General features: G+C 28.8%; 16 protein-coding genes and 1 non-coding gene across 20 annotated transcripts; 7 read left to right on the top strand and 10 right to left on the bottom strand.

Moving 5' to 3' along the window:
• Positions 1-2,863: 2,863 nt before the first annotated feature.
• On the bottom strand, positions 2,864-4,868 carry Bm17538 (Uncharacterized protein; the record flags this gene model as incomplete). The annotated part of the gene is made up of 5 exons (XM_043079193.1): positions 2,864-3,171; positions 3,402-3,490; positions 3,643-3,751; positions 4,086-4,268; positions 4,619-4,868. 5 exons carry the CDS (start codon positions 4,866-4,868, stop codon positions 2,864-2,866), a joined length of 939 nt encoding a protein of 312 aa, XP_042935127.1.
• Positions 4,869-6,730: 1,862 nt separating this feature from the next.
• Positions 6,731-8,764, top strand: Bm18567 (Uncharacterized protein; the record flags this gene model as incomplete). Its single annotated transcript, XM_043079192.1, has 5 exons — positions 6,731-7,055; positions 7,408-7,590; positions 7,925-8,033; positions 8,186-8,274; positions 8,412-8,764. 5 exons carry the CDS (start codon positions 6,731-6,733, stop codon positions 8,762-8,764), a joined length of 1,059 nt encoding a protein of 352 aa, XP_042935126.1.
• A 9,438-nt stretch (positions 8,765-18,202) lies between these two features.
• Positions 18,203-19,248, top strand: Bm11086 (Uncharacterized protein; the record flags this gene model as incomplete). The annotated part of the gene is made up of 3 exons (XM_043079191.1): positions 18,203-18,274; positions 18,895-18,974; positions 19,194-19,248. 3 exons carry the CDS (start codon positions 18,203-18,205, stop codon positions 19,246-19,248), a joined length of 207 nt encoding a protein of 68 aa, XP_042935125.1.
• A 705-nt stretch (positions 19,249-19,953) lies between these two features.
• On the bottom strand, positions 19,954-23,367 carry Bma-cutl-12.1 (Uncharacterized protein; the record flags this gene model as incomplete). 2 transcript variants are annotated; one of them, XM_043079189.1, is made up of 9 exons in its annotated part: positions 19,954-20,181; positions 20,517-20,716; positions 21,003-21,174; positions 21,456-21,621; positions 21,844-21,922; positions 22,017-22,156; positions 22,364-22,509; positions 22,669-22,854; positions 23,230-23,367. In XM_043079189.1, 9 exons carry the CDS (start codon positions 23,365-23,367, stop codon positions 19,954-19,956), a joined length of 1,455 nt encoding a protein of 484 aa, XP_042935123.1. The 2 variants fall into 2 exon arrangements, with proteins under 2 accessions (XP_042935123.1, XP_042935124.1); XM_043079190.1 differs by having other exon boundaries at positions 20,517-20,653.
• Positions 23,368-25,972: 2,605 nt separating this feature from the next.
• On the bottom strand, positions 25,973-32,964 carry Bm11083 (the record flags this gene model as incomplete). Of its 2 annotated transcripts, none has more annotated exons than XM_043079187.1 (9): positions 25,973-26,237; positions 26,671-26,808; positions 26,949-27,061; positions 27,319-27,406; positions 30,955-31,059; positions 31,372-31,511; positions 31,817-31,912; positions 32,225-32,353; positions 32,851-32,964. In XM_043079187.1, the coding sequence occupies 9 exons, from the start codon at positions 32,962-32,964 to the stop codon at positions 25,973-25,975; spliced, it is 1,188 nt and encodes a 395-aa protein (XP_042935121.1). The 2 variants fall into 2 exon arrangements, with proteins under 2 accessions (XP_042935121.1, XP_042935122.1); XM_043079188.1 differs by having other exon boundaries at positions 26,101-26,237; positions 26,630-26,808.
• On the bottom strand, positions 27,179-27,223 carry Bm16843. The gene has a single exon (XR_006228117.1). It is a non-coding gene; the product is annotated as a small nucleolar RNA Bm16843 (small nucleolar RNA).
• A 2,955-nt stretch (positions 32,965-35,919) lies between the features above and the next one.
• Positions 35,920-37,588, top strand: Bm5148 (Uncharacterized protein; the record flags this gene model as incomplete). The annotated part of the gene is made up of 4 exons (XM_001892765.2): positions 35,920-35,994; positions 36,355-36,576; positions 36,707-36,891; positions 37,504-37,588. 4 exons carry the CDS (start codon positions 35,920-35,922, stop codon positions 37,586-37,588), a joined length of 567 nt encoding a protein of 188 aa, XP_001892800.2.
• A 1,325-nt stretch (positions 37,589-38,913) lies between these two features.
• Positions 38,914-41,168, bottom strand: Bm2268 (Uncharacterized protein; the record flags this gene model as incomplete). Its single annotated transcript, XM_001892766.2, has 5 exons — positions 38,914-39,348; positions 39,939-40,151; positions 40,313-40,492; positions 40,716-40,922; positions 41,121-41,168. 5 exons carry the CDS (start codon positions 41,166-41,168, stop codon positions 38,914-38,916), a joined length of 1,083 nt encoding a protein of 360 aa, XP_001892801.2.
• A 1,529-nt stretch (positions 41,169-42,697) lies between these two features.
• On the bottom strand, positions 42,698-44,988 carry Bm11082 (Uncharacterized protein; the record flags this gene model as incomplete). Of its 2 annotated transcripts, none has more annotated exons than XM_001892767.2 (6): positions 42,698-42,937; positions 43,296-43,520; positions 43,638-43,850; positions 43,970-44,125; positions 44,479-44,703; positions 44,914-44,988. In XM_001892767.2, the coding sequence occupies 6 exons, from the start codon at positions 44,986-44,988 to the stop codon at positions 42,698-42,700; spliced, it is 1,134 nt and encodes a 377-aa protein (XP_001892802.1). The 2 variants fall into 2 exon arrangements, with proteins under 2 accessions (XP_001892802.1, XP_042935120.1); XM_043079186.1 differs by having other exon boundaries at positions 43,320-43,520.
• Positions 44,989-55,733: 10,745 nt separating this feature from the next.
• On the top strand, positions 55,734-59,509 carry Bm18178 (Uncharacterized protein; the record flags this gene model as incomplete). Its single annotated transcript, XM_001892768.2, has 8 exons — positions 55,734-56,025; positions 56,252-56,423; positions 56,702-56,890; positions 57,486-57,727; positions 58,086-58,292; positions 58,505-58,721; positions 58,983-59,035; positions 59,310-59,509. The coding sequence occupies 8 exons, from the start codon at positions 55,734-55,736 to the stop codon at positions 59,507-59,509; spliced, it is 1,572 nt and encodes a 523-aa protein (XP_001892803.2).
• Positions 59,510-60,967: 1,458 nt separating this feature from the next.
• Bm11081 (Transmembrane amino acid transporter protein) lies at positions 60,968-61,300 on the top strand (the record flags this gene model as incomplete). The annotated part of the gene is made up of 2 exons (XM_043079185.1): positions 60,968-61,030; positions 61,214-61,300. 2 exons carry the CDS (start codon positions 60,968-60,970, stop codon positions 61,298-61,300), a joined length of 150 nt encoding a protein of 49 aa, XP_042935119.1.
• A 2,628-nt stretch (positions 61,301-63,928) lies between these two features.
• Positions 63,929-65,908, bottom strand: Bm2085 (Uncharacterized protein; the record flags this gene model as incomplete). The annotated part of the gene is made up of 6 exons (XM_043079184.1): positions 63,929-64,160; positions 64,332-64,456; positions 64,779-64,884; positions 65,081-65,190; positions 65,335-65,509; positions 65,700-65,908. The coding sequence occupies 6 exons, from the start codon at positions 65,906-65,908 to the stop codon at positions 63,929-63,931; spliced, it is 957 nt and encodes a 318-aa protein (XP_042935118.1).
• Positions 65,909-67,009: 1,101 nt separating this feature from the next.
• On the bottom strand, positions 67,010-67,858 carry Bm18573 (Uncharacterized protein; the record flags this gene model as incomplete). Its single annotated transcript, XM_001892770.1, has 1 exon — positions 67,010-67,858. One exon carries the CDS (start codon positions 67,856-67,858, stop codon positions 67,010-67,012), a length of 849 nt encoding a protein of 282 aa, XP_001892805.1.
• A 4,435-nt stretch (positions 67,859-72,293) lies between these two features.
• On the top strand, positions 72,294-81,964 carry Bma-vgln-1 (KH domain containing protein; the record flags this gene model as incomplete). The annotated part of the gene is made up of 21 exons (XM_001892771.2): positions 72,294-72,357; positions 72,788-73,011; positions 73,412-73,682; positions 73,769-73,926; positions 74,351-74,596; positions 74,947-75,207; positions 75,461-75,665; positions 76,021-76,160; positions 76,436-76,654; positions 76,806-77,024; positions 77,266-77,412; positions 77,653-77,811; positions 78,107-78,244; positions 78,719-78,937; positions 79,197-79,332; positions 79,684-79,820; positions 80,023-80,238; positions 80,481-80,643; positions 80,763-80,905; positions 81,228-81,371; positions 81,779-81,964. 21 exons carry the CDS (start codon positions 72,294-72,296, stop codon positions 81,962-81,964), a joined length of 3,795 nt encoding a protein of 1,264 aa, XP_001892806.1.
• Positions 81,965-85,491: 3,527 nt separating this feature from the next.
• Bm5649 (Ser/Thr protein phosphatase family protein) lies at positions 85,492-90,612 on the top strand (the record flags this gene model as incomplete). The annotated part of the gene is made up of 10 exons (XM_043079183.1): positions 85,492-85,500; positions 86,375-86,498; positions 86,812-86,975; positions 87,171-87,254; positions 87,453-87,627; positions 88,398-88,478; positions 88,831-88,990; positions 89,491-89,606; positions 89,956-90,066; positions 90,446-90,612. The coding sequence occupies 10 exons, from the start codon at positions 85,492-85,494 to the stop codon at positions 90,610-90,612; spliced, it is 1,191 nt and encodes a 396-aa protein (XP_042935117.1).
• An 800-nt stretch (positions 90,613-91,412) lies between these two features.
• Positions 91,413-92,039, bottom strand: Bm11080 (Uncharacterized protein; the record flags this gene model as incomplete). Its single annotated transcript, XM_001892773.2, has 1 exon — positions 91,413-92,039. One exon carries the CDS (start codon positions 92,037-92,039, stop codon positions 91,413-91,415), a length of 627 nt encoding a protein of 208 aa, XP_001892808.2.
• Positions 92,040-93,839: 1,800 nt separating this feature from the next.
• Bm7662 (Uncharacterized protein) lies at positions 93,840-100,653 on the bottom strand (the record flags this gene model as incomplete). Its single annotated transcript, XM_043079182.1, has 6 exons — positions 93,840-94,003; positions 95,026-95,076; positions 95,346-95,384; positions 95,719-99,679; positions 99,917-99,987; positions 100,572-100,653. 6 exons carry the CDS (start codon positions 100,651-100,653, stop codon positions 93,840-93,842), a joined length of 4,368 nt encoding a protein of 1,455 aa, XP_042935116.1.
• Between the last annotated feature and the right edge of the window lie 8,237 nt (positions 100,654-108,890).

Here is a 108,890-nt window from a genome sequence, read left to right as displayed (position 1 = left end):
AAAACATAAACGAGTAGTGAAGCAATGATGTGAATGCATTTGAAATAACAAAAACTTTCTTTTGGAAAGTTAGCATCGCTGATTTTGCAGGAAATTTGATAACACATTTTGTCCTTCTGAAATTATAGATGTTGATATGACCAACAAGAATGATAATGATAAATCTAAGTGATATGAATTGATAGCAAAATACAGTGGTGCATATTATAGCTCTTTAACATTTAATAAAAGTACATCTCTTGCTAATAACACATTAATAAAATTTGACTAACTCTGTGTATCATTCATTGATAGATATCAAATTTTAGTTAATACTTTTAAAAAAAAAACTTTTTCATTGTAAATTCTTATCGACAATTAAAAAATCATTCGTGACAACAAGCAATCGCAGTTTTGTTAATTAAAAATCCATTAGTAAATTCATTTACGAAAAGTGTAAGTTGGAAGTTACTGATTGTCTTTATAACAATGAACTAATATAAGAAAACAATAAACAATGAGTCATAGGTCGTTATTCTTGAAAGTAAGTTAAGCAATTTTCAATTATATTAATAAGTTGAAATTTTAATTCCAGAAAACTATGGTTTAAAAGGAAATTTGAAAATTATCAGAGAGGAGAAGATCACATAGCTAATATTCAAATGAAAGTCCAACAGATAGAAAAATGTCAAATATATCATTTAAAAATGCATGTAAAGTTTCAACGATATCATTAAATATCTATTTGATTTGACGCCAGTCTCAGAAACAGAACAGACTTACATTTTTTTCTAAAATAATAAATAAACTGTTTTTTTTTTTTTTTTTGAATTTGAATTTGCTTACAATTTAAAATTTTGTAAAACTAAGTTCAAGACTTTGATATTACATATACTCTAGCTTATACTTAATTCATCATAAATCATTATTATATAATTTATCCTAAGCTGATCTAATTTTTACTAATGATACAATTCATTAAACTACCGAGAGAATTCAAATTTATAACAACACATTTCCTTGATCCTTTTGCTATCAACTAATTCTGAACATTCTTTAATGAAAATCTAAGCTGAAAATTAAGCTTCAATGTTTTGCAATTAAACTTTTCGAGTTTAATGTCTTAGAATTAATTAATTAGAGATAATAGTTTGAACACTAACTTGCGTTATCACCATATTTTATGATATGAATATAATATATTCTTGATAAACAGGTCTTAAGAAGATATGATTGTAATTTGAAAGTGAAAAGATAACAACGAGCAAAGTCAATTAGTTTTTTTTTTTTTTTTTTTTTTTCTTTTTTCTTTGTTTTAAAGAAAGTATGGCTGATTTTTGCACTATAATTACGACTTTTCATGCAACTTCATTTTTTGCTTTTATGCTCTCAATGATCTCAAAAGGTCAATCGGATAATGTCTAACAGATTACATTGAAATAAAACTTTTTAAAAGCCTACTTTTTGGAGTGAAATATAGGTGAACAAAAATTTTATTTACTCTATCGAATTATTTAATAAAGACACTAATATCACACATAAATTTGCAAAAACCATACATCCATAGCATAAACTGTTAAAATGATAAGGCTAAGACTGTTAGATCAGATCACTTTTCAGAATATTGCCTTCATGAACATTCAGAAAATATTAAACTCTACCTATAAATATACATTTATAAATAAGCTTTATATTAAGTATACTTTCTCTTAATTTTGTTCAACTACTCCATTTTCTATCTTTCATATTGTAAATTATTCTTTGCGGTAAATGTTCAAATGGTTGTTGTAACTGGTGTCACATCATTATTCAACTATTTCGCGCTTCGATTGAGAAATCAAAAAAATGGAAGTAAAAAAAAAAAAAAAATGAAATAAGTAAGACGAATAAGTTGCTGTACTGAATACATTCGAATTCTTACTGATTTATTCATTCCATTAACGAAATATCAAACAGGTAAGTATCAAATAGGTAAGATATATAGAGAGACAATTGATGGCAATTAGATTACGATAACAATTACCAAAGAATTAAATTTTCCGTAAATTTTTATAAATTCATCACAGACATTACTAAAAATGCTGTTTTCAAGTGTTGTTGAAAGCAACATATATCAAGTCAACATATAACATATATCAGGGTCAGATCTGGGTGACAGATCATTTTAATGGAAATTTAACCAATATCAAGTTTTGATGATCATTTTAAATCACTTTTTTTTAGATGAGAGAATTAGTCTTCAACTTAATAAATTCAAATTTTTAGATGGGGGAATTAGTTTTTACTTTGATAAATTCGAATTCGATTTTGTTGGTGTATACAACTGCATGAAGTATAATGTGTAATCAATAGCAATGATAAATACAAGACTTATAAATCCAAAATTCTTTCAAAATTAATGATTGATAAATTGGTTTAATATTTTTCATCTACGAGAGAAGCTTTATGAGAATTAAAATGAGTAATAGCAGTCAATGCAGACAGAATTTAAACTAGTTTTTTATCAGGATGGATCTGAATCCTAATCAGTAGGTATGGATTGGCCATGTGGCATATATCAAAAGTTTGAAAGGAAGTAAATATTAACATACAGAAATTTAAAACATTTCTGACATATAGCGATTTCTTTATAGAACTTGCAAGTATAATTGTGGAATTATAGAGTTGAACGGAAAGTTATAGCTGAAATAATTCAGTAGTTAAAAGTTACTGTATGTCAAGAACAGTTTCAAGTTATGGGTTTTCAAGTTATAAATGATTCTCGAAAATCTGCCAAAAATATTTGAAAAAATATGAATTTATGCATCACATCTCGGGATGTTTCCTAACATTTGATTTATTTATAACTTAATAATCACTTTGTTTTTGTTTTTTTTTTTTTTTTTCAATGTCCAATTCTAAAATGCAACAAATGATATAAATGATGCTTTGTGATATCACGTGCTTCCTTATTGTAAATAAAATGAACAGTAGGCAACATGGCGTAAATGAAAATGAAACAACAATTTATGAAAATCTTTGATGGAATACGAGCTGCTTCACCGAAAATCTTGATCAAAACTGGTGGTAGAAAATTAAAAACAATACTTCCGGCTTCTAATATACCACAATTCCACGCTGCTTGAAATAACACCGACCATTCATAATGATGAATTTTTGTTGTTCCAGATGTAGCACACGATTTTGTTATTCCTAAACATATTTATCAATTTAATAATGAAACAGAATAAGATTTAATAAAAGTTTTAAAAACTTAATAAATTTCACTGCAGTATTCCGAAAGTAACTTGTCCAATTCTAAAATGCAACAAATATAAATTATGTTTTATGACTTCACGTGTGACATTCTAAATTGCAAATGTGAAAATCTTTGGAATAGATCTTATTTATAAAGAATGAAGGAAATATTTAATGAAACATACTTTGACGCCTACTGCGTACACTGTAGAATATCGTAAGATATATGACAAACATTGCATTAGGTATGAATAGTGCACAAAAAAAGCGTATTCTAAATATGAAAACAGACATTATTTCAAGCATAATTAAAACTTACTGAAACGGTAAAGAATGGAAAGAAAAATTTTAGTTAGCACTGAATTTTAAAGCTATTATTTGGAATACTTGTCAAAAAAATGAATCAAATGACATCATGAGAAATACCTCCACCAAGTCTTTGCTATTCCATTTGATTTTTCACAATCACCTTCCCAGCTTAACTTCCAAGCAAAGAATTCTGTGGTGCAAAAATAAAAATCGGCACATGTGAACACTGAAAATTTGGACTGAATTAAGCTGCTGGCAAGTTTGTAAGATGTCACCGTAATCTAATTTAAATTTAAAGCGTCATAAAGCGCAAGTTTGAAAATTACCGTTCAAAAAATCTCAATTCCTGATTCTGATATAAGTTGAGCTCACTACTGGAGATCACTCTACATAACTCATATGTGATAACGAAACAAGAAAAAAAATTATAAGTCGACGTGTTCTAGAACGATGATAGTATATCATCCTGGAATCTCTGCTTGGACGTCTTCTATAAGTTATTTAAAAAACAGAAGTTCGGAAGTTCTTTTGAAAATGTAAGAAGTATCAATGAGTCATACCAAAAGTTGACAACCACACGAGAAAGATTAAAATGTACAGCTTGGCTGACCGGAAAATAGAGTAGTATTTTGGTAAAATTAGTGCCACAAAGCGATTCATTGTCAACAGAAATGAAAAATTAAGTATGGAAAAGAATGGGAAAGTGGCAAAAGTTGAGAATGTACGATTGATCCATGTTGTTTCTGAAAACAAATTATATATCTAATGAAAAAATTCTTCTCTGTCGTGACTAGCAAACTTTGAAAATGTTTCTCACAAAAAGATTCTTTGCTTAAAGCTCTATAAGGCACAAATTTTCATATATTGTACCAAATTTTTAAATAAAAAATTGAATTTGAAGTCATTCGACATAATTTATGTAATACGAAAACTATAGCAGTGGTATCACTAATTTAGAAATCAAGCATATTTACCAAATTTCATAAGGAATAATCCTTTCTTCTTCATAATATGAAAAAAAAAAAACTTCTATTTAGCTGAATGAATTAAAGTAAATGAATGGTAACTGAGATATGCAAATAAAATAACTTGCCATATGAATTACTTTTAGTTTTTAATATTTCAGGAAATACAACAACTATTTGTGGGATAAAAGCCATGAAATTGGATATAATCAGCTGTGACGCAATAGCAATAAATTCTCGACTGTAGTGATTGTCTTTGCGGAAGAATACAGCAGCCAGAAGTATGTTGCTAATAATACCGTACAGCAACAAGACAGTGAAAAGTAGAATTGCTATGTATTTAATAATTTTATGGTTATCATCTCTTATGTCATTCATATCTGTCGTATCTTCCAGACAAATTGAAGGTAATATCAACAATAATACAATTATATAGTATAAACAAACCCCCATTTTGTCAAATGATTTTCGTTTTCACTATAAATTTCAACAAGATGGAGAGGAAAAAATTTCAATTGGAATGCCTGAAATACAAATACAAGGTGCTAAAAACTGCGAGTTTAAATTCCGAATCAGTAAATATGGTCGATGTTGATGACAGATGACAGTTATTGACGTTTAACAGTTGTAATCTAAGCGCCAAATTAGGTTTCCATTTTTATGCAACTTTTTAACAACTGACATGGAAACTGTTCATCATAACAAAATCACTGTTATCGTCATTGCTTACAAACGTATGATCAAATGTTTGACCAATCTTTGCTGAGCTTAATTTGCAATTCACAAATTAACTTCAATCCTCAGCTAATTTAGTTTGTATGGTAATTTATTTTCTTCGTTACGTAAGTCTGAAGCAATTATGACTTTGCAAAGCAAAACAAATTGAAAAACAATTAGCTGATATAGTTTGAAAGAAAATTACTGCACAATTAATATTGAATCAACCAACTTATAATGCTACCTTTAAATTCTACTAGCAATCTCTTCATCACAGAACTTACAACGGAACTCTTTTGCCTGCTTTTACTAATCATTTACATCACTTTGAGGATGCATCTAAGAAGCAATATATAGGTTTATTTACAAATGCTTAATGAGGAAATAATTTCTCAAGAACCTCTTGGCTTCATTAATTTGTAGCCTTCATTACGCCTACTCTTTTAACAACAGTAGAAAATCCATCAAATTTGATGTATTTTTGATTTAGAGAGCTTACACAAATATTTTGAAAAATTCATTCATAAAAATTTTATGAAAACAAATCAAAATTTAGCAGTTCGATGTGAACGGATCTTAAACTCATCTCTTTTGAAATTGCAGTGGACATTAATTAGTCAGCTTGAATGAAAACTGCAAGTAATAAATTGAACAAAGAAATTAATTTCATTTCATTTCAACTTCGATGCAATTAAATTACTTTAAATCACAAATTATGTACGGAAGATTAATAATCAGCTATAATGATATATTGATCTAATCTTTATCTTAACCAATATTTGTCTCTTGGCCCCAGAATCATTTCGAATCAATTGATTCTTGTAGCTCTGAATATAAAAGATTTTAACATGACGAACTTTACCTCTTGTAAAATTGAAATACTCACAGAATAAGCAAAGGATTATTTTGTTAGTTGCTATATTCGATAGTATGTGTGCATTGCTTCGTTAATGCAAATTTGTTGGCGGAGATTAAGAAAAGTAATGCATTATTTTATATTTTAAATTGAAGGAATCAAAGGAATCTTTTATAGAAAATTGACCTTGCTGCTAAAATAATTTATAATGATTATCAAAACTGTCTTATTGAAGGGATATGTTAGGCGGATTTAACAGAATTATGCAGTGAAACTGATTGTTTGCTTCTGAGAGACTTACACAACAAAGAAAATAAATTACATACAAACTAAATTAGCTAAAGATTGAAGCTAATTCATAAGTTTAAAAATAAGAGAGATCCAAACATTTGGTCCGACGGAGCAAACGATAATATTAGTAGCATTGTTAATAACAATTTCCATGAGAGTTGTGTAAGAAATGGAACCTTATTTTGCGATCAAATTATAATTACATTTCAAACAACAATGCACTGTCATCTGTCATCAACATCGACCATATTTACTGATTCGGAATTTAAACTCGCAGTTTTTAGCACCTTGTATTTGTATTTCAGGCATTCCAATTGAAACTTTTTCCTTTCTATCTTGTTGAAATTTATAGTGAAAACGAAAATCATTTGACAAAATGGGGGTTTGTTTATACTATATAATTGTATTATTGTTGATATTACCTTCAATTTGTCTGGAAGATACGACAGATATGAATGACATAAGAGATGATAACCATAAAATTATTAAATACATAGCAATTCTACTTTTCACTGTCTTGTTGCTGTACGGTATTATTAGCAACATACTTCTGGCTGCTGTATTCTTCCGCAAAGACAATCACTACAGTCGAGAATTTATTGCTATTGCGTCACAGCTGATTATATCCAATTTCATGGCTTTTATCCCACAAATAGTTGTTGTATTTCCTGAAATATTAAAAACTAAAAGTAATTCATATGGCAAGTTATTTTATTTGCATATCTCAGTTACCATTCATTTACTTTAATTCATTCAGTTAAATAGAAGTTTTTTTTTTTTTTCATATTATGAAGAAGAAAGGATTATTCCTTATGAAATTTGGTAAATATGCTTGATTTCTAAATTAGTGATACCACTGCTATAGTTTTCGTATTACATAAATTATGTCGAATGACTTCAAATTCAATTTTTTATTTAAAAATTTGGTACAATATATGAAAATTTGTGCCTTATAGAGCTTTAAGCAAAGAATCTTTTTGTGAGAAACATTTTCAAAGTTTGCTAGTCACGACAGAGAAGAATTTTTTCATTAGATATATAATTTGTTTTCAGAAACAACATGGATCAATCGTACATTCTCAACTTTTGCCACTTTCCCATTCTTTTCCATACTTAATTTTTCATTTCTGTTGACAATGAATCGCTTTGTGGCACTAATTTTACCAAAATACTACTCTATTTTCCGGTCAGCCAAGCTGTACATTTTAATCTTTCTCGTGTGGTTGTCAACTTTTGGTATGACTCATTGATACTTCTTACATTTTCAAAAGAACTTCCGAACTTCTGTTTTTTAAATAACTTATAGAAGACGTCCAAGCAGAGATTCCAGGATGATATACTATCATCGTTCTAGAACACGTCGACTTATAATTTTTTTTCTTGTTTCGTTATCACATATGAGTTATGTAGAGTGATCTCCAGTAGTGAGCTCAACTTATATCAGAATCAGGAATTGAGATTTTTTGAACGGTAATTTTCAAACTTGCGCTTTATGACGCTTTAAATTTAAATTAGATTACGGTGACATCTTACAAACTTGCCAGCAGCTTAATTCAGTCCAAATTTTCAGTGTTCACATGTGCCGATTTTTATTTTTGCACCACAGAATTCTTTGCTTGGAAGTTAAGCTGGGAAGGTGATTGTGAAAAATCAAATGGAATAGCAAAGACTTGGTGGAGGTATTTCTCATGATGTCATTTGATTCATTTTTTTGACAAGTATTCCAAATAATAGCTTTAAAATTCAGTGCTAACTAAAATTTTTCTTTCCATTCTTTACCGTTTCAGTAAGTTTTAATTATGCTTGAAATAATGTCTGTTTTCATATTTAGAATACGCTTTTTTTGTGCACTATTCATACCTAATGCAATGTTTGTCATATATCTTACGATATTCTACAGTGTACGCAGTAGGCGTCAAAGTATGTTTCATTAAATATTTCCTTCATTCTTTATAAATAAGATCTACCGCATATCTTAAAGTTTTCGAGACACTGCCGTAAAATTTATGAAATTCTTATGTCTTTTCTTTCATTATTAAATTAATAAATATGTTTAGGAATAACAAGATTGTGTGATGGACATGGAACAATGAAAAATCATCATTATGAATGGTCGGTGTTGTTTCAGGCTGTGTGGAACTATGGTATATTGGAAACCGGAAGTATTATCTTTAATATTTTACCATCAACTTTGGTTGAAATTTTCGGTGAAGCAGCTCGTATTCCATCAAAGATTTTCATAAATTGTTATTTCCTTTTCATTTATGCTATGCTGCCTACTGTTCATTTTGTTTACAATACGGAAACACGTAATGTCACAAAACATTATTTGTATCATTTGTTGCATTTGAGAATTGATGCATTGAAAAGAACAAAGCCGTTAGGAAACATCCCGAAATGTGATGGGTAGAAGTGACCTGAAGCATAAATTCATATTTTTTCAAATATTTTTGGCATTCTTGATAAGTTCTGCATGTATTATTTTAAGCTTCAAGTTATTTACCATTTTCTATTTTCTTTTAAGCTAATTGTTTCCAACTAATTTGTATCTTTCTTTCTTCAATTTATTTGTTTTCCAATTTATTTTGCTTTGTATCAAAAACGAAGAAAATAAATTACCATGCATGCTAAATTAGTTGAAGATTGAATTTAATTTACAAGTCACAAATTAAGCTCAGAAAAGATTAATCCAAGAATTTGATCCTATATTTACAAGCAATGACGATAGTGGTGACGTTATTACTGGCAGTTTCCATAGTAAACGCAATTGCACAGATGAGTTATACGATAAAACTTGCTTAACTTAATTCAGTTTAGTTACAATGAAATGAACTTATATGATCATTTGTATATGTTGAGATGGCAGAATTTTTCTGATTTCTGTTCAATCTCAGCAATAAACGCTTTTCAAAACAGTTCGAACAGAGAAATCATTGAAATAGATCAAATGACGATTGAACTTTTTGGGATACTTTTATACTTCATAACTATAACGATGATAGCATGCACTCATTATTTAAATAAAGTCATTTAAGTACACGTTCCAGTTCCTTTTTTTAACAATGATAGTTTCAGATGTCCACTATAAAGAATGTTTTAATGATTTCATCTTTTGACACCATCCATCATTTGTTATCCTTTCCATCGGAATGAAATTTCCACCCAAATAATCCCAATATCGACAATTTCATAATTGTGTCTTATTCTGGTTATGTCGTCCTGATCCACTGTTCCCTTAGATGATACTCTCAACCAAACAGCAATGGCCACAACAAAATCATGTAGGTAAAAAGGATCTCTCATAAATCCTCGACAACGTATCACTTTGCATGATACATGCAGTGATAAACTATAGTGATTTCTTCAGCGATTTTCACAAGACTTCTTGTTAATTTTGTAAAAGTAGCAAATTTTTTCGACAATTTTGTCAGTCCGAAATAGAAAATACATCAAAATTGCTGCGAAATATCTGTGACCATGAACTAGAACATGCTGTTTATTTCTTGGTTCTGTGAAGCAATATTAAAAAAAATTTTTTTACTTTAAGCCTAGTAGAAAGAAATTCATGTTTCAGAGATTCTTCGACAAAGCATGAGAAAGTGCAATGTCGGAAAAACGAAATTACAGTAATCTGTCGAAGTCTGTATTAAACTAGAAATTGTCTTATTTGAATATTCCTCAAATAAAACTGTTTTAATTTTATAAGAATTCATTTATTCAACACTCATCTTCCAAGTGTAGCTTAACTCATTGCATTGTTTAGAATGTTACACTCTGTTAACAAGGAATATTTACATTGCTTAACGTGCTGAAAATTTTCAACCTCTGCTGAAAGGTTGTCAGTCCCCTGTTAAAGCCTATTTTTTTTTAAACTGTCTGATCGTAATGTCGAAATATTGTAGAAATCTTCCAATCTAATAGTTACTCTGAGCAAACGACAAGCCAATTTTACAACACAACGAGTAAAGGTCATCAATAGTGACAGCTCTTTATTCACCGTAATCATACTCTTCGTTGTAATCCAGTGTCCAGTACATAAAGAGTTAATTAACCCACTGTCTGGATAGGTTTTCAGGACAACAAGCTTTAACTCAGCTAATCTCGCTTCACTTAGTTTTCTTCATCCTTTATTTTCAAATTTGATTATTTCTTCCGCTTTATTCTATACTCTACGAAATTATCAGTATACAGTAGCGAACCGAAATATTGGAGACTGTCATCAACTGCTTTCTGGTAGCAACAAATACTAAAAGGATTGTTTCGGTCTCTCTGATTCTTGTCAACATCTCAAACTTGAATAATTAAACACACTTATTCTGATAGATGGAATGGTCAATGAACTCAGCAATCACAATTTCATTACTACAATTTTAATGACATCAGTAATAAAAAGGAAAGCTCAGACTATTTACCATCCCACCAACTGACCCACCACCCTAAACGACTTCACAATATGAATTTGATGGGTAGCACCACCGTACACTTTAACGAGTTGCAAGGCCATAGACCGTTGTTATACACGAAATTGCGTCTTCAGAACACGCACAATGGTACGGCACTTTAGCGTAGTGTAAAATGATGAAACATTATGTATGTGACTTGAATCAACGAATGTGTCTCACTTTAACAAAACAGATTACTGTTTCTTTGTTTCCACAGCGATATCAGCGACAAATCGGCAGTTCATCTCCGAGATATTCCAGCCCACAAAATGAATTACTTGTGTCTCAAATGAAGTGTTTTGCTAACCACAGCTGGTTATGACATCAGAAAGAACTATAGTTGCAAGATTGTCGCATATGTCATAAGATTTCAAAAATCAAATGTATTTTTTTTTTTTATAAGAAACTTTACAGTGAACTGTACTCGGTCAAAAATCATTGATGTCGTAAAACTCGAAATAAGTTTTGCAAGCCTCTAAATAACTTACAAAATACATTAAATAAAATTAGAACACACTTGTCAAATTAAAGGTTGCCTTATTTCGCGCAGGAAACCATTTGTCTCGTATTCATCTTTCAAATAGATTGCTTACACGGTATCAGCCTCTTACACGGATGAAAAGTCAAGGAACACATTTACAAATGAGTGGCCAAAATTGGTTAAGGAGTTATTTCGATTCACTATTATCTTAAATGAAACAGAAATTCATGTTTTCAGTGATAAAGCAAATACAACATGACTGCAACATTAGGTACGCAAAAGTGAAGAAAACATTTTTGGCCAAACTTGGCATTGTAATGATAATACCCTGATAAGAATTACTCCAAATAAGGGCTGTTCAGTTTGCAGTAAAACAACTAAAACACTTCGTCAGATTGTCAGCGTTATATTTATATAAAATTATTTCCGACTGTCACGAATTTCGAATTGTGAACCTCAAATTAAACAAAACTGTTAATAAATATTAACAATATTAAGAACCATTAAAGGTAACCGCTCAAATTCCTATCCAAGAAATAAAATTTACTGACAGAAATCGTTTTAGTAAACAGTTAAGATTCATGGGGACTTTTCAGAATCATAAAATTGGCAACGAAACAAAACTTATCATGGACACAGCTGCCGCAAATTTCAACATCGCGAAACTTCAAATAAAATAATTAAATTTATATAAAATTTAATCATTCAAATTGTAAATAATTGTTAGCAATGCTATAAATCATTTAAGGAATTTTAGGTTCCTCAGCTGTAATGCATTTCCTTTTTTATCTTGATCTAAATAAAAATTCACATCTTAATCCCTCATTACAATCCCTATACTTGTCACGTATGCAAATGAACATCTGAAGTAATGTCTACTGTAATCCATTGTAATTCTGTTGCAAAGCACTTCCAACTTTTAACATATATAAACCTAATACTAAATGAGAACCTTCTTCTGAAGGAGGAATCTCTATGATGATTATCTTCCTCTTCTTGAAGGGCTGTTAACTTCTGGGACAAATAGGGGTTTCACTGTTAATCTCTTCTTCGACCAAACGGCAACTACAACTACGTGAGATTATACTTCCTCTTATTTTGCTTCTCTGCATATTAGTATTTTTCTTCCATTCGTATTGTATTAATAAAGATTCTATAATCTTACTGTGATTTCACCACAACGAAGCGTATCCGAGACCAACGATTTTGCTTCCAGTCAAAATATCACCATTATTACTATATCTATTGAACTACTTGTTCTATACTCATATAAGCCTTTTAATTTCCTGTTTATTCCTGGCCACTAACAAATAAACTTCTAGAAAAAAAAAAAAAAAAAACCACGACAACAGCCGATTTCAACTTAGAAAAGTCACCTTACGAAACGACGACTACAAATTAGCAGTATTTGATACTACTAAACAAGCACAATCGGACGGTTCGATTGAAATGCAAATAGATAAATGGAATCTCCTTTACAGTGAAAAAAAAGTTACAGAGGTCAAAAGGTCGATTGAAAAATCCTGAACTAGAAGAAAGTAGTAAACAGCTTATAAAACTAATTCCCAAGGAACAATCGAATAACAGAAGTGCTATACCAATATGCGCTATCTGAAGACGCTATTCCCTGTGATCTTATTAATGGATCCATGCCCACCCATTCATTGTACCTGCTATTTATCAAATTCGCGGATCAAATATAGCGAACCTCAAATTAAGTAAAAAAAAAATAAATTTATGTAAGAAATCAGTGCTTCAAACTGTAAATAAACACAAAATTTTGATAAATCATGTAACCAATTTCACTTTCCTCAGCTGTTTTTTCTATTTATCTGGATTATCTGGATCTAACTAAATTTGCATCCTTTCTTTTATGTTTAGAAAACCTATCCACATGCTAACATGCTAAATTCCCTTCCGTTAATTATTACAATGTTTATACTGTAATCAGACTTTTACAATTTTTTCTGTTATTTAAATGAACATCTGCTATCTTATCAAAATGATGCTGTAAACCATTCCCATCAAAATGTGTTATATATAAATTATATATACTCAAGATTATTACGAAGAAGTGTTTCTACTTCCCTCTGCACGACCTGCGTCCTTTCCACACTACAATCTTCTGAATATTAACTACTTTCTCCTAAATCAAAAGGAATAACTTCCCCAAATATATGTCTAAAGACAAGACTTCTCATATCAAATTAAAACTCTCCAAATCACACTTATGTACTATCAGTTATTCACTAGATTAAGTTCACTTTATAAAATTGTTTGGGCTAGACCAGTTGGTTGAGATATTTGGCATAATTTTTTCGCCCCCTTTCTATTACTGATATCGTCGTTAAAAGTGTCTTATTGAAATTCCAATTGTTGAAATTATTGAATACATTGTTGTATTAATCATTTTCTCAGAATAAGGGTTTAATTATCCAAATCTGAGACATCGAGAAGAAAAAGAAACAACCCTTTTAGTCTTTGTTACTATCAGAAAGAAATTGGCAACAAATTTATCGACCTCGGAAGGAATTGAAACTACAATCTTCAGTTCACGAAAGCCAAGGATCAATGCGTGTAAGTTATTTATAACTTGTTTATATGGGTAACAAGAAATCATGGATGGTGAAGACTGTTCGACTAGAAACATAGCAAAGAAGGATGGGAATTCCGTGTCACAGTTAAAACGGAAAGTATTTTGCGCAGAAAAAGTGCGAAAAGAGTCAAGTAATAAAGAAAAGTAAATGTCGATTACATACAAATTATGAAATTGAATTATATGAAACCCATTTGACAAGAATGCGCATTTAGTAATAGCCACGAAGTACATTATGCTCGAGCTTTTCTAATTAAAGAAATAGACCGGATGTATCACTATGCACAAAAGAACTATCAAGCAAAATCAAGCCAAAATGAAAACGAGGAAGATTTTAATTGAAATCGAGGAAATGGTGACGACAAGCGAGTCTCCAGAAATGAAGATAGTAGAATTCGATGGGAATCCAGAATTTTCAGGCCTATCTATACACCAATTTGAAGAGAACATTGACAGAAGACGTCGTAGCTAACGAAGGAATTTGTACACTTCATTGGATATTTAAAGGGAAGGGGTATGTTGACATAGCAGTCAATGAAGATAATAATATATTGCTATGAATATCTTGAAAGAGACGACGACAAATGAAGCAAAACAATGGAATCATACATTATATTAAAATTGGGCAAGACAAACAGTAATGTGACTGTAATATTAAGAGAACTACTGGATATTCTCTTCCAATTCAAAACATTTGGGAAGAATTTCCAAGACAAATCAGCCGTGGACTACCGTTACTGTAAAACTGCGGACTATCTATTATGCAATCTGATGAAAGAAATTGAAGAAGTCAAAATGAACAATGAAAAATATGGTAACATTTTTAAAAGAATATATAAAGGTGTAAGTCACTTACAGAAATCTAAAAGTCACTAAACAAATGCGGCAAATGGAGGTTCATGTCGGTAAAAGTTTCTGAGAAAGTGTGAAATGAGTAAATCATCATCTAGCTTTCAGAACACAAAGTCTAAACCTAACCACCAAAAAATTATTAACGCGACAAACTCAATCCTCTCAGTGAGCAAAATTATGTAAAACGATCGGAAGAAAAAAAGAGAGATTGGCTGACTTGTGTCTTTTGCTTGAGTGATCACTAGAATGATGTCGTGGATTGTATGGACAGCCAGATATTCTATTTTGCCTCAAACTTGCGTAATTAAACCGACAAATCAATGTTATAACAATGCGTAACGAAAGATACAATTATAAAACATTAAAATGATATCAAAACCACCCCAAAATGCAGAATGAACAACCGTATGGAGGACGATTGTTTATATGCAGAACTGAACTGACTAGATATCCGGCAGAGGATATTTAACTGATGTGAAACAAAGACTGCTAATAAAGGGTTTTGCTAACAAAGGGTTTGCTAACGAAGGATTTTTACTAACAAAGGGTTTTTGTTGTGTGAGGAAAAGGAATTAGCATAATAGCTTAAATGATCTAGACATGATTAGTTACAAATGCGAAATTATTTGGACAATGACATTTATCAAAGGTATTATAATTTGAACGCAATTTAAATGTATCGTTTTTTACGACAACTGTCAAAAGTACTCAACAGTAGCGGTGAGACTAAGAAGACTGACAACAGATTTAAGATTATGAAAGCTATACTTAAGGAGGTCCCATCGAACAGGAAGATGAAGGATTACTGTATGATGCTAATTAATCCATGAGAACGAGAAAAATCGGAGATTTTTGAATGTGGAGAGCGAACGCAACTTGACCAACTTGAAGTAATAACCAACAAATCCAGTGCCTTTTATGTCTGTGTAATACACTGGATAAAGAAGCCTTTTAGAATCTAGATAATAAGTATTACAATAATTGAAAAAAAAAGTTAAAGATGTCATGTTTCATGCCTAGTCACAAGATGTCATGCATGCCTAGTCACAAGAACCATTCACATGGAAATAACTGCTGAGACTCTCATGCAAGGGTTCAGGAGATTTGTAAGCCACAGGTGACTCCAAAATTTGTAGTGTCCGTAGCGCCAAGAAGAAATTATCAATCAAAAACTAGACCAACTAAAGTGATAATTCATCACCCCAGGAGCGTGGTAAGTAGGTATTTATGAAAAAATGGTTGCAGTAAGTTTCAGACATGGTTGAAGATAACTTTACAGAAAAGAAAAACCTCATTAACCTCCAGGAGATTTCCTGTAGTCTGGCTATACTGATGTGAAGAGTTCGCTGGAAAATATGAGAACAATAACACATTGATCAATAGTTACCTAAGTACTTGGGAAAAAATTATAACCTTGTAAAATATATGGCAAGAAAAGTTATGCAAGAATTAAGAAAAAAAACGCAATAAATAAATCAATCAATGGGAAAACAATATTACTGGAAGCTCCTGGCAATTCCTGAAAAATGAGTCGAAAACTAATCGAAGGAAAAGATGGACTTTGTTGATTCGCTATCATGAGAACGTCGCACAGTTGAATCGCACTGTGGGAAATTTGCATCCACTAGCGAACGCTCTTCGAGGCTTAGATGCAGTATCTGTCGCTGATATCGCTGTGGAAACAAAGAAACAGTAATCTGTTTTGTTAAAGTGAGACACATTCGTTGATTCAAGTCACATACATAATGTTTCATCATTTTACACTACGCTAAAGTGCCGTACCATTGTGCGTGTTCTGAAGACGCAATTTCGTGTATAACAACGGTCTATGGCCTTGCAACTCGTTAAAGTGTACGGTGGTGCTACCCATCAAATTCATATTGTGAAGTCGTTTAGGGTGGTGGGTCAGTTGGTGGGATGGTAAATAGTCTGAGCTTTCCTTTTTATTACTGATGTCATTAAAATTGTAGTAATGAAATTGTGATTGCTGAGTTCATTGTTTTAAACCATTCCATCTATCAGAATAAGTGTGTTTAATTATTCAAGTTTGAGATGTTGACAAGAATCAGAGAGACCGAAACAATCTGTCAGACTTTTTTGCCATTAGGAAGTATAATTAATGAAAAAATGGCTTTCCATAATTGTTCGAATATGATAAATGAATTAAAATCGAAACAATTTTCTTTTAAATTTTATAACTGTAAAATTAGGCGACATCTTTAGCATATCTTCTTCTTATATTTTGCGAAGACCGGAGTTGTTGTCTATCGTCCAAGAATTTACTTAGGTTTCCGGGTGTTTTTATATCAAGGAATCATAACGACATAGCTGTCGCCTTATTTTTCCACTTTCTTTTCAGGTAGGACTGGCACACTCATATTAATAATTTAGTTGAGTATTTTTAAAATAATTACTTATCGCTGAAATTTACAATGGGAATTTCTGTAGCATAATTCAATGTATCTATTGGTAGAATTGCATTCTGAAAACAAGAACAATGAATACATTAGGATATAAATACCGATATAAATACATAAATAATAATGGACTAATAATGATAAACATCACTTCATCAAATGTACCAGGATGGTAGAAATATTTTACAGACACAGCTATTTTGTGCAATTTCATAATTTTCTGTAATCAAATACTTCCATTAAATTCAAATGGAAATATGAAAAAAATTGAGTATTTTTAAGGCCATGTTGTGCACTTTCAAACATATTTTCCAAAATTTAAGCAAAAAATGTAAAAAGCTTGGATGTTCTTTGTTTTATAACTTGTCGCCACTTTACATAATAGCAATATTTCATGCATTACATCGATTTTTTAATATATACATCAATTTTTTTTATATTTTTTATAAATAATCCCAGTACTGCAAAAAAAATTATTTTATTAAGAGATATGCTTCATTTCAGTAAATACATATTATTATTGTTATTATTATGATCATACGAGAGCAACTTTCTTCCTTGCTTTTACAATTTTTTAAGGTTTCTTTTTCGGTGCGAGTAATGAATAATGCTCGATAAACACCACTTCATCAAATGTACCAGGTATGAGGAAACGATTTATTTGTTATAAGTACCGTCCAGTCGACAACTGAGATAACATCAGCAAAATCCTCAGCAATAAAATTTGTAGCAAACCGCAAAATAAAGAATCGCAAACGACTTTAATGCAATTACGCACATTCTTCAAAGATGACTATAAACTGCATTTCTATACCATGTGACAGCGACATTGCTTGCAACGCTAAAGCTGCTAGTTATTTCCATTGTTGATATTGTTCATTACTACTATCGATTTATCTTAGTTAGTTGGCTAGAGTTATTTACTTAGGCAGGATGTCATGTCATTAAGAACTACCCCCTCATTTTATTAATGTGTATTTCTGTGTTTTTGCTTGTGTGAGCGTAATTCTAACTTACGCTTTCTAGGAAGTAGTTGGAATCTAGCCCTGACATTACTACGATGTTTCGTTCAAGCGCCGGATCGAATTTGAATGACACTAATTTGACGACAAAACAACAAGAAACTCGTAAGGTTAGCTTCTTAAATTTGATTTGTTTTTTCCTCAGTTGTTATCTGCTTGTATGATGTATCAGAGTCAGTAGATATTATTTAAGAATAATGCATTCGGAATTTCACTTGATTTAAAAAAGGTAATTTCAATCCATTATCAAACTTCTAAACTTCATCGGTTGAATGTGGAAATTTCTTCTATATACCAGTTTTCCAATTTTTTTTTTTAATTCCAATGGGTAACAGATGCTTGGATATCGACTTAGATGAAATCAACTAATATGAAAAACAGATGTTTTTATTTATTTAGTCTTTTTTTCCCCTTTATTTAGTTTATCTTCTCATTCGTTCCAGCTGAATCAGTTTTTCGTTTGCTCATTTTGTTTTATTTAGCAATTATTTTCGTTCCATTTTTTGAAATGATAGAAAATGCAAGAAATGGTGCAAATGTATACCCCTTTACCTTCTCACTCGTTCCAGCTGAAGCAAATTAAAAAGCATAATAAAAGCAGGTGCTCAAATGAGCTGAACATGCAGAGTGAGATTAGTATTAGTCATATTCAAAGACTCCTACTAATCTCATCCATGGATTATTAAAAGTAAAAATATCCATCCATTTGCTGCAACAATACAAATTCTAGGAAATAGTTACTGGTGTTAATATCGATCCGAAAGATCCAAAAGCTAATGAAGCAGCAAGAATAATACAACATGCGTATCGGTAAGTAATAAATGTAAAGTCATAGGATAATGAGACAAAATGCTTATTCCAAATTATTATTTCAAAAGATTTAAAAATAACTGTTTCTCGTCACATCTCAAATCACATGTTAGTTTCAGCAAATAAAAATATGCTAATTGCAACTTCTTAAACTGACTCTGTATTTAATTTCTTAACTCGTTCATAATAGAATAAAATGAGAAATACTGATAATTTCAGAAAGCATCAGGAGCATCAAGAGCATCAGGATAGCTGTCACAAGCATCAGTATTAAAATATGAGCTAATAGTAAGAATATACAAGAAGAAAACTGATATTTAGCTTACCTCACTTGTGATGAATGTTTCAATTTTTCTGTCCATTTATAATCCAAAGATTAAATAATGAGTTTAAATTGAAAATATGCTGCGTAGAGTGGAAAGATTGACAAATATTTGCAGGTTGCAAATATTTGTCGATCTTATTGCTAAAGTTACAGTGTTGGATAATTCAAACTGATGAAATTAAGTAATGAATTATTCCACATTCAATCTATTTATCCACTTTTCTTGGTTTATTGTAAATAACATATATGTAGGTTATATATGTTTATAAGTAGCTGCTCGAGAATTGATAGAGCCAAGAAAATATGAATGAAATGATTTTTTTAATGAAGTTATGTATATAAGGACTGTATAATGTGTAAAGTGAAAAGATATTTATTACTCTGACTTATTCGAATATATCAATGATTATTTCTTTATAATCAAAGATGGATAATATTGGTTTCTTCATAATCTAATGTAAATTCTTCATAATCAAACGGTTGTTGGATGAAAATTAAAATGGAGATTGAATTGAAATTGATAAACAAATATCAGATCAAAATGTGAATCCTTGGTAAACAAGCTTTAAGATGATATTGAGAAGATCTATAACAAAGAAAATATTGAGGTATCTTACAACATTTTCAAATCTGACTTTACATCAGAGCACCTCTTCAAATTAGCCATCGTTGAAGATACTTTTCGGAAGTTGGAACGAAACTTTTGGTTATACATTTACTGTAGTAAATTTTCTGCACAAAAATGGCAGTTAGAAGGAGTCCTCCAAACAGAATGAAAACTGCGGTTTGCAAAAGAATTCCATTGCGTATCGCTTCGCATGATACGTGTGGTACTTCGGGTAATCCTGTCTGATTTATTTCGTTACGTTCAAAAATCACCAACTGAAATTATTTATACACATTTTTAATTTTGATTTCCAGTTTTGATTATTGCATCAGCATCACAGGTGTAGTATGTAATGCAAGATAACACAAATATAAAACAGATCGACTAAAGTTCTTATTTAAGACCTATTATCATGCCTATAAAAGACTAAAGACTTTTCTTATTTCTTATCTTGCTGGGTAATTCTAAAGCATTTTAAAAACCTAAGATCCTAGCCATTTAGCCTTTTCAGCCTAGAACTGAATTATAAAAGCAACCTCTTACCTTTTTCATGTTCTCATGTTTTCAACTTCTGAAACAATGAAGCCAGATGATATGAAAATTTCAAAACCTGATCAGCATGAACATCGAATGTAAAGTGATTGGCATTGGTGGAATTTGCTTTAGTGAGAGAAACTGAATTTATTTTCATTCGAGATTCATTCAGGAAACGCTTTCGTCTGTAACTCATAGACTGCATGTCCAATGCTGCAGAACAGTTCGGTTTACTTGCACTAAGATCATCGTTACAAATTGCGCGATCGGTACTCTCTGCGGCGAAAACAGTAGTTGGCAATAGTCTTGTTAAAAGAAATAAACTAATAATATTTAGTCCTTATTAAAAGTCATTTTCTAATTTTTTCTGACTAACTAAGAATCAGAAACTCCCGTAAATCTTAATAAACTAGTTTAGAAACACTTAGCATTCATATTATCAAAACATAAAATTATAACCCGATCTAGTAACTAGCAATGATTGGCTTATTCCATTCCATACCCCTGCACGGTGATCGTTCAATGCCCCGAGACATCAGTAATGGAGACAGTAAAATCTTACGTAGTATAGGAAATTCAGTTGTCGAGGTCAACATTGAAATCGAAGTTGAAGTTGGAATCGAAGTCGAAGTTGAAATCGAAGTCGAAGTTGAAATGGAAATCGAAGTTGAAATTGAGGTCGAAGTTGGAATTGAAGTCAAAGTTGAAGTCAAAATAATTTCACAGTTGGGTGGCTGAAAAGAAGTAAAAATAAGTTCAATATTTATTTACTGCTTGATCATAAATCTTTTACTTTGATTTATGAATCAGTCAATAGTTGTACTTTCATGTAAAAACTGTAGGTCCCTCTTTCCTTGAAACTTTCTAGAACAACAAATCACAATAAGTAATGTTTTCAGAAAATATATATTCTACGTGGCCGTGAAAATAAATTCACTACAATTAAAATTTAATAGATTGATTACGAAAAAAGAAAAATGTTTAAATCAGTTTTTGAGAACAAAAAATTAAGTACCGAAATGTCTTCACAGCCATTTTCTGCTTTAGCACATAATGTCACTTTGCACTGAAACTGAATGATAAGTTGATCGGCAAATTTGAACGCTGGTACCACAGAATGCGCCACTGTGAGATTATCACTATAGATCAATGGACCCATTAATGTCTGATCTGTGATACAGCTGCAAATATTATTTGTTAATCGAATTTCGTCACCGATATTTATTGATAGAACATAAAAGTGAGAAATTACTGATAAGTAAGCAATTTTTCATATCTCAGCAATCGAAATATGTGTGAGCTTTCACTAGAAAAAGAATAAAATAGGTCGGCTAACTTTTCAAGTGCAATACGAGTCTGTGAGACAAAGCCAGACTCTGCATCCAAGTAATAAATCATCTTACCCTTGATCATCGACAAACTGGAAAGTACCATTATCAGGTGTGTGAACAAAGCATGAATGAATGAACATACCGTACTCCTCTGGAAAATTATCATTTTTCAACTTTAAATAAAATTGTAACAAGAAATGTATAAATTAATCTGAAAATTTTCAATTTTGGTTCAAATTCGTCACCCGATGCGCAACTCCACTTATGGACCAGTTGATCGCCAATATTTGCATACTTTACCGGTTGGCCATCTACCGAATCCATCAGAATCTCATAGACACAATTAGTAACGATTTCGTTTTTCAGATCTGTCGTCGCTAAGCCACTGATTAAAAGTGGAGATTTAATTAACACAATTGCTTTAACCCTATTTTAATGGCGAGCTAAACTGATTGGCAACAGATGTAAAGATTTTAAAGTTTTGTAATCAATATTACTTTTATTTTTTGAACTTAATAAATGCTATCAATAAGATATTTTGATGACACTGGAAATTATGGGACCTTTCCTGCTTGAAATTGCATTACATTACCCGTTGACTTCTATGTTTTTAGATAAACTGTCGTAGCCAGTTTCATAGAAGCAATTGACACTAAACGCTTTATCAGCTTGCGTTAGAAATAAATAGTGATGTTGAACAATGATAATAATGTTATAGTTGATGCCTGGTGGTTCTTTCTGCAATATATTTATGCAAGTTGGTTGTTAGGATTACTTCCGGTTTATATTTTAGACTATTCAAAGTTTCCTTTTGTTCATAAGTACTTCACCGAATATTTAAAAATAGAATTCGTATTATTCTTTTCCTAATATTATATTGATTAAAATGAATACTACCTGCATTTCGCATTTCTGAATGCAAGCGCTTTTGTATAAAATACTAAAGTGAAATGGGCTGACAATGGGATTCCGTGTGAAATCTAAGTGACACTTCTCATGCATAAAGTATCCCTTCACATAAATATGTCCACGAAATGGCTTTTCCGGTTCGAAATATAATCGCAGGCCGTCCGTAAAGCATTCCTGGAATTGAACGACAATATAAGTATGTGGCAGAAAAAGATAGTTCGAAATTTATATTTTTTTTTTGATTGTAAAATTTATGTTTCAACAAACTTTTTGTTTACAACTAACTCAAATGACGTAAAAAGCACTGTCAAGTATTTTGACGCCAAACGTTGCAGGATGGATAGTAGAAACTAATACAAAAAGTTTTTACATAGATTTAGCTAAGTCCCTCTGGAAAGTTAAATACCACAATTGGCGATGCAGACGACGTGGCATTTTATCATCTGTCACCTGTCAAGCGGTACACCATCTAGAATCGTGAGATAAGCCAGTAGTGATAAGCTAGTGTTTAGATTTATCAAAACAAAAAAGACAAAAGGATATAATTACCAGTGTTGGCTCTTCTAATGTCCATACCCGCTGTGACAGTAATGCGATAAAGAAGAACTTTGGTTGCGCTACTACTGATCGTATCAGAAAGTGAAAAAAGCAAATCAAATTTAACGGTAATTTGCAAGGATCACTCATTGTATAAATCTACAGCCAGGAAATAATGAAGTTGTACTGACCAGATCGAAAACATGGAACTAATTTTCAATCACTCTTCTCTTTTATTTAAAAATTAATTTAAATGAAATTCCGCCCCGCTCTTATCTGTTAGAATTTCTCTTATCGAACAGAGGATGGTAAGGTTTAGTATGCTTAATCCTTTCATATTTTTACCATCGATAAGCGTTTCTGCAGCCGATTGACATACATAAATTAATGAAACTGCGCCTATGATCGAAACAAATAGTATCTTCAATAATCCAATATATACAACTTCGAGTTGTAAAAATAATGCAAAAGTAACGTTCATGGTGCTATTTCTAAACACCACGGTACCGTCAAACTACTATTAAGGTCGGAAATGAGTGCGATTTGGCTCATTGATGAAGACACATAATTTTGGCCGTCGAAACATCCTAATTAACATGTCACTCACAACAGATTCAAGAAGTCAGGTTCCGGAAAGCAATACAAAAAAGCTATCTTAATTCGAGACACATTAGAGTTAATTGAATGTAATTTTTAGTGGCTAGCATTTTTATTAAGATCATAAAGTCACAAAAGATGTACTAGCTTATTTTCAATATTTTTTCTTAGGTAATGTTGGAAGAAAAGTAACTTTTTCTTTCTTTTTTAGCAAAGAAGCAAAAGTCATAGAATAGATGAATAACATAATTAATTCTTTTTTCAGGACAATGTGATAATTCATTACAACTAGCCTTGATGACCTCATTTCCACATACGAATCGATTTAACCTTTGTAAAGATCCACCAACGGTTTCAGAGGCTTTAATGAGTAGTTCAAAAACTGAATAATTTGCATACTAAGCTTTAAAATTTCTTAATAAATGTCGCAAACAATGTGACAAATATAGCTACTGCTTATAAAGTAAAATGACGACGTAATTATTAGCATATAATTACTAAAGTATATGTTTACCATATCATGAAATTAAGGTTTTTCACTTTTGCTACTATTCCGTGCGTGTTATGGAAGGATACTGGAAGTTAAAACGTAACTTTGATACTAATAACAGAGCTGTGATTCAAAATTGTATGAACACTGCAAGCTATACGTATGGTTTCACGTATGAAGTTGACCTGTCTGAGCAAACATACATTTATGCTTTCATACGTAGATCTGTTTAAACTAAATTGTATTTAACATAATGAAATAAATTAATTATTTGTATCAATTCTTTATCACCATTCTACTAATTAATGTATGAGAAGTAGGTCTTGAAAACTTCACTAATGAATTAGTTGAAATATCTTTCGTAATTAATTAACATAAATGTAATAAATGCAGTTAATAATTTCTTTGTCTTCTTTTTCTACTAAAAATGACAAGACAAACGACAAACTTTCCAGTCAGCAAACCTTCTTCCCTTCAAAAAAGGCTTCAAAAAAGAAAATGATCTAGCAATATAATCAATAGTGATAATCATGATAATAGCTTTATTACGTGGAAGATTATACATTGCGCTCAACGTTAAATTGCCACAAAAATTTTTGACCCAAAAAAACACACTGACTATAGTGTATTCAAAGTATACAGACGTAAACAACAGATAAATAAGTAATATCTTAATATATGAACTGGAACATAAACATTGCGCCTGTCGTCACAATGGCGGAGCTATAACGTAGTGAACGAAGGCTATTGTTCTAAGTGATTTTAATTTACTTTGTAATCTTAGTATTCATAAAATCTCTCCCAATTTTCTTTCTTACAAAGCCATTCATTATAATTTCATGTTTGGTATGGCTCGCTTCCGAGGTGTCTAGCTTGCTTATATCTTTAAATGTTTTATGATTAAATTACATTTGTGTGTTATGTATCAATTCATTATTGTAATGTTGTATAATATTTAGTGTTAATCTGTGGTTTATTTACCCAAGTTTGAGGTTTGAATAATAAAGTATTTCACGAAGACTCCCACAGCACACGTACACAGAACGGAACTAGTACAGATTGGAGAATCTACCAGTATCGAGGACAAAGAAGTCAACGATCTGAACTATCAAAAAAGGAAAACGATTTTTTTTCGCGAGGAAACAGGGCAGTAAGAAAGAAATTCCAAATTTGTTTTTACAGCGCCTACTTTCTCTTTTGTCCTAATGCTATTGATACTAACATTTAATTCACTCTTTTACACCTTTTTATACTATTTATCATTTATATATAACTCAATTGAATTCACTGAAATTATGCTCAAAGGAATGGAGATGAAATTCAGATTAACAATTTTGAAATCAGTTTTTTGTTTTTTTTTTTCTTTCATTACTTCATCTATTTCATTTGATACGTACTGAACGTTATATGCTGATCGCTTTATTCCTTTCTTAAGATCCATATGTACAAATATGATAATAAAAGATAGTACAACCTATGCTACAAATCAGTTTCATCATAAACAAATAACATTGAAGTCTTTCTCTTGAAAGTTTTAAAACTTTATTTTTCGGACATGAGAAAAGCATACACTATAAATGTAATCAGAGTAAAGATTTATTATTGTATGCTCATGATTCCTAGAAAGTTGAAAACACGAATAATTTATATGAAAATGTTACCAATGACTTAGTCTATGGTAATAATATCATTTTTCAAATCAATATGTCGTAGACATCGAGCTTCTTTTTCTTTGCGATGCTGGATACAAGAACTTCTCCTCTTCGGTACCCTATTTTTCATCATTTGATTATTCCTTACAGTGCGCGTTTTACGTACAGTTGAATGAGATAGTGTAGTAGCACACCTCCGAATAATGGGAGGCACAAAAACTTCTTCCATGTCATTTTCAATATCTGATCGTGATTCATCTTTTGAGACTTTTTCCACCAAACTGTAAACAAAAATATTGGATATCATCAATGCAACACAATTTTTGTATTATTTAAAAGGAAAAAAATATGAGAATTAACCAGGAAAACTTAAACTGGAATAGAAAACAGTAGCATCATGCAACCATAGTACTTAAAAACTGGGTAGATCAAGTGTTGCAGTTTCATTTGTAAACCATCACAACAATTTCTTATCTTAAAATTTCAAGTTCTTCATGAAAACATTGATTCGAATAATTGAACGCTGTTGAGTCTATCGTAATTAGTTGTTTTGACTAATTTAATGAATCTTTGTAAGACTCCAGTTCCCATGCAACTGTATCACAGTAGAAATTGAAAAAAAAAAAAAAAAAAACAACGGGAAATGTTATAGCATCTCCTCATAACATCTCACCAAACTTTTTTGCTTCATCTCTGAAGACGGAAATTTCCAACCTTCGAACTGGTGTTGTTCCCTGTATTTTTTCTACGGCAACACTATTTGCGGTACTACTTCTATATGCCGAGGCTATAAGTGAAGCTGGGAATTTGCGTTCATTTACTATAACGGGTGAAAACGATTGCTGCCTCGGACTGCAACAAAAATAAGTCAATCAGCAATGCCTACTTTTAGCATTTCTAAATAACACCATATCAATTTCTTTAGTGTGATCATACATTTGTTCTGAGAACAAAAAATAAATAAAAGAAAAGACGTAAGCAATCAAATTAACCTAAAAGCAATAACTTCTTCGAGCGCAGCATTCATAATAGTTTGCGAAGGATCTACTCGAGCTGAATCAAGTTCCTTTTTCAATGCTACATTCAGATTTTTATGTTCATTTAGCTGAAAATTATATTTCGAAGTGAAGCGAATTCAAGCATAAAGTAAAGAAGCATATAGTATATAGATCTATATGTAAATGGAGATGAGATGAACAGTATAAACCAGAAGATATTCACATTTTGTATTTTGTATCCGTGATTTTCTACGATAATGGCAAACTTCGTGACTAACATAACATATCTTCAAAGCCTATCAAATAATAAAACAATGGAGGAGGACAGAAACAAGGGGAAGTAAGAAGGAAAGTAAAGGCATACCTTTTTCTGTAGATCACTGATTTTCTTCCGATTCTCTCGAAGCTCTTCTTTCTGATTTTCCACTGTTTTCGTGGCGTCTTTAAGCTGCCTGAAACAAATATTATTATTTATTATTATAATTGTTATTATTGCATTTATTATTATCAATAATATTATTTATTATTAATTATTATTAAAAATTATTACCATTATTGCTACTACTATTATTATTTATAATTATAGCTGCTATTATTTGTTATTAATATTATTTATAATTATATTATTATTATAATGCTATTATTGCCATTATTAGCATAATTACTATTATTATTATTAATTATTATTAATAACATTTATTGTCAGCACTGCTAATATCTATTATTATTATTATTATTAAATATTATCCATATTATTAATATTATTATTAATATTGTTATTATTATTTATAATTATTGTTGTTATTATTTGTTATTAATATAATTTAATATTATAATTATTGCTAATTATTACTGTTACGTATTGTAACATTATTATTATTACTTTTGCTAATAATTATTATGAATAATATTTATTATTATCATCGTTATTATCATTAATATATTTATTATTAATTACTATTCATTTATTAATATTACTATTATTATTGTAATCACTATAATTATTATTATTTATTATTACTACCACTATTTAATACTTACTAATATCATTATTATTATTAATAAAATTACTTGTTATTATTATCATTTATTAATTATTATTAATATTTATTATCAATACTAATTATTACTTATAATTATTATCAATATTATTATTTTTGGTTACTGTTGTTGTTACTGGTATTTATTATCATTATCAATTTTACTACTATGATTATTTTTTACAATTATTAATTATTACTATCATTATTTATTGTTATTATTATTTTTATAAATATTATTTATGATTATTATTACTTCTTGTTATTATTTATAATTATGATTACCTGTTATTTTTTTATTAACATTTACTATTATTATTCATTATTATTATCAATACTTAATATTGCTGTTACAATTTATAATTATAATTATTTATTATTGTCATCACTATTACTATTATTATATTTATTATTGTTAAAATTATTATGTTATTGCTATTATGGTTATCATTTATTATTACTATTATTTACTATTAATGTTATTATCATTATTGCTGCTACTTTTATTATTATTTATTATTATTGTTATAATTATTATTATCTGCCATTATTTATTATTATTATTATTAACATTAATTATTATTTATAATAATTATTACATTATTATTATCATTATCATTACTATTTATTATTGTTATTTACTACTAATATTATTTTTACTATTAGTATTGCTATATTATTTATTATTATTATTACAATTATCATTAATATTACTACTATTGTTATTATTATTATTACTATTGCTATTATTGTTATTAGTCATTATTACCATTATTTATTACTATTACTATTATTATTATCACCACTAATATGTTCGTTATTATTTATCATTATCATTATTTATTATAATTATTAGTATTTATCGTAATTATTTATGATGGAGTTGTTATCATTACTACTACTGCTATTATTGCTATTATTTACTATTATCATTAATAGTACTGCTTTATTATTATTATTATTATTATTATTATTAATACTATTTACAATTATTATTTATGATTATTACTATTTATTATGACCATTATTATTTATAATTAATATTTGTCAACATTTATTATTTATTATTATTACTGTTATTATTATTATTGTCACTGTTACTATTATTATATTTATTATAATTATTATTACAATTACCATTATTACTATTAGTATTATTTATTATTGTTATTAGTATTATCATCATTATTACTACTATCACTATTACTGTTATTATATTTATTATTTACTATTAGTATTACAATTATTATTATTATTATTATTATTATTAACAATAATATTTATTATTACTATTTGTTATTATCGTTACTACTAGTATTATTACCACTATCACTATTATCATATTTATTATTTATTATTATCACAATTATTATCATTACTTGATATTACTTATTATTATTAATATATATTACTATCGCTATTATTATTATTGTCACTATTACTGCTATTATATTTATTTATTTATTATTATTGTTACTGTTTATCATTACTATTTTTATTATTGTCACTACTACTATTATTATATTATTTATTATTATAACAATTATTATTATTACTGTACTTGTTATCATTATTTATTATTAATATTTTACTACTTATTATAATTGTTACTTATGATTATTAGTTCTCATTGTTATTTATAATCATGAATATTTGTTATTATTTATTATTACTAATATTAACTATTATCATTGTTTGTTATTATTTATTATTATTAAAACTCATTATTATTACTTACAATAATAATTGTTTATTGCTATTATTTTTGTTATTGCTATTATCATATTTATTGCTTTATTATATTATTATTATTACTGCTATTATTGCTATTAATTATTATTACTATTCATTAACACCATTATTTATTATTTAATATTATTAATTATCATTGTTTATTTATTTGTTTATTATCGTTGCTTATTAATATTATCGTTATAATTATTATTTATCACCGTTATTTATTATTGTCACTATTTATTGTTATTACTGTTTATAATTATTATTTATGATTATTAATATTATCAATTTATTATTATCATTATTATTATTATTATTATTATTATTATTATTTATTATTATTGTTTACAATTCTTGTTATTTATATATTTATTAATATTTATCATTATAAAATATTAGTATTTATTTTCTTACTATTATTGACATTTATTATTATCATTATTATTATTTACAACTATTATTATTTATTATTATTGTTGTTATTATTTATTATCATTTATTATTTATTGTTACAATTATTATTATTATTATCACTATTATTATATTTATTATTCATTATCATGATTACTATTGTTACTGCCGTGACCATTTTTATTACTATTGATTATTTTTATTACTTATTTATTTATTATTATTACTATCATTATTAATTATTATTCTTACTATTACCACCATTATTATAATTTATTATTATTACTATTTATAATTATTATTTATGATTATTACTTGTACTTATTATTTTTCACTACAACTATTATTATTATTATTTATTATTTCATTTATTATGAATATTACTATTACTATCATTATTTATTATTTATTATTGTTATTACTATTTATTGTCATCATTATTTATGATTATTAATATCATTATCTATTATTTATAGTCATTACTATTATTATTAGCACTATTATTATATTTATTTTCATATTATTACTATTACTATATATTATTATTGTCATTATTATCATTATTATTATCATCATCGTCATCATTGTCACTATTACTATTATTATTATTATTATTATTATTATTATTATTATTTATTATTATTATTTACTATTTATTATTATTATTGTTATTATTACTATTATTATTATTATTATTATTATTATTATTATTATTATTATTATTATTATTATTATTATTATAACAATGCTGATGTTAATCGGTTAGTACTATTTATACATAATTCGAGAATATAAAAACACAGTTACATTACCTTCTTAGTAAAGCAATGAATTTTTTCACTTCTAATCCTTCACTGGAGATATATTTATCGATTTCCAAAACAGGTTCATCTTTTGCACTGCTAAGCAATTTATAGCTGAAAAGTTCTGAACATGAATGTAAGATTACCAATCAAAACAGAGCACTGTAGGTGGTAGACGTCCTGGCGATATCTCCTAATACATGATATATGCAAAATCATTATAAATTTGGAAAGTACAATCTTCAAATAATACAATTGTGTGAAAATAAAAATTGGAACTAACGTTTTCAGATGATTAATCAGAAATAAAGGACATAGTGACTCCACTTGTATAGTAATCCCGTAAAATGACTTTTCGTGTAAAATAACTTACAACGCAGTAGCTTGTATAGTAAAAATGACTTTTCGTGGTGTAAAATAACTTACAACGCAGTAGCTTGCAATCGTTTCCTGTACTTCTGCAGCTCTTTCTCTAGGTCCAGTTGTTTTGTAAGCATGCCTTCCAGATGCTTGATTTGCTGCATATTAAGCTGAGAAATTGACTCCAAACTTGTCACTTTTTCTTTCTAAATTTAAAATTTTTGTAGCAAACTTTACCAAAGACAGTTTTTGTCAAATTTATCAGCTTTGCTTGTACAGAAAAAGGATAAGCAAGCAATAAGAAAAAGTCCTGATACTTCCTGATGACTTTTTCCTCTCCTTCAAATAACCATTCATTAAAAACTTTTCTTCAAACACAGAACAAGACGATAAGCGGGTCTGGAACTAGGATAACCCAACTTAAATTTTTGTTTGAAACTTTAAAATAAAAACAGCATATGAGTTGTTGCAGTTTAATAAATACTCGTTCTTAGATATAATCAAATAGTACCAATAAAAGATTGGCAGTTATATAAACATTAGCTTGATCCTTGGCTTCGGCAACAGCCTGTTTTTCTTTCTCGAGGTTATCCAGCGCATTCTGCAGCTGTAAATATCGTAATATAAATATGATGCGCTATTTCTCTACAGTTGTGTGAAAATAAAAATATGACAATACTACGATCTTTTTGCCTTTTCGATACATGAAACACTGTCTTCCGGCAGTCATAAATCGTTCTGTTCGAATAGTGAATAAATACAAAAAAGTTTTTGCTGGATTCTGAATAAATTATCTCTAGCTATGGTGATAAAATCATCATGATCAAGTAGATCAGATGAGTATGCTAATTATGCATTGTTTACTCTAAAACTTAAAGCAATCTTTTGAAATTTAGTAAAAGGTGAACAAATAGGAAACTTGATTATGCATTTCGAATGGATCAGTACTGAAAATGAAGCTTTTGTTCTCTTCCACTTGAAAAAAGAGCTGTCGGATGAGATCTCTTGTTGTAGCTTTCTTTCGACAAACTGGACATGTTTTACAGTTCTGTAATACATTCCTTTTTGAAAGTCAGAGAGAAGAGAGTTTAACTACAACACAACATTAAATTATGAGTTGCTAGTACCTTTAATGAATACTACTCTCTATTCAACTATCCTGACTCACATCATTTATCTGTCTAAAACGTTAATTAGAGAAACACAGGTTTGCATTACAGCCAACCAGGCAACCATTTTCCTATTTATTTATGATTTTTGAAGATCTGAAAAAAAAAAGTACTTTTTCATCCTATTAACGTCGATTAGATAGCATTTTAATTGATATCATTAACAACAGTATAAACAAGGGGTATATAGAGAAATCATATCACTACAGGAAGAAAAAAAATTAGAATCAGTTCGTAACAACATTAAAATCATACAAATAGACACAGATAACATCACTTTATACTTTTAAACCGTGAATTGAAGAAAGTTGACAGAAAAGAAAAGAACTGAGGGATATAGATGGAAATAATTCAAAAGTAAAAAATTTTAATTTACCTCAAACCACTGTAAAATACAGTGTAGATGAAATACATGGCCACATCGTACTGCTGCACTTTCACTCAAAAGAAGCGTATCCAAACAAATAAGGCATTGTAGTCGTGGTGTCATATTAGTCCTCCAACTGATAATAATAATAATAATTAATAATTAATAATAATAATAAGCCTTGAGGTACAAACGTTAACTGATAACATTCAATTTGAATTGATAATGGTCAACTCGAACTGTTAACGTAAATACGCCAACAATTTATTTTGAATTGTTGTCAGCATTAACAGCACAAAATGAACGATGATAGTTCGTTGCACAAAACGAAATGGCTTCGTTGCATGCAATTTTATTTTAATTAGCTTGGGTCAAAGGTCATCAAGTGTAATAAAATGAAGAAAAGAAGATATAACTGTTTAGTGCACAAATGTTAAGACTTTATAATGACGTTATGGCCAAGTTGCAAAAGAAAAAGTGAAAGAATTATTTTTCTTATCATTTATAAAACAAAAATCCTTACGGTGTAATTATAGATGTTATGTCAATCCATACATATCAGTGTGACATTTGTGATAATGAAGTAATAGAATGAATATCTGATAGCTGAAAATGAATTTTTTCATTTCTTCGAATGACAAAATTTGAACTATTTATTCCATTCGATAAACAGGCAGTGAACTACACTGATTGCTTACAATTGTAAACAATTTTTGCATTCAAATTTTTACGCCTTTCTCGTTTAAAAAAAATGGCAAAACGTAAAAAAAATTCTTATATATTTTGAGTTTTTGGAAAATGATTTGAATAGTTCTGAAAAATAAATTATATAGAATGAGACTAATAACGCATGGTGTGCTGTGGAAACAAAAATTTGTCGTGGAAAATTTGGTAATTTAATTTATTATTTTGGGAGAGTTTGTTGATGGCAGGGAGATTCGTTGGATGTAGATGTAAATATGTGGGGCAACAGAGGGATGTAATAATTCTCTCATTAGCAGAAGCAATAGTATAATAACTTGATAGAGAACAATTGAAATTGAACTCTCCTGGTTCTTGGTAAAACAAGGGTGACCTCCTTATGTAACAAGCAATATGCATAAACAAAGTATGTGATTTACAATAAGATTGAATTGCCGAAAGAGTAATCGATCTAACAAAGAGCTGTTCACCTAGGCTGCAATCAAATCTAATTACTAGTTGATAAACCGCAAAGAACATCAGTTAGGCAAAAGCTGTCAACCTCGTAGATTTAAGGATAATTTGCAATTAGTGACGACACAACAAAGAGCTCAACTAAATGAGGAACTAATGCCGTGTAGACAGTAGACAGTATATAAACATAAGATTTGAAACAAAAGTATAAACGTATAAACATTACTACAAAGAATTTTATAAAACATATTTTTCACTGCTATTCACAGCTCATATAATATTTTAGAGTTTGGCAATATTAAAATCCGCGACAAGGTGTAATCTACCTGGAATAATTGTCATACGATCATGCAAGTGAGCACTGATCACAACTGTCACATTAATTCAAATAATATATGCCATAATATTATGCTATTAACTGGAAAAAATTCCTTTTCTTTTATTTTTTTTTTCAAACAATTTTATTATCTGATTTCTTATTCGCCTAGCATTAATGCTACTACACTTCATACTAAAATCATACAAATCTTATCATATGACCTTTTGTACTTGCTCATCTTATTCTTGCAAAACTAGTAATTTTCATTTTGCTAATAGGGATGAAAACTGGTTGACTGGTGAAATTTTCCAAATTTCTTTACACTTTTGTGAACTTTTTCTCTCCCTTTCCCTCCCTCTCTCTTTCTCTCTCTTTTTTCATATCAATTTGTCCCTTTCGTGTGATATTATTAGCTGCTAAACGAAAAAGGATTTTATTCCTCCATTACTCTCTTCCTAAACTATCAATGATGCGAATGGAAATTGGTAGATGTAAATTAAAATCGAATGAGTGAACATTTGAAGAATGAGATTTAGAAACAGGAACACATAAATTCGATGGTCAGTCTTGGCCACTTTCTGAAGACTCATTATTAGCTTTTATTTTCCATTTTGGCTTTATTTATCCCTTTCTTCTCTTTTTTCTCTAATAGCAAATCATTCCATTAGTTTTCGTTAGTGAAATGTTTTTTCTTTTTCTTTTTCTTTTTTTTTTCTTTTTGCAATTTTTTTCATTTAAAAGTGTCATTCATTTTAAAAATTTCCATCTACTTTAACTTTCTTTCTTGCAAAAAAATTTTCGATTATTTATAAAACTACTTGAGATTTTTCAAATAAAGTTCTGGTAATTATCGACAGTCAAAAACGACGAAAAAGCAATTTGAAATAAATAAGCGGTCACTTTATCGTGTAAATTTTACTTCAAATTTATGAGAAAAATCATTTGATGAGTAACTTTTGAGGAAAGAACTGAAAATTTGATTCTTCCTAAATTCACAAATGATGAGTGAAATGCACAAACCTATGTTGTATCATCCTTTGTTGATTTTCAATAGAGAATAAGTTAGTTAGATATCAAATTAGTGTAAAATTATTTACCACTACTATTTTCAATTTTATTCTTCATTCATTCTTTCTAACTTTCAAGTCCTATTTACTCAACATTTCTATACTTCATCTTTATTTTATCTCTTTTCTTCGGATATTAGCTCCATTATCATTATCACTATCCTTATTATTTATCTTTATTTGTCAGTTTTTGTTCCTTTTTAAACAATAATATCTAATTGTATGAAACATTTGAAGAATATGAAAGATTGACAGACATTACTAAATGCGACACATCAACCCACACCAGTTACGTACTTAATGAAAATATATTTCCGATCATTGTTGGAAATGTGTCGTAGAATTGGCAGGCAATATGGTGTTAAAAGTGTTAGCTATAAATCAACTACAAATTTAATCTTAATTTTTTTAGTTAAATTTGTCCTTCGATTTTTTTCCTCCAATCTTATTTTTATTTTCACCTCTATCAGCCTTAATTTAACGCAATTTTTTCCGGAATTTATTTCTATAGCAAAACATTACTGATACAGTTTGAGAATGAACGGTGACAATAGAAACTTTCAAGCAGTAACCTTTCTTGTCATTTTATTTGCAATCAGTTTGTGTAATGCGGTATGTTGTTATACATTTATTATTTTATTTGTATATATAAAAACTTTCATTTAGAATTAGTCTGATTATGTATAATATTTCAACTTAATTAAAAAAAAATTTTTTTAATCTGTTTAAAACTTCAAAAATAGTTAACAGAATGACTCGAAAGCTATTTAAATGGAATCAAAAAAAAAAAAACAATCCGTAAGCTTTTGAATCTCTTACAATGAAGACATTAATTATAGACATTTTACTCATACTTTGTTCGATCAAATGAAAGGATTAGAAAATCTTTTTGAAGTGAAGTTTTGAATTTAAGTATGAGCTTTTGTATAGTTTCTTAATACTTCAAGGATACTACCGACTTTAAGAATTTAGAATGATTACTGCGAGTATTATGCAAGCTGTCAACATCGCCTGGAAATTAAAGAGCGCCATTGTGTAAAGATGGAAGAAAAATTAGATCGCGGTGGTACTAAATGTTCAAAGCTTGTTAATGTGGCACGCACAGCAGTTGATAGCTTGCAGCTGAGAAAAGCTGAGCTCGAGAGAGATTGTGTTATGAAAAGTGGTGGTGATCAGCCACGGAGCTTTAAACAGGTATCCAATTTTTGAAGTATCATATTTTTTCCGAAACATAACCATAAAATTAAGTTAATAAATTATCAGCTTACTAAACTTAACTGTATGTGTTCATATACGTTCATAATAAGAGATTGGTCACATTTAGCGAGTAGTGTGTAAACGAGCTATTCAAAGATTTCCGAATTTATTAATCGATGAATTCATCCATAAATTCGGTAAAATTCCCATTAAAATTCGACGGCAACACAATAACATGAAAGCATGCAGGAAATCGGCACGATTACTACGTAAGCAATGCCATATGTTAGCTCAATGCTGTCCTTTGCACAGGTATCGATATTTCCTGTGATTTAATTAACGCAAACTTTGACCTTTATAGGGTTATAAAATATGGTTTAAGATTCTAATAACAAGAATTATGGTATGTTTTTCTAGTGGAAAAGAAAAATTAGCATAATCATTAAAAGAAAAGAAAAAATATAGCTTACCATAATAGTTCTATAAGAAAATATTTCTTATGATCAGTAATGGATTCTGTCTTGGACTTAATTTGCATGTTGTGACATCCTTTAGATTTTTTATTGTCATTGAAATTAGGGAAAATCATATTAATAAAGTTAACTAGCGATGGTTTCCATGGGGATAAATAAACTTTACGTAAAAAGATTAAAATCATCTTTTTCCATCATAATTTCAAAATTTATTTCAACTACAAATTTATTTCAAAAACAATGTTTGTATAAGTATGAATTAAAAATTGGATAGAAATTTTTAACAATGGCACGTTTAATCACCAAACTAAAGACTCGAAAATTGGAAATTGAAGTGCGTGAGATTTAATTTTCAGATCTTACCATTTAGCTCTATCATTCTTTTAATTTAAGACATTTCTGTGTCTCTAATCAAATTTTTGTCAAAATTATATATAGATATTATTTTCAGTTGTCCAGAATTGGAAATTATTCGATCGCAAATCTCATCAGCAACTACATTTTTACATCATCTCAAATGGAAATGCTTCAAGTAGAATTATTATTATTATTAGATGTAACGCTGCTTGAGTCTGATAGTGCAACTGCTAAAAAATAGTTCCAAATTTTGGGCCGTTGTTGTTTTGGCCTCAGTTAATAATAATAAAAATAAAATCACAAATTGCTAGAAACTTTTTGGATGGACGGATTTTACAATTTTTTTTTTGTAAGTCAAAAACTCATGTTATTGTCCATAGGAAATTACTTTTTTCGTTAAATCTATTTGTACTGCTGTTGTCTCTTATTATATATAATGTTTCCTGACAATGCTTCGAGATTAGAGAATTTTTTAAAAAAAATGGCAAGTATTTAGTCACACGGGACATTTGCCCATTTGTCACACAATTTAACAATTTTATTAATACAACTGAGGAACATTATTTAAGCGATGGTTATGCGATGGTTTAAGCCACAGTGCAGAAAATAGCATAATGATTAGCAGTGATAAGCACCATTGATAATACAGTAATATTGGCCTACTGCTATTCAACGATCATTTTATACATTCTAATTCAATTGATGTTAATAAACTGCCTAAAAAAAAACATTAAACAGCATCTTTTTTGGGCGGCAAAACCAAGCGATAATATACGAAAGAAAAGAAGATCTAAAGCAATAGGTCAGTTAGACTTATTAAGTTCCATCCATTTCTCAATTTGTAAACTGTTTATTACTTTTTAATACAGCATAATACACATTGTATCCTCAACCAGTAATCTGTCTAAAATGTGTTGATAAAATTACTAAAAATGTTTTACGCCGTAGCGATCTCTACATGCAACAATGGCAGATGTCACTGACTGTGCTAACTGATCGATTCTTCTAACAAAGAGTAATTGGGAATTGAAAGTGTGCGTAATTCACTATCTTTGCGGCCTTTTCTCTTCAACTAATCACGAAAGCTTCACAATGACTGCAAAATAAGCTCGCCAAAGTGTTGACGATTGTCATAGGATTATTCTGGGAAGAGATTTTTGGCTGCAGAATTTATTGCTGACTTAACTGATTTCATAAGTAACAACTATGAATAGTGATACTAGAAAGACACTTTTGACTTCAGCGTTTAAAACTGACCATCATAGTAGCTATGAACCCCATTAGATAAGAGCAGAACAGTTGTTATCAGATAATGATTGAGACTGTCAACGCAGAAAATGATAAGCGTATTATTATTAGAGGTGACTGCATCAGTAGTGCTTTCACTTAATATGAAGAAGGGAATAATAAACTACAAGAACATAAATGTAATTGCAATAAATAATAGAAAAATAAACCCAACAATAACATGATCATGGAGAATTATAGGACATTGTGTTCGAATTCATAGTGAGGTACGTAGTAGACCATTGGTTCCACGCGTATCTTCGTTTTTTTCTGTACTTTTTGCAGGATATTCAAATGTGGTCACATAGCCATTATCATCATTATCGGAGTCATTTTCTTTTAGTAGTGTTGTCGATCGGCGATTTCGATCAGACTGCTCTGTACCTGTTGTTGTAGTATTTTCACTACTTCGAGCAGTTTCTAAATCACCATATATCTCTTCAGCTCGGAAATTTTTCGTTTCATCTAACTCGTGTTCAAAACTGATTCTCCGTAAAATTGATGATGGATTATTCATGTTTAAAGGATACAGCAATTCACTGGTACCACCGAGCTGCGTTGCACCACTTTGTAAATTGATGGCTGAATCACTAATAGGTGGTAGTGCTGGCGGTAGACATCGCTGTCCTATCGATTGCTGTTGTTCCAGAAGCTTCAAAAAAGTACTTTTTAGTTCTCATAGTTCAAAATTGACTCAAAATTCAAATTATACAGGAATCAATTACTAAATTTCACTCCTTTTTGTTTTCTTCGTTTTTTTTCCCATTTCTCTATCTCGCTAAATTCAGTCCCAGAGACCAAAAATCATATAAAACAAGCAATTTCTAAGTAACTTTTATTTTCCACAGCAAATTGCAGAGCTGATTGATCATTAGGCGTAACTAGCGTTCACTAACAGTAGTATGGACAAAAACATGCGAATAGACTTCTGTCGCCAATTTTTAAATAACTCGATTTCATGCATCTGTTCTCTATATTATTACTATTTCCAAACTAGATAAATGTGACGGACCAACAGAGAATATAATGTCAGTTTATTCATAACTAAATTTTGTCTGCTGCATAATTTTATGTCGCGATAGATCTAATATCGTATGTTCATGTATTCAAATACCCTTACGCACTTAACGATAAGTTATAAGTGAAACTTGAAAAGTGATTTTTTTCTATATTTTTCTACTTTTTCCATCATAGAAAAAGAAAATAAGCATCCTTGAAAAAAAAAGTGAACCAAAACACTACCGATAGTTTAGTTTTCATGTAGGCAATAATATCGATATATCGTTGTTCGGTTGCTTTTCTTTCTCGCTGTTCCCTCTTTAATTCACATTTATATTTTTCTACTTCTTCCATCATAGTTCTTTCATTAACAATCCTTAAATCTCTTTCAGCTCTTAATCTTCCTTTGTAGTCTTTTAGCTTCTTTTTCTGTTCTCGAAGTCCATACTCTAATTCCTAAAAAATTTCTAGACATGAGATCGTAATAACTCGAAAGGAAACAAGCATCCTTGGAAAGAAATAGTTGAGAAATCATTTGGCTTTTCTTACTGATTAATAGGAAAAAAAAAGAATTCATTCTTGTCACATATAATATTTTAGTAACATCTCAAACTAACCCTAATATGTTGTGCTCGTTCATATTCCGTAGTCCAAGAATCTGAACCTGAATCTGAATCATCCAAATTACGATTATATGTACTATGCAAAGTTGTTGGTGATGGATCACCACTACCATACTCTGATGTGGATGCATTAACACGCCGGAAGCGTTGCTGCTGTCGACGACGTCGATGAATCTACAATTAAAAAAGAAGCAGTTTGATTTGTAAAAACAATATTTAAAAAAATTCATAAAAAGTCTCAATATTACTAAAACAATCAAATTTAGTTCAGGGCAGCTTAAAGTTTCAGGAAAGAATCATTTCAGGATGAAAAGCAGAAAAATGGATATAGCACGATGTTAAATAGTTAGGTATTGGCGGGAATAAATTTCTCCCGAAATTTGAAATAATTACGGACCATTTCACCAGGAATAATTATATCCGGATACAATGAACGATCGAGAACACGACTGTAGGCATCACAGTGATTAATGCTTAAATCACCGGGACATGAGCGTGGGCCACGATGTACCCTCGGTCGAGTAGCTGTATGATAGGCTGCTGTGGCGTTGACATGATGATCACGTTGGGTATCCTTTTGGGAGATTGCATATGTTTCGTCTTCCTAAATATTTCATATACACTTATTCAAAAGGTTCAAAACATTCATAACATTCTTTCTTTCTTCTTTCTCTTTAACAAAGAGATATTTTTAAATTAATCGTCCTTTAACAAAGGACGATTAATTTAAAAATAGGACTCAAAACATTGAGCACAAAAGAGTGAAGTTGAGATGGAATGAATTGGAAAGAAAACGACGTACCGCTGCTACTTTCTTTGTTTTTCGCCATTTCAGCCAATTTTTAATCATGGTATTCACTTCTAAAAAAATTAGTGAACAAATGATCGAGGGAGGATATTTTGAATATTTTGAAATGTGCAATCAAGTCATCTAATCAACAGATCAAACATAATAAAGTAAACACACCCACACTTCAGAAATTCAAAATTTTTGACTACTGCAAAGAAGTTTGCAAAACAACATAACAGATAGAAAGCCTACAGAGCATCGACTCTTCAATTTTTCAGTTCCAAAATCAGAAGAGTTAAAATTTAAGTCTTAGAAGATTAAAGGATAGCAAAAAGGTAAGATAGCGCAACAAATGTAAATGATTGATCCAACAAGAGTAAGTAGAGATGAAAATGGGCAGAGAAAAGCGGCGATCCTTTGATACCTGAGAAAAAGGAGGAGGGAGGAGACCCCTTTGTGATTTTGTCACCCAGCCGGCATTAAATTATTTGGAGGGAAAAAAGGGACATCCTCCTACATTAGCAAGCAAATTTTCTCCCCTTCCATCTCCCTTTATTAATGTGGTGGGATTACAAAGATGGAGCAAAGGTTACAATTGATTTGCAACATCAGATTAAAATTTTGAGATGAATTATACAAAAAAAAGAAAAAGTTTCTACTAACATTTTTTCACTGGCAAAAAAAAGTGAAGCTGAATATGATCTACTTGTGAACACAGTGTTCGAATCAAGTAAAATTTTGACCCTAAGCACAACTAAAACAGCATCTAAGTGTGCACAAAACTCGCCCATCTCTATTTCCGTGTTAATCTAGTTTTTGCAACTGTTTTTGTTATTAGAATTAGCAGTTTGGAATCTAATAGATGAACTTTTTCTGGCTAAATGGCATTGTAAATTGTCGAAATTCCAAATATCACAAACTTAAAGTCATTCATACACTAAAGTAGTAAGACTTATGCACTGAACTTCCTTTTACTCAATATTCATTTACAATGTCATCATGCTAATATCATCAGCTGTTTGCTATGAGATACTAGTGTATTAAAGATGCCCCTGAACTCTTTGCAGATAAATCCCTGTATAAACTAATCAAATTGAAATATATATTCTATATCAAAAAAGGCTTTAACCCGGGAGAATTAAGAAAATGTGCTCCAAGGATAAACCAGTGAATATAGTGATAATAAAAAATTATTAAGCGTTTCTTTTTGAAAAGAATGCTTCACACACTGATAAATCAATTATTCCAACATAATCCGAGCAAATGCAATAAGCATCGGTAACAAGAATATATCAATGTTACTATTCAAATACTATTAAATTTCGACACAACATAAAGCAGAAAGGTAAAACACTTGCTTCATACATTGTCAATTAAATGAAATGAAAAAATCAAAAGTTATCAAAAGTTCAGAAGTTAGACAAAGCAAATCACATAATTTCACACCAAAGCGGTTCTTTTGTCACTAAATGCAATGTGTACCGTTTTTTAGTCAGCTTTAAAAAACACTTTATATCCTGCAGTCTCCTCAAATCTAAAAGCGTCACATTGGTATTGATTGTATTCAGTTAACTTTATCAAATCATTGTTTAAATATTGGTAGATTTAAGCATTATATCACGCTGTCCAAGTTTCGTATCACTACTTGACCGTCGAATCACCGATGTTGCCACCTTATCGCCAAATCCATGCGATGATGTTGTTGTAGCCGCGGTTGCACGATCAATTGCACGCAAGGTTTCTTCTAATGTTGCAGAGCAGTCATTTTCACGAGTTGAGAAAGAGCTACCGGATATTGTGCGTCGTTCAGCTTCCACAGACGAAGTGACCTATTTGGACAAAACGCAATAACTTATATCAGTATAACATTGATCAATCCGAGTAAAAAACTGCTGATCAATTACTTTTGGGAAAAAATATGAATTATAAATGAGCTGGAACAGGAGAATAGATTACCAATCAGCTGTTCGTTTTGTCATACTATTTTTACCTGCCAAACACTTTAAATTGTAAAAACAATTAAGAGTTAATCAATCTGGAATGAAGTACAAGGGAAGGCTAAAAATGACGTTTGTTCCGATAAAAGATATGAGTTGACAAACAAAATTTTTTATCAGGTATGAGAAAAGTCCTTACTAAAAATTCCTTGTTCGTCAAGATAAAAATTCAACTAACAAGCTGTCATACCTCGTTAATGCGAAAATTTCTCACTTCGTCAACACTTCCTTCATTTATTGTACTGCAATGTAATGTAGACGGCAATGGAACGGTAGAACCAGAAGTTGCAGAGCAAGCTAATTCGTTCATCGCAAGTACCGATGATGGACCATTTGAAGTTGATGGTGGTGAACAGAAAAGCGATGGCCCTTTGAAGCTGTCAGTCATAAGTTTCGGACCGGTATGTTTTAGCTGCTAAAAAACAAACATGAAATTAAAGAATGAATAATATGCATATTTAGAAAGGATGATAAAATGTCTACTGATACATCGCAACTCTGCTAGTATTGAACGGCTTAAGGACGTGCTTACCTTTTCCAAAGCGCTGATTCTATTTCGATATGATTTTTGTTCATTCTTGAGCATTTCTACTAGCTGAGTTAATCGCTGGATATCTTCAACAAATTTACTCTCGACATGTTGCCGCACTATGCGTTCAGACATCAATTTTTGCTTGTATGAATTTTTGCGCTCTTCTTCCCGACGAAGGCGATAAAGAAGTGCATCTAACTTCGTCTCTAGAGCCTAGAAATTGCTTCATTATATTCAATATTTTTCGAAAACAAAGATTGCATCTCCAAATAATGAACATGTGTTACCTTTCTCACAAAATGATATAGCTTATCAAATATCAAAGAATATACCTGAACAGTATCATCATTGTTTGTACCACTACCATTTTGTGAATCATATGAGTCATCAGAATCTAGAATTTCGGAGTCGTACTTGGTAAACATTGAAACCCGATCATGAAGTCGATCGTTTTCAACATGCGACCGTTTTCCACACCTCATACTACCCTACAACAATGATAAAGTAACAAGAAATGAATGATAAAAGGAACTGTGGGTAAAGAACACAATATAGATGTAGCACAGTAACAAAAATTAAGATCAACCAGCAGAACGTATAGTTAAAAGATGGTGGTTATTTATCATACATTTTGATTACATCCGATAATTAGACGACTTATATTCAGCTTACGATATATTATGCTTATCACTACCAAACGTAGTAGCAAATATAAAAGTGATCAAAAAAGTAATAAAATCAAATACGGTGTTATTAAAGCTTTTATGACTTGTATATGGATCAGTTAACATCATCTTTTAACAAGCAGAAGTATTTATGGTTATAATATATAAGAACAAACTCTGTTGTGGAAATCGATTGAATGACGAAATCTGTCATATTTATCGTATTCATCTCGACCAACACATGATCGCGATGTTTTATACTGCCTTGACTGAGTGACTGTATGATAAGCGGCAGTAGGTCTTAGTAGTGAATCATCGATACTTCTTATCCGAGAAATTCGTTTATCACGCCTTGATGATCCACTACCGTAGCTTTCTTTGCTGCGATGCTTTGCCTTCTCCTGAAATTATGTTAGATTCCCCACTAGTTATAGCTACCTTACATTAGCAGTTATTTGTTTTTTTAAACTGCAACTAATGATGTTAGCAGTTAAATTGCTCACTACTTGAGATAATACTATTAATTCATTTCTATAGCCCTATATATGACTTAGAAAATTAAACTTATCAAATAAACGAAAGGTTTAGAGGTCATCAAAAATAACACTAACGTCATCATGTCCCGTGTTAAAATTATCTTTTTCTGTTGTCTTCTTCGAACGAAACATTTTCAAGAAATTCGACATAGTGAAAGAAAATGAATGAAATGAACGATTGATGAATAAACTGGCTGGAATACAGTAACACTTGAGTAACCGATTAGAAATAACGCCAACTGTTCGACATCAAATAGACACATTTAAAATTCAAATCTTACCGCTTACTTTTAACCGTTATGACTGATCTGTGGCACAATGCAACGTGAGACGTCTCACACAGTGCAAAATTCATGATCTATGCTTGAAAGGAATGAGGATCTAATAATTTTTCTCTTTCGAAATAATTTTTGTAAATGAATTTAATTAAGATAAATGTAAAATATTTGGACAATTAAGAAGATATTGAATTATCTATTATTCAATATTTATTTTCCAATATGACATTATCTAAATTTTTATATTTCTCTTAAATTTAGCTGAATAAATTCCATAATTTATTCTTTCTCATTTGGATAAAAGTATTTTTAGTTTTTATTTTTACTCTTAATAATATATCAATATCAAAAATTAAAAAAAAAAAATGGAAAATTTTTTTAAAGAATGGAAGATAATTTAAACTAATATCTTTAATAGTAGTTTTATTTGATAATAATAATAATACTCTTAACACTGATAATTAATTATTTAAGTTTTAACTGTAAAAAAAAAGAAAGAAAGATTTAAACGGCTAACTTTTGAAATGTTCACATCATTTGTCATACTGTAATATCTAATACCATAGAAATTTTTTTTGTTTTATTTTATTTTTTTTTTTTTTGTACAATTTGAAAATTTCTTCAAATCAATAATTGTAAAATGATTGAAAAGAATTTGTATGAACGAAGGAAGAAAAGAGTATGCCGAAAATGAATAGTAGATAGATATATGATGGTAGGTATATTGTTGCTCATCATTATTAATCATTTCATTTCATTTCATTTTGTCTACATCAACATTCCATCAGTCTTTAATTTTTTTTTTCTTTTTTTTTTTCGTCACAAACCTGTTTTTAGTTCATATTTTCATTTTTGCTGTTTTTTTTTTGTCCTTTTTTTATAACACTTAATGCTTCATATCATTCAAGCATTTTTGTTTCATTAACATATATATATGTGTGTGTTATTTTATTTGAATATTAATAATTATGAATGATAAAGTTATATTACAGCAATTTATAATTATCTTATCAATAAAAAAAGAAATCAGTGAGGTAAACTTTAATATATAAAAGTTTTTATAAATAAATTTGGTTAATTTTTCTTTTGGTGAATATTATAGATTATTGAGTTGTTTGCGATCATTTTTACAGCTAATTCTTAAAGCGAAATGAATTTGCAGCAATTTTCATAGATGAAAGAAGTAAAAATGAAAAGAAATAATTGAGTTAGAGAGTAAAATGATGAAAATTTTACTTTGCAAGTTATTAAAATCTAACATTTTTTGAATACCAATGAAAAATCAACAATTCATTTCATATTTGAAAAGTTTTCGATGATAGTTTAAGCAAATACATGATAGAATAATGTATTAAATAAGATTTATAAAAAAAATGCAACAAAAAAAGAAAATATTTGTTTATTGCAGTGATATATATGACATTTGAAATTGAAGATTGTTAAATAATCCTCAATTTTTGTAAATTCTTTAATTTGTTATGTCTTTTCAAAAGTGGAAATATTAATATTAAAAGAAAACGAAAATTATTCATCTTAAAATTATAAATAATTGAATGGACAAAAAAATTTTTATAGTTAAAAATTACCACTTTTCAAGAATATTGCCATTTTATTTGTACCACATTCCGTGACTTTTAACGAATAATTTTTGAAAAAGTAATACTCTAAAAAACTTTACATTTCATTTAAGCTTCATGTAATAAACCTTAATGATATTGTACGAAACTTCAAATCTGCTTCGCAATCATTGCAATAATACTTTTCTAAATTATAGATAACATATTTCCTCTCTGATATACAGAGTAAAGTTGTGTCACGTACGTCACGTAATAGTTAAATACCATGCAAATAACGTGTTAAAATTAGTTTTGTTTGTTGTACTGATATGATTGGAAGAAATTAATATTCTAAGTATTCTACTATCTTAAAAGATAATGGTGCAATCATGATTTCACCAAATTATGATTGATCTAATCTTTCTAGAAAATATTCAAAGAGCTGATTTTGTGTCCAAAATTTTACACCGCAATAATTCAAAGTTCTATTTCTGCAGCTTAAACAACTTAAGCAGTTATTACCAGCTTTTCGTTCTGAGCACATTTAAAGCTTTAGAAGTATTCCGATTCTCCATTTATTCAATCGTACATAAGAAAACCTCTTTATATATATATTAGTTTACCTTAACTTTCATGATTTAATGAATAATCTCCCCAAAAAATTATATTAAGATAAACATTTTTCATTTTCAGTTGTGTTCTTTAACATATATTACAAGGTCATAGGTCACAATTATGACAGAATAATGATGTCATAGTTCTCGTGTATATGTGATATTAAAAATAATGAGAATTTATTCGTCGAATCTTGCTGATGCAAAAGTGAAGTTAATCAATAAGTGTGTATGAAAATAGTACGTCAAAATTTAAACTAAGCAGTTTATTTTTCTAGTTGCAGTTAAATTGGTTTATTCAGCTTACTGATATGCTTCTATCTGTTATCACTGAAATGCGAGAATTATCAGTGCAAAAGAATGAGCAAGGAGAATGAATGAATGAAGCGTAAGTAACATAAAAGTGAAAAAATTACAAAAGACAAACATACATTTGCGACAATACATAGTATTTTATAAATCATCGATAGAATCGTAATGCGAAAAATCAACAAGCGAAAATAATTTCTAAGTTACATATTTGACGAATAATGTAGGATCAATTGAATGAATGAAATTTTTTTTAACTCTCTTTTATAAATTTACTAGTGATTTCATTTATGATAAGTAAAATGATGATAAATAGATGGAAATTATTGAATAAAATTCAAATTAACTAATCATTTGTAATCTTAATTAATTGATACTTCAAAGTTGGGATTATTTAAAGGTCATTTTAGTGGTAGTTGTAAATTAGACAATTTTCTGTCATTGAATTTAAAGAGGATATAGTAATATGCCAATGTTAACAAATATGTCATAAATATTGTCTTAAATATAGGTGAATATGATTTCTAAATAGTAGTCAATTTGAATGTGCGCAAATGTGATCAAACATGCTGGAATGGATAGACTAGGAAGATGAAGTAATCTCTGTGAAATATATAGCACATGAATGATAATGTATTTAGAGAGCGCTGTTTGCGCATTTTGATGTAAACTGTTTGATTTCGTTTGTCAGTTTTCTTGCACATTCAATTCTTAACATTTCCTTTCCAATTATCATTCCCACGGTTTTCTTTTAAAGCTATCAGTGCTATCACAACTTTAAAAAATATTTTCAAAAATTAACTTAAAAATTGAGTTAATATTTCATTTTTTAAATTTGTTTCTTCCTCATAAGTTTATCTTCTGATATTATCTGATTTAAAAAATTTTACCTCTTTAATTTAAAACACCAACTTATTTCATCTAATGCTAATTATTCATAATTTTTCTCTTTTTTTGATACTAAACGTCAAAAAATGTTACATTTTTAACTTTTAATCTAAATTAATCTGCATAATTCTATCGTTTATTGATATGATACGTGTAAATGATATTTATCTATTTAAGGAGTTCACCTTTTTTTTTGTCTTATAAGATCGGTTTTTTTTTTTAAGTTAAACCTGAATTAAAATGATAATATTTAATTAATTATTATTTGTGAAATAAATTAAACAATCAGGAATGAAGTATTTAAAATATGCAATAAATTAAAAAAAATGTTAATGTAATTAATTTCTGCTTGAATAACTTCTCGTATAAAAATTAAAAATTTATTGACAATATTTATCAGCGTTATTAGGAATAATTAGTACTTTAGTTTTACTCAGTGATTATTCGATGATCTAAAATAACTTAAATGAATACTCAATATCTTTAACAATTTAGTTTTCACATGGTTTATGTAAAAAGTATTGACATTTTGCAGAATAAGGAATGTCGTCTTTTTTTTCCGTTTTATTTTTTACAGATTTTACAGAATTTACAACGAGAAATATTGTCACTCGGTCATATTACCTGTAGGTAGGAGCAGATGGTCAATTGCGCAAATTCTGATTTACCACAAAAATATCTATTCATCGAGAGCACAAAATAATTTAATTATGAAGAAAAAAAAAAAAAAGATTTGCGCGACATAATTTCATATTGCCCAACTGTTAATTAAAAGGACAATATTGCTCATTAAAAAAAAGAGAAAGAAAAAAAAGTTACCCGCAAATCTATGTGACCTTTTGCTATTATGTCATTGAGCGATAATTTAAATGCAGCGATCATCTTACTGCCAATTTCTGAAAGAATAGTCCTCTTCTCATCCGAATGTCACAGCACGTGGCATGTTATCACTTTTATCAACAACTGTTATTGTCACCAAGAGACGCTTCAAAAAATAACACTTGACAAATGATCTTTAAAGTTTCTCTTGACTAATGAGTAGGAAATTAAAAAATTCAACCCATTAATAATAATTTATGCAATACATTACAATAGTGATATAATATCTTAATGAATATATTGTAATACTAGTAGATAAAGAACTCTAATTTTGTTCTTTTCATTGTCTTTTGTTTTTTTTTTTTTTAATACTAAACATCTATTAAGCCCCAATTTGTCATTGATGTCATTTAGTATGTCCCAAGAATTGTCCACTAATATAATGGTTGTGACAGTATCATCATCAACCAAATCGCTCATAACAAGCAATAATTGACGAATTGGTGGTCTATCGTACTAACTTTTAAAGTTTAAATGTATTTATTGAATGATAATTTTTACAGTAATCTCATAATCGATAATTTGTTTACATCTGATAACACATTAACTATAATTATCAGTGAAGCATTCTCCCCATACTCAAATTAAGAAAATTGTGACATCTATTTCATTCGCATAATAAGTAGCAATCACTAAAAATTGATAATACTCAGTGAATGAGTTTATATTTTTTTTAAGTTAGAAAAAAAATACTTTTTTTTATTAACTTTACAAAATTTTTTTCGTCTATTACATTTGCGAACGATAATAGATTACTGTTCCGTTTATTTCCTACATTTGATGAAAAGATCGATCAATACAATTAGAATGGAAATTTTTTCAAACAAATCTCAGTGTATTTCTCATTCACTTTATCTGATAAAAAGAATAGTAAAATTGTTTAATGAATGTAAAAGAAGCTATTCAGTTTGTATCGTTTGATTTGCTTATGCTTATTAACTGCTATCTGTAATTTATACTTTTCATACATCATTTTTTCTTATTTTAATAGTAAAATTTATTTGCTAATAATTCATACATTTCTTAGTTTTTAACAAAAATTTTTTTTAAAAGGATTATTAACAATTAAAATATTATTCAATTATTCCTTCATTTACCGTATTTCATTCGAAAACTCAATTTGAGATGAAAAAATTTACTGATATTTATGGACAGACAGAATTCATCACATGTAGAAAGTTGTAAGAGATAAATAAAAAGACTAACTGGTATCTTTCTCATAAAAAATTAGAAGAAAAAAGTACAGAGAAATATTGTAATTAATTAACTTGACACCTGCTGTCAATTTCAATAACAAACAATTTATAGTGTGATGTCGAGAACGATGTGAATAATTTAAACATTCTCGAAATAGTTGACAATACTATCAATATATTTTAATATTTTTCATTCAAATAACATTATTTTCAAGCATTAATCAGAAATGGATTATTATAAAAGATATTTTAGTATTTGAAAATTATTGATTTTAATTTGATGTGCAAGACAGAACTAAAACAGAAAATTTCATACATTCAGTGGCATTGAATCCTTTTTGAAGTTTTTAATTAATTTTAACTGTTCGTGTAAAAAGTAAAAATGTCTAATACTAATGTAACAATGCAGGACAGGAACGCAAGTTATTCTAAAACTATACAGGTATATAAATCTCGACAAAAGTATCATCAATTCTAAATTGCTTCTGTTAATCAGAAAATATTAAAACTATTTCAGAAGTTAGTAAAAAGAAGGCGAAAACTAACATAGACTCAATCAGTTAGTAAAAAAAAATGATTTGAAGATAACTTCAATGAATTTAAAATAAAGCTTTTAATTAAATGCAAATTTTATTTCATATCCATTTTAAGAATGATTAAAGAAAAGATTCAAGATTTATATTAACAACTCATACAAACCTTAACATTTAATTAGCTGATATTTTTTTAAAAAAAAATTGAATAAATGGATAAATATCAAATTAAACAATTTTTCAACTTATTAATTAATTGTTTCAAAATGATATTGAATAGTGTTTGTATTGCAAATATGTAAGAAATGCAATAAAGGATTGATAAATAACAATTGTGTTATTTAATTCACTCGTTTGTGGTTAGAGTTAGAGTTATCACAGAAGTAAACATTTATCAGTAAACATTTATCATTTAGTCATCATTAATAATTTTTATGAGAATTTAAAATATTTTATCCAAAGATAGCTTCTATCCACAATTAATGTACTATTATTTTATTACTTTTATTGAACTGTTCATTTGTTTCTTTTTTCTTCGCTCTTTTTTGTAACCTTATCATAAATAAGAAAAAATATTATTAATGAGCTTAATCTATCTCTCAGTATATTCATAAATTTTTATTTTTTGAATGATTGAAATGATTGATAGTAACATTTTTTTTCTTTTAATTTACCACTGATACATATTGCAATGAGAGTATCGGTGGCCTTTCTCGACAAATTTTCAACTGTCGTTGAAATATCGTTGCAACTTTTTTGCTCAATTGAAATTTGCTTGCACCAAAATCACACTTTTTTGTGGTCATCGATTTCCTATTTAATTAGACTGTTAGTGATAAAAAAAAACGAGTGATAATCTTTAAAAAAGAAGCAAAAAACAAATGATTAATGAATGTTACGCTTAATTTTGTGTAATGATAAGTTAACTGATAAAAGTATTCATTCATCAATCTATTTCTTAAATTTGCTTCTGATGTGACATAGAAATGTACATGTTCCACTGGCACAAAGTGCTAATTTTGGTGTAAGTGAAAGTATCAGAGATGATATAGTTAAAACTGTTTTATTTAATCAATCAAAATCAAAAACAAAAACAAAAACAAAACAAATAGCAAATTCATTATGTTAATAATAATAACTCTGCATTTCAAATTGTATTGAAAATTTGTGCTTATGTTTTCAGTTTTGTGAAAGCCATCGGTTTGCATCGGTTTTATTTTTGTTTGAAATGAATTAATTTCCTGATTCCTTTGTTTGTATATTTTTTAAAATTTGTCTGCCACTTTTAATTTGTTATCATTTATTGCTTATCACTTGCTATTTCAATTATCAATTATTACCATTAAGAAATTGACTTTCATTATTAAATTAAGAAATTAATTTCAATTAATTACTTTCAGGAAATATCAACACTAAACTAATGTAACAACAATACCATTTTCTGCTCCCAACGAACACATATCAACATCATTTACTCGCTTTTCTTGGAATTTTCAACTTTACACCCCTGTTTTCTAATTTCTTATCTTTATTGACTTTTGAACTTTTCAGTTAATTACCTTTGACAGTCTTTCTCTCTCTGTCCATTTTTCTCTTCCTGTCCTTCTCTATCATTCTTATTGTTGTAAACAAAATTTTTATTTCAAATAACATCGCAAAAATTATATTCAAACAAGCAATGTCAATGAATATGAAAATACAAACCGATAGATAGTGTGAACGATCGATCGTACTATATTCTTGTTGATTAGATTATTACTACATTTATTTTTATCATTAATAAATTTAATCATTTCATATCTTACGGAAGTAATTTTGAGCAGATGTTACATCCATTTTACACAAACTTTTCTGATTTAATATACATTTGTCGGTTGGATTATTAATCAGTGATTAAAATATTATATTAAGTTTCAAATAAAAAAAAAAAAACGAAAGGAAAAAAAAAGTTTTTAGACATCGCAAATATTTTGTACTGAAAAGTAGCTGAAACTAGTTTCCGTGGATGTTGGCTGTTTCCCTAATTTCATTTTAATTAATGAATTTGTTCGAAAATTTTGCTCGTTCAAGCTACATTTTCTTACTTCTTTAGATTGTATCAGCTAATTAAACCATACTTAATTACTAATCTTTCCAATGTTATTATCATCTTTCATAAAGGATATTTACTGAACTTTTTAAGACAGTTAAAAATTTACAGCAAATGCTAACAAAAAGAACTATCAAAGTTGGATAATATGTCAAAATTAAATATTTGAATTAAAAAACAAGTTAATTTTTTTTCTCGAAAAAAAAAAAAACATTGAAAAATGCAATCTTTTAATGAAATGTTTTCTTAGAGCTGTAAGGTAAGGTATCTGTTGAACTTTTATGTTGAAATTCAGCAATTTCATTGAATTTTCAATTTTACATTTTTTGCACAATTGAAAGTAGAAGATGCACTTTCATTTCTTGTAGAACACAAAAGATTCAAAAATAATTTAAAAAATGATGTCTGATGTTGCAGACGCAGTTTACAATACTAAGATAAATTTACATTATTAATTTCTTTTTTTTCTTTTTTTTTTAAATTAACATCTATTTAAATTATTTTGAACAAAATGCTATTTAATCTCTTATGATTAGATCAGTCTTCTAACATCATTTAACTAATAACAATGATACATTCGTTATTGTCAACAAAATTAGCATAGTATTATCTTACGTTTTGATAATAAATTATATGAAATTAAGGTATGAAATAATTTGTTCATATTTAGGTACAAAGAATATTGAAGAATTACAAAATTTTTGTTTGTTTATGGAATAAATCGATTATTATGGAATAAACGATTCGTTTTTGTCAAAAAAAAAAAAAAAAAAAAAAGAAGAGAAAGGCTTTGAAAACTACAGAAAATTGTATAATTTCGTAAAAATACTAATTATCAGTGATAATTAGTGATCAGAAAGGAAGAGAAGCGCTAATAATCATTAAAATCAGAAGCTGTGATTCAGTGAATACTTCAACTTCTAATATTGATCTGCCAGTCAAAGTTCATCTTTAAGAAGATATTATTCATCGTTTTCATTTTATGGTAAGATGTTCAAACAGAAGGAAGGAACAGAAACGGGAAGAGAAAGGGAGAGAGAGAGAGAGGGAGAGAGAGGCAGATGAGGTCAAGTTTTAAAGTTGCTTGCAAAAGATGTGCTTTGCTAATTTGATTAGTAAGAATATGAATGTATAGAGGGGCGGTAATAGTCACATGATATTACTGAACCTTTGGGAATACTTTCTTTTAAGAGATATTAAGTAGTAATTTGACCTTTGATATTTAGCATAAAATAGTGAAATGTAAACTTTCTGTTCTTTTCACTAATAATAGGAAGTGCATTTGTATGTAGGAAATTTAAATGTCAATTTCAATTTTTACAACTATCATTTTATTATCTATCGAAACGATTAGAAAGTTTAAATGACATTACTTATTAAATAAGTAATTTTTAACAAGTAATGTATCTTTCATTTGTATGATTAAAGCAGTGAATTTGTAAATTATTCCATTGATATCTATTTAGCCAATATTTAATTATTTTTTTAATAAAGTGTTTTTTTTTTTTTTAATTCATTCCAAATTTAGGTTTTTTTCATCTTTTTTTCTTGAAAAAATCTGCACTTCAATTCTATCCTCATCTAATTATTATGAAGTAATAGGATGAACAATTAATCGTATATATACGCTTTGCTCCAACCTTAATTCTTCCTTCTTTGATTATTTATCTCTTTGAAATATGTTAAGGTCAAGGTCAAAGTAACTAATCCGTCTTCATACTCTTTTACTTCTCCGCAACAGCTGCAAATCTCTGTGAGAAGTGCAAATGATTCAAACCGTTAATGACAACAGCAACTTGACCAAAGATTAGATTGAACAATACCTACCGAAGTATTAGTCCATTAATTGAAATATCTTACTTTATGAAAAAGTTGAAATGATAATTCTTTTTTACTGCAATATTTCGTTAAGTAATGTTTATGAATAAATCATACTGCATCATCATGCTGCAATTTTATGATTAGGGCAATGAACTTCAAATTACTCTCAATTGAGACCTATTCATTCGATACTTTCTTCATAAAATAACTTTTTAAATTCTTTTTATTTCCAAATTAATCTTTTTTTTCTTTTCTTCTGTTTTGTTTTTGTTTCCGTTTTGAAAAGTGAACAGATGAATTTTGATTTTGTTCTTTCCTAGTTATTATATGAGATACTGTTCGAGAACTTGTCTTCAATAACTCTTATATCATTCGCTCATATTGTCCTGGTAAAAGTGATATACATACATTTGCGCCTAATTAGAATGATCTAAACTACATGTACTTATTGAGAGACATAAATATTGCTTGCTATATCTGAAAGAGGAGCCATTTATGATTGGTTTATATTTTTGATTAGCTAATAGTTGAATAGTTTACGATTAATTTTAATTCTTAAAGTTTAATTACAAATTTTTTACTCAATGACTGTAAAAAGTATTAGGAAGTAGACAGTTACAAATGAGTGAAACGAAATGATTACTATCATACATCTTTTTTTCCTTTAAATTAAAAATATTTTAATTCAATTTTTATAACTTCAGCATTCAGATCAGATAAAAATTGTGGAAAATGAGCAGATTGGTGGGCGATTCAAGCAATATAGTACGAATACAAACAGGTGCTAAAACTTCTGTCATCAATGAATCGTCGAAAAAAACTGCTAAAACATTCAATCCTGATATTGAAATGCAAAATAATCAACAAACGGAGAGTGGAAAAGATAAGACGAAAGATGTTAGCATTACATCTACATTCGTAGTTCCGGAACGAGGTTACGGTTGGTTCGTCGCATCCGTTATGGTTGTTGCGGATATGGTTGGTGGTGGTATAGTAGCTATGCCAGCTGCATTTCATGAAACAGGTTTTCTTGCTAAAATTTTTGATCCTAATGAAATTATGTTTATATGTAAAAGATTCCTGAATTGAATAATGAAAATCAAATAATAATTCATATATTACACTTAAAGTTCTTTTTTAATATTTCAAGAAGTCATTCATTTTTTCCATTTCAATTTATTCATCATAATATACTTTCTTTTCATGCGTGAATTTTAACTAATTTTGAGTTAAGTGATGCATATTTTCAGGTATAATTCTTGGTTGTATATTTATGGGACTAATTGCTATATTTTTTACGAACAGTGCTTATCTTTTATCAGAGACATGGACTATAATGAGAGAACGGTGGCCTATGTACAAGACAAATTGTCGTCAACCGTATCCTGAAATTGGCATGCGTAGTTTTGGACCTAAAATGAGGCAAATTACCTATATTACTTCATCATTTTCAAATTATGCTATATGCTCAATATTTTGAATTTGTAAAATATTCAGATAAGCTTTGTAGATTTATTGACTATATGCTAGACTCCATTATGTTATAATTATAAATTCATTAATTAATATCTCCATTTGCAAATTACAGTAAACGAAATTAGAGTAAATTTAAAACAGTGTGCAGTAAAAAATTACAGTTCTGATTAATCTAAATCTCTTACATTTGTATATTTAAAAAATTGAAATTTTACAAATTTTAGGACTTTCACGGCTCTCTGTGTTAACACGACGCTGTTTGGTGTCACTACTGTATATGTTATTCTGTCATCAAGCATATTTCACAAAGTTCTAATCTATTTCGGTATTAAAATAAATTTCTGCCTCTTGCTAATAATCCTTGTAATACTAATCTTGCCGATTACCTTTCTCCGATCGCCAGCTGATTTTTGGTTTGTTCGAAAAATCGCATCTTTTTTTTCTTGGAATTTCATAAAATAAGTATACAAAAATACAGGTAGTTATTATTGCCATCTAATCTTATCTCTTGAAAAAGAGAGATAAGATTTGAAAAGAATACAAAGCGATTTTTTTTTTCTTTTTTCATCAAATATCAACAGTGTTTTCTGCTTAAATATAACGAAATAAAAAAATTTTTGGTGAAATGCTAGTTTCTCCTATTAATTAATAGTTAATTCGTAGAAAAGATTAACTCTTTAAATAAGTTACCATCTCAGAGATACTTTAAATGATATCTTATAAGTCAAATATATCTTGACAATTGATTTGCTAGTTGTGCCTTAAATGATTTCCATTCAAATTTCTTCATTACCAATACACAAATATAACTCTTTTTTCTTTCATTTTAAGCATCTGCAAGAATTTATTCAAAATTTCACTATGTCAAATCTATAATCAAATAATATTTATTATATGTGCTGCAGATAAAAAAGACGAAATTTATTTCAAACTATTATTTCAAAATTTGCCCAAAAATGAACCATTTTGCTTGTCATAAATAGAAGTAAGCTAACAATTATATTTCAGGCTTTTTGTGGCTGTATCGCTTCTCTGTACCATTGCTGCAGTTGTGCTAATTTTGATTGGTGTTAGTCGAGATCACAGTTCATGCAAATTATCAGCTGTTTATAAGCCACCATCATTTCACTCCCTCTACAGCCTTGGCACATTTGTGTTTGCCTATAGTGGCCATCACGTATTCCCAACGATACAGCACGATATGCGTGAGCCAAATGAATTCACAAAATCCATTTTACTTGGATTCATCTGTTAGTTATTCTGATCATTTCAAAAATTTGGATATTAATATATGAGAATAAGACAAATTCACTAAAGTTTATTTTAAAAAGATTGAAATTATTTCAAATAACAAATGAATTAGCTAGAAGAGTGTTATTTTACTCGAATTTCAATACAAATATTATCAAAATAACCAATTTTAATCCTGTCGATTCTTTCAAATTTTATGCAAAAATTAATCAAAAATCAATTTTCGCTTTTCGCTTGCCGTAAATAGTAATATACTATCGTTGCAGAAAAAAATGCTTAATTTCGAATGAACTAAAAGGAACAAATTAAAAAAAAAAAGTTGAACACTATTTGTCTAATTCCTAGTATTATTTTTAGGGACCGGTTGTTTGTATATTCCGTTATCCGTCTATTCCTATGTTGTTTACGGTCAAAGTATGCATGAATCAGTAATTGATTCATTGCAAACAACATGGATTCGGCATGCAGCTGATTTAGCAGTTGCATTTCACTGCGTGCTTACCATTATTCTAACTATCAATCCGATCAATCAACAATTTGAAGATATTTTTCATGTGCCACATAGTTTGTTTATTCTAATCTTAAACTATTAGTTTGACAATTTTGATTAATGATATTAACAAAAGATATGGTAAATGAATGTTTGTTGAAAGTCATAAAGTTCTTAATTTGACATTCATTGAATCTGATGATTAAGTTAGAAATGAATGTCATTCTATATCTAAAAAACTTTAATTCAAGTTTTAAAATTTTCAAAAGAAAAAAGTGTATTGTAGAGATGTGTTGGCAACGTATTGCCGTTCGTACCGGACTTTTGGTATCCGTATTGTTCGTTGCTTTATCAGTGCCAAATTTTGGCTCAATTATGGATTTCTTTGGGAGCACAACTCTACCATTCACCTGTATCATATTGCCAACTATATTTGGTCTTTCTCTCAAATCTCAACGATACAATGAGAAAACGAAAGAATGGAAAATACCCACATTGGAAGAGTTAGTTGTGCCGAATAATCGGGTTCAATTAGGCTTCGATAGAAAATGTTTTGCATTTGGGCTAAATTTTTGTTTGTATAGCATCAAAGAATGTCATAAGCTGCTATATGCTAATTCTTTTTTATATCAGAAAACCACGTCTGACGCCAAAACACGTTTTGTTATATGTGAAGAATTTATGACAAATGAAATGTAATCTTTGCACAGCCAATGTTAAGTTGCATTTATCAAAGAAAATTGCTAATAATTATTTATTTACAGAATTTATGAGAGAACGCCACGTCATATGATGTATTGGTATGGGATTTTGAATGGTAAGTTACGTTAATTAATTAAACAATGAACAAACAAAAAAAAAAAAAAAAAAGGGTTATGTTATCTTGCTTAATAGATTATTTAATTGTATGAGTAAATAAGCTATTTCAATTAATTTGATAAAATTTGACAAACAGATAAATGATTTTATTGAATGAGCAATAAATAATTCAACTAATTTATCAATCAAATAAACTAAACTAATCACTTAATCAGTTAATAAAGATAATTTAATAAGTTAGAAAATTATTTAGCATATTTTTTTCATTGTAGTAATAACAATAATTGCATCAATAATAAGTGCACTGATGGCAATCAAAGCAATGGCAACAATTCGATTTGTTCCACCTTGCTTCATACAACCATTTCTGGAATCAACAGATCATTTAAATACTACTACTAGTTTACTAAATTGCTGTGGACAATACTCGAATATCACATGGAATCCGGAAAATCAGTGTGTGAATCAATGATTGAATCGCATAAATCCGGAAAATCACTGTGTAAATCAATGATTGAGTTATACTGAATTTCCTTTTTCCGAGCATTGATTTATACAAATTGAAATATTCAAAAAAAAAAAAAAAAAAAAAAAAAAAAGGAAAATGAGAAGAAATAGTTTCTTTTCTTAATTTATAAATATTTTAAAGTATAAAAGTATCAAATGCTATTATTATAAAATATTTCGAAATATACAGTATAAAGCATTGCAATAAAACTATGAAAAAATGCATTGTTATTAAAATTCATTTTTCTCTTTTTCATTAAATAATTATCAAATGTTCGTCTAAGTACAATAAATATTCATGCATTCATCAATGATTGAATCGCATGGAATCCGGAAAATCAGTGTATGATTACGAAAAAAATTTTATTACTGTAATTTGAACTGAAATAAGTCTGTTGTCAATTTTTTCTAATATCATTTTCACTTCTTATGAATTGCACTAGTCGAATTATTCTGCTAATATGTAATGAATTAATATTTTATTAAGAATTGAGAAATTACGCCTTACATATTTGCTTTTCACCTTATAATCTGAATGAAATAAATTAGTAATTGCAAAGAAAATTAGCCATCATAAAATTGCTTTATCATTTTCAAAATTTAGATAACATATGTGACAAAAGCAAAAAAAAAAAAAAAAAATCAAGAGATATGTAGGAAATTCGATAGAAATTCTATGTTTAAAATTATCACTTTGATATTTATCCGAAGATTAAGAAGTTTAAGATTAGAAATATACCATATGCCATGCTGCAGTCATGATTCTCTGTCTTTTATTATCTCTCTGAGATATATCGAGATCGAAATCAAAACAACTCTTTCAGTACTTTTTCATCGTTCAGCACAGTCGTAAATCTCAGTTACATATTACTCACATTATTTGCTAATTGACAATTTGCTAATTTGAACAAAAAGAAAGTATTAGCTAACTTAATGAACATCATGACAGATCACATAAACTGATTAACTTATTCACTGCAAAAATCAGAAACAATTTTGCGATGAAGAAGAGAAAGAAAGATAGATGGAAAGTTAATACTATAAAAAGTAATATTTTGCAGTAAAGTAATACCCACTGCAGGTATAAAAGTAATACTTTATAGTATTAAAGAGTGATAAATTAGCCAATAAGTACATTAGTATAAATAGTACGTTCAAATACGTAAGCGCAAAAAACTTTGAAATTTATCTTTTTTCAAAATTCAATTTAATTTGTTTTATATAGTGCTTCCTGTAAGACTTTTTCGTTTCTAGATTAGAGGAAAAGGTAAATAACAATATAAACGGAAATGAAATAAGATATATATACACGTACGTACGTAATGGAATAATGGTGTAAAGCAATTAGAAATTCAATAAAAGCGAAAGAAGTAATCGTTTGAATAAATTCATTTCATGACTATTTGACTGGAAGCGGTGGTTAATGCTTCTTGCTATTGCTTATCTCTTCGTTCTTATTATTATTGCTTATTTTTATGTTAAAACGGTTAGTTAAATGATTTTATCATTATTATTCTCTGTAAATTGTATGAAAAATAAAATTTGAACAAAATTTACTGAAGCAAAAGATACAACAATTTTATAATAAAATTATTGATTTATTATAAAGTTTGGAAGAAATTTTATAAATGCTAAAATGTTATGCATGTAAAATATTTGTATTTTATAGCATCCGATGAAAGATGAATGTGCGCAAAGTGTACCAATCATTTTGCCTAACGATGTGAATCTTAATGAAAGGCGACACCGCCACTAATACAAACTTTTTAAATTCAGTTTATCGCACTCATTTTGATGTGCATAAATAAGAATGAAAAAATTGAAATGCTTGGTAGCTAATTGTAATATGTTGAGCGAGGCGCATTTAAATCTCATAATTAATGATAAGCTAAAATAAGTTACTTATTAAGCTAGCAATAAAAGGTTTCAAATTTGTCTTATCCTAATATTTTGTTTATTTTCGTTCAGCTAAAATGATTTCAATAGTCTGGTATATGAAAAGTATTATTTCTTTTAAAGATTTCAACTTTAATCCTATGAATTAAACAAATATTTCAAATACGAGATGTCAGCTATACTTAACGCATAATTTGTTTTTAAGCATTTATCGCACTTCAAATTATCATGTAAAAACAGAAATGAATAATAGAAGTTACCATAATATATTGTCCATTTAAATGGTAAACAAAAAATTATTTCAGCAAATTTTAATGGCACAATTCATAAAGTTAGTCAAATAGAATGTCACTTTATTCCAGTATTATTCAAATTAAGGAAACATTCAATTCAACAGTGATGAAAATATAAGTGCATAACGATCAATAATGTAAAATAGCTTTTCGTTTTCACTAAAAAAAAAAAAAAAAATACGTCAATTAATTTTAAGTCAATCGTTACACGTATCGGGAATATGACGTAATTCGTAGGCGTGTAACTCGATGAATCAATTCAACATAAAAAGTTCGAATTACAGATTTAGTCTAATTCTACTCATAACGAAACGAAATAATGAAAATTCCTATGGTTAATATACTAAATAATCCAACTTGTTACAACACATATTTTAATTTACAATTGAAATCAATCAAATATTAAGTATTTCAGTGATTCGATATTAGTATCATCGATTAAAGCAGAAATAATAATGTATGAAGGACATCTGAAGATTTTATCATGCAATCTCTTTCAAGATATTATCAATATATTCTCTAACAACGATATGTATTTCATTAGAAAAATCCATCGTTTCTGTCGTCTCATTTTTTCTAAAATACCATTTAAAATCTAAAAAGTCTTCATTTTGATTCAAAGATCTGATTAGAAATTGATTTTTTGCTAAACAACAAATACTGTTATAATATCAATAAGATTATCAGTACGATAAATCTCTTGTCATAATTACAGCAAAAATTTAATAACTCTTTTCTTTTTTTCACAAATGACAGCATAACAAGTACATATTGTCAATGAATCAAACTTATTTCTTATTTGCTTTATTTTATTTTATTTTTTCTTTTATTTCAATCATCTGCTTAAATTAAACTTTGAACACGTACGTGAACGTCAAGTGACTTCGTCCATAAATCTCCATTTATGTTAGATCGTTTCGTCTTAATGGGGTATATATTTATATATAGTTTCATTTTATCATTTAAAATTTAAAGATTTTCCAAAATGAAAAGTTATAGATGTAGTGTGTGTGCAAGTATGCGTTGCGTGCGTGCATGTGTGCAAGCTTGCACATATGCAAACAAACTTACTTCATTATTTCTGTCAGTTAAACAAATGTTTGCATAAGCTTTACATTAATGATAAGAAACTCCTTAAACAAGAAACTACCGCAAACTTACTTTAGCATTAAGAAAATTAAGACACACTATTCAAACTGTGGCACTGCAGAAATTACACAGACTTTGAAATCAGTTGAAATTTGCCATCAAAATTTTTCATTCTTTGTTCACTTTAATTCTGTCAATCAGTTCAATTATCACTGTATATTTCACACATCATTTATCATTTTCAGAACTTCATATTAAGACTTTCATATTCGCCATATCTATTGGACAAATCGAATCTATGAAAAAATTTTGCTTCTGAATTGAAATTTTTTTGTCCATCATAAACAACTAAAATTGTAAGAAATAATAAACATCGGATGTTGAACAAAGTATGACATCATAGATTGAATTTTTTTAATTTTTGAGAAAATAGCATGTTCGGGATGAATTCTAATGGACGATGAAATTAGATGGTATGTGACTTAAACTGAACATGGAGCTGGAGAGAGGTAATAGGGTAACAAAAAAAACGATTTAACCGTAATAATTATGGTAGTAGAATTTAGAGTAGAAAGTCGTAGAGATTTAATTTCACCTTTTCAAAAAAAAAAGAAAAAAAAAGGAAACATAAGTTGAATATCTTCAATTAGACTCTCAAAGAACATTTTAGAAAGCCGCGTCCTCGTCCTGATCATAACTAAGTCAGGCATACTTATAACAAGCCATTTATTTTAGTTTTATTTATTCCATACGTTTACCTTGTTGAAATTTAAAAATACTGTTTCGTTTTATACTTAACTAATATAGTAACGACCCTGTTTTTTTAATTATAGAACTAACCAAAGCATGCAAAAAGTGGCTGGAAATTGAAGTTTACTTTCGCCTCTAAAATAACGTGGATCTGTCCACTCCTTTTTAAAGCACTATTTTCAGATAAATGTTCTAGTGTAAGCCTTTACAAACAACCGAATTTATTAAAATATTTGAAATCAAAATACTGCCTAACTACCGCTAAAATAGCATCAGTATTTCATTAAATTCAGCTTCTCTAGTTGACTTCTTGATAAGAAATCCATTAAATATATACAAATATATAAGCTCACCAATTACAATAACAAGTCATCCAAGAAATCATCAAGTTCTCGTTCAGCAATTTTTTCTGGATCAGTGTCTTCCGGTGATTTCCTCCAGATTTCCATTAAATTATCCTTTTCCAGTTTTTCGTCAATATTCTGTTCTACTTCTTTAAACGTTTCTTCAGAAACTGCTGGCTGCTGGACTTCTGAAGTGTTTGTTTGCTCCGCAGTTTCTTCGCTTTTCTGACTCCTAGCATGTGGCCTGAATAATAGTCATTCGTGAAATCAATGTCAAGCAAATGACCAAACAATAAATCAACAAATGAAATGTAAGTTAAATATAAACTCGAATATTTAGAATTTTAAGAAATTGCAGATATCACAGAATTATATTTTGATGAATGTTCAATATTAAGAATTCTGAAAAACTTGCAATCTCTTTCTGTGTCTATGTTTATCTTTCTTTTCTGGCTTCTTTTTCTGAGAATGATAATTGAGCATTTTTGAACATTCAGGACACAACCGCAACTTGACAAGAGCATTTTTCTTAATGCTATTCTCCAAGTACGCAAAATTAACCGGAAATAAAGCGGTTCATTCAAAACTTCACTTTATTTAATTTCTAAACAGCCTCATATTTTAATACAGTTCAAAATAGTGAATTTATTTTCTAAACATTTTTTTTAAAATACATTTTCATTTGTTTCATTTGAAGTTATGTGGATTTAACTATATTAAAATTTAATCAGCACCATTATGTTTCACAAACTACTCCCAACTAGTAAGATCGTCTTTTTCTTTGCACTGCCAAAACATAATAAAAAGATATTAGCTGAAATATAAATTTGGTTCACATTATGAAAAGTTTCACAAGACATACTTCCCAACTAGTAAGGTAGTCTTTTTCTTTGCACCTTTTATTGCCACATTCAAACTGACCCTTCCCTGATCTGACTTCTCTTTCAGTTCGCCATCTCATAGCTATTCTGAAATTCAAAAGTCAAAAATCAGAAGTAGCAAGGAATACAATTTAGCAACAAAGAAGTAGTAAACAACATAAATTATTTAAAAGTTGAAATCCAGTCCTAATTTTTTTTCGCAGAGGATAGATTCGTTATAGGAATATGGATGTTAAAATTCATTTCAGAATTCCAGTGCTGAAATATGTCTTAACATGGTTACCTATTCTTTTTGTATTGCGAAAGATCAGCAATACAGTATTCTTTGAAAAGTTTGTCATAATAACGTTTGGCTAAACGGGCTTCCCACGACTTCTCCGCTGCTTTCATTAACTAAAAAAGAACTGGATATACCCAAACATAAAATGATGATAAAGAGTATAATCGCTCACCATACCCTTATTATGGTTTAATCAATAATTGTTTCCTAGAACTGCATCTATACTGCAAAAAAAGTAAATATATTTTATGTGAAACCTCATCATCATCCCAGAGAAATCTGTGATTGTCTTTCAGGACATCATAATCGGTGCGATCTCTGGATGTATCTCGCTGTAATCTTGCTGTTGCACCTGGATAACAGAGGTAATACTGATTTATAAGTTCTTTATGTCGCGTGTACACGTCTAGAGTCATTAGACGTTGTTTTCGTCTGAAAACTAGTGAGAAATTACACGTTTCCCAAAATAGCATCAATATTAGAGTGACAGAATGCACAATTATACCTTTATATATTTAAACATTAGACAAAAAAAAAATGGAATTATTTGTTATTCAATCTTCTTTGCTCTCATTTTTTTCCACCTCGTTCTTGATAAAAACTCCTGAAAAGCAAATAGTACCTCTCAAAACAGGACTGTTCTTGATCAAATATGCCTCTTGCTTTCTTTCGATCTGGCAATGCAACTTCTCCAAATCGTGGTTTCTTCCATAATTGATCATCCTGTATTCGATAACTTTTTCTTCTATCAACACTGCTTCCAGCATCATTTGCATAGTCAAATTCTGATTCCAAATCTTCATAATCGATTGATGGATTCTGTTTATTCATCTTGAATTTTATTATGTGATAATTACAACACTATGCATATAGAAAGACGTATCATCTACACTCGCTAAACACTAATTCATATATTTCTACAGCAAACAAAATTACAAAACATGACAACGCTAAATCTTTGAATGTTTGAAAGAAGTTTGCTGAAAATACTATCAATAGTATTTCAACAACCAAAAAATTTAACTGAGCATCCTGCATAACAACTAAGCAAACAAAAACTTTTAATTTGAATTAATTTTTCAAACCTAACAGCAAAATGTTACCAGCATCAAAAAAAAAAAAAAAAAAAAAAAAAAAAGAAGACCGAATTAAATTCTGGAATGTGCATGGCACAAACTATCAAAACTTGTGATCAATATTAATCATTGTAGGCGTAAAATAACATGCAGTACTACAACTTAGGATAAGCATAATAAAATGATGCATAAAAAACTTACCCAGTAAAGCAGCAAAACAGCATTACCAACACATATTCAATGCTGTCAGTAAAAACTAATTAAAGTCACTTATAAGTTCATCCCTTAAGCTTACTTTAACAACTTTAATACTCAGTAGTTTATGTTAAAATGTTTGGTATTGAAATTTACAGACAAAAAACTGAGATCACACCGAAAATGACTTATTATTACAATTATTAGTCCATAAGTATAAACTTCCAAATGAAAAGAGTATAATCGTATAACACTAACAAATTTTCAACAAACAACGCCTGTAATTCCTTTAAACGGTAACAAGTATTTAACAGCTCATTAAGAAAGTTTTTTTTTTTGCTATATGTTAACAACTTTATTTGTATTGACTTCGAAAAAAGAACTATAATCAAAAGTCTAGGATTTTGTAAGAAAGTGTAGTTTGTAGAAATATAGCAAATAGCTAACCAAACGCTCTAAACCAATAGCAATATTCATATAGCTAACATCCGAAAAGCTTTTTTCATACAGAATCAATGTTTGCCACTGTTTGCGCCATCAGAAGAACATGAAGAACAAAGAGAATCTCCATTAAATATGCAACTGTCAATTTAACTATTACAAGTGTTAATTCTATGAGGTAAAGTTGAGATTACAGTAACAAATAAAATCAAACAAGATGCTATCTCGATGACTGTGATTCGTATCCTTTAATAAACGGTATTCCAAGCGGTACGTTTCTTTGATACTGAATATATTCTGTACCAAAGAAGGAAGTCAGATAACGTTCTTCCCAATATATTCTTTCGTTGAAGAAATTCCACCCAACTAGCAAATAAAGGATCAAACATACAGGATTGCATAGCATTACCTGAGTGCCCAAACACCAAACTAACCAACCGAGATATCCTGGATGTCGTACGAAACCATACACACCACTAGTGATCAATTTATGCTTTGGACACTTCTTGATTGCAATCATATGTGTGAATCCACCGTTTGCATGAATCATTGCAAGTTTCCGTAAAATTTCACCAAATATAATTAATATTAATCCAACATAACTAACGGCAACATTTTTTAAATGTGGTAAGAAATGTACTTCCACTGCATATTCCACCCAGCTTATCAAAGCAGCTGCCCAATATGCGAGAGAATGATCAAGAAGATAGGATGAAAAGTTCAAATCTGGTCGGTTTGTTAACGCTGTCACCAGAAATTCGCCGTAGTGAAATACCGCCATACATGCGAAATACCAAGCGAATATTGATAAATACAAATTATTTGTTGAATAGGCACAGAGTAGAGATAATGTAAAAATGCCCCCAAGAAAAGATGCTTGTATTGCATTCCAACGTGCACGCCAACCACAAATTAACACCGATATTGGAATCGATAGCAAGAACGCTATATACTCAAGTTTCCACTTTTCGAAACGTAATATATATGCTATATTGATTACTATTACGGATAACAAAACCGAAAATAATGAATGTTGTACATCAATGTCACTTCGAAATATTTCCACCATATTGCTTATCGAAACTATAAAAAAAAAGGAGAAATTATATAATTGCTGTAGCATGCTGATATAGAGAGATGATCTGCATAACAAAGAAAATATTAGCATCAACAATATCACGATAATTATTAAATAAGATAAAACATTACAATATAAAATCACAGTACCTTGCAACTAACACTCTGTCTCACTCTCTCCCTTTCTCATTCAATCTTATTTCTTAATCAAAATTACAGTGTAAAATATAGGAAATAAGAAAATTTTTGTTGCGTAAGAAGGAGGAGGAAATGAGATCAAAATGAGTGGAACAGGAATTAATTAAACTCTCAACTCAGCACATTTCACATTTAAGTCATCAACACTAAATATTAGCTCAAGAACGTGAAACGTGCATTTTTCAGAAATGATGAAGAATTTAACGCAGCCATAAAAATTAGATAAGGCATTGAATTAGTTGTAACGAATTATTTGTCAGGAATGGTTGAGAAGGTTGACATCATTACGTTGTCATCACGTCGACATCATGTTGCCATTACCATGTTGTCATTTTGACGCTGTAAATGAACATGAACGTATAATGGTTGAAGTGACTTAAGTGAATTCTTCTGCGTTATTTCACTACTTTTCTTTCCTTTCTATTCCATACGCAGTACAAAAAGTATTAGTGCATGCGTTTGCAGATGACTGCAACGTGTACGTGATTGTTATCGTTATTGTCTTCTGATGAGAATGTGGTGCACAACACAAATGTTTACGTATGCAGACATACGGATAACTAACTATCGTATCTTACTCATATAACTTAAACTGTATGAATTGTTTAGTATATTGTCACACAGATTACAGATTTTGTTTATAGCAAAGATAATCACAACAGAATGCTTCTATGATAAAACAAATGATTGAGCAATAATTCATTTCGTATACTTAAGTACTCCTTGAATAGATAACTACTGCGTCTGTGTTATCTAAGACTCTAAGACATTCTTTGTTATTCTGATTAAATGGAAAAGGATGTATTTTTAGAGAACTTTGAAAATAACGATCAGACATGTCTGTCTCCTCCATATATCTAAAATACTAAATTAGGAAAGAGCAAACAAGGCAAAGAAAAAAAGATTTTTATTTACTTATATCAAAAATAATATATTCACCACAATTTTAATAAATAAACGAGGAATTCGTCGATAGTTTATCATAAATGATATAATTGGAAAAGAGGTATCAAATCAATCTGTACAGAAATATATATTCACTAATCATGATTGCATGGAAGTAACGATGAAAAGATTTGTTTTAATTTAATCACTTTTGTTAAATGATTTGTGATGTTAGAGCAGAAATGGATGGAAAAATAAATATGAAAAAATGCAGGAATTTAACATTTCAAATCAAATAAATGGTTGCTAAATGAAGGAATGACGATTATCAAAGAGATGGAGTTATGCACCAAATCAATTAAAGTACATTGGGGAAAGTCTGAAGATGATTAGGATCAGAATAATTTATGAAATGTCTGGTTTAGATTTCTTGTTGAAGCAATTGCAGATGAATTCATATATATCCTGAAAAAAAAAAAAATTTTTTTTTTTCTTTTATTACTAACTCGTATGTTCTGTCTAAGAATCCGAATTGTCCCACAGAAAACATCTAATGGACTGTGCAAATGACGCAGCTATGAACAGCAAGCAGTATTAACCTTCGTAAATACTGGATTCCTTTTTGCTGAAAATTCTGGTTCCGGAAATCAGGTGAGTATATTAAAAAGGTATTGATAATGTTCGTCTACCTTGGATAACAGTATCTCTTTGTATTTGATAGATTATAGTTGTGCTGATCACATATTGGTTGTCACCTCTTTAACACTTGAAAAGGATGAGAAAAAGTAAATTATAATAATTGCACCTGATAACAGATAATGGCAGTATTAATGATAATAATAACAAAGATAATGGTAGTATGAATGACCTGACCTGTCCACAATCAATCAATCAGTCAATCCAATCCATGCGACAAATCAGAAATTAGGGGGAGAGGGGGAGGGTGGGGGGGGGGGGGGGGGGGTTACATCATTGCAAAGATAGAATCCAAGAAATGCTCGTTTAATTTAACCCATTCGTTCGTTGTTTTATGTTCTGCGAAGAATGGCATGCTATAGACGATGATGGAAAAGTGCCGATTCGTGTGACACGTCATCTATTGCAGTATGGTGACGGATCGTTTACAGAATAAATCATTGATCATTTCTTATCATCGTACACTGTGTGCTCTATTAACCTTTACTTTATTGTATTGTTGAGTTGGTAATTCGTTTCCTCTTTTCAAATCATTCTTTCAAAAAAAATTTTTAAAAAAGTGGAAATGAATAATAATGATTAATACGTTTCTAATACATTTTTGTTGCATTTTGATCATTTTTACATTCATATATTTACATTCATATATTCATATATTTTTGAGTAACCATAATAATGTATTTATTTCATCTTTTCTCTATGATAACTCAAAATGGAATGTAAGGATAAGAGTAATCTGTAATTAAAAGTGTAAAATATTAATATAAGCGTAAATAATATAAAAACTGCAAGGACAAATTTAGTCGTCGTTTTTATCATTCTTAACAATCGTTATCAATCTTTTCAATTCTTCTTCATCTCTCCCTCTCTGTCTCTCTCTCCCTTTCTCTCAAAATATCAATTATTTCATGCAATCGGATTACCGTCAATGTTTACATTTAATAAGATGGTATCAGACAGTATCAACAATGCTCACTTCCCTTCATCAATTTATTGTCATCAGAGGGACGTAAGTATTGTCAAAGTCACCCAAAAACTGCACTGTAATGATGCTCAATAGGCTGCGTTAATTTTAATCTCCTTCTTTGCCGCGGGAACTGTTTGTCTCGAAGTTTAGTTGGTGGTGTGCTTGCTCGTTTAGTGGTTAGAGGAGGTCAAATGTTAGAGTTTCATTTAGCTGTGCAATGTATGTTGAGCATTTCTGATAGAATAATTCTCCCTTCTTTTTTCATGTCAACAGCTCAATTCTACCAGAACTGATGTTTAGTCTTTTTTTTTCTTCTCAGTTCTTGGTGAATTACATTCATTTACAGAATAATAAAAGGATAAACCTTCGGTTCTTTAATGTACGAATATAATTTATGCTTCTTTTCATGAAATCTTTCAAGAGTGGTCATCTGTTTTTGGAAAATCTTATATAAACTAGGAAAACAACTTTACTGAATATTAGTTAACTAAGAAGAAAATGTTTTAGAAATTTAAATTGGTTTTTTATATAAATAATAGAACGGAATGAAGAGAGCATTGTAATTATTGCTATATCAACCTTATCACTAATGAGATTTGTATTGATTATCGTACTGATTGTTTAGGATAGGTGAGGTCTTACCTTTTGTCTCCTTCTAGTCTGATCATTAAAGCATGGAATTATAATCATTCACTCCAATCATTATAAAGTAAAATCTTCGATCGTTATTTTTGTCTGGTGCAACTTTAAATGCAATCTAGCCTATCGAATGATTTACAGGTAAAAGAAATACATTTACAGTTTTGGGTTGCATCTTCTTATCAGGTGCTACTCAAAGGCCTTCCTTAAGCAGTTTGGTAGGTTTCTTTATTTTTTATTTTTTTAAAATTTGTTCTGGATTTTGAATATTTTATGTCTTATGAAATGGCAAAAAGGCATATCGCTTGCATCAGATTTTCCTTTCGAGTTTTATCAATTTTTTTAAAGTTTCATCTTTGATCAATTTTTTTAAAGTTTCATCTTTGATGTGTCAGAGGCAGTGATTGGTTTTTTTTTTTTTTTTTGTTTCTATCTTTTGCTGCATTCCTTTTTCGCTTGCTTCAAAAAATCGTCTCTATTATGTATAGTAATTGCATTGAAGCAAAAACAACACCGTTAGAAACCAGAGGTTGTAAAAGATTACGGAAATATTTATTGAAATAGAATAAATCATAATTATTAACTTTGATGCATATTTTAAAGTTTGATTCTTGTCAGTAGATTCATCTTTCCAAAAAAAAAAAAAAAACTATCACAATTCTCAGTTTGGGGAATTTTCTGCACATTCAGGTTTTGTGGCAATAGGTAAAGGTTTTAAAGAAATCAGTCCGACTAAGGTAAATAAATTAAACATTTTGGATGCCATCGAACAGAACGATTTGCCATACCAGTAATAAGACATACGAAAATAGAATTCTTGTCATATTCGTTTTCCATTCTCAAAGTGTTTGTGATCCTACGACTCTGTTCTGTCACACCTTTTCATTCTTATCGTCGTTATAAAGTAATTAAAGCAATTAGATTAGTAACTGTAACACTACAGTACTGAAAAACGAACCCGAACTAGCCCAGCGGAATACGCGAGCCGATCGCTGTTGAATAACGAGCCGGAACAATACAGTGAAAATTTTTCGCATGAAACATGGAAAAGGTTGTAAATTATGAGCAAGAAAAATCCATTGAAACATCTGATATAGCGAATGAAGGTTGGTATTTTTTTTATTGGGGTTGATTGACTTTAATGATTCTTTATTTTTTGGATTTATTAGCATTTTCTTTCTTGTTTAACACTCTTATTTTGTGCTGTCGTTTGTAGAATTTCTCTGAAAAGCAGTAACATGTTACTTATTGTTCACAATTGATTTTGTTGATTGACAATATCCTTAAAAATTCTGTTGTTTTATATGACAGAATTGGTTTTGAGAAGCCCAAGCAGATATCAATGCAGGACTGTAATTTAGTTGTGTAGTTTAGTTCTACTATACTTATGGAAACCAGAACAATCTAGGTGCGTTGGAGAGCATTAATGCCAATAATTTGGACTACTTTCATTATCGACAGTCTGATTTATTGTTTTAGTAATAATAATTACTTTTCTAATTTCACAGTTTTCAGTTCTCTATTTAGAATTTTTAGGATCACTAAATCTGGCGCCAGGTGCTGAACGTCATCACACAGTGTTGCAGAATGGTAGTACTGCAGGGGCAAGTGGAATAAATTATTCCGAAACGGGTGTCAGTGTTCTTGATTACAGCACGGATTTTCCGGAACTACCGGACAAACCAAATGCATGTGCTTCACAGTTACTTGGTGGTGTATGGAATAAACCTCCCGCTGTTCGTTCTGAGAGAACTACACAGGTAGTTTCTTGTTTTTGTGATAATACATATCATTCCCTTGTCCCATTTCATGTCTTCTGAATTTAAATTGGGTAGGATACAAGGGAGGGGGGGAGGGAATATTGAAAGAAAAAGTTTCATTGTGTTTTTTTTTTCTTTTTTACTTATAAAACATATACTGATATGTCTTATTATCAAATTGCGTCGTGGAAATAGCAATAGTTGTTATTGCAAAAATGAAATGCATGTTACTAGTTGCAAATAAAGTGGAAAAACACAATGTGTTGCTTTCTGAGACCTTGCGATATAGTTTATTGCGGTAACCCTTGCCCTCTCTATATGAAAATAACCGGTGTTCTACGTATTCCAGATTAAGATATTGTTTGGTTTTCATAAAAGTTACAATTTAGATGTTTTACAGGTTTACCATCTCTCTGGCGATGAACGTGCTTCAAGAACTGGTAGTAAAAATTTCGGCAATACTAATGAAGAACAGCAAAAATGTAACGAAATAGCTATAGCCACTGGTACACAGATTGAAATTTGTGAAGCTAAAGATCATTCTTTAACACTTCTAATCACTGGGAAGCGTCAACGGGTTGAAGAAGCACGCTCACATATTGCACGCAGGCTAAAGACCCAGGCGGCTCGTGAAATTGCAATACCGAAAGAACACCATCGTGTTTTAATTGGTGTGTTCGAAATAGCTTTGTTAATTAGTAGTATTACTCGTTTTATTTGAGTATTTATTAATTAATTTTTATTCTTTTTGCTCTAGGGAGAGAAGGTATCAAGTTGCGACAACTGGAGCAAGATACGGATTGTCGGATAATGGTACCAGGCCGTGATTCACCGAGTGATATCATCAAAATAATTGGTCCACGTGACGGTATCGAAAAAGCAGTGCATGAAATTCAACTCGTAAGCGATAAACAGGTAAGATTTGACGCTAATTATTTATTTTTGTTATCATTATTATTTATTGTTTGATTATTGTTGCTATTAATTTATATTAATAATAATAAAATTAAAAAAAAATTTTTTTTCTAATTGTTATTTAATACTAATAAATTTCATTATTAATCATTATTATTGTTATTATTACCATTTCTACTATTACTACTATTCTTGTCATTATTCTTATTGTTATCATTTCCATCATTATGATTTTGCTGCATTAACGCTGGCCTTAGATAACTGTAAGAAATCGTTACAACTATTAAGCATAGAATTACTTTGACATTAAGTGTATCGAGACTTGCAGCTTCATACGTGCATAAATCATTATATTTTATTGGTAGTTTTACTATATTTTTTCTCCACTTTCAGAAATATTTTGGAAAAAAAAAATTTTTTTTAGTCGAAGTTAGCGCAGGAACATTTAATGATACCACGCGTCTATTATCCGTTTATCCGTGGGCCATTCAATGAAACGATTGATGAATTAGCTTCTAAAACAGGTGCCAAAATTAATATCCCACCACCAACTGCATCAAGTGAAGTAATTGTCATTACTGGTGAGAAGGAGGGTGTTCATTGTGCCGCTGCGGCTGTTCGCCAAATATATGAGAACATGAAAACAATAGCGAAACCAGTAACATGTGAGGTAACTACTTTCAGGTTTTTTTTTTTTTTCCTTACTAGACCTTTGATCATTTCATCATTAGGGGATGCAGTACTTCAAAGAAAATTATATATTCATACTAGAAATTGGGATTCTATCTTTCTCAATATCAGGCGAAATTTGTGTTCTTTAGTTTTACTTTCTAATTTCTGAATCTAAATTTGTTCTAGTATAAATTAGCCAGCTAACTATATGTTATGTTTTTCAGCTATTTTAAAGTTTTGTTGATGTATTTAACTGCAGCGCATTAAGATTTGTTTTTATTTTGCGACGTTTTCCGAGTTGAATATTGTGATAATCTAGCTGGAAAATGTTTACTTCATTAGCTTCAGGTAGCACGCGCGCAACATCGTTATATTATTGGACCGCAGAGACGTGGGCTAGCTGAAATACTGAAGTTAACAGGTGTAAGTGTCGAAGTGCCTCCAGAAGAGGAAGACTCCGACACTATAACTTTACGTGGTGATCCAGCAAAATTAGGCGAAGCATTGGCAATGGTTTATGCTAAAGCAAGTAGTGTTATCACGGCAGAGATCACTTGTGAATCGTGGATGCACAAATTTCTCATCGGTCCAAAAGGAATGACTCTAGAGGTATCATTTTCAATTAATATGTTACCAGTTCACGTATTTCATTCAGTTGTTCTCGAAGATTTTTTTACATATTATTTTTTTCTTCATTAGTAGTTTATTTTTTGACAACTGTAAATATGAACAAGATTTTAGAGAACAGAAAGCTTTTTTATGCCTTTCGAATCAGTTTATATGTCTAGAATTTGAGGAATTGAGAAATCTCGTTAGATTTGAATAAAACTTATATTTCGTTATTTTATTTTCGACTTTTCAGACTTTAGTTCCAAACAAGGATAAAGTTCAAATTGGATTTGAACAGGATGGTTTAATTTATTTGGAAGGTGCACCGGAAGAAGTAAAGAAGGCGCATATGTCCTTACTTTGCGAAATCAAGCGTCTGACCGAAGAAATGTCTTCAGAAACCATCAGAGTCAGCCCATCACTTCATCGTCATGTTATTGGAAGAGGAGGAGCTCTGAGTTGGTCTTTTTTCTCTTGATTCCTCTCATTTATTTTTTTGCCTAAGAGTTAACGCACACTGAAATGACACGAAATATCTTAATGTTTGTATCATGTCCATTCCACATGGTAGCTTCATGGTCAGTTCAAATCATAGTCAAATTATTCATTATCTCTTGTTCGCTGACATTTGATTAAACTGCAAACTTTTTACAATATATTCAGTGCTTCTACGTAAAGATGGGAATTTTTTTCATTATTTTGGAACTTTGATGAACATGAAGATTATTTAAATTTTATACTCTAGAATATTGATATTTCCTCTTTTTTCACTTTTCTGGAAAAATTTTTTGATTATTAAACATTTTACTTCAGTTTCCAAAATCAAGGATGAAACTGGGGTCCAGATAACTATTCCGAATGAACAAACAAATTCGGATGAAATTAAAGTCGAAGGTAATAAGAAAGGTGTGAAGAAAGCAATCGAAGAAATAGCCGAAATCGTCAAGAGAATCGTATGTTTGACAGCTTTATTTTGTATTCTGAATGTCATTTCCGACTGATAAATTGATTTTATATTTTTGAATATATGATAGCTATGCTTATTTCCTACTCATTGAAACCGATAATATACAAAGGAAAGTAATGCTGTTATAAAGAATATATCGATTACAGCGAAGAGAGAAACTATATTTATGGCTCATGGGATTTTAGAATTTCATAAATAATCTTTACTTTCTGTAGTTGTGGTTAATGCGATATTTCTAGCAACTTTCATTCCTTTTTCCAGGAGAACGAAAAAACTCGCGACATACTTATTGAACAACGTTTTCATAAACAATTAATTGGTGCCAAAGGTGAAACTGTGCAGAAACTTCGTGAACAGTTTCCATCGGTTATTTTCTCATTTCCAGATCCTGGAAAAAAGTCAGACATTGTTAACCTGAGGGGTGACAGAGTTGAAGTTGATAAAGCTTACAAGCAGTTGACTGCGATGAACAAGGAGCTAGTAAGTATTATTTAATCCTAATTGGATTTCTGTCACTTTTTTCTTCCATTATTTTGAATGTTGTAATTATTTTAAGTCCTAATTTAGATCCAGTTTTTTCTAACGATCATGATTTTTTAGAATGGGGAAAGTGAAGTTTGTTATATTTTAGCTGGAAAGTAATTTCCAAATGACAGTTCCTATTTTCAAAGAATTTCACAAACATATCATCGGTAAGGGTGGTGCTAACATTAGGAAAATCCGTGAAGAAACTCAAACAAGAATCGACTTGCCCGGTGGTGAAAGCGGCGAAGATAAAATTACAGTTACGGGAAAGAAAGCAAATGTGGAAAAAGCTGTTGAACAATTAACCAAAATTCAAAACGAATTGGTAAGGTTGGATATAATTAAAATTTGATTGTGTTTTACATTCTTTACATTGAGTGTATACTTAGGACTGCAGTAATCAGTTTTTCTAATGATGCGTTCAAATTTATTTTCGGTTAGTCGTTAGTTATAAGTCAAAGTTTCGAATGAAACTCAAAAAATGAAAGAGATCCAAATAATTGTTCTTTTAATCGTTGGTTAATAAAAGAATTATATAGATAAATTAATTCATAATATTATTTGAGGCTAATATTATAACAGTGGAAGTAAATATTCCTCAAAAAATTCATTCTCGTCTTCTTGGTGGAGGTCGTCGACTTATACTTAACATACAGGATGAATGTGGTGGTGTACATATCAAATTTCCACCAGAAAAGATTACTTCGGATAAGGTTTTCATACCATTATTTTGCGCTTTACAATTTTTTGTCTTTTTATCGTATACTAAATTTTGATGACATTTCCTGGAACTTGCATGTTTTTCATGTGGAGAACATGAAATTTTTTAATGCTTGTTTAATTCCGATAGACTAAACTCGAACCTTTTCATATAAACTTGTCTTTGTAGTAGCTTGGAGCTACCTTATAGTGATTCACTTTTATTTACAAGTATTCTCTATTTCTTATTGTAGGTCAGCATTCGTGGTCCTAAGGATGATGTTGCCTGTGCCGAAAAAATGCTGATGGCTTTAGCAAAAGATCGAGAACTTTCGAGTTTTGAAGATTCCGTCTCAGCAAAGCCCGAATTCCATAGATTTATCATTGGAAGAGGTGGTTCACGAATCAAAAAGGTTTCGTTTCAAATGCGATTGCAATAATAAGTTTGTACACAAGAATGACTAAATTTACGTTCTCTACAGTAGTACTCTTATCTCTAAATAAATTCTGTTTCTATTTTAACATCTCAACAATGCAGTTAATCTTATTGGATAAATCAGCAGATGATTCGATAATCTAACAATAACTGTTTGTATAAATGAAAATGCATAATTGCAATTTTGGAAATTATTGAGTTGAGAGCTATCAGTACAAGATTATTAGTATTATATGAAAATCGTTATGAATTAATAATGATGTCGTGTTTAGATCCGTGAAATGTATCCAGACGTTCGTATATTATTTCCACGCGATACTGACACCGATAAAGATATTATTCATCTTGTTGGAAAAAGAGAAGATGTGACAGAAGTGAAGAAACAGCTTGCAGCTATGATAACGGAACTGGTAAGAGGCTTTTTCTTCCTATATTTTGTTCGATACACATTTTCGTTTTTGTGATGAAAAAATAATTTTAGTTCAATGAATTTACAGTAATGAATTGCATTACTGTGAAACAAATTTCTTATTTTCGAGTAGGAATTGTAGCACCCGAGGATAATGGATTTGATGCAAGTTGGACGGACTACAATTATTTCAATAAGATAATAATATCAACCATGTTAAACAGCTCTAAATTCACCAGGTGGTTTGATTGTGGGCGTTCCAAATTGTCCAGTTTTATTCAACAGACGTTTGGCAATGTATTAATTCTAATGCTTGAAACTACTTTATATTTCTTATATGTCCCACTGCGTAAGACAACTAAGGTTAACATGTCAGAAATTTCATTGTGTTATATTAATAAATTCTAGAAATTAATTTTCATTATATTTCATTTCAAAAGATTATCGGGAAGTTTTTATTGAAAGTTTCTTCCAGAATGAAAATATTGAAGCCAAAATGGAGGTTGACCCCAAACATCATCGGCATTTTGTTATTCGCGGTGCCGCAGTACTACGTGAAATCCAGGATCAGAATGGCGGAGTAATCATTTCATTTCCTCGTGCTGGTACAAATGATAGCAGGGTGACACTAAAAGGAAGTAAACAATGTGTGGAGTGCGCAAAAGCTAGGATTGAAGAAATTGTAGAAGACTTGGTTAGTTGAAGCTCCATTAAATATTTCGTAACAGAAAGATCGTTAAAACTGTATTTATTGTGCTGCATAAAATCGATTGAGTGTGTCCTGTTTTCGAGGAGATCTTGTTTTCCTTTCCTTGTATGTTCTGCATTTTGTCTTAAAATTGTGCGGTGACTCATCTATTACCTCTATCCATTCATTTTTTTTTTTGTAGCCCTACTAAATCTTAATAATTATTTAAGCTTGATATTGTGTAGTAATTTTCCTTTCGTTGCAGGAGTCACAGATATCTTTGAAGGTCGAGATCCCAGGTGAATACCATCGTACACTGCTTTCAAATCGTGGGCAGAAAATCCAAGAGCTTCAGTTGAAGTATAATGTTCAAATTAAATTTCCGGATCGAAGACTTCGAGGTAGCGTCACAGATTTTTTTGTGAAGTTTTAATTCATTTTCATACTGAATTTGCTTATTTAATCTTAAATTCACTGTTCTCAAAAGGATTAATTTATTTTGTGAAATGCGCGAAAAAAAAAACTTATGAAAAAGCATTATCATGGGTATTAGCTTGCGGTTGGTCCTAAACCAGTCCGCAACTTAAGTTTTTTATGGTAAAAGCTGAGAGTTATTTTTATTACTAATCACTAAATCGTTCTTCTGCGAGTTATGTTTATTTTGGCAAAAAATAGCTTTATTTGATTTCACTCCTTTTATTACATTCTGTTTATCCTTTTGATAATTTTTTTTTTTCTTTTTTTTTTTATAGAAAACGCCCAAAATGAAAATGAAAAAAATATGGATGATGGACCATCACTACTTGATACTATCACTATTAGTGGACGCGATACACGCTGTAAAGAAGCCGCTGAAGCGCTTAAAGCTTTAATACCTGTCACCAAAACAGTCAGTTTTAGGGCTATATTATTTACTTCTGAAAGTTTCGGTTAATATTAGGCATATCGCTTTTGATCTTGCCCATCATATAATTAATAATTTATTGCTTATGAGGAGGATGATAATATTTCAGTTTTCAAGTTTTCATAATCATTTTATTGTTTTAATGTTCTTTTTTTTTATAGCCATGCTGGGTATAATACGAATTTAGGTGAACGTTGCATTCGAACATCATCGTTTTCTCATCGGTAGAAGTGGTGAAACAATACGTTCTTTAATGCAAGCACATGATGTCAATATTTCTATACCACCAGAAGATACACATTTAGATGAAATAGTGGTAACTGGAACAGCCGACAATGTCGAATCTGCCGTGGCTGATATTTTGAAGCGTGTTGGTGAATTTGAAGAAGCAGCGGAAATTCGGGTACTATTTATTTCTTACTATTTAATTATTTTTTATTAATCATTTCTCTGTTGTACATAAGATTAAGATTCGTGAAAGTTAGTTTCTCTCATCCAGTGTGAAGGTGCGGAAATAAACATTTTAATTTATCCGAAAATTTTTTTAAATAGATGATTTTCATGCATATAATTTTTTTTTTCGGCGCTTTGGGTATTTCGCATCTTGATGATTCTCAGATTTTGAGCAACTTTTTTAAATTTTAGCGTTTGCGCTCCTTCAAGCTTACATTTGATGTCCCGTCAGAGTACCATGTTCGTCTTATTGGTCCACGTGGCAAAGTTGTAAACGAATTGCGTGCTAAACATGATGTTTTAATTGCTTTTCCTCGATCCGGCAACGATCCACCGGACACAATTACTCTTACTGGTAATTTCTCTCAATCAGTAATTTATTTCTGGCTCCATTTTTGAAAAAAGTGTGTTTTAAAATTTAAAGTTCAGGCTGAGAAAAAAGTTTTAGCGGATTTCAAATACTGTTAATTTTAGGCTATGAGGCAAACTGTAATGCATGTAAAGAAGAGATGGAAGCGATGATTGGTGAAGTACAATCTCTTTTTACTCAAGAAATTTTTCTTGATGCCACTTTCCATCCTCGTTTAATAGGCCAGAAAGGTCGTAATCTGAAAAAGGTAATGATATGAGCTGAAAATGTTTGTGTTCAAAGTACAAAAGTCCAGAACTGTTTGTAAAAAAATTATTGGTTTTTAAAGATGTCGAAGAAAAACTACAGCATTTTCGTATTATAAGCTTTTATTAAGCTTATAATACGAAAATCCTTGAGAGTTAAAAGTAACCACAGTAATTTTGGTTTCTTTTGATTGTTATTTTACCAAATATTAGATAATTTTTCAAACCATTAGGAAATGTGGAACTTTTAAACAAACTGGTTTGTTATAAAGCTTATTTAAAAGGAAATTTTTTCCACAAAGATATATTAATGAGATGATTCAGGTGATGGATGAGTTTAAAGTGGAAATTCGTTTGCCAAGGAGCACCGATCCAGATCCGAATTTGGTTGTGATTGCAGGCAAAGATGAAGATGCGGTATACGATTGTATTGAGCAACTGCGTCGAGAAGAAGAAGAATTTTTGCAGGTTTTTCAGATTTCAGTTTTATGAAAAATTGTTGAATATTGCGTTTTTTGTTTTTAGCGTGAGCTACTAAATAGCAGCAAACACAACTAATTTGTCAAATCATGAAATTTTTTTTTTTTCATTTTTTTTTTTAGTAAGCTGAAATTTAATCTGATATTATAATGTGAAGCTAAGATTTTATCGTGCAGAAATATAGATTTCAAGAATACTTTTTTTTTCAAATTCGTCATAATGACATAGGTGAGGAACCATATTAGCGCGATCTCTTGTCAACAACATTCGTTGTTGATTTCATGCTAAGTTTAGATCAGTGGAATAAATACGAACATCAATACCTGTTGTCAGATTTTTTGTAAATAAGAAGGATTCAGTTTTTAACATTATAATTTCATATGATTCAATTTAAGGAACGTCGCCAGTATATGCCTCCACGTGTCATGGAGCAACCACCACCGCCGCCTCGTGTTGAGGTGGAAATTAAAGGAGCACCATGGCAGCTAGATATGCAATCCGAAGAACAGTTTCCAACAATGGGTACTACGCAAGCGACAGCTGCAGCTGCTGGTGTTTGGAGCGGAATACGCCGCTTTTAAGGCTTAAAATGAAAATTAAATCAATGAATCACAATATTAATAATAATAGAGTACTACCATCCTTCATATACAAAGATGATGATAACAATGGCAATGAAACAGCAACAATATTATGTGTATACTATCTCATTCCGATTCTTGTTTGTTTTGCACAGTCCAAATCTTATTCTTTTCTTAACTTCATTCTATCATACTTCTCAAAGCCTTAATTAATTTTCAATGGTTTGAAAGTTTTTTCAGTTAAAAACATGGTTTTTTTTTTTCAAGTTTCAACTTGTGGTTGTAGACCATATATTGTCTTTTTCTCTCTCCCTTTTCTATACTCCTAAATTTTTTGGAAAAAAATGAAGCATAATCCTTCCCTCGTTGTGCCTTTACGATTTATCAATTTTTATTGTGCAGGTATGCTCAGTTATAATTAATGTTACAGTGATTTTTAATTTGCCTATTATTTCTTTTTTAGTAAGCTTGATTTGGTCCTGAGGTTGCATCCAGCACGCATCTAGTTATATAAAGTTATTAGTTCAATTCAGTTCCTTTATTAACTACGTTTATATCATTTCGAATCAATGCTTAATTCGAATGCTTAGTACGCTCTAAGATGCTACAGGAATTGCAATACTTCTGGACCGATTTCAACTTTTTCATTATATTACAAAAGATTATGATGATCCAACTTTGAATACATTTGGAAAACTCAAAGTTCAGCAGATCGAATTTATTGCAGTGTTTTCATTTTGACACAAAATTATCACTTTGCAGTTGTTTCATAGAGTGTTGTCTTCGCTTGTGGTAAGGTAACGTTCTCTTCCTCATGCGGAAATTAAAACTTAGTTTTTTGACTCAATCAACATTAGTAAACTTTGTTGATTTTGAAGTTTTATTTTTCAAATTGTAACCGAAAATACTTTATCTAGAGTTGGCAGACATTTTCATAAGATGGTTGTTGTACTCAATGAAATTAATATGGAACAGTGCCTTACGATAACTGCTTGTGTTGTAATATTCCCTTTATTGTTGCGAATCTTATTTTTTTTTTCCTTGTTTTTGAATTATAGGATTGCTCATTTTCGGGGATTCATTGTTTACTTTTTTTAACGAATTTTCAAAATCTATTTCAGAATTTTCGAGGATTACTTCTTTTAATTTATGGTTGTTTTTAGTTGGCTTTTCGCTTTCTATTTATTTATTATTATCAAGAATTATTATTATTATTATTATCATTGCTATCATTATCATTAATATTATTATTGTTATTATCATTGCTATTATCATTACTATTATCATTGTTATCATTATTATTATTGCTATTTTTTTTATTTTTTATGTTCTTATTAAATTATTACTAAATTATTATATATCATATTATTACCAAATTATTATTATTGTTATCATTGTTATTTTTTTTTCTGGTATTATTATTTTCACCATTATCATTACTAGTATTACTATTAAACATTTTATGGGTAGTAAATATCATGTGTGCATCATGAGAAGCGCCAGAAGTTGGACGAATTGTAGTACAACGTTTCCTTCCATTCGCTGAGTTTGCCCGACGTTCCCTCAGGTTATTCTGTCTGAAATATCTCAAACTAATGAATACAGAGGATAATTTCAAAAACTGAATGCCAAAGAAATTCAACGAATAAGCGAGTTTATTTCTCACTGAAGAGAATCTGGCCATGATTTCTGTGGTGGTCACCAAGCATGCATTTGATTTAATTGGAGTATAGGATTTGTGGGAGTGAAACGTTTCCTCGTTAATCACAATTTATTTCTATGGGAAAATATGAAATAAGTCCAGGTTTTTAAGAGTCTACTATTTTAAACCTGCATGCCAAATTATTTACTGCTTAATCTAATGGTAATTCTAAAATAATCATAAAACTATAAACTCCAGGAGATAAATGGTGTAAACAATTGTATAATATCGTTATGAAATGATGAATTACTGCAAGTTATTATTCTGTGCTAAAATTCTAAAATATTTTTCTCAATCTGATCAGCTTCTTTAAAATCTGTTTGAAATATTTAGCTTTCAGTGTTGAACTATATTAATGATAGCAGAAATAATCGGAAATTTTTTTTTCCTGACATTTTTTCACATATTTATATTATTAAAAGCGTGAAAAAAGCATGAAATTGAAAGTGTAATATAAATTGTTGAACCAATCGTTCATTTTTCATTCTATTCAATCAGCAACTTGGACTTTGATCTGTTAGTTTAAAGAGATCGGATAGAATGTTAGACATCCCTCAAATGAAATAAATGGTAGCTCATGTTTGTGGTTCATTTTTTTTTCCTTCCAAAACTTAACTTTATATGATAATTAATTTTAACAATTTTTCGAAATTTCTTTAGCATCCCTTATTTTTCATATACTAAAGAATGTCGAATGAATTACAAAATTTTTCTTTTTTTTTTTTTAAAGTAATGTGCAAGAAAAAGTGAAAATATTTGATTAATGTGAATGAATAGATTAGTGAGAGAAGTATTTTATCTAAAGTAACAATAAGTTAGCTCAACTCTTCTTCTTCCCATACAAATTCACTCAGTTTGATGCTAGATTTTCACTTCTCACAGTCACAGATAGAAGTAAAGCAAATTGTAAGATAGAATAGAGAAGGATTTTTCTTTTGAAGTATTTAAAATGATAAACTTTAGTGTTAGGTTATTTTAACTTTATATTGCATTAAACTTCTTGTGTTGAAGGAATTAATTTATAGTTTTAGCAAATTTATGAAATTGTAAATTAAAATTCTTTTTACTCATATTACATTGCTTTTTTAAACAATCCTATATTAATTTACTAATTAAATTAACAGTTTATTTAACATTTTAATTAAATTGGTTATAGTACAGTAACTGATTTTTAAGCTTGTCAAATACTTCTGAATGATTCTACTTGACGTTCTTGCTTTAGTACAACGATCACGTGTTGATGATTCATGTATCAAAGATAAAAATAGCATTCTTTTTCAATTTTATTTGTTATAACAGACAAGTTTATATATCTCAGCAATTAAATTAATATTAATTAACACTTGTTTTAATTGTCTTTTTAATACCGAAAAATCGCATATTTCATACTCTCACCTTTTTTGTTTTTGTGAAAAGCCCCAAGTTTTAATCCACTTGCAAAAATCAGCCCATATCTCCCTCCCTCCTCTCAATTTACCTCAATTCTTCAATGTGACAGTGTGACAAATTTTTCCTGAACTGAGTGCGGTGAAAGGTTCTGAATCGAACAGTTCCTATTGAATTTGAATCTTTAAATTTGAATTTGATTCTATGCAACAAGTTTGTAAAACTTTTTTAACATAAAATACCTCAATTCATATATTTTATTTTCCAAATTTTACTTGTTTTTTTATTAATAATGCCTACTTCACATGCATTTCCTCGAATGAATTTTTTCCAAATGAAAATTTTTGACATTATGCTAAATTTAGATAAATTTTAAGCATTGGAAATAAACAAAAGAAAAAAATTGGTGTAAATCAAGCGCTAATAACCAACATCGATTATGTTCCTGGTTTGTTTGTTTAATTATTTAATTTTCTTTTTCTTCAAAAAATAAATTAAGGAATGTAAGAAAAAGCATCAGTTCCTTTTCTAATTTGAAAATTTAAAACTGAAATTGGAAAATATATCATTTTTGGATTTTATATTCTAATTAACAAATTTTAAATTCGAAGAAAATTTTATCCTTCTATAACACATTTTTTCTTGTCTTAGTACAAATGAGCAGTTCAAATTGCAATTTAAAGACTGTCTCTCTCATTTTCCTCGCTATTACACATTTTAAACAACTGCTCGACAATTTCGCTTCATCTATATCTCAATGTTGAAATTAATTTCAGAAGTATTTCTTGATGATGAAAGTGTGAAAGGTAGGAATAAAGTTTTCATAAAGATTGTGGACCTCAAATCACACTTATCATTAAATGAACTCATTCAGATTTTTCATAATTCTAAAAAAATTATTAAATTGTCAAAATAAATATTATGCCACACTTGTGTGCTTATAATTTCAAATAAAAACTTTTCACAAATTTTTTTTTCTTGGATTTTGATTTTATGTTTCATTTGTCAGAATAATAATTCTAAAATCTTTTAATCATATTTAAAATTTTTGCTAGCAGCTGTTAATTGATTGAAGCGTTTTGTTAACACAATTGTAAGATTGAAGAAAAAAAAAACTGAAAATGAAAATGTTTGAACAAGATTAATGAATATAATTTGTGCAATTTTTATGTTCTAATGTTTTAAAATCTTTTTTATTTGGCTAAAATATTATTTCTCCTTTAATCATTTAAAATTAATGAAAGAAAATAATGAAAAAGATGAAAAAAAAAAAGCAAAATTTTGGTAAATTTGTTTAGATCATATTTTATCAAATCCTTTAGGCATTAACAAAACCAAAAGAACGGCGCAAATCAGCACCTCTCATAACTACCAGGAATTCACGTGAATGTTGTCCACGCACCTGTGAAACTGCTGAACCAGGCTGTAGTGAAAGAAATGAAAATGGTTTAAAGATTTATCCTATTTTTATTTCTTATATTAGTCTTGCTGATAAGTAAAATTTACAATTTAGCTTTAATTACTCATATATTTTCAAGTATTTAGAAAAAATTTTTCAATTAATAAAAAGATTAAATGATACTTTTAAATATATTTCATAAATATTAAGTTGGCTAAAAATAGGCTTTATTTCCTAGAATGCTTTAAGAATTTAAAGTTTTATATTTTTACTTATTTATTTATTTTACTCTTTGATATTCTGTTATCTTAAATATTCTCAATTGTTTTTTTTTTTTTTTTTTCAGTAATTATTTTTCAGAGACTTCTCCGCTTGTTTTGCAATTAAGGGAAGAATTGGAAAAAACAAGATTGGATAATGAGCGAACTCCATCACCTTACTATGAACCTCTAAATATCGTCCAGTCTCGAAAACAACAACGATCTCTATCCAAACAAAAACGACGTTCAAATACTACAGCAGAAGTGAGCCATTAGGAATTTTAAAATTTTTTAAAAATCATAAATCTCTTCTTTTTTTTTAAAAATAAGAATTTCTAAAAGATTGTTATTTTGAATTCACTTAACATTTTTCTAATAATTAGTATAATAAGTTTAATAATAAATGATTGATTTGTGAAAATGTTTACTTTACTTATTTTTAAAATGCTATTGTTGCAGATTACTCCGCATAAATACACCGATGATCCACTAATAGCTTGGGAAATGATTAAAAATAATCGTCCTGTGAAGGCGGTGAGACAGGCAAGAGACAGACAAATGTTTACTTTCTTGATTAGTTGTAAAATTGTTAAAAATTTAAGAAGTTTTGTTTTCAAAACTTTGATTTTTAACTGAAATTTATTATAAGAGCGAGGGAAGAAACAGATGAGAAAAGGATTCTCTCATAATGTCTGCAAGTTTTTATTTTTTCACTAACTAAAATTAAAATGAAATCTTCAGATGAAATTGAGTACACCAATAAGACATGATGCTGTCCGATTTGTCTGTATGGCTTGTATTCATCAGTCATTTCCGGATCCGCAATTTATTCCGCCCGGTGATATACTCATAGTTGCAGGAGATTTTACATTGTACGGTCGGCCAGATGAAGTTGAACTTTTTAGTAAATATTTAAGTAAGTAAATTAACAAACATCACAAAAATTTAACTTTTTCATTTACTGTTTTCAACAAAGCACAGTAATTGTATAATCCAACAAGCAAACATTTTAAGTAAATTCAAGCAATTTAAATTGATTCCACAAATTGCAGATTAACGACAATAACTGAATAATTTGTAATTATTTTTGCCAATAGTTCAAGTTTTTAAACTATAGCAAAAATTTTTGAAATTTTTAAATTACATTTAAACTGCACTTAAATAATGTACTTCCATAAATTATAAATTAATAATGTTATATTAAATGATTTGTAATTATAATGCAAATGCAAAATGACAAACCCAAAAAATTATCCGCGTCCTCTCAATAATTTCTATAATTATCGCACGCTGAAGTTACCGCCGCCACCCGAAGTCTTAAGCACCTGTTTAGCTAATAACATAGTTAAGTTTAATTTCACCACAAAATACTTTATATATTTTCCGTTTAATAAATTTTTAGCTCTTCTAAAAGTAATTTATTTCAAATTTAATACTTCAAATTTAGCAATGATCGATGAACAATTCACAAAAATGTACTAAATGCTTACCCATTTTATTATTCAAATAAATTATAAATTTAAATTTGAATCAGAAATTTGAAACTAAAACAAGATGGATAATTTTAAAAAGTCGCACAAATCAAACTCATATAAAATAGTTAGTGTGCTTCATGCGTGACATGGAATATTTTAAATTTAAAATATTCCAAAATATATTTAAAGAATTTTTTTAATTTCTTTACAGAACAACTTCCACATACTCTTAAAGTGGTAATAGCTGGTAATCACGAATATACTTTCGATGATCGTTTCATGAAAGCTCACGGTAAGATTTAGGTTTCAAATACTTCAAATTATAACAAATGACTCATTCATAATTAATTTATCATTAGCTTAACAAATGCTTATCATTGTTCGAAATATCTCTGATAAGTTTCAATGTAAGAGAAAGATAATTAGGATTTCAATTTATATAATTAGGATTATTTCTTGTTTAAATTTATTCATTACAGTAATACTAACGCAATATGTTTTCCCTGATAATTTCTGAAGTAGATAATCATGATTTAACTTCATCTTAATTTATTCAATGTAGTTCAAATAATTACAAAGAAAATTTCATTTATACCAGAATTATATTAGAAGCATGAAAAGTAATATTTAAATTTGTTTTTTAGGAAGTAAATTTGGTGAGAAGAAATTAGCTGTGAAACAAACACTTAGCAATGAATTTTCATTGCAAGAAATGAAAAATGCTAAAGCGAAATTGGAAAATGTAATTTATTTAGAAGATAGTTCTTCGGAACTATTTGGTATTCGAATTTATGGAACGCCATGGTTAATATTTCATTTCAATTGACTAATCGATTATATCATTACAGCATTTAAACACTTTGTCTATTCATTTTAACATTTCATAATTAATTATTATATTTATGAGATGTGTTATTAAATTAGCGAAGCACAAATAATTCATTTTTTATTTATTTAATTACATTATGAATAATTATTTTGGTATTTTTATTTAATAATTAATGGTTAAATTTTTGAAAGTAATGATGAAATGAGGAAAGTGATTGAAATAGCTTTGAAATTTTTTTTTGAAATTTAAATATTCCCTCTTTTCTTAATGATATTACTTTGATCTTCGTTTATCATCATAATCAACTGTATACTGAAGAGAGTATCGATTAGACAGATAAGTTTAATGTTTTAATAAGTTCAGGAAAATATCATAAGTTGTGAAAATGAATCTTTGCTTCATCTGTAAGTTAGCATTCTTGTTTCAATTTTCTCTTTTTGAATTCAAGAATTATCGACGTGAGATGAAATTTTAGGCTACCAGAATACGATGATATGGCTTTTAACCTGCCTCGTGGGCAAGCTTTACTTGATAAATGGAATGACATACCCGCTGGCATCGATGTTCTCATCACTCATACGCCACCGCTAGGTTGTCTTAGCTAATGATTGATTGAACGATTTCAATTATAACTGATTTCATCACTATAAAATGTTATTGGTTGTAATAAGAAATGAAAATTCTTGCCATTATTGATTTTTTGCAGTTTTCCTTTCATCATTTCAGCATTTAAACAATTTTTGTTATTTTAAATTTTTTAACATCAACAAATTATCACAGATGAACCTTTTTTCTTTTTCAATTAAATTTATTTACTATTCTTTACTTACTGAGAAGATGAAAATTGTTCTGAAAATTACAATTATCATTTGTTATCGTTTTAATCAGTAGTAGATGTATTTTATAATGATGACCTTAAAATTTTTGCTTTTTTTTCTAGGACACGGTGATATATTATCAACAGGGGAACATGTCGGATGTGTCGAATTACTGAATTCTGTAGTCAAACGTATTCGACCAAAGTATCATATTTTCGGTCATATTCATTCAGGTTTTTTTTTTTTTTTTTTTTCAAATAATAAATGAAGAAAACTATCTTTTAACAGTAGTTTTTTATTTTTCTCTGTCAAAAATATGGCACTTAGCATACTATTACTAATCCAACTACTTTTCAAATGCTAGTAGATGAAACTGAGCTGAATGAATTCATTTTTTTTTTTAATTTTAAAATTAAAATCAGTGACTATGAAATGTATGGTAGAATGTTAATATTATAAAATTATTGTTATATAATACTGCATTTGATGATATTAACTTATAGTTTTAATTTAACGGATATTAAGTCACATATATATGTATATAATAAATGCGAATCTGTTGACATATGAAAAATAAGTAATAATTTTACATTTATAAAGTATTTGTTTTAGGATATGGCTGTACAACGGATGGTTATACAAAATTTGTAAATTGTTCTTTGGTAGATGATCGATTACAATTAGTAAATAATCCTATCATTTTTGATATATCTGTTGATGAGAATAAGAAAGAACGTTGGACATACAAATATCGTCGAGCTATTAAGCATAATAGCTAATATGATAATGATGATAGTGATAGACATATGTGATTATGCTGATAATAAATGAATAACTTAATTTATCAAACATAATTTTTAATTTGAAAAGTTTTTAAATTTTATGTAAATTTGATTTGTATAAGCAATAATAATAACAATAAATGTGATAATTAATCATATTGTTTTGTGTATGAAAAAAAAAAAAAATTGGATATCAAGAAAAATGCAAAATATTAAATCTTTCAAATTCAAATTTAAATGAATAATTATTGCCAAAAAAGTATTATAGAAAATCAAAATGATTTCCGGGAATCTTCCACTGGAATTTTCCATCTATCAGTTCATCTTCTCTATATTCCACATATTTTGCTAACGCTGATGTTATCGAATCTTCATTTTCTTACTGCAACTTGTATCTTGATTGATGTCATTTTGCTGTAAAACTTTTTCTTATCAACTTCTCAATATTTTAGCAATAATTGATATCAAATTCTTCATGAAATGAGTAGTAGTTATGTTTTCTCATCGAAAAAAATTTTAATATCTATCAAAAATACGACATAACTCGAATTGATTAAATAAAAGAAAATTGTTCAAGAAGTATTAAAATTAATCAGTAAAGATGACATAAATGAAAATTAAATATTATACTTAAATTTATACTTAACAACTTAAATAGATACACTGCCTGCCAAAAATGAATTAACAGAAAATATCACTTTTCTTGATAAAGTCAAGAAAGACGTTCAGAAAATTCAATAAGACTTTTCAACATTCTCCAATAACTATAATAAATATGAATGAATACCTGTGGAAGTTTAATCGAATTTCATTCTGAAATTACTTCTTGAATTGTCATCATCATCATCAAAATCTTCATCACAATTATACCTTCTGTTGCTATTTACCATCTTCTGCTTCAGTTTTTTTGGTGTAACAGTCAGATTCTGAAATTCTGGATGCATCGCGAGAGTGGGAAATACTGGTAAAGGTAGTGTCGCAGTGCTTCTTGTAGTTGTCACTGCAGTAGACACTGTTGATGTCGGCAAAATTAATGACTGATGATTGATCGATTGAAACAAAGATTCCGGCATAAAAGGTGCTGATACTGGATATGGAATATGAAATGGAAACAAAGGGATTTCCGGTGAGAATGGATAGATATTCTGGATATGTTGATACTGTGGTGCTGTAAATGATAATATGTCGGGAGATTGATCAAACCAGTTTCCTGATTTTATTGGACGACGACGTTGTTTGACAGGATTTGGCATATCGTGAATAATGGATGAAAGTGATGCTTTAGCTGGAATCGTAGATGGTCTCATTGACAGTATCATTGGAGGTTTCGTCATCATTTTTACCGGTTTCCATTTTATCACTGATTGCTTTGATTCCCGGAAATTGTGATCATAGATTGCTTTTTTATTGCTTGCCTGTTTCATCTTCTGTGCTTTTGACAAACTCCAAGCTTTTGGCAATTCATCTGTTGATGCTAAATAATTTTTTGAATATTAATGTTGCTTAGAAATTGAAGTGAATTTCGAAATTTATATTAAAGAACGCAATGCTATGAAATCTGCAATGTTCTATAAAAGTTAAAAAAGAAATTTATTTATCGAAAATCTATTTTCTTACTTTCACAACTGACTCACTGATTATGTAAATAACATTGCTTTTTCTTAATCAATAATAAATTCATTGAGAATTATTTGGCGGATAATATAATTTGTTAGATCTTTGTATATATTATTTTAAAAGTAAAAAATAGAACTAACTTTTTCCCATTTGTTGATTTGTATAAATTGAGACATTGTAGTTTTGGCTGCAAACATATTCTCGTTTTCAAAATCAATTAAGCTTAATTTTTTTTCATTTCTTAATTCACAAAATCAATTAAGCCAGTTTTCTCGAATAATAAATTACTAATCAAAATACATACCTTATTTGTTGTTCGTGCTGTTTTGTGAGTAATTGTACTGAAATTGTAAATACTACTTCATATAATATTTTACACTTCATATAGAACAGTTTTAATTACTACCTTAAATTTAAATCAAAAAATGAACGGAAAATTAATTGCTCAATAAAAAGTGATAAAAACAAACTTAATGTTAGGATGGATATTGTTAAGATCCACATGGTGATATTATATCAGTTGAATGATAAGGATGCTACGACCCATATATATATATATATATATATATGTATCCTCAGTATATGATCTGATGTGGAATAATTTTAATGATAAGGATGACGCGACTCATATGCATTTATATCATTGATGAATGATAATCTATTGATCTTATCAACAGCTGTGTCCTTAATTGTAAATTAGTTTTCGACAAAATTTAAATTCATTCCATTTATTCGAACAATTTTTAATCCATTAAATTATTAAAAATAATTCGACAAAGTTTGTTCAGTATTTTACTAAGTTTTCAAAATGGAAAAAAAAAAACTATTGGTAAAGTATGTTTTTTTCTACCGTAATTAACTCACATAAACCTTTCCCGGATTTTTTTCAAAAATTTAACCGCTTGAATTTCTAAATTGTTGAGACCTTCCTGTTACGATATAAGCGAGATGTAAAAGTAAGTCATTGGAGTATTTATTGCATAATGTCAATTTTAATATTTTTCAATAAATTCGAAGAAATACAATCACAATTAAACATATTTGTGTGAAATTAATGACAGTATAAGTAATGTTTGTTTTAATGCAACAATTAATTTATAAATTCAATGATATTCATTGAATTTATAAATTAATTGTTGCATTAAACATCAAGTTGCAAAAATTTCACAATTTCTATTTTATCTGTAATTAATTTAAAATTACTTTTTTTCAAAAAGGTAAAACTTTGAAGGAAATATTCAAAAATTTCTAAAAACAATTCTAACTAGAAATTGAAAAAAAAAACCGTATAGAATTGATATGAATAATTGTCGCTTCAAAATAGCATAAAATGATTTATATTTTTTCTTAACCAAATTGGATAAAAAATTTCCGGAAATAATCATATGAATGAATGAAATATTTTAAAGATAAAGTTTAAAAATGATATGATGGGATCATTTAAAAAATTGGAAAATAAAATGCAAAAAATTGAATAATTATTTGATTCGATTTTATTGAAAAAATTCAAGCAAATTTTGAGAATTGTCGAAATTAGCAACGCGATTTTGAATGAAGTGGCAAAAAATAATCTTTCTATTATAAAATTAGAATCCCTAGTGTTTTAGTTATATTGGCGCATCTGTTGGCGGTCCAATACATAGACATGTCCGCCTACAAAAAAGAAACATTGTTGGCCGATGTGTGTCACAAAGGTCAGCTTTAGCCCATTCTCGACAAAGATCACCTTTTTCGTCCACTTCCGTGTCACAGTTTATAGTGAATGGTCTCCCTGAAATTATTTTAATTTGAATGATATGAAATAGCTATGGAATTACTTTATAATTTTGAAAAATTTAATAATTGAGAAATTTAATAATTTATTTTTTTAATAATTGAGAAAAATTTAATAATTGAGAAATTTAATAAATTTGAGAAATTTAATAAATTTAATAAATTTAATAATTAATAATTTGAAAAATTTAATAATTGAGATTATTTAAAAAATATTGATTTCAACTGATTTGAATAATTAATGAACCAAGCAATTAATTAATTAAAAAAGTGACAACGGAACATATTCATATTGAACAGTAAAGTTTAAGCAAATTATCATCTGCCGCTACATATTAATTAAATAAAATGGTTTTGACGGATATTATTGCAAATTCCGTTCTGTTCCGTTCCGCCAAAAGGTCATATGACCGCTGCGGAATGTTTGATTCTCGCAGTAAACAGTCAAACAAGCGCAATGCCAATGTATTCTATGTTAGATAGTAAAAACTCAAATTAACTTTGTATTACTTTATTTGTTAATCTAATTAACTTTTTTAAGCATTTTATTTGCAAATCTTTACGCCTTACAACTAAACCATTCACTAAATGAAACATTACTAAGTCATAAAATTGTGCTAAAATATTATTGAAGAAAATATTTTAAAAATTTAAAGAAGTCAAGTGTTCTTTTATTTTTTTATTAGTAATTTGGTAAAGGAAAAGAAAAACTAATTTCTATAACGGTCAATTTTGGATTTCTTATAAAAACTGTTAGACATATAACTTGTATGGTTTATTAAAACCGGAAATAAATGCTTAGACACATTCATCTTAAAATTAATTGAAACGGATAGAGCGCTTTTCATAATATCGAAAATACCTTGAGAAAACTCAAAAAAATTTGTTTTTGACTAATTAATAATTGAATTTTTTAGTTTATTCTGATATTTCTTCTCGTTATATCGCCGTTCATTCTTTTTTCATTGAATAATTTTCATTTCATTAATGTAAAAATGAGGCATCAAAAAAAAAACTTACATTTCCGTTTTGCTGAGTTACCAGTTTGCTTCGATTGTATGCTTGATAATACTAAAATTTGATACATCAAATTGTATACAAAATTAAGCAATGCTCTAGACAGTTTAAACTGAGAATTTAAATCTAAATGCTTAAAGTACCTAAATTTTGAAATGAATGATAATCTTGTTGTAAAATCAAAAAGAAAAATTAGAATTTTTTTAATCTGTTTATAGAATATTTATAGCTTACAGATAATACTTTTAATCACTTTTAACGAATTATTTTTAATCGAAAAAATTTTCTTTTGCAGTAAAATTTTGAGAAAAATTAAAAAATACCTGCGTTTGGCACATCTGAGTGATCATCTTGCTTCTTTTCTGGAGCATTAGAATTATTTGAATTAATTGATTAAAAAGTCAATTAAAAAGATTGATAACTTATATTCTAAGCTCTTTTTTTTGAAGAGAAAAAAATGCGATTACACTACAAAATTTCTTTTTTTTTTTGAGAAAACTCAAAAAAATTTCTTATTCTGAAAACAAATTTAAATCAGAAACACTTGTTAATTGTATCTCGAATTAGCACACAAATTATAGCTAACCATGAGTTTAGAGTTATTGTCATACTTTTACATATATATATAAGATAATTGGAACGGAAATAGGAAACAAATGACAAAAAATCGATGGGAGAGAAAAGTCAAAAAATTACCTTCTGAAATAGCAGTTGAAGTGGATACCGCATTGCTTAATTCTGTTTTATTATCATCATTTCCGGAAACTTTTGTAGTCGGCATACTTCTTTCATCTTCTCTTGTAACACTTTCTTTTTGAATTATAGTAAATGATTCAGTTAAAGCATTTGATGTAACTGAAGGAACAGTTGCACTCAGCAATTTTTCACTGCTTTCATATTCGGGCGCTTTTGACATTCCAAAATTTGCGTATTCATTGCTAACTGATAATTCCGGAGCAATGGAAGTTTGATCAGCATTAGATGATAACTCTGACCTTATTGTCGTCACTGATTCTGCACTTGATGATATCAATTCAGTACTCAGTTCTTTTTCACTTCCATATCCAAAATCTTCAGGACCCATAGGTATTTTAGCTTCATAAAACTCAGATGCAGTATTTTCTGAAGTAGTTTCTGATGACATACTGTCCATTTCATTTCTTACTTCACCTAATGTTTTTTCAGATTTAACACTTTCAATTGCTAAATGAGATTCTTTTGTGGTTTCTGTATCAGTCATTTCACTTTCTTCTTTTGCTTCTTCCGTTACAGCAACTGTAGCACCGGTTAGCTTTGAAAGACCCGTTTCCGTTTTCTTTGTCATTGTAATTAGTTTTAGAGCTTCTTCACTTATACCATAGGGTATCGGCGTTTCTTCTTCATTCGTTATTACATCCATTAATGTGCTTTCCATCTTAGCTGCTTGACTAGGAACAGTAGATTCAACGATTTCTGAAAATTTGTCAGTTTCTATGATTTCATTATTTTTTTCTAAAGATGTCATAGTGTCTCCTCTATCAGCAACAGGATATTGTGAAGAAATTTCAGTGCTTTCAATTGCAGAACTTGTTTCAAGTTTTGTAGTACGTTCCATTGATGAAGTTTCTATTGCTGAAGGTTGCTGGATGGTTTCACTTTTTGTTTCATCAGTAAATTGCATTCCTTGTGTTGTGACGATAGATTCAGCTGTTGTCACTAAAGTTTCCGCTTCTGTTACCTCTTCAAGTCTTCCACCGTAACCGAAATCATCTGCATCTGTTGAGATTTTATTAGATTCTGCTTGAATTGATATTGTTTCACTAATTGGAGTTTCTGTGAATTTTTCTTCTGCAGAAACTCTATAGCCATCAGCTGCTGATTCTGTGATGCTTACAAAGTTTCTAGTTTCTTCATTTACTACTGATATTCTTTCACTAGTTTCCGGTTTTAAAGATGATGTAATTTCTGCAATTTCCTGTTGTTCGGTTAATTTTTCATCTGATCCTGATAATTCATTAATTATCTCTTCAGTTGTAGGATAATAATCCGAAACACTAACATCGTATCCTGGTGCACTACCAATACTTTTACTCGCTGTCGTTGCTTCTCCACTTGCAGACTGTTCCGCCATGCTAGTACTTTTGAGATAAACAGCTTCTCCTTCACTAGATTTACTAGCTTCCGCACTTCCACTTAATTCTGAATACTGCTGGCTTAAATTTGAATTTTCCATTGTTTCTTCGATACTTATGGTAGATGCTGAATTTACTGCAATATTGCTACCGACATGTTCTCTCTCAGTAATTCCTTCTTCTACAGCACCACCATAACCAAAATCTTCCGGACTAGTTCGGATAATTGCGCGTTCACTTTGAGCAGTTGATGTACTTTCTGTGACAGCCACAACTTTGTCAGTTGTAATATCAACTTCAGAAGTGGCAACACTTTGACTAGATACACTTAATTCATACCCTGTTGCTTGCTCTTCATTAGTTATAGTTTGATTGAGCTGTGCTTCTTCAGATCTACCAGTATCAGCAGTTAATGCTAATCCTTCATATCCTATCGGTTGTTCCTGAGATCCTGTGGCTTCATCAGGTATAACCATCTCATTTGAAATTGCCTTTGGTTGTTCAATAAATGTCGTTGTTGCATCATTAGTTGAAATTTCTTCATCTAGCAATTCACTTCGTTTTGTAGTTCCTTCAAGTGTTTCTGTGGCAATAATTCCTGATCCTTCCTGACTTCCCTTACTTGATACCTGTTCACTCTCACCTATATCACCATATCCTACTAATCCTTCATCAGATTTTGATATTTCAGTTGTTTCTTCCACTGCCATTAGTCCTTCTAATTTTGTGGCTGTTTGATACTCAGAAGCTTCAGAAGTTACAACTGCTCCATCTGATGTTGTTAATAAATCTCCAGGTATTTTTTCAACATCATATGGTGCTGAAGATGATACTTTAATTTTCTCACTTGTTTTCTGCAATTCTATAGTTTCTTTTTTCTGGTACGTTGAATCCGTAATATATTCTGATGCTACTGTACTATATTCTGGTAGTTTTTCAGTAGACGTAAGAGTTGCTTCCCTGAAAAATCCTGTCGTTTCATTTACTCGTATGCTAGATTCTGTGGAATCTTTCAAGTCTTCTGGTCCTTTGCTTACTGTACCAGCCAATACTATCGTGGCTTTTTCGCTTGCCATTCCGGTTTCCATACTAGTACTGGACAATGCAGTTGCTTCCTCAATCGATTTTGACAAATGAGATGCTGATTCTTTGTTTAATCCCGGTAAATCTACTTTAATGACTGTTACGGTATCTTGAGGTTCATTATGAATTTCATAACCTGAAATACTTTCTGTTGATTCAATGACTGGAGAACTTTCTACCTTTGCGATAGCTGTTCCTTCAGTTATAATATAGGAAGTATCCGCTGTAGTACTACTAGTTATAGGTGAAGTGAATAATTCACTTGTGACTTCCGCAGAGTTTGTTGCTAAGTCGGATTGGTTGGAACTCATTTCTGTCTCAAGCGCAGTTGTCTGATCTAAACTTTGATGCGTAGCAGTTTCAATTCTAGTAACACTTTCTTGATTTTCTTGACTCGATTGCTCTTTTATAGTTTCAGAAATCACTCCATAACCAAAATCTTCCGCCTCGGTTTGCATATCGACCGCTTTTGTTTGTGTATGCGTAATGTTATTATAAGTGGATGATTCCATAGTTGATTCGGATAGTGTAATTTCAATGCTCCCACTGGAAATACTTTCTACTTCTGTTTTCAGTGGTACTTCGCTTCTGACAGTTTCCGGTACTGCGCCATACCCTTCAGGTGCTGATTCTGTCTTCTCGCTTTCAGATGTTGACATGCCAACAGCTTCAGTACCGTTGCTCTTACTCTCAAATTGTTTGCTACTACCTCTGTAACCTTCTATGCTGTCACCTGTTGATGATACTATACTGTCTTCTTGACTACCACTAGAAGTCTGGCTTAGTTCAACAATTGCTTCAGTAGATCCTTTATCTATTCCCACTGACCCTTCCGTAGATACTTCACAATCTTCCGCACATGCTTTCTTGACACTTTCTGTCACTTTAGCATCACTCATACTTGATTCAGTTGCGCTTTCTCCTGATTCCCTAAATGTTTCTTCAGATTCCGTAATGTTTGTAGATTCTTTGTTTGGTATAATAGCTTGTTCAGTATTTGTGATAGAAGAACTTCCTTCTTCTCTGCTTGTTGTCGACGGGTTTTCCGCAGTGATCGCTTGCTGTTCTGCTTCAGTCAGAACTGCATTACCGTCAGCACCACTACCACCACCGCCATATGGATCCTCAATAGCAGGAGGCATTGATGCTTTCATTTCCGTAATGACTTCAGCTTGTTGATCCGTCTCTGCCGTTTCCGTTTCTTCTGCCGGTGCCCCATAACCGCTTATCGATAAATGGTGAATACTTTGATCAGATGATGGCATTGATGATGTATGATCGCTGTCATACACAATTTGTGTATTTGTTTCAACATCCAATAATTCTTCATCCGTTTTACTTGGATTTGCTTCTCCATACACTTTAACCACGGCATCACTGGATGGTACTTCAGCCATGGATTTGGATAAGTTCACATAATGAGCGGTGGTAACCTTATGGTTAGGTAATTTGATGACATTATCCTAAAAGACATTATTATTGCCTTCAATCACTAATACAAAATTATCAGATTATAGATATTTACAGCTCACTTTAACAAATATTTCATATGTGAACTATAAAATAATTCATTAATCCTTAATTAGTAAAAAATTTTCATTTATGAAAATTTGAATTAATTATTTGCATTCCAATAGTATTTGGTAAATTTTATACAAAAATTTATAGAAATTAAAAAAAAAAAGCCAATAAATGCCTACTTTTTGATGCAGAATCGCTTGTCTATACGCTCTGTTTGATCTGATTTCACTTATCAATAATGAATCATCTGCTGAAATGATAAGGCAATATTATCTTTTACAAATGATAAAGTTCTTCGCAAAATTGAAGAAACTAAGAATAAATTATCAAAGATTTTTTAAATTTTTTTTAATATTTTATCAAAAAAATTTTGAAAAAATACTAATTTATTTGTATTTTTGAATCCTAACAACAAACATTCATGCATTATATACATATTATTGCTTCTCAAGAGTGTTATATTTTCAAAAATTTTAAATTTTCTGAAATGAAAATTATTTCTAACGTTCAGAATTCGATATTTTGGTAAATATTTTAAAACAAAAAATTACTTCCATATAATTCTGCGTAATATGGAAATTATAAATCATTTCTAAATTTTTAATATATTGATTTAATGTTAACAGTGATGCTATATGAAAGAATAAAATTATTTGCCATTATTTTTGCAGCATTAAAATTTTTTAGTGCTATTTACTGATTATAAGCAAAGGCTAAGTACAAAACTCATACATTTTATAACATATGAAATAGTTTTGAAACAAAATCAGTTAATACACAATTTATTATTCTAACGAAAAATCTAAATTTTTCCTTCAAATTTAAATAACTAACGTTGTTTACTTTCTTGTTGAGCAGATGAAATGGCAAATAGTAAAAATATTGTAATAACTGTGATAGATATTTGTTTTTTCATTGTTGATAACCCTTAAATTAAATGAATAATTATTTTAAAAAAAAGAAAGAATAATCGGTCGCAGGTATTAGCAATGAGAAAAATTAGAAGTCGATAAAACTGTATCGCATAATGAAGCAAAATTAATAAATATGCAAAAGTTTGGAAGGTAAAAATAGAATAAACTATTTCTCATAGCAGTAAGGAAAAAAAATGAAAACAACAAATGTTTGCAATGATTTCGATGCATGTTTTTTTTTTTTTTTGAAAAGCGATTAATTATGATTGCATCTTGCGCAGTTTTATCTTATCTTTAAAATTCATTTGTCGTTTTTGAAAATGACAGTTAAACAGTGATTATCGAAATGAAAAGAAAAGAAAATTGAATCGAATTTAAATCATTTATTGCAATCTCAATTGATTGTTTATAGTTATTCAACAAAAATAAATTAGACTGAGAAAAAAAAAAGTTGTTTCTTTTTTTTTGTTTGATTTAAGAAAAAACAATTATATCAAAATTATTCAAAGATTGTAATAAAATGGATCAATTTGCAGAGCTCAATATATTGGTTTAAATTATAAAATAGATATTGCACTTAAATACTGTTCAAGAATGTTTTGTTTTCAATTCATTTTAAAAATCATAATAATAATAACAGTAATAATAGTAATAATGAATGTAATTTATTGAAGTTTTAAACAAATAACATTCATAAGAAAGTAATTCAAAAACTAATAAAAAGATACTTTTATTATAACAATGATTTATTGAATATTACGCCTGAAAAGTAACTTGAATATTTTAGATATATATATTAATCATTTATATTGTTTACTATTTATATGATAAGTAAATCATTTGACAATTATCCTAAATTACAATCAAGCAAAAATTTATTTAAACTTTTTGTTACTGTTTAACATTAATATTTATTCTCAAATTATCGGTGAAAAAATAACGCAAAGAAGGAAATTCTATGATTGGAATAATTTGTTCTTTTGCCATAGAAATTATTTATAATCTTTGAACAATTAATTGAAGTTTGAATAATTTATAAAACAATCAAAATTTTTGATGATAAATTTCAGCCATTACAAAATAAATAAATTATATTTCCTTGCAAAAAAATATTTTTTTTTTTTTGCAAAACTTTTTCTTTTTTTTTTACTTCTTAAAAACAAAATTCCGTTTAGGATAAAATGAAAAATGATATTAACTGTATGTGTGTAAATACAGCATCAATTGGTTAATTAATTAATTGTAAAAGAAGGAGAAAAAGGAAAAAAAAAAAACAATGAGTTGAAAAAGTGTGAGTAATTATTTGTCACATTTGTCCTTCTGATTTTTGTTTAAACTATAAGAAAATATACGGCAATAGAATATCTTTTAAAATTGGGAAATTTTGACGAAAAAAAATTTTTTTTATTATTACAAGAAATGTAGTATATAATTTCATTTGCTTTGTAAGAATGAATATGTAATAATGAAAAAAAAAAATGAAAATGAGTATATTTTTAAAATAATTTTAATTTAAAATTTCAAATCATTTCTTATTTGCAAGGTTTTCTAGAATATTTGTTAATTGTTCTGCAGGTTTTAGAGAAGAAATTCACAACGATAACTTTGCAACAATACTAAATATTAGATTTAGACGGAATAAATCGTTTTTAAATTTCAATAATTCATCATCACATAGCAATGAGAAGTTTTGCATGCATAAAATAACATTGCATTTTTTTGTGAAATTTGAACTGAAATTTGAAATTGGAATTCAAATTTTGTTTTTGGAAAAATTTTTTGGCATTTTCGTTGAAATTGTCTTTTTTAACACCAAATGAGTAATAATTTTAATTGGAAATATAATATATAAATAAATTTGATGCATAGGTACTTATGCATGTTTATTAAATAATATAAATGTAATATCAATTGTGATAAATGACCAAATTATTTTTCTCACTTATTTTTCATCTTTTTTTCACTCTGTTTTCTTAGAATTTTCATTGGTAAATTTCAAGAGGCGAAAAGAAAGAAGAAGCGGAAAAATTTAGACTTATTAATGTATGGAATTGAACTTGTTATGAAGAATTTAAAAATTAGTTAGAATGAAGTTAAGTACTGTTAAGATTATTTATGTTTAAATAATATATTATTTCCGATGATGTTTTATCGATCAAAACCTTTTAAGTCGATGAAAGAGGCAAAGAGGTAAACGAAGAGAAGAAAGGATTGTCATTTTCTTCTTTTCTATTTTGTCTCCTTTTAAACATAAAAATGTTTTTCAATTAAGTTCCAGGTAGTGACAGGTTAATCATTACTACCTCAACCTTAATTAAAAGACATTACTGAAAGTAAAAACTTTAAATTCAAGTGGAATAAATTTTTCATATAAATGTGTTATCGCCTAAATTGAAATTGTTTTGAATTAAATAATTGTATTTTTAAGTTAACAATGCAATTAGTTTAAAAAACAAGTTCCAAAATTCACGAAAAAAAAACAAGTTATATTGTAGGTATGTCTCTTCAAAAATATTTTTAAAATTTAACCGAATTAATTAACTGGAATTTAGCTTTTTTTTTGAATAAAATTCGAATTTGAGAATATTAAAATAACAACAAATGTTTTTTTTCTTTTAGAATCCCCCCAAAAAGAGCGCTTTCATTTTTTTCAAACGATAAAAATAATACCACCGACAAATGTAAAGTCAACAAAGTTTGACATTTAATTAGATTTTTCCCAAGTCATTTCCATCAAAATAGATTAAATAATCATCTGGAATTACCGAAATCGTTCAATGATTTTTATCCGTAAGATATTAATCATTCCGGTAGAATATCATGTTACAATCAAGTCACTGAATATGGATAGCCAAACATAGAAAATCGAATAAATAGCACAAGTGTGATGAAAGAGTGTGGATAATATCAGGTGAGAAATTTCTCAATTCCGGTTTTTCTGAGAACATTAACCGATAAGAAGGACCAATCAGAGGAATCTATTAGCTTTTTAAATCGTTTATTTTCATATGACTTCGTTTTTTCTTTTTTTTTTAAGAAAAGAAAAAATAAATGAAGACAAACAGTGAAATCTTGATCGGATCATATCCGTATTCTGCATTCTATAAATTTGGCATTTTTTTTTCCTCATCTTATTAGATTATCGAAATAAGAAAAGATTAGTTACCAAAAATTAATAGACAAAATGATTAAAAAAAAAAAAAAAAAAACCAGTTGATAATGATAAGAAAACTGATTTCTCAGAAGAAAATCACAGTAAAAACTAATGATTTTTAATATTATTGGATTTTTCAATCATATCATAATTATATAGCAGCAATGTTAAATTTGATAATTTTGACATAATTTCATCATTTATTCTTTTTTTATTTTATACATTAGATTATAATTTTAATTATTAATTGTCTCTTTTCTTCTTTTATTAGCAATAATATCAACAAGAATTTATAAGAAATTTAGGACATCATTAAAATATTCTTTTACGTTAGTTTAAAAAAGCATAATTTTAATGACTTTATAAAAATAAGTGTAAAAAATGGCTATGAAAATAACTATTTTATGTTATTCTATGTTTTATGACACTTTTACATTTAGAAATCCTATGAATAAATTAGTGTGAAAATTTTTCATTATAATGATTTCTTATCTTTTGTACTATTTTTGAATACAAGAAAATATAAAAAATAAAAATTTGCCGATTACTTTTAAAATAACAAATAATTTACTTAATCTGTTTTGCTGTACAGGCTTAAATTTTTGTTAGGTGAAGTTAGAATTCTTTAAAAATAGTACGAAATGATTGATTGGTACTTTAACAAATAACCTTTCTCAGCTTTTGTTCTATTCTTTCATGTTTTCAACAACAAAAAAAAAAGCATTTAGAAGGTTTATTATTTTAAAAAGAGAGAAAGAGGGAAAATTTTGCAGGAAATTTCGTTAATTTCCATTATAATAACTAAAATAGCTTCATTTAACATATAAATTTGTCCAAATTTGCAACTGTAAAAGGGATAACCTTACACAATTAAAAATGAATTCGTTTTTCATATGATAAGTCTGCTAAATAGTGAATTTGCCTGATGATGGAATTCAGTTATTGATAAGAAATACAAATAAATAAAAAAAGAAAATTTAATTATTAATTTCTAGATATAATTCTTTGAAGAAATTAATTACATCAATTGGAAAAAAAGTTAGCCACTGTACCTCTGATTTTTCTAAAAAAAGGTTATTTTATATAGTTCAAATAAACATAATAACTTAATCTAAAATAAGTAAAAGAAAAAAATAATAACGGAATGAATAGATAGGGAAGAAATGTATAAGTTTTAAGTATTATTGAATATTTTGTCAATTTGTATATATGTATAGTATGTGCATAGCAATCTATCAAGAGAAAACGAAAAAAAGAACAGGTTATCCCGGAACAAATAGAAGAATGGAACGGGAAACATCTATCCCACCATAACATATATCAAAATAACAATTCATTTTTGACGTACGTGTAAGTAAACAGACTTTTTTTTGACTATTAAAATTTCCATATCACAATATTACTATATGATATAATAATAAATTGATTTTTATGATATAAGAAATATCTAACGGACATTACTACTATTAATAATTATTAATACTAATTACAACTTTACCTTACTGAATGTATTAAAAATATTTTAAAAATGTAAGTGAAGTAATGGTAGTACGAATCGAAATCTTAAAACTGTTAAAAATTATAAAATTCTATCAAAGCATATTGGTTTATCAAAAAAAAAAAAAAGTTGATAACTCTTTATGAATGTTGCTATCTGATTATTATTATTATTATTTTGATTAGAAATCTGAAAATGAATTGAAATGATTAAAGTTATTTTACAACTTGAACTTATTTTACAACTTATTTGAAACGAGATGATGACTCTTTTTTCTTCTTTGAAAAAATAAATGAAATATTTTTCCATTGAGATACGAATTGACATTTCTTTTCATTAATTACTAGAAGTTATGATTTTTTTCTTGGTGATTAACAATTGATCTATGTCTAGGTTAAAGCAAAGTAATTTTTCATGATGACAAACAATTTCTGTTAAATAATTATATTCTGATTACTTTATTATTCATTATACTTTATCGAAGTTAGAATAAAAAGTCATTTAATTTAATATTGTTAAGAACTGTAAAATTGAATTTGAAAATTGGTAGAATATTTCAACGATTTAAGAAATGTCTTTTATTTCCATATCTTGTAATTAATTAGAAAATATAATCAAGCCAAAAATGATATAGTTTACTAGTATTTTATTCAATTATAATAAACTAGTATTACTCATATCATGATAATATCGAAATCAATATTATTCTTATCATGATAACAACAAAATAATCATAGAATTTTAAAACAAACCCAAAATTATCTATCAAAAAGCAAAAATATGTTTTATCAAGATATCTAAGAATTCTCGATGATATCAAAACTAATAACCTAATCCCTCTTTTCCAGAAAAAAAAAAAATATTTTAAAAAGATACCTGAAAATTCTTAATGATATTGCAACTAAATGAATGCAGTAATCTATGATTTTACACAAACATCATCTTTTGTGTAACACTCTCATCTCTATTACTAAATTCAACTATGAATTATTTTCATGAAGAGTTAACCTTCAAATTAACCTGTTTGATCTAACCGCTGATTAGAAAGATAAGATATATCACACTAATGCATAGAGAATACAGTAGCATAAAGAAATGTTACTGTTGTGTTGCACACTAACTATGCCACTTTTTTGTTTCGTCTTCCCTTCTTATCTTCTCTTTTCTATTTCTAAAATTTGTCAAATTTAATTTTAATAGTTATACGGAAGATCTATTAAGTCATTCTAATTTTATTATCAATTTCTCTTTTTCTCTTCTCACTTTTACAGAAATTTTAATATATATGTATATTATTGCTAAGTAACGTTTTGCATAGAGTTATGGTATTTCTTTTGTTTTTTAATATATTATGATTATAATTATGCTAATCTTGATAATTCTAATTCCAATAATTCTTGTTGGTAAAAATCTCTAATTGACAATAACTGATTACTTCTAATGAATCACTCTATCTATCATCTTTAATCAAATTGACAAGTGAATGTATTACTTCTTTGGATGGTTTAAAAAAAAAAAAAAAAAAAACGTAATGCAGAAAACCTACTAGGTTACTCTAATTTTATTATCAATCTTTCTTTTTTCTTACAAATTTTCACTTCTAGAAAAATGTTAATATATAGTGAAAATATTAGTTTACATAAAACTAAAAATAAATTTTAAATAAATTAAGAAAAGGAACAATGGCAAAAAACATAGATAATTCGTTGTTGCATTCATCATTATTACATCCAGTAAACTGTTTTTTAAATATTCAAATTTGCTTTATAATGAATTCGTTTCATAATTAAATAGCAAAAATATCTACTAAAAAAGATGAAATAGATGAAATTAAATGAACATTTTAAAATTGAGATGAAATAATAAAAAAGAAATTTTGCGATAATAAAATAATTTCAAATTTATGTACCGTTCAGACTTGTTTTCTAAAATCGCATAAAATTTCACTAACAAATAAATAATGATTAAATGAAAAAGCAAACTTTTCTTCAGTTTATAATATCGCAACAGCAACGGTACCTTTTTACAATTAGTCTCAAACCAGAAAAGATATCTTAACTTTTTTGGTCAGAAGTCAAATACATTATTTTTGATATATCAAGGAGGAAATTGATATCTGATAATAATGATATCTGCAAATATGATTAGAGAATACTTGAAATTTGCGTTTTCTCTTACTGTAACTCAAAAATAAAAGCTTTTTTTCAATTAAGAGCGAATAAAAACCATCTATTTGCTAAAACTTTAATAATAAATGTGAATCAGAAAAAAATCGTTCAAAAATTAATTTTTTTTTCCTATTTTATTTTGTTTCCTAATTTTTCCTTTTTAAATTTAGGATATATGGTTCAAATTTAAGCTCAATAATGAGTCATTTATATTCTCAATTATGATTTAAAAGAAAGGATAAAAATAAATATTTTAGTGGCGATAAGTTCAACATTTTCTCTTCAATACACCTAAAAATCTAAATTTTGTAAAATGGTGAGAAATGAAATAATTCGTTTCTTTACTTAAATATAATTAAGACTGATATTTAAATATCTGTGAATTTACAAATTTAATATCAAATAAATGAACAATGAGGCTATCTTCTCTTTTTTTAACTGTCTTTATTTGTTGATTAAAAAAGAAAATGGATGGCAACAATAACAATAATAAAAAAAAAAAAACAATAACAGTACCAACAATAACAACAATAACAATAAGAGCAATAATTCCTATTTCCTTAGATGACCTATAAATAAGAGATGTAAAAGAAAAGATCATCCTTTCTACGACCTTTCCAATTGGCTTCATTGCATTCTTTTTCAATCCAAAAATTCTGTTTGAACTTCTGGATTTTTCATTCATACACAATTACATTAAAATTTTTTTTTCAAATTCTATTAAAAACGACAAATCTTTTCGTAAAAAAAATTACAAAAAAAATACCTTTCTCCTTTTTCTCTCATTTGCTCCCTCTCTCTTCCTTCATTTGTAATAAAAAAATAACTGAACGAAACTTTCTTTTATTTGAAAGAGTTGACTTGAAAATTGACAAAATATTTACTGGAAAATGAAAAAAAAAAAAATGAAATGTGAAGAAGAAAGTATTATTAATTAATTTCTCTTAGAATGACACAAATAAATAATTGTTCCAATTGAATTTGTTGCAAATAGTTCCTAACAATTTACTCTTTTATCTTTTTTTTTTCATTGTTAAAAAGATTTGCTAACTTTATTGTATTGCTAAACAAATAAGCTCAATAATCTATATATCATCACATATTAACTTTTTCTATATTGAAAAATGTTATTGTATTCAATGCTAAAAATATTTCATAGTTATCTCACTCATAAAATTTATTTTATGTTAATTCTGTTACTAATAATGGCAAAGGAAGAATGAAGTTGATTGCAACAATTAATGAAATATCAATTTTTGAAATTTATGATAAAATCGTCAATAGATTCATCATTAGAGACATAAACAAAATGAATACAAAATTGTGGAAGCAAAATAAATTTGACAAGAAAATATTGCATGAAAAAATTATAAAATAAAATGATGAACTCATAACTTTATAATCTTTGCATTAGAACAA

The sequence above is a fragment of the Brugia malayi genome (genome assembly GCF_000002995.4).
Source record: "Brugia malayi strain FR3 genome assembly, contig: Bm_v4_Chr2_contig_001, whole genome shotgun sequence".
NCBI classification, from domain to species: Eukaryota; Metazoa; Nematoda; class Chromadorea; order Rhabditida; family Onchocercidae; genus Brugia; species Brugia malayi.
The sequence above is the reverse complement of the archived record's forward strand: the minus strand, read 5'-3'. Positions and strand labels throughout refer to the sequence as shown.